Below are 112,372 nucleotides of genomic sequence, written 5' to 3'. Positions count from 1 at the left end.
GAAACGCTATACTTTCTTAAACTTTTAACAAAACGTTTAAAAATAAGTATTTTGTTTATTCTTTATTTTCGATGTTTTATTTCATCTGAACTATGCTTACAAGAACATCAAATATTTCCCTTAGCAGCATTGGTTAGGAATTTCTTCAATATAAGGGAAAATTGTTAGATATCCACTCCATTTTTTAAATAATCATTTTGTAAAGATTTCAAGGTTAAAATTACTTTAATTTATAGGTATGATTTTATTTGATGTTTTAAAAACATGATATGATAATTCATTTTGATATCTTTTTTCAATGTAGATAAGATTTGCCTGTTTCAGGTTTCGTTCATATCGTTCGTCTGGTGTGCATTTTTGAGGTTTTGAAAAGTTCGTTCGACATGACGACGAGTGATGTTTCGTAAGAAGCCAACCATTAAAAAAGTACTAGGTGGCTCTGTGTATCCAAATTTATTTCTTCAGAATAATTCTTAATTCTTAGCATATCATCCGTGAATGGTATCATACGAATTTTTTCTATGAATATTTGATGTAGACCTACAGATATCATTGATCTTTACCAAAATATAATTGTAACAGAGCTGAAGTATTAGCGGTTTCTGAAGTGTGTACGGAGGTATGCTATTGACAAGTTCTTGTCGAGATTGTGATATTCTTTTTTGTGATAGTCAGATACGTGTCTTGTATCATGTTATGTAGTTTACTGTTACTTGAATAAAGTTTTATGTATGATAACGGAGTTATGTTTCCTTCTTTTAGCTCTTTCAAACCCGATTTTTTTCTAATGTCTATGTTCTAATAACTAAGTTCTAAGAACTAAGTTCTAATATCTAAGTTCTAAAAACTAAGTTCTAATAACTAAGTTCTAATGTCATAGTTCTAATAGCTAAGTTCTAATTACTAAGTTCTAATGTCTAAGTTCTAAGAACTAATTTCTTATGTCTAAGTTCTAAGATAGTTGGACCATGTTTAGGTCACTTTGTAGGTCCTTCACTGCCACGGCCCCCTTTGGACCACCTGTTTGAAGCCCTATATGTCGATCGATCGGGACAGGGTCTCAGCTTTGATATATTCCGATTTTGTCTGCACAGCATTGTTATACCTGTTGACCCGCACATTTAAACACATGTCCTAAGTAGTCTGAAAGGCATGCGCAAGTCCAGATGTATCGTGTGAAAATCAGTTGAAATGGTTCTTCTGATGCTGACACTTCTTTGAACAAAAGACCGACATACACACACGCACAGAACAATAACAATCAATAAACGTACTGCATATAAACCAAAATTGCTTTTGCAATCTGTGATTTGCCTCATCGGTGCAATTCAAAGATCCTGAAACACAATTTTTTATGGTTTTAAATCATAAATTCGATGCTCAAAGTACATTTATCAATATTGTAGGTTCCAAAAGCATTATTTATAAAGATATTACCGAATTTAACATTTCATGTTAATAAAGGGAGGTAATAAAAACTTTATTTTCTATAAAGTTTAAGTCAAATTTACAATAAGATATGAATGCATATACTTAAATGATTACATATAATATGCACAAATATTTGCAGTACATATTTTGCATATTCTTCGATGTTGGAAAAAAGTTTTATTTGCATAGTTATGTACATAAATATAGTTTCACTAAGTATGGTTTACCACTTTGATCACAACATACAGGATCTTTAAGGCAACATGCAACTATAGCCACAATAATTGCATGAGGTTTTTATAAAATCGCTATAAATTCTTTCATTATATTTTTGCACGCTTTATATCTAGTATTACATTTTAGCCTATTTATACAACAATTGCTTGATAAGCCATCATTCGGTACCCTGCCAATTTAAAGACCATAAACTTAAATTGTTAGATTATATTGTGTCATACAGTAATGTCCTTGTAAATATACTGATGTCACCAATTTGAAGCCAAGAGCAAGTCACACCATCAATCATTTGTGCAGAATTATGCACCTTTGTAGCAAATGACACTTTATTTCAATACATTTAATATATTTAATATAAATATGTATCACAGTAACCCAAATCAGTATTAAAACGCTGATAATTTCATCAAATATTAATACTGAAGTGCACATCGTTAAAATTTAGGCAATGGTTTTCTTTTATTTTAGTGGCCACTGTGATCTTGACCTGGTAGAAATGGAAACACGGAAGAATACACCGCTGATAAAAAGTGAACATAAATGTAATTTTAAATGTAGAATAGACACACAATTTGATCGGACCATTTATTCGACCTCTGACTACACCAGGCGTTCCTCATAAACAGTAATCTTGAAACAGTTCAATGGGTTTTTTCAGCAAAATTCCAGGCATCATTTAGCACAAAAAAATAATATTTGGGGTCTAAAATCACATAAATCTATGTTAGAATATAATATATAATCAATAATATAATAAATATAACAATTAATATATAATATAGTTTATTATTATTAATTATGAATGCCAACACGATACTCAATTACATGTTCATTATAAGTCATTGTAAATGCTCCACAATCATCTGTAAAAAAATCAAGGTACAATGTTAACGATTCGTTTAATGGCTTCAAAGGCTCTCCGTTATTCGACAACAACACTCGAACAAATTTCTCGGTTTCCTTTCAATGAAGCCGTGTAAGTGATCCATAACGTGCTGGCACATCTGTATGTCTTCTTGTTCAACACGATGACAAAAGTTATGCCCACGATAGATTCCAGGTACAAAATACATTATATCAGGTCTTCCGAAAGGTATTTCAAAACTCCTTTGGGTTTACCTTACATATATAATTCTGCTTGGATCAAATCCATAAAACAATATCTTAGACATTCGATGTGTACACGATTTATCATATCCAAACTTTAAATGAATGAGATCCTTGAAAAATGAAATCCACCAGTTCAACCTTGTCTACGAAGTAATCCCTACCAGTACTCTTAACGCTGCTTTGCTACACTTTTTCCATACATAAAACTTTCCAACCATGAGACGCTTGTTTTGCCGTTATATTTGAGAATTTTCAGTAACTCTAATATGTCTGGGTTGTATGACGTTTTCACTGCCGGCGAATTGTCGCTGTTTGATACTGTTTGAGCCAGAAAATGAGTCGACTGTACAGATCGCTCCGAGGATACAGAATCAACATGACTTTAACTTGTCGTAACCATTTACATGCCACAATAAGTTGATCGGGTCTAGTCTCTTGTAAATTCGCCCTTTGGGAATGGCAGCTAAATCTGTGATAACAAAACTTGTTACTTGTGTAATGCCAAACTCCAAACCTAGATACTAATTTATAAACCATTTTCGTCGTCTGGAAAATGGGATGAAGAAGATTCTGAAATAGAAATTAATGCACATTAGAAAACCGACATTTTTTTATTATTATAAAACTAACAGATAAACAATTTTAAATACTGTTTTAAATTTGATAGTTGATATAAACATAAATAAAGGCAACAGATATCAGGTTCAAAGCTTTTGTCCCTCATCGTAGATTTTTCTTGTTCGCCAGGTTCGGCTAAAATAGCTAGAACTGGCTAAAATAGCCACTTATGGGAGTTTGTACCAGCCTGTTGAAGTTAGCTTGGTCGACCTTTGCCTCCTATTTAAATTGGTTGTTTTTATGCCCCCGCCATGTAATGGCCGGGGCATATAGTGTTACCCTGTTCCGTCATTCCGTCCTTCCGTCCTTCCGTCCTTCCGTCCTTCCATCCTTCCGTCCTTCCGTCCTTCCGTCATTCTGTCATTCCGTCATCATCAGTTTCCGTTCATTATCTTAAGAACGGTTGGGCACATTCAACTCAAATTTGACATATGGATATGTCATGAGAAAATACAGGTCAAGTTCGAATTTGGTCATGGTTCGATGATTTTTGGCAGAGTTATGCCCCTTTTACTTTGAAAATAATATGAAATTTCAGTTTCCGTTCATTATCTCAAGAACGGTTGGACACATTCAACTCAAACTTGACATATGGATATGTTATGAGAAAATACAGGTCAAGTTTCGAATTTGTTATGGTTCGATGATTTTTGGCAGAGTTATGCCCCTTTTACTTTGAAAATAATATGAAATTTTCAGTTTCCGTTCATTATCTCCCCAACGGTACAACACATTCAACTCAAACTTGACATATGGATATGTCATGAGAAAATACAGGTTAAGTTAGAATTTATTCATGGTTCGATGATTTTTTGGCAGAGTTATGCCCCTTTTACTTTGAAAATAATATGAAATTTTCAGTTTCCGTTCATTATCTCCCTCAAGGTACAACACATTCAACTCAAACGTGACATATTGATGCGTCAAAGGAATGCGCAGGTCAAGTTCAAATTTGGTTGTGGTTCGATGATTTTTGGCAGAGTTATGCCCCTTTTACTTTGAAAATAATATGAAATTTTCAGTTTCCGTTCATTATCTCCTTCAAGGTACAACACATTCAACTCAAACGTGACATATTGATGCGTCAAAGGAATGCGCAGGTCAAGTTCAAATTTGGTTGTGGTTCGATGATTTTTGGCAGAGTTATGCCCCTTTTACTTTGAAAATAATATGAAATTTTCAGTTTCCGTTCATTATCTCCCTCAAGGTACAACACATTCAACTCAAACGTGACATATGGATGCGTCAATGGAATGCGCAGGTCAAGTTCAAATTTGGTCATGGTTCAATGATTTTTGGCAGAGTAATGCCCCTTTTACTTTGAAAATAATATGAAATTTACAGTTTCTGTTCATTATCTACCCAACAGTGTTACATATTCAATTTTAATTTGACATATGGATATGTCAAAGGAATGGGCAGGTCAAGTTGGAATTTGGTCATGGTTTGATGGATTTTTGGCAGAGTTATGTCCCTTTCACTTTGAAAATAATATAGATACATCTTAGGAATAAGCAGTTTAAGTTTGAATTTGGTCATGGTTCAATGATTTTAGACAAACTTATCTTTCCTGAATGTTGGAAAAATTTTGAACTTTCAGTTTCAGCACTCATTCTTTTAGCCATTATTTTGGCTACAAATATGCAATATGCTTTTTCTAAAGGTTAAGACTGAATAATTTCAGTGCCTTGTATGGAAATGGTTTGTGTTAACATTGAAAAGTTTTAAGGGCTTTGAACTTAAAATGAAAAAAAAAAATTAATGCACCATCTGAAATTTTGGCTGCATGCGGGGGCATCCGTGGCATGATGACACATTTCTAGTTTCGGTAATTATTTATAATATATAATCACTTAATCTTTTAACGTCCTAGCTACATGTATATCTCTGCAATTCTTTAAATTAAAAAATAAAATTAAAGAAATATAATAAAAAGTTTATCTCACTTTATCTCTTCTTGTCTATCTTGCAGTAAATATGGCGTGTTCCCGCCAATATGGAACCTGTAAGTTCTAAGAGCTAAGACCTAAGTTCTAAGATCTATGTTCTAAGATCTAACATCTAACTTCTATCTTCTATCTCAAAACGGCCTCAATGGGCTTCCGTAATATGCAGATATTTTTATGATAATTAAGTGCTGAAATTGCTTACTATGCCAATAATATGAAAATCGTCGAGTTATAATTAATGTAATGGCCTTTAGATGCAATTATTTTAATTATTGTTTAGGATTTCTTTTGCCAACTTTCTCGTTTTGTCTATATGCGTAACGTTTTAACTATATGCTTAAAATTACATTGATAAACTTTTTGTTCATTTTTTCAATTTTATCTCGATTTGGTCATATGCTTGACACTTAAGGTAGACACAATGTAAGTTCGAGCCTCACTCTATGCTTTTAATTATTTATGTGAGAATTTGGCTTGCGGAAGGTTGGTGGCTCTAACTAGGTGCCGGCTCAAGATAAAACGATGCATTGAGGGGCACCTAGGGTCTTGCTCAGCCACCAACCCTGAAAGTAGCCATATAACCTATTACTGTGAGGGTGCAACGTTTGCGGTCCTGTTCCAGACCTCCTATGGTTTCCACGTGAACCCTCAATAAAGTAAACATTGTGAAAAGCCGAGAAGAGACGATTGCATAAACAGTCATTTCCACGCTTAACGAAAGAGATACCATGGTGAGTCGTGTAACAGTAGTAAAATCCTTCTTAATAAATCAACAGTATGCTTTATGGTGCTTAGTCATGTACATAGTCAATCATGGACGAAATAAGGTAAAGTCCACGTGGTAAAACAAATTTCGTTTTGTTGTTGTTTTTATTGTTGATTTTATGACAACATTTCAGTCTCTGATTAGCAGTTTCCACGTGACTCCTTCCCACTACCGTGACACGTGTTGGTCTTTTTTACATATGAGCTTTTTATTTTTTAACTGAAGAAGCTTCCCCGGAAACTCAGCGGCTATCTGATCCTCTTGTAACATTAATTAAATGTAATAAAAGAAAAAAGAAAACGAACCAATCGTGATAGACGAGATCAGGTTTTAAGTGCATGCTTTTATAATGAAAAATAATCAATGTTTATCTTAAAATTTTCTGAAAATAATAATGTAGCCTGGTTTAAGTCTGTGCTTTGAACTAAATGATTTTATCTAATGCACGCTTTGATAAGAAGTTCACCATTTACTCATTCTAATTCCTCTTCCTTTGTTTACAAATAAATATTATTCACCTCATAGATGTGACATGTGTTAATTTTGTTTTCTTCGAATTTCCAATACGCTTTACCCATTGGCTCGTACATAGGTTGCTTTTGTGACAACAGGGAACGTGTTTTTATTTTTTGCCTATGATAGAAAAGAAAATCAAAACACTCGGCAATCTGATGGGTGGGGGCTACGCCGATAGCCTTGTGTTTCGATGCTCTTTCTATTACATAACACATACTTTCGGTCCTTCTATGTTTAATAGGGGAAAATGCGGGTCGTGTTAGAATTTAGTGTTTTGTGTGAAAGTCAAAATACCACATTTCGCTATCCTTATCACATATTATTTCACATTCACATTCAGCGCTAAATTAAAAATTAAATGTCTTCATGTAATAAGTATTTTACCTATATAACAAGATTACAAAGCTCAGGTTTGACCTTTCTAAATACGTTTTAATTCTTTTCTGACCCTGAATGTACATTTAAATCATCTGAAGTCGTGTACCTTTAAATATGTAATCTGAAGTCGTGTACCTTTAAATATGTTAATTGCTTGTTTAAAGATTAAACTTTATCATCAGCTTTTCTATTATTCATTTTCAGCATTTCTATCTGTTAAAACAGTTGTTTCAACATCAAATAAAACACTGATATAAAACCATATTAAAACCCCACTCTGTAAAAGACTACGACAAATGGTAATGGTCTATTACCAATGTTTGCTTCGTGCGGTCCATTTTGCAAGGATCTTACAACATTTGCTATGGCATGCCGACGAACACGCCGTGTCACCATGAAGTGTTGTCTTCGAGATGTAACCATGTTATCTACATTATCAAGCTCATTTATTCGGGTGTATGGTTATTTGTTTATCTATTTCCTACCACTTGAACTTGTCTGTATTTAATCATCTCCCTAATAATCTCGAGTTATCACGTATTAAGTGTTTCAACGCAGGCTGGTCTGGATCCATGCTGGTCGCAAACCCATTATGTTGGTTTTGTCGTGACGCGGCTTAATTATCCTGGAAATGAGTGCAATGGATACACAAAACAAATAGGTGAAAAATGAAAACTGTTTTCACTTAATCTGTTTATAAGAGGCAATAACCTTTATAAAAATGTACAAAATCTATGCTTATAAAAAGTACAACTGAACCAATAAAAAGAGTACAACAATGAGCCAATAAAAATATGAGCCAATAAAAAGTGTAAGATCTCAAACATTCCGGTTAAATATTTAAATTTGAACCGGCTTAACATAAATTTACTACAAAACAGTCTCTACAAACCGTCCCTCTGTAGACATCAAGTATCTTTTTTTCTCATTTATTTCGCAATGACTTTAACCTCCATACAACAACACCGTCTCAACAGCAAACAAAAATCTTTGAAACCTAAATTTCGTTGCTCTTCTGCATGTATGTTATTGGAATAATTTGATTGTGAATTTATGTAAAATCTTAATATTCACAGTACCATAGCTGTGGTGCAATAAAATTATCAAAAGATAAATCAATCAATTAATCGATCTATCAATCAATCAATCTATTAATCAAGTCAAACAGCAGAGAAATGAATAAAAGGATGAACTAAAATAACATAAAATTAATAAGTATATAGATAAAATAATGAATAAATAAATAAATAAATAAAAAAAAAATAAATAAATAAATGAAATAAAATGAAATAAAATAAAATAAAATAAAATAAAATAAAATATAAAATAAAATTAAATTAAAGCTGCTGGATATCTTCAATTATTGTTTACCCGTAAGATGGTCATCCCGACTAAACTATTGCAGCTATTTTGGCTATTTACAGAGGTCAATCATATTGAAAGATTGTTTAAGCTAATTTTATCAAGAAGCATGTAGCTTCCAGCGATATTTTGTCTAGGTAACCATTTATGTGTGGAATAATTTTCGGGTGTGCCGGGAGGCGTTTCGTCCTCAATGACAGCTGATTCACCAATCGGAACATCCTCGGCTATTATTCGTCCGAAGACTGACGGAAAAGACGAAAAGTTGCGATTGCCTGTTCATTCATGTGAGACTTTAACCAGGAAAAAAGAAAGAAAAAACTTATTGCAAATTTAATGCAAAGGGTAACTTTTGATTTCAATTTGGCTCTTGATTTGTTGCCCACCATTACATATTTTGGTTTCATCAACAGAAAAATTTGCAGCAAACTAAAACTTTCCATTTGTTTCATCTAACTTTAAAGAGTGTCGTCTGTACGCGTTTGAACCTTAGTTCATACAGTACGGCCCAAAACGGGCATATAATTAAAGTTCATTTGTACTAGATAAATATGTAATTTTAAGGGTCTTTTTAGTTAAAAGTGTCTGAAATGCAGTAATCTTTGGCAATAAAAAGCGTTTGCATTTTCGTTTAAAATTGTTATATAATAATGTATAATGCATGAAAAGATTACGTACAATGTATATCAATATTTCTTCCAAAAACAATCAGTTAATTATTATACGTAAATATTACTGAACCCTTTCTTTTGGATTTGATCTTCGTCCGGGACGTTTGAATACTACACATGTGATGCTGTTAGTAGTTGGCCTGTGGAGCTGAAGCATCACACTACCTGGTTGAAAACAGCGTCGATTTAAAATATAAAAAAGTAAATAAATGAATGCATGGTATGCAAGATTTATACACTTCAACGAACTCTTATTTATCACATCTTTTTAATAGTTGTCGAAGAAACATTTGAATAACCAAATATGTGTCTGGTAATAGAAAAGGCACCGAAACACGAGGTTATCTGATTTGTACAGGGGGGGGGGGGGGGGGTAGCCCCCTTACCCCGAGTATAAATAAGATTGCCGAGTGTTGCCATATAATCATTCAAAGATTTTTCATAAAAGACAACCAACAATGAAGCTTGACAGTCCAAAGATGGCAAGTTAATAAGATGTGTCCGTTTTTCTTTTTTTTTTTTTTAAGGATAAATTGCAGTGTAACATAAAGGACAATTAAAATAGATGCTTGATTCATTTAGATAACAAACAAAGATCAATCTTCAACAAATAAAGTCCCTTTTACCTAATGATGATTTAATTATCTATCTATTTGTGAATTAAGCTAATGACTGAACAAAAAAGATTCGGTGTTTTACAGACCGCAAAACACTTAACCTGAAAGGAACTGAAAAAAATAAGCTTCCGAAAAACTCCTTCAAAGGTCGAAAGAAGTATGTGTAAATTTATATTCAGGGTATTGCGTGTTTGTAATCCAGTTTTGCACCTTGTATAGTTAATTTATCACAGGCTCTTGTCCATCTAAAATGAAACAGTTTCCATTTGTAAACATATGTCCATTTTCTTGTTTCCGCTATGATGATATCGCACGAATTTTAAGTCGTTTGCAACATGTACATGATAAGGCGGGACAAGTTTGCCAAATAATTGTCACTCTAAGTGTGGTTATCTACAAAAATGGTAGCTATAGTTTTCATATCAAAATATTTACCATCATTATATAAAATTTTATGTAAAGAGATGAAAGACATGGATTTAATTTAACTATTTTCGCTACCTTTCTTTTTTTTGCACTGGACTAGTACCGGTATTAGCATTTGGTAATATTTTCTATCTAGGCTCGAAGCATATTTTTTAATGTTTGTTTTTTTTTGTTATAAACTAAATGTTGCCATAAAAGCAATATTTTATATAATTATGCTCTATTCATTAAAGAAAGACTCCACGTAGGACTTTTGATACAGAGGAATGGAAATTGATTTTTTTTTAGATTTTATACCATTTGAAGTAGGTTTATAACAATAACGTAGTTGCAATATGTAAGATCATTTGCTCACTTGTTTTTTCCAGAATTATTTAGACAACAACACCACGAAAAATAAAAATAAACAAAAACTAAATTGCGCACTAAAAACTTCATCGAAAAAGGCTAAGAATTGACCTAAATATCGATGTCAATTTAATTTTTGAGTATTTTTCTGCAATTATCATTTTCAGTTTCAAATTTTATGTTTTAGGCTATTCGACCTCAAAAGAGCTTCTTTCAAAAGAACGTAAAATCTAGGCCGCGTCTCGTATTGGTCCAATTGTTTTGTTTATATAACTTTATAGAATTGTTTTATAATTCTTTCTATGAAGTAAATGATTGTGTTTATACAATTAGTAATCAGAAAGAGTTTGACCGTTTATATTGATCCGGTATATAGGGTTGTTAGATTATATACATGTAACCCGAACTGTGTTTTATAAGTCTTAGAGACAACCGTAAATACACGAACATATAACCAACCATAAGTCTTGTGAACGATTTTTTTTCTTTGACGACGATTGAAAATAATTCTTAAGTTTGACATAGCCGTGTATTTGCTTAAAATATTTATTAAAACGTCACGATAAAGCAATAAAAATCGACTTCATAAACGTGCAATATTACAAAGTTTCGTAGATTTCTTTCAAAGGTTAAATTAAATTAGACAAAAATCAATCATATTAAAAAAGCTTATTACAAAGCTGTTTCCGCTATTTCGTTTCAGGAACAATGAAGACACTGGAACTATTTGTTTGTTTTGTGTGTATTGTCGGACTAGGTAAAGTGACTTACTCAATGTTATCTAAAAAATAAGGAAAAAAAATTAAGAAAAAAAAACGGAACCCAACATCTTTTAATTAAAAACATCGGTTTTTTGAATCTTAAGCTTTTATTTGAAAATGTCAAAAACTTTTTTTTTTCGATCCCTGCTAACAGTGTCGTGTTAAATTGCGTAAAGGAAATTTTTTTGTTTTAATATTCTCTGTAGTATTTAGAAATGTTGTCTGTATTTAAAGCTATATAAATCGAGATTGTAAGCCAAAAATGGGAACTCTTGTACTTTATTCTACATTTTATTGAGTTATTTTAGGTCACAAAGATAAAATATTTGATTGTGTTAAATTGTTGTATCTTAATAAATACACTAGAGTACTTCCGCACTGTTTATTTTGTCACATACAAATGTGTTTATATAACTTAACAAATTCTATAAGTTTTATCCAAAAAAGTAGGTTTAAGAACATAATTATACCATTTACAAAAATTCAAGATTTTTTCTATTTATATTTATTCTATATTTTATTCGAAATTGTAATATTTTACTGTTTATATGTCTTCGAGGTCAGGTGTTATCACATTGACCCCAACAAGATAGAGCTACTCATATTAAAATGAAAGCTTCAATAATAATTAGGCTAAATTAAGAGAGAACAAATCTAAATATGTACCCTATTTAAGTGATCTATGTATATATTTTACAGTCTCCGCCGTAACGACCACCCCTCCGGACAACAAAGGCCTTGAGTTTGTTTTGATGTTCATGGAAAACCAAAAACTAGGTCCACAAATGTTTCCTTTAGAAGTTTATTGTACAACTCAAGAGAAGAAACCAGTTCATGTACATGTGACGTCACCGAAGTCTTCGTCTCCACATGTTGACGAGACATTTACGGTGACAGACGGGCAAGTGCATAAGACATTAGTTGACAGCGCGTTCCGAATGACCGGAAGTTCCGTCTCATCGAAAGCAATTCGTATCCAAGCTGATGCAGAAATAGCATGTTACGGGGCCAACAAAGAGACATTGTCAAATGACGTATATCTTGGCTTACCGGTTGACGCACTCGGTACAGATTACTACGCGATGGCATATAGTCCGGCGAGTATTAAATCTGAGCTTGGTATAGCAAGCACAGATGATTCGACAAATGTGAAAGTAACTTTACCAACCGGAAGCGGAAATGTAGATGTGACATTTAAGGGAAAAACGTATCACGCCGGAGATGTTATTAACATTCAGTTACAGAAATATGATACCCTCCAGTTGCAGAGCTCTGGTGACCTAAAGGTTGGAAATATTCTAATAAATAATCATTTGAATTAAAAAATTTTTGAAAAAGGTAATTTGGGAAATTGGAAAAAACCCGTCATTGTTAAAAGTTTTTTTTACGTTTTTAACTTAAAGACTTTGGGGGAAATTTTTTCATTATATATACCTCTTTAAAATGCAAAAGAAAATAACCCCAAATCAAAAATTATTTTTTTCCTTTAGTAAAAAATTTTTTTCTGTTTTTTTAGGTACACATTAGAAATAAAAACCTTTTGGGACATTCAGTGGAAACCTAAAAAAAGTTTGGCAAGGAAATTTTGGGGACATTTTTTGAAAAATTTTCGTAGACAGGTGGGGCGAAAATTTTGTTACGCTCCCCCTGGACGAACGTTGGTGATGTTTTTAAAGGTCCACGTGGGGATAACACATTTTTAACGTCCGGGAAAAGTCGCCAATTTCCCCTTAAAATAAAGGGGGGTTTGAACATTTGGAACTCTTTCGGACCCTACAAATTATATAAACTCGTCAACCCAGTGATTTTTGGCCCCAGTTTGTTAAAAGCCAGCAGAAACCCCCCTACGGACCCCGCTGACCTTCGATATGATAATACCCCGTAGAGCAGTTTGGGTCAGATTCCCCTTCAAAGCCCGAATATTCCCCCCCTAATAGGTAAACGCCCCACATTTCGGTATAAAAAACGAATTTATGATGTAAAAAAGAATCGATATTAAAAGGATCTTGTTGGACGGTAAACCTTTCCCTCAAAAAAACGTGGACGTATCGGGTACAACGGGTCTTTTCTACTTTCCTTTCCACGGCCCCAACCGTTCGTATTCGCCCCTTGTAACATTTGGAGGGTACCTGTATGGCACGCCTTTTACGAAATACGGTTTTCCCGCGGCATGAAAACGGTTTTAAAACTCAGAAAGTTTTTAAACCCTAACTTGTTTAAAAAATTTTTTGTCTGCAAAAGAGACTTTTTTTAAATTTTAAACAATGTGTTTGTTTTTAAATAAAAATAAGCAAGAAAGTTGCCATTTAAAAGGTCGTTTTATTTATTATATAGTAAATTTGCTATTATCAAAAAAAATTTCCCTGTTTTATGATTGGTTTATTTAGTCCTTTTAAATAAAAAAAATAAGGCAGATTTTTTTTCTAGAATTGTTTATTTTGCCAAAAAAAACTGGGCCCAACATGATTAAAGTCTTTTTTCCATTCCCGCAAATTTTAATTACTAATTTTAAGTCTTGATTGAAAAAATTTTTTTTTTTTATTAGAAGAACTGTCCCCCCAAGAAATGCCCCCAGGAAGGGGGTTTTTGACAACGGTGTAAAAAATAGTAAAGGGTTTTGCCAGACGGCAATGGTGCATGTTTTACCTTATCTTTTAGATAAATTATTAAAAATATCCAACTTTTAACATTATCAAAATAACAGTGATGGATTTAAAACAAAACAAAAATGCAGTTTCCCAAAAATTTGATCTTACACCACCGTCCGAAATTTTCAATTCTAGCGACAATTCTTCCCAAAATGAAGATGCTAGGTCTCTTCCCAATATAAGTGAGAAAACAGCCGATTGATAATCTTTATACAAATCACGTTTTATGAAGTTTATGAAATCAGGTATTGTATTGACGCCGATTTCGGAAAGTAATTACTGTCAGTATTTGTCAAAAATTCAAAGTGTTTTTCTTTTGTTCAAATTGTTTTTCTTTGGTAATATATTCTGAAATATTAATCCACATGCATGCAAATTAAGCTTATTTTGATTATATTTTCAGACGATGACGGGGATGGTAAAATAGACGAAGACTGCGTGAAAACATTTCCAAGTATGTTATTTATTAAACTTTGTCTTTGTTAATAGAAGTTTTGTCAACGTCTGAGATTTTAAGTAAACAAGTTACGTTGTTTCGTCGCCTAGACACATCATAGTGAATTTTTGCACGTCATAGCCTTATTTTGAAGGCTTTTTACTTCCCTTTGATTAATATTGCCATTTGTAAGCATTCAACTCATTCATGTTACTTACGGTATAATGTTTCTGTTTCTTATATTTTTTTCTTTAATATCTTTCTTATCATGAGATTATTAAAAATATGGCAAATCTAAGAGGGTATGGGTAAGCCCTGCTTTGTATTTTTAAAATGTTGCCAAATGCATGTTCTCTATTCAGCTTCGTTCTATGTAAATATTTTCGTATATGAATTGTCTTTAAGGGGAGTAACTTATATTTTCCTTTCTTCCATATCACTATATTTTAAGTCGATGGTTTATGGGGGAACTGGAGTCCATGGAGCAATCAGTGTTCTGTAACATGTGGAGACGGCGTGCGCACCCGGACACGGAAGTGTGACTCACCTCCGCCAAAATTTGGCGGGAAAAATTGTACCGGAAATGATCATCAGACGAAAACGTGTTATGGAGGCAACCATTGGGGAATAAGGGAAAAAAAGTAAAGAATTGGGTCGGTGGTTTACTCGGGCCCCGTTTTTGCCCAAAAATGCAGAGTTATCTAATGTTGCCTATTTTACCTTAAAGTTTGTCAAGTCCAACATAAAAAATTGTTTTTTTTTAGGGCCTTTTTTTTTTTAAAAAAGAAATTAAATAACATATATGGTCATTTTAAAAATTGTCACAATTATTTTAAAAATAAATAATTTTAAGAAATGGGAAAATTTTTTAACTTATTTCCTTTTTTCTGTAAAAAATTTTATTTAACTTTTTTAATATTCCAAAAACTTTAAAATTCCAAAAGTGAATATTTAATACATGAAATTGTTATTTTTTGCATATTTTACAGTTGACATCGCTGCAATATGTGCGGCTAACAGGAACGCTGTGGTAGCTAATCCACTTAACTGTGCACAGTACTTCGACTGTAGTAAAACGTCACCATTTGGAAAGCTTCATCTGTTTGAATGTCCGTATCCACAACTGTTTAACAATGTAACCCTAAAATGTGACGACTTTGAGAAAGTTAATTGTAACAGACGCAAAGAGCCTATGGCTCCATGTAAGTTTTAAACCATTTTGTTGCAGAGAGATTTTCTTTTAGAGAAAACATTTTTAAAAGCTTCTTCTATATCTATTATACATGACTGGGAAAACATATATATTAAATATATATTCTTAATAACATAAGGGCTTTAAAATAGAACTGCTTGCAATGGTTTAATGTACTTGGTGTATTCTCTTTTTTTATATTGCTTGATTTTATTATTACCATTGTAATTACATTATGAATTATTGATTTTTTTTTGGCGTTTACAACATTATATTGCAACATTTAAATACAACTAATCAAGTACATATCAAGAAAATTAAAGTTTCCTTTACAAGGTGAGTATATACAGAACAAGTGTAATGGATCCGACCCAACTGCAAACCGTGTCCCGAGAGGTTATATAGTTGTGTCGGTGTCGACGATGGCCGCCAACCTGAGTCGGTGTTTGCACCACAGTATAAGGACTGTAAAAAGAACCGGACTTTGGGCCAAGGGAAATGTGACTTTGGATATTTCAACCCTCAAGCACATAGGTGTATGCCTCATAATCCGGGTAGGCTGCTAATTAAGTTATTATTTTGTTCAAATGTTGTTATTGTGCTATTCAGAAGCATTAATGTGTTGTTTTTTTTCTTGTAAAGTAAACATTTATAAATTGATAAATGACCATTTTTGGAAAACCTATGTATTTATTTATAAATGTTGGCCGATTTAATTGACAAATATTTCTGGATCCTGGTTTTTGATACCGTTTATTCGAAAATTGACATCGGCTTTGACTACATTACGGCTTACGAATGATTATATGTAAAGATAAGTAAAAAGTATGTATTGGGTATCCTACGATATATATCTAGACAGTGATACATAAAGAAAGAAATCTATATTGTTTCACAGGAACGTTGAGTTTTTATTGCCGTCAACACAAAACGGATAAGCTGGCTATACCCACGAATTGCGCCAAGTTCTACAACTGTGCTAAACCGGGGCACACATTAGACGCTCTGACGGATGAATGCACTTACCCGGACCTGTTCTCAGCCGATTCTGGGCAATGTGAAAATTTCACGTCAATAGACTGCAAGACGAGAATGGAACCGCAAGCACCTTGTAAGTATTCTTTTAGATCTTTGTGGTAGTTGTTTTGACATAATTTCCCAATATACGAGAATGTATTTGTAACATTCATTTTACCAATAATTTCATCTTGACATAAAATGTATACAAAAGTACCTTAAAAACGTGTAAAGTTCATAAAAATAATTAAATTATTGCTATTTTGATTTTCTTTTCTTTTTAACAGGTGAATACGACCAGTTTAAATGTCCTCCGACCAACACTACGTGCATTTGCCCGGATGAGCACGCGGATTGTCGGGGTCAAGTCGATGGTGTTGAACCATGGAAAGGTAAAACGTGGGGACCAAAGTATGCAAAATGTCTCCAGAACAGGACAATATCGCAAATCAAGTGTCCGATTGGTCAATATTTTCATCCAGTCCAAAAGAAATGTACAGACTCGGTAAAACCAGGTAAGTTTAATCTTGAATTCATTGTAGATGAGGGGAAGACGTTTGACGGAGAGCTGGCAGTATGTTGGTCCAAATAATAAAAAATTGTTATTTTTATCAGTTTCATACTAAAGAAACTTTATCACAACAAACACAAAAGTGTGTTTATATTCTATCCAGGCATATAAAATATTTATTTCGTATAGTGCTCGGAAAATAAATTCATTGCTAGATAATGGTTGTTATACGGAATTTGGCAAAAGTGGTTTTTTTTTCAAGCTTGTCCTCCGGTACAAACTTTTACAGTAATGGTTTCACGATGCACTACCGTTCACAATAGATTAGTCAATCTGTTGCGTTTATTTCTCGAAGCTTAAGTTTGTTTGTACCCCCGGGTTATCTAGGAAAAACCAACATATGTTTATCCCGGAGTACGGTTATTGCAATCGGAAGTTTATAGCAGTGCTTGAGGAAAGTATATATAACAAACAGTTTTCCAATGTAACTTTTCTCTTGTTCACCCTAATACTTGCTAAGATTTTTTAATACACGACACACCTTCTGTTCAGTAGACGACAGCTAAGAGGTGCTGCTCTACAAATGTTACTTACTTTATCGTTGAAAGTAGAATAATTGCTCTACCGATGTCCGCTCTGTGGAGGTTACATTGTACTATTCTTTCGGTGTATACAAATCTATTTAGACATAATACTCATTGTTTTAATAAATACAAGTGATAATCTAATAGACGTTATGTAATCAAGTACGAGAATGTCATTTAGTTCACACATTTGTTACATGTCCCTAAACAGTAAGTTTCAAACAATGACGTCTTTATGAATGAAATAGCAAAGGGCAAAAATAGACTCAGATGATAAAAATAACGGAGTTGACCTAAATACAGGTTAAACGCTCTTTCACAAGGTTTAAGAAAGGTGTTTTGTACTCGAGATGTATGTCTTATTAGTGAACTTCAACGAAACCTTAGGCCATATGTCGTGGGAACCAATCCACATGGTGTCGCCTGCTGCAATATTTAATGAACTATCATGGAAACCAGCACGTGTTGTGTCGTCTGCTGCAGTGTTTATGGTCAAAAATAGAAATATTCTATATTTAAACAAGCTGAAAAACAATTTGTTATGTTCTCACATGACCTTCTCATGTACCTTAATAGTTTGTATTGATATCGTAAATAACTAAAGCATAAATAAGACCACAGAAAAGAAAATATCAATGCATTTGATGGCTTATGCCTTTTTAGCATAAAAAGCTTAACGAAAGTAATGGAGGGTCATTGATCTTTTTTCGATATATGGCTTAAAGATTGAAATCTTTTTTTTTAAATAATTTAGTGTTGAGGAATTTTATGTTAAAAGATATAATTTTTATTAAGCTATATTGAACTTTATGTAGGCATTAATATTCGTTTTATTTTTTTATTTCTTCTATTTCTAATTTAAGCTAACAAATTAAAAGTAATATGTGTATGAAATGCAGATGAAACTATAAAAATCCTATGTTTGTTATTATAATGTCATTTCTATTTTAAACTAACATAATAAAGTGATATGTAAACAAAATGCAGACAATATTTGAAACATCATCACTTTTCGCGATTTTACTACCACATCTTATTTTAGCTAACATGTAAAGAAATGTGTGAATTAAATGCAGACGATAGATGTGTTTGTCAAAACATATTTACTTTTCGTGACTTTACTACCATTTATAACTGAAGCTAACATACTTATTATAAGTGATTTGTGTAAAAAAAAGAAGACAACACATTTGAAACGTCATCAATTTTCGCGACTTTACTTTCATTTATATTTTAAGCTTACATGTTATTAAATTGATATTATAGCTGAGGTGAAAAAAGTGTGTCAGGCAAATCCTACAATGATGTTTCCTGACAGTCAGAATTGTGCCAAATACATCGATTGCTCCTCCCCGAACTCACCGTTAGGAAGCTACGCCAAAGAATGTAAATATCCGCAACTTTTCTCAACGCAGACGAAAAAATGTGAAAACTTCGAAAATGTTCAGTGTGACAAAAGAATGGAACCTCAGGCACCTTGTACGTATTTTGAAGAAAAACAAAATAAATATTAAGCATTCTGGTGTTCCCATAGATATATAAACTCATAAAAAAATAAAACATTCAAAACATGTAGGCACAAATCCAGGATTATTTAGTCATCTTTTGAATGATTTTAACTAAAAACATAAAATAATATCCAATCCTTGATGTTATATTATATTAATTGCATATTCTAAAACAGCCAGATCCAATGGGGAGATGGTTTGGACATGACCCCTAACATTCTACCCTTTAGAGCCGCACATAAAGTCTTCTATATTTAGAAATATTAAAGAGAATAGTTCGCTGCAACTTTATAAAACACAACATTTCGGGCAGAGGTTCAAACGTTTTTGTTTTGTTTCTTTTTAGGTTTACACCAGGCTTAAGTTTCTTTATGATAAAACTGTCCATTGACCATCTTACATACATGTACATGTACTTCAAAAAATAGCAAAAATGCGATCATTGTTACATAGTATTTGTCCTGTACAACTGTATAGTTTGGCTGTTTTATCAATATTGTCTTTGTTGTGATTTTAGGCGATTATGAACAAAACAAATGTGCACCAGGAAACACAACATGTTCGTGTCCGGACAACCTTCCTAGCTGTGTTAGTAAAAGTGACGGTGACCAAGCCTTTCCGACGAGAATGTGGAGACCCGACTATATCAAATGTTACAAAAACAGAACCATTCTGCCATCCAAGAGGTGCACGAAGGGGTATTTTCATCCTATCCAGAAGAAGTGTTTAGAAGATGTTGCTAAGCGTAATAATGCTCATTAACTTTTATCCCCGAAGTTCCTTTTTGGAAATTTGTCAATTTAAAATAAGAAATGTTTCTTTATTCCATTGTTTTAATTTCAAATTCTGAACTACTTCAAGTCCTTATCAGCGTTTTTTAAAGTGGCATTGCACTCCTCTTATAGCATGAAGTTAGAAAACTGGTGAGTCAAAATAAATTAACATTTTGTCATAGTTCCTTTCAATTTCACAATTTACCTCGCATGTAAATATCTGTCGGGATTCACCTGAAGCTTTGAATGTAGAAAAAATATATATTATAGGCAGATTTTTTTACCCGAAACATTTTCCAATATCAATTGTTGATCAACAACCATTATAACAATCAATCCTTTGCAATATATAGTCAATTTAACACAACTTGACAATGAAAAATGAGCATATTGTCACTTTAATAAGCACGGACCATTTGCACATATATGTGTTACACGTATTTTAATAATCACCGTTAGTCGATGTAAAGATTTCGAAAAAATGCGAAAGATTTTTTTCTCAAAACAACAAACGGTTCATGTCCGAGCATTTGTATGTGTCAATGTATTTATATGTATAAAGATTGGGAGGGGGAGGGTCTCTTACCTTTTCTAGAGGAAAATATATAACGAAAATATGTAAAAAATAGTTTAATTATTCACATGCTTTCAAAGACATTTGCGTCTATGTCAGTATTTGCTGACGTCATGCTATTTTTTATTATCTTAAACTTATGCCTTTTGTTTTAACTCTAAATATAACAGCGGATGCACACCAATACTGCCAAGCCAATCCGAAAGATATCATCATGATACCCGACAACTGCGCTCAATATATAAACTGTTCTGTTACTGTGACCATGGCAACTTCCGCTGACCCGATACAAGAGTGCAAGTACCCGGATTTGTTTTCTACGCAGACCATGTCTTGTCAGGATTTTACAACAGTTCACTGCGATAAAAGGAAAGAACCGCAAGCCCCATGTAAGATCTATTGTTTTATGATAATAAAACATGTCAATTTCAAAATATATTTAAACTTAACATGTATTTGGTTAAATCCACCTACTAGAAAATATGCGAATTTTCAAGGGAATCGGCAAAAGAAGTCCCTAGCTAGATCACATTTCACGTTTTTCTGTAAGAGTGTGTATGAAAATATTAACAGAGACACACTGCTCTTTGATGACCGCATAAAATGAATTCATTTTATTCATAAAACCCTATATGAAAAACACAGTCTTCAGTATGTATAGAAACAACGGAAGAACCAATTTTGTTCTTGAAATTCCTATTTTTCGTAATACATCATACATATAATGATCTAAAACGAACATTGTTATTTAGATATGAATACATTAAAATTATTTATTAGGTGAATATAAACAAAACCTTTGCGCAACTGGTAACACAACGTGTAAGCCATGCCAAGAACGGTTACCAAGTTGTATTGGCCAGACAGACGGTGATCAAGCTTTCCGGACAAAATTATGGAAACCCGACTACGTCACGTGTAACAAGAACAGAACCATTCTACCCATAAAGCGTTGCACGAAAGGCTACTTCCATCCGGTACATAACAAGTGCGAGGAGGATGTAAAGAAACGTAGGGTTAACATTTTTCATTAATATTTTTTTTGAAGAGGCATTGCATTATTAGGTTGACAAGCACATTAAGGATATAACCTCATTATACAGACACCTCTGATCTCTGACAGTTTTTAACGATGATTAACTCAATTCTAAATGAAAATTAGTTCATAAGAGTCATCTAGTACAAACCTACAATGAATTAAATGCATAGAAATTTATTCTGTTTGTTCAAAATTATGGCTTGATATTCAAAATATTAGTTTGATATAGTATGTCAATTCAAAATGCTTTTTAATTCATTCATCAATCAAAATTCTTGAGTTTAAACATTTATAATATATTTTAGAATATTTACGCGTTTATTACAATTTGTTTTTAATAAGTACATCCTTTGAAAGTTGGTCTCTAGCTGTTTTGAAAATTTCAATTATGCAAGATTCTTCTGTGTATGAAGCTTATATTACCTTTTATATGTTTGCAAGAAAGATCAAATCATAATAAACTTTATTTCACCTATCCTAATTGTTATAAATTCGTGTTATACCTCAACCTTCATTTCATAATTCAAGCTCACTTTAATTCATATTTCAAGCTGACTATATTTCATATTTCTAGCTAATTATATTTGATATTTCAACGTTACTTTATTTCATATTTCAACCTTACTATATTTCATATTTCAACATAGCGTTATTTCATAATTTCACCCTAATTTTATTTCATATTTTAACCTAACTTTATTTCATATTCCACCACAGCTGATGCAGTGCCATATTGTCAAGCCAACCCTACTGCAGTTGTGCCGATGTCTGATAACTGTGCTAGGTACATAAACTGCAGTACGGTTCGAGCCCAAGGATCGACTGCAGATCCCATACAGGAATGCAAATACCCGGATCTCTTCTCAACAACCACTATGTCTTGCCAGGACTTCACAACAGTGCAATGTAAAAACAGAACTGAATTAAAAGCTCCATGTAGGTCAAGTTTACCTCTTTTTTAAATTATTTTATTGTTTAAATACAAGATGTTTGTTTCATACCTTAAATGTTTACAAAGTCTTAAAATGACTCTGCCGATCTCTTGATATTTTTTTCAATAGCTTATTCAAATACGACCAGTAAAGAAATTTTTTTTAATAAGAAAACCAATTATCCATGAAACATTTTTATTTTGTAACTATATATTCTTTCAATATTATCCACGTGTTAAAACTTGTGGCCCATTGGGCCAGGTGTATTCATGTTTATTCTTGTACTGTAATTTCATTTACACATTTATAGAAAAAATACTAACTCACTTACATTGGTCATTTCATATCTAAAGCCTCGGTCTCACTTACTCCCGGCAGAGCCCAGGACCATCCCGGTAAGTTACCGGGATGATCCGGGACGATCCGGGATGAAATTATTGTTGCGGTCACACTTACCCCGGCAGCACTACGGTTAGTTCCCTACTAACCAGCCCAGGATGCGCTCCGGATCATCAGGCAGAGCCCAGGTGAAGCTACGGTTCATGCCGGTGCTTCCCCGGTCGTTCCCGGCATGATGCCGGAAGAAGCCCCGGTTGACCAAGGCAGAAGCCCCGGTCGATCCTGGGCAGAGCCCCGGCAGAGCCCAGGAACGATCCAGGCAGAGCCCCGGTAGAAACCCGGTGGATTGAAAACGCCCGAAAATGATAACTTTGATACATAATTTTTTATTTAATATAATATCTATTGTTCAGAATAGTAATTTTGATGATTTTTCTGAAAAATCCTTATGCCATACTGGATAGAAGGGAAATGGGAAGGCTTTAATACAAACAAGTTCAATCATCACAATTGTCCTTATTTTTTTGAAATGATCCGGGCTTTGCCGGGGCTCAACCGGGGCTCTACGGGATCAACCCTAGCTCTACCTTTATCCCTCCGGGGCTCTGCCTGTAGTTACCGGGGCTCTGCCGGCATATACCGGGCTCTACCGTAGCTCTACCGTAACTCTACCGGCTATATCATACCCCGGATCATCCCCGGTTTGTGCCGGCAGAGCTACGGTGCTTTCCCGGTATCACCCCGGACGTTCCCGGCAGAGCTAAGGATGATGCCGGCAAAGCTATACCTTCCCGGATCATCCCGGACCACCCCGGTGATATTAAATATTTTATTCCATCCGGGGTCGAATGCCGGATGCTCCCGGATCATCCCGGCTCATCCAGGACGTTGCCGGCAGAGTTACGGATGTACCCCGGTTGTTCCCGGTCATACCCCGGTCGTTCCCGGATCACCCCGGACGTCTACCGGGGCTCTGCCGGGATGTAAGTGAGACTGTAGCTTAAACTAAAATTTTTCGAACAGTGTGAATGTATATACGTTTTAGTTTAGTTTTTCCATTCTTTCTTTTCAAACATTTTTATCTCGTTTGTAGGCGATTACAAACAGAACCTTTGTAGTCCAGCTGACTCGAACTGTGTCCCGTGCAAGGACAGACTACCATCTTGTGTTGGGAAAGCAGACGGGAACCAGGCATTTCCCGCCAAAATGTGGAAACCAGATTACGTCACGTGCAAAACAGATAGAACAATTATACCAACAAAGAAATGCACAAAGGGATACTTTCATCCAATACAGAAACAATGCAAGGAAGATGTTACAAAACGTATGTAAATACGTTTTTTTTCCTGACAAATCCTTTAGATTTACTGCGCTCGAATACCTAAGATCGTTTACATGCATTTCTACATCGACAACATGCATGCAGAATTACGCATTTGCCATGCGCTTTTAAACAGTTACACTGTACCTGTCTGCCTGTATACGTTTGTTTTAAAAGCGATTTTTTGGTTAATTTTACTCTGCGCATTTAAGCATTACACGGTTGCACGTAAGCATTTGCATGATGCATCTCTCAGTAATGACGTGCATGTCATAAATAGTTGTTTTGTTTATATTAGCTGATGTAATGCGAACGCCAGGCAACCTTATGTGTGAGCTATGATATTATTATACCATGTTTTTTTAAATAATAAATCATCAATGAGTTTATAAATTTCTTTCTTTCAAGCTGATGCTAAGGCTTACTGCCAAGCAAATCCGAATGACATAATACCACTTCCGGATAACTGTGCGCACTATATAGACTGTACCGTTGTTATTGGCGGGAATTCTGCCGACCCTGTGAAGGAATGCGTGTACCCGGACTTATTTTCTACTCTCTCAATGACATGTCAACATTTTACAACTGTCACGTGTGATAAACGAATGGAACCTCAGGCTCCATGTAAGTAAAATAAAAAATGATTAAATATAGCCTTTATATTTTTCGAGACCATGATAAAATGAACGTTTTGAAGTCATATCGGCTCCTAGTAAAATCGTTCTTAAGTCAATTTGGCCTTAAATAATAACGGGAAAGAAAACTGCTTGTAACGTCTGTAAACGTAAAATGACTTTTTTGTATTTTGTGTAGGTGAGTATGACCAAAACAAATGTGCTCCAGGAAACACTACTTGTACGTGCCCGGATAACCTCCCTAGCTGTGTTGGTAAAAGTGACGGTGATCACGCCTTCCCGACGAGAATGTGGAAACCCGACTTTATCAAATGTTACAAAAACAGAACCTTGCTGCCGACCAAAAAGTGCACAAAGGGATATTTTCATCCGACTCAAGAAAAATGCATGGAAGACGTTATGCCGCGTAAGATATGAAAAGCTAAGATTTCCCTCTATTATTTCTTTCAGATGTTAATTTTGCTTTTTTTTTTCTTCGTTTTATAAACTAAATAAATGATATAGATATTAATCTTATTAATTACATGTATATGTGTTAACTGTTTAATCATGACATAATGTGATTTGTTTGATATAAATGTTGAGATGCTTGTATATTATTATATTTGACCTGATTGATATATACATTATGATTTGAATTGGAAATTGACGAGGAAAATAAACGGGTTACCAGTTGGGGCCCGAAACAAAAAAAAAAAAAAAAAAAAAAAAAAAAAGATTTCCCTCTAACATACTTTATAGTGAGATGGGCAACACTTTTTTAATTAAACAAACTTTTGCCAGGAAATGATTGTGAAGAATTATGAAGTTTTATTGTATAACGGGTTTTAGAAATTTAACAAAACTGAAAAACTTATTATAAAGACACATCTTTCTTTTGCACTATTACACACATTTGTATAGATTTGTTGATATCGCTTTCCTTTGTATTTAACTCTGAACTTCTTAATTAGTTTGAATTTCATTTTTCAGCGGATGCAAAGTCATACTGCCAGTACAATCCCAATGACGTCATTCCTATAGCAGATAATTGCGCCAAATACATAGACTGCAAAGCGGTTACCATGGGAACAGCTTCAGATCCCGTCAAAGAATGTCATTATCCAGATTTATTTTCGAAGCTGACGCTCACGTGCCGCAACTTTAGCACAGTGAACTGTGAAAAGAGACAAGAACCAATGGCACCTTGTATGTGACTGTTCATGTTTAAGTTAATTTTTGTTCTTCAGTACTAGTATCTGTTTTTGGCAATGCGACATTTTGTCTTATTCCTGTCCGGCTTTGTTATCATGCTAAAAACAGTTATTTTGTCATTTCCGTGCAATCTGTTTGTTTGTTTCATTTTACGCCTTTTCCCAACAGTATTTCAGTCATATAGGCGGGTAGTTTCCTAACCATCGTTCCTGGAGAGTTACACCAGTACTAGACTACCTTCCTCTGTGCTAAACTACCAAAGCATCTCCCGGGGATCGAACCCACGCCAGAGAGGTGACTGGATTAGAAGTCATCGACTCTATTAACCCCTCGACCACGGAGGCGGTCCATGCAATTTCGTGTTGTCATTTGTACCGTGTGCATGGTATACAATCTATTATAACTAGAGGAGAAAGCCAAATTTACATCTGTACGAGTATTGCTGTATGTACAAACACTGCACTGTTACAAAGATAGAATAAAAAGAATCACACACTTGTGTTTTACAAATTGTACAAATGGAGCACCGCTTACTAAGGGAGAATACTGATATTACACGGTCTTGTTGTTAAATGTGCAAAAGGAGCATTTTCAGAAAGGGAGAAAACCGATATTACTGTAAGATTTTGTATTTTAAACAGGATTTAAAATTTCTTTATTCTGACATAAGGACAGTTTTGCAATAAATGCTGTTGTTGTTTTTAGGTCAGTATGATCAGAACCTGTGTGTAAATCTCAACACTCCGGGCTGCACTGTATGTGCCAGCAGATTACCTTCCTGTATCGGTAAAGCAGACGGCGACCAACCGTTTCCAAACAAACAATGGACGGAACATTTTATACACTGCTATAAGAATAGAACAGTGGTTGATCAATGCCCATCAGGAGCTGTGTTCGATCCGAATACGAAAACGTGCACAACTAATATTAATCCAAGTAAGATATATTTCTTCACTTATATATCTTTTTGTGTCGCCTATACGGAGTAGTGGCGACATATAGGGATCACTTCTCCATCGTCTGTCCGTCCGTCTGTCCGTCCGTCACAAAACTTGTCCGGACTACTCCTCATAAACTACTAGTGCAATTTCATCCAAACTTTACAGGAATGATCAGTACCAAGTCTAGTTGTGCATATTGTCAGCATTTTCCGGTTCATTGATTTTTGTCAAAGTTATGGCCCTTTAATAATTGTTATTTTTAAAGTTTGTCCGGACTACTTCTCTTATACCACTAATGCAATTTCAATGAAACTTTACAGGAGTGATCTGTAGCTCAAGTCCTTGCGCATATTGCACGGGTTTTCCGGTTGAATGATTTTTGGCCGAGTTATGGCCCTTTTAAAAAAAAGGTGTTTTTTCTGTGTGTTGCCAGATACACAAAAGCTTGTCCGGACTACTCCTCATAAACTACTGGTGCAATTTTATTCAAACTTTACAGGAATTATCAGTACCAAGTCTAGTTGTGCATTGTTTGTCTGTCTGTCCGTCTGTCACAAATCTTGTTTGTCCCAACATGAATTTGGCCATCATGAGGCGACACATGTGATCACTGATCGCTCTTGTTTTTTTCTTCAAAATGATGATTTTTGTATAAGTTGAATAAAGTGGTATGTTACTTCGGTTTAAAACCAAACCAATGTTATTTTGTTCTGTGGACCAAACAAGTCTTGAAACATTGAAAAATGCCACAATTTTTCAGTGATTAAAACTGATTTACAGGTCTAAAGAATATATTTGAGTCATTATTGCTACGAGAATTTATCTATAAAAAATGAAATTTTTAAGCAGCAAATTATTTTAGTCGGAGGGTGATATCTTAAAGTCACAATGTATGTTCACAGAAAAAAAAAACGAAAAAAAAAACAACAAACAAACAAAACAAGAAAAAAACAGGATCACAACGTACATTTCAGCCACCATTTATAATTTCAGGAAACATCGATTCTTATTGTTTATCTTATCCAACTGCGATCAAAGTAAACTCGAAAAATTGTGCTCAATACTACAACTGTTCGGATAACTCGGCACCCCTCGGTCATCATCTGGATGAGTGCAAGTACCCGGATTTATTCTCAGAATCAACAAAACGCTGTGAACGGTTTGAATCAGTCCAGTGTACAAACAGAAGTGAACCCCAGGCACCGTGTAAGTAACAATCATATTTTATTTATTTAGAGTGTCTGTGCGCAAATGGCATTGTAATACAGTTTTACAATAAACATTTGATTTTATTTCACTTACTACTGATTATCTTTTACTTCTAAGAAACCATAGAAAAAATCCGGAGCATCAATTGAAGACAGATACATTAAAAAGGTAGAATGAAATAAAATAAAAACTGAACCAAAAAACATTACATACGGTTAATTATCTTTTTTATCTATCATATTTATTAAGGATAAATAATCTTTAAGTACAAATATGTTTCTCTGAAAATTTGCAGGCGAATACATGCAGAACTTGTGTAAACCTTCCGATGTAAACTGTGCACGATGTCCAAGTCGGTTGCCAAGTTGTGTTGGTATGAGTGATGGGAACCATCCCTTCCCTTCGAGAACATGGAAACCAGACTATATCACGTGTTACAAAAATAGGACAGTTAATGTGACCAAATGTACCGAAGGGTATTTTCATCCAGTTAATGAAATGTGTACAAAAGATGTCAGTAAGCGTAAGTATAACTAAACAATACATATATTCTATAAGTAGGGACAAAACTGTACAGTCAAGCAACATCTATGAGTTATTTCAAATTTAAACAAACATTCCGGGGAAGAATACTAGAAACTTCAGAAATTTAAACATCAAATGGTAAAATGATTCTGGTGGAAAAGGACACCCTTGCCTTACACCGACTGTTACACATTATTACAATAAGAATTACAATTAGCAAATGGTTGTCATACTGCATGTTAACATTGTAATGTAGACATGTCATGATAGTAAAACGGTACTACAGTCAGATAAAAAAGATCATTTAGAATGAGTTTAAAAAGAAATATATTTAAGGTAGACCATGGGTAATGGGTACCATAAGGAACGGTAAAATTGACAACATAGGACAGTTATATGTCTTCAAGGTCACCTGTATGCAAAATTTAAATAAAATTTATGTGTGGTTTATGAGTTATGGATATATTTCTGAACTAAGACTTTGCCATTAGAAGGGCTTAATTTCAGAAATGAGGAAACTTTAAATAATCTGTAATATCATCATTATAAAAATGTTTTTCTATTGCTTATTTTTAAGAAACAAATAATAACATACAGGTAACAAATTACACAAGCAAAATGTGTGTTTCTAAACAAAATGTTCTTAATATGTATAAAAATGTTACCCTACCCACCCACTTTAAACAATAATTTTACCATTTCCCTATCTAAAATGCCTTATTCAAAATATCCCTAAAATTTACCATAATAAGGGGCTGTTTTCAAAGTTTGCCTAAATTTTCTTAAAGGTATATTGGTTGATCATGCGAAATATAAAATACTTTTACCATGTAGTTTTTATTTATTAAACTTTGAAAATATCTGGTATCATATTTGTTATAAATTTAGGCATTATTTAGCAAATAAATACCTACAAAAATTAAATAATTTGAATCAAACACTTTTTTTCTTCCATAAGGGATCAAAGAGATACACAAATAATGTTAAAAAGAAAAAAAGAAAGAAAGAAAAAGTTGCCACCTATGGGATTTGAACCCACGCCCCTCAATTCAATGTCGTTGGCAAGTGATCCTAGCCTATTTGAATACTCTTCAAAGTGGAGGTAATGCATTACCCATGGTCTGCCTTAACTATGCCTTGTTTTTCTTTCCTAAAATTATACATTTAGCACAATGTAATCTTATGGTCTAAGAGTATATAAGTGAAGTTAAATTTATGAATAAATATACAACTGTAACACTTCAAATATAAAATAGATCTGTAAATATGATTTATTTACAGCTGATGCCAAGTCTTATTGCCATGCCAACCATAACGATGTCGTACCAATACCGGACATGTGTGCCCAATTCATAGATTGTACATTATACATCAATGGCAATGCTGCCGATCCGGCACAGGAATGCAATTATCCCGACTTGTTCTCTACAAATACAATGAAATGTGAGAAATTTGAAACCGTCACGTGTAACAAAAGGAAGGAACCCATGGCCCCATGTAAGTCTTAAAATAGCAGATCAGGAATAAGTATGTTTTTCTTTCTCCAGTGATAAATGTGTTACACATAAGTGTACTTTCCTTGATTACAACCGCTAACAACTGTATGGGGGAAGTGGTTCAATTGCGTGGAGTTTATTTGCGTATAAGCCTGTGCTAGCGAGGTCAAAGGGGTTTGCGCTGATGCTTACATTATAACATCAATTTGCAATGCTAGCCAAATACCGAGAACACAGGAATGCAATTATCCGACTTTTCATCTACAATAAATGAATGTTGGAGAAATATTGAAACGCTGTCACGTGTAACAAAGGAGGAACCCATGCCCCACATGTAAGTTTAAAAATATCAGAAAAAGAATATGAGCTAAGTTCTTTGTAAATCCTCCAGTGACATATGTTGCAAAGTATAAATGTTCTTTTAAAATTTAGCAAACTGAAAACAGTTACTCGTTTAGGAACGTTCTGTGCTAAAGTAGTCAAGGCTGTATAGTTATTTTGCTAACAAGCCTGTGCTAGCGATGTCAAAGGGGTTTGCGCTGATGCATTTCCATGTTCATGAAACTAATTTTTAATTTTCTCCAGGCCTACAAATACAAGAATAACAAGTTATAACTGTATTTTTCAGGTGAATATGAACGAAACTTGTGTCCGGCTAACGACCCAGCCTGTGTGCCCTGTCCAGACAGGCTTCCTAGCTGTGTCACCGTCTCTGATGGACCGAACTCTTTCCCAGGTCGGATGTGGAAGCCAGATTACATCACTTGCTATAAAAATAGAACAAACTTACCATTGGATAAATGCCGTAGCGGTTATTTCCATCCGGTACAAAAGCAGTGCGCAGATGATGTCAATAAAGGTATCGTGTATATGTAAGCGTGTATGCTGATGCTAATATGATTTAATTGAATACAGATTTTTAAAAGAATACGTTTCTTTAACTGAGTTTATATTTCTTTGCTTTGTGTATTTTTTTTTAATGATTTGAAGGGTAGGGTACTATGATCTTTTGTTTATTACAAGATGAACGATATCAAGAAACATTAATATTTCATTAAAAATAAAACTCGTTTTAATATCTACCAACAGTTGATGCCAAACCATACTGTCAAGCCAATCCACATGACATTATACCTATGAGCAACAATTGCGCGCATTTCATTGACTGTTCCGCGGTGCTAGCCACGCCTTCTTCTGACCCAATTTCTGAATGTACATACCCAGATTTGTTCTCGACTATTTCTATGGTTTGTCAGTCATTCACGACAGTTACATGTGACCTTAGACCAGAACCTCAGGCACCATGTAAGTACAATTTTTTCTACTCTTTTTTGTTTAAATATCTATTGCACATAGTATTTTTGCAAATATATACAAATCTCAATCTATAGCACATTACATAAAAATAGCCAGGCAGTTTCAAAAATTATTTATCACGTATCCAAGTAACTTTAGTGGCTCGCCATTACATTTCCATTTCTTCCATGCGACAGTTTATTATCAATGTAAATTCGGGGAATGTTGAACAAAGCAGAACACAGAACACATTAATAATGAATGTAAAAGCGGAAGAGACACTTCCAGAACGTTAAATTTTGTACACGTTTCGTTAGAACGGGAAGAACGGGAAAAAACCAAAACGATGTGAATTATGTTTACTTCGCCCAATATTATCCTTTTTTAACTACCAAATGTCTAAATTAATAAAAAAGTTAGAAATTTTGGTAATAATGTGTTTTTATACGATTTTAAATGTTAATAGGCGAGTATGACCAAAATATATGTAACCCTGGAAACAGTAGCTGCGAGATCTGTCCCAACAGACTACCTAGCTGTATCACTCTATCCGACGGTGCCCAGCCTTTCCCGACGAAGTTGTGGACGAAAAATTACATTCAGTGTTACAAGAACAGAACAGTGGCGATAACGCATGTCCATCAGGAAACATTTTTGATCCGACTACCCAAGCATGTGTATCAGATGTTGCCAAAAGGTATGTAAATAGTTTTCATTTCGGAAACGACTCTGATTTTACTCAGAATATCCTTATCCAAAAACTGACGGAAAGGGCCGAAAAGTTGCGATTGTTAATAATTTCTGTCTTTTTTTTCTAGAAATACGCAAGAGCAATCGCAACTTTCAGTAGCTATTTAAAATCATCTGCAATGGTAATAGTAAGCTTTAATAACGATCAGATCATTTGACATTAAAAACCAAAAAGGATGTGAATAAATGTTAAATTCGCCCAATATTATATTTTTATTAATTACAAAATGTCTAAATTAAAAAAAAAAGTTGGAAATTTTGGTAATGATATGATTTCATCTGATTTTAAATGTTCATAGGCGAGTATAACCAAAATATATGTAACCCTGGAAACAGTAGCTGCGAGATCTGTCCCAATAGACTACTTTACTATAGTATTATATTGTGTTTGTTTATCATGTTACGTGTTTACCTTTATGCCGAAATAAATCTATCTATCTATTATTTACATAAAATAAACGGTTCCCTGACAAAAAAATAATATGCTTCAAGAATAACACATGTTGTAAAATGTACTTTAAAACCGCAGAAAGAGACTTGAATCAATGATATTTAATCGTTTTGCGCTATTCATAGAGCATGTTTTTGACTACTGTTAAAAGTAGTTATTAGTAAGTAGGATATTTTGTGAAAATCGAATTCCTGTAACTTAAAGACAGAAACAAATTTTTTATTACATTTTTTTTATGAAATATTTATTAAACTGACAAACACTTTTAAGCCAGAAATACGTTTCATGCTTTTTTAACATCAATCAAAATTGCTTTAAAGTCTGACATAGTATCAAATTATTTAATTTAATATTGTTCAGATAAAATGGACAATTTTTGTAAAGCCAATCCAGGACAAATCAAGGTGAACCCTGACAACTGTGCCCAATATTTCAACTGCTCAGACACAACGTCTCAGTTAGGACACTACAAAGAAGAATGTAAATATCCGGACCTGTTCTCAACAACAACAATGACGTGTCAACCATTTAATATGGTCCCTTGCCAAACCAGAATGGAACCAAAAGCTCCTTGTAAGTCAACTCTTGTATGATGTAATAAGCTGGAATTAAGAAATATACTATGTGCATTTAATTTCAACAGTGCTGTTGCGAAAAAAGTAATGATTTCACCGCTTTGGATTTGAAACACGCCTTACGGAGTTTTGTGGTTGTACTAAAGTGCCGGTCTGTTACTGAAAGGGCACCTGATGTCTTCTTCGACCAGTAAAGCTGGTCGCCATATGACCTCTACTAAGTTGTTGCGACGTTACTTCTTTCCTGGTATTTAGTTAACATGCATGTACCTTTGTATCTTTAAGAAAAATAACAATAGTTGTAATTTATGATACTTAATTTGAGCCGCGTCACGACAAAACCAACATAATGGGTTTGCGACCAGCATGGATCCAGACCAGTCTGTGCATCCGCACAGTCTGATCAGGATCCATGCTGTTCGCTTACCAACCCTTTTACAAGTCGAGAAACTGATAGCGAACAGCATGGATCCTGATCACACTGCGCGGATGCGCAGGCTGGTCTGGATCCGCTGGTCGCAAACCCATTATGTTGGTTTTGTCGTGACACGGCTCATTTGCGTTGTTTAGGTGACTACGAAAAAAATCTTTGCCAGCCAAACGACACAAATTGCCAGCCATGTCCGGAGCGTTTGCCATCATGTGTAGGCAAGCATGACGGAGACCACGCCTTCCCGACCAAATTATGGGGACAGGATTACATCGTCTGTCATAAAGAAAGAACCGTGGCTACCAAAAAGTGCCAGAAAGGCTATTTCCATCCAACAATGGAGATTTGTACAGAACATGTTAAAACAAGTAAGATACAATTTTTGTACTTGTTTGTAGATAAAAGTATACATTACGTTTGGTTATTTGAAAAAGGTCAACTTATAGAACTTACATTTATGGTATTTTATATAAAAGTTAAGTTACGAAGCATAATAGTATCAGCTAAAATAAAATAAGATATTGGAGAGGAGTTATAAAGCGGATTGAAAGGCGTAATTACGCGTAGTAACGCAAACTGAATGGGGCTATAACACAAATTAAGGTGTTGTAACGCGAATAAAAGCGTTATGACGTGAATCAAAAGTCGTTAAACCGTAAAAAAGGCACACAATTTTACGCGAATCAATAGACGTTATAAGAAGCCCAAAAAGCATAATAACGCGAACCAAAATGTGTCGATCCACTCCTAAATAACGTTACATTAACATAAGAACTGAGTCAGATTGTCGCAAGCTGTATGTATTCTTTCATACCATAATGTTGTAATATTTACTAAAAATATTAATAAATATAAAGATAATTTTCTCTATAAATCAGCTGATTCCAAGCCATATTGCGCTGCAAACCCACAGGCGATAGTCCCTGTAGATGATAATTGTGCGCAGGTGATAAACTGCACGGCGTTCATGCACGGTACCATGTCCGATCCTATCGTTGAATGTCACTATCCGCAGCTGTTGTCATTGATAACTATGACCTGTCAGGACTTTGAAACAGTTACTTGTGGAACGAGGACCGAGCCAAAAGCACCATGTAAGATATTGTCGTTTTTCTTTCTTTCTTTCTTTCTTTCTGTCTTGGTCTCTGTTTTTCCTACGTTATTTAATTTCGTTACCTTCAGATTTAAAAAAAGGGATATGATTTATTTAGAAAATGCAAAAGTTTTGTTTCCGAATTCTCTTATTGTTTCCATTAGTGACTTTTAACATTCTTTTCCAGCTCGCGACATGATACTTTTTGAATAAGACGCTTATGTTAGTATCTATGTTTCATAATGCTACACTCTGCACTACATCTTTAAAGTAATTAAAAAGTAACTTTAGGCGGCACGGGATCTTAAATGTTTAAATGTTTAGTCCCTTGTGCAAACTTCATTCTGCTTTTTGATACATGTTAAATATTGTTTAATCTAATAGTGTCTATTAAAGTTAAGACCCTTCAACACTTTTAAAAAGATAACTACATAATTTTCCGTTAGAGGCTAGTTTGGGGGAACATTTATATGTGTACTTTATTATTTATCTAAAGCATATATGACATATTATGAGACAAAATATTGTTTCACTTACGTTGTATGTAATATTTATGCAATTTTCGCATGATATTTAAGGTGAATACAAACAGAACCTATGCAGTTCAAATGACCGCGCATGCGTTGCCTGCAAGGATAGATTGCCGAGCTGCAAAGGTCTGAGTGACGGAGACCACGCCTACCCGACAAGACTGTGGAAACCGCAATATGTTACCTGTTATAAAGACAGAACAGAACTACCAACGAAGAAATGTTCGAAAGGATATTTCCATCCGATAAAACAAATATGTACAGAAGCAATAGACAAGCGTATGTTGTATCCACAAATGTTCTTCTAAGTGATAATTTATTAGTAATAGATTTAAATTTAAGTTAATGGTTTGGTCAGTAGACTCAGTACACAACTTAAGTTTTAAGCCTAAGTTCGATTTTGGCGTCATAACATATATAACCGTAAACCTGTTGAATTTCTTAAATTGACTCGTCCAGCGAACATTTTTGGAACAGTCCATTATTGGTTTTGAGGATAACTCTACATTAATTGCAAAGGAAAATAACTTTAGATTCCCCAGCAGGTTGCGGGTTAAACGTTGGTAACGGAAAACATTTCACAATTACGACTAGGCTTCCTTTAGAGTTGCCTGAAAAATGCAAAGAATACACATAGTCCTTTGCTAACATCAAATTGGTCTTTTTGATACATGTATTCTTAAATTTGCATCCGCTTTCACTACAAAATTTAGGTAGTACATGACCATAAAATGTCATTGATCAGTGATAGCTTATTGTGTAAGGTCATGCAATATACTAGTAAATGATTTGTTTAGTTATTATATATTAAAATTATTCTAGACATATTAGTGTGTGTCAGTTAAATTAACTTGTTATACTTTCTAGCGGTAACTTTACATGTTAAATTCTGCTAAAGCCGGTGCTAGGGGGCGTGGACGATAGTTGACAGTACCGTCCATGAACAGGCTCAATGAAACCGAACCTGCAACATTTCCAAGTTTGCCGTTTTGGACTTTCTTAAGGGAATCATATTTTCTCTTTTTACAGTATTGTCTTACGAATTATTTTAGACAAATTTAGTTTGTTAATTTAATTCACTAGTTTTACTTTTTCAGCGGATGCCTTGCAGTATTGTCAGGCTAATCCTGGTGACATGTTACCCGTGCAATCAGACTGTGCCAAGTATTATAAATGTTCCGCGTCGTTGTTGGGACAGAATGTTATACAGGAGTGCAGGTATCCAGACTTGTTCTCGACTATATCCATGACATGCCAGGACTTCACGACTGTACATTGCGGTCAACGGTCCGAGCCTCAAGCGCCGTGTATGTACATGATAGTTTCTTCGTTTTTTGTTGTTGTTTTTTTTTTTGGGGGGGGGGGGTATTGTTTTTTTTTTCTCCGTTTCCATTTTATTGTTACACATTTTATGATAAAAAGAACATGGTAGTTTTGCGTAATATTTTCGTTCTCACAGTTTGATTATTACCCTTTTGTTTATTATAATGAACGGCAGTGAGACAAACATTAAAAATATAATACAAAGAGTATCTCAATGTAATTTGACAATGAACTTAAAGCTCTGTAACACAACAAATATATATTTAAGTTCTTTCTATTATGTATTGTCCTTTTGGATAGTATAAAAAGAACTTATTTTATATATTTTTACTTCGTTCATTTTAGGAGATGTATTAATTAAGTTTAAACAAATGTATTTGATACTGTGTTAAAACAAAACATTTTGTCGGTAATCGGAGATGTGAAATATCTAAAACAATTCATAAGGTTTTAACATAAATAATGTCTTATAGGTGAATACGACCAAAATTTATGTCCGCCAGGATCTAGCTGTGACCCGTGTCCTGACCGGCTACCTAGCTGTATTGGACTTCCGGATGGGGACCAACCGGCGGCAGGTCATGTATGGAAGGAGATGTATGTTCGATGCTATAGAAACAGAACCATGGAAGTAAAACATTGTCCGAATGGTGCTGTGTTCGATCCAAACAGGCTAGCTTGTGCTTCAAAGATAAAGTCAGGTTGGTGCTTCTACATGTATTTACCCGCGATAGTTTTTAAAAAGTTTAAACATCAACAGTTAACATAAAATAACTACCACGTGTTTGTGTTGTTTGTTTGTTTGTGAATTGTTTGTTTGTTTGTTTGTTTTATATTGATTATTTTACATGTTCATAATTTACTTAGAGCTTTATTGTATTATTTAAACCTGTCATTTTGAAATAAATCTTATCAAAATTATATTACCTAATAATCCTTTCTTGAAATTATGCACGACTATTTTGCGAGGAAGTAATGGAAGAACAAAACTATTTTCTTTTCTAAGCTTATTATGAAAATTAATCAAGGACTGAATATTCCCTTTAAATACAAGTTTTTTTAAACTTTTCACTTTGAATCTGTATTAATTTAATACAAAATGTCTACGGTAACAAAATTATTACTATATCTTTTCAGCGGATATAAATTCTTTCTGTCAAGCAAACCCACAGGCTATAAAGGCACATGAAACCAACTGTGCTCAGTATTATAACTGTTCTAATCCAAGGTCAAGGTAATGTTTATATGATTATTTGTTCGTACGTCTGTGTGTCCTTTCATTCGTCCGTTCGTTCGTATTTTTATCTATTGTGAATCTTTCATCTGATTTAATTATAAAAGGGCGTTATATTACCGATATATTACTCATTACGGCAATACCCCGCGTCATGGACCACAAGTGTCTGAAATAATACACGAAATGTGCCGCGTCATGACAAAACCAACATAATGGGTTTGCTCGGATGCGCAGGCTGGTCTGGATCCATGCTGGCCGCAAACCCATTATGTTGGTTTTGTCGTGGCGCGGCTCAAATGTGCAACCTTACTCATGTTATTTTGTTCCCTTATCTCTCCCTTTATTCATTTTCCTTATGTAGACAATTTTTATGATTTACAGAATTTTTATATAAAATTTTGATTTAAAGTTGTCCATGTAGAATACTAGTCTTGTATTTTGTAGTCTTGGATCCTATTTGCAAGAGTGTCATTACCCGGACCTGTTTTCAACGGTAACTCACCAGTGTGAATCGTTTGAATCCGTTCCGTGTGGGACCAGACACGAACCGATGCCACCATGTACGTAAAAATATATTAAATATACACATACATGTGATATAATAGTACATAAACTTTGTAAAAATCGATATTATGCAATAACATTCAAGCCGGCAAAGTTTTGTTATGATTGATACTATGAAACTATATATAGCCCGAAAGATAGGCAGACTTCAAAAATTGCTATTGAATATTTATCCCGATGTTTACAAGTAACTGTTATTTATCATGCACGAGAAAAACAGTATTTGATGAATTGCTTGCAATGTAGATGAAACTTAAAACTTGAAACTTCACCAAGTCGTTTTTCCGCACCTTTTCTTGCTTGACAATGATGAAAAATGGTTTATTTTATTTATTAAAATTAATTCCTCATGTTCATAGGCGACTACCTTCAAAATCTTTGCAATGGGTCGGATCCGAGTTGTCTCCCTTGCAAAGAACGCCTACCAAGCTGTGTTGGGTTACCGGATGGGATAAATGCCGCTCCTGGCAAAGAGTGGACGTCAGACTATGTCGAGTGCAACAAGAACAGAACCGTATCAGTGAAACACTGTCAAACTGGCTACTTTCATCCCGTGACAAAAACGTGTACAGAAGATGTGCAAAGAGGTATTGTATAACATTTTATTTTGTTTTTAATGGGTATTTTTGACAACTATTCTTTCATAAAACAATCTTCAAAAGGTTGTTGAATTAATTGTGTCATGCAGTATAGAAATTTTATAATAATGTATTATGACACAATGCTCCGTAATCAGTGTCTCTAAATACATTGTCTTTAGATAAAGGTATTTAAAATTGAAGTGAATATACCAGTATATGTACATTCAATTTGCTTCAAATATTTTAACTTTTAACCCTTTACCTCATATATACGCGAAACAACACACTTTCGACCCCCCCCCTTTTTTAGGCCTGAAATAGTGAAAAAATGTCCAATTTGGGCCCCAAACACCTGTTTTCGTTTGAGAAATGTTGCTAAAAAAAGTGAGCACTTTTTCGGCGCCGCCCCCCCCCCCCCCCAAAAGATACATCAGGGGGTTGCCAGAAGGGGGATGTGCCCCCTTCTGTTTGGGGGGTTTTAAGGGGGGCCAAGAAAATTTTGGACTTGTGAGAGGCTGAAAATGACCCCAGGTCGATCATAAGGTAACGTGTAACCAACGCTGAAAAGCCTTTGACTCTATCTCAATCCCTTGAGAAGTTGCAGCACTTCGAAATAAATTTTGATGGAAAAAATCAAGACAAAATAGGTATTTTTGGCAATTTTGAGATGTCCCCTCGTTGCCATGGTTACAGGAAATTTAAGACTGAACATGTCCTTACAAAGGCAATGGTCCAGTCAACATTTGTGCCAAGTTTGATTAGTATTGAAGCATTTTTCATAGTTTCATAGCAGTTTGAACTTGTAACAGGAGGCTTTTCACTGAAAACGGCCATTTTTCACAATATGTTCATGTGGGAAAGGGTTAATTATGTTAGGAACTTAGGATTCCTTTTTATACTATCACACTTTACAGATCATTTCAAATGTTTTATTGTCAAAAGATTACGATGTTTATTTTTCAGTTCAAACATTATATTTCAATCTTTTTTCAGTTGATGTTAAGAACTTTTGCAAAAACAATCCTTCGAAAGTAGTCCCGGCAGCAGACGACTGTGCCCAGTATTACAACTGCTCGCAACTGTCGTCTGCTTTAGGCGCATACATAGGGGAATGTAAATACCCGAGCTTGTTCTCAACGTTCACAATGACGTGCGGCTCTTTCAGAAGAACATTTTGTAGCACACGACCAGAACCTCAAGCGCCCTGTAGGTACATTTTAATTTATAACAGTTAATCCTATTTCTTGTAAAAGATTATTGTTTTTTTTTCCTTCACAAGTTTATTGACACATTTTCGTTCAGTTTCTACATAATTATTTTAGCTCGGTTGCGAAAAAAGTTATTGCAACTTATATTAATCCCTTTCGAGTCCGCTTCCAGGAACTTACTAGAACTGGTGTCATATGAGGAAACGTGATCGTGACCAGAGTATGGTTCGAAACCACGATCCCTGGCTTGAAAACCAGACTTCTTAACCACAAGACCACCGCTCCCCACTTTTCATTTCAATCAGTATGGAAGAGAAATCAGTTAAAACGTTTATGTGAATATTCAAACTGTCACTTTTCAAAGGAGGTCATTGTGTATTTTGAAAAGTCTTGGTGACGTCATAGATAATTATGAAGATATGTTGCTATAAGTTATCAAATGATATCATAAGGCATATATGTACGCCATATTCTTTTATTTACATCTTTATGTACGCCATATTCTTTTATTAACATCTTTTGTATCTATAAATAGTCTCTAGATATTAGAACAATATGTTTTTACAATATTGTAGGTCAATACGAACAAAACCGATGTTCCCAGAATGACCCTAACTGTGCCCCGTGTCCGGAAAGACTTCCAAGTTGTATAGGACTGCCGGACGGAGCTCAACCACACCCCTCCCACCTATGGGGTGAAAGATACGTCGAGTGCTTCAGAAACCGTACGATGGCCGTGCGCACTTGCCAAACTGGCTACTTCCATCCGAGACAACACCAGTGTCGTATAAAGGTTGACCCTGGTAAGAAAAAGAACGTGATCATGTGGGGGGACACTGTATCTTTATATAGTGTTTTTTTATTGTTTACATTTATATTTGATTTTATAAGACACCTATTATATGGTCAAAGGTCAAAGAACATTTAAGTCAATGGGTAGATAAAAAGTAGAATCATTGTAATTTGTGCTGAACTCTTTGATGTTATGTGATATTATATATGGCAGAATCGGTGTTATCAGACACAGTGTTTATTCTATTTTTAGTTGATATACAGGAATATTGTACGGTGCACGTGACTGACGTGGTTATCAATCCTGACAACTGCGCCGTGTATTACAACTGTTCCTCCCCAAATGATGGATACATGACGGAATGCAAGTACCCGGATCTATATGACGAAAGTTTGAAGACATGCAGAGATTTCTCTCAAGTAACCTGCCAAACGCGACCAGAACCCATGGCCCCATGTGAGCATTCTTCTTTAACCTCTTAAATTATACAACACGTATATAGGGTATTCTCCAGAAGTTCAAAAATACAGGCGGAGTCGAGGGTGTTATATCATTTCAGTTATACGGAACCAACATTTTAATGTATTTTTTCATCGCCTATAATTATGCATTGTTACTCCGACAGCCATTCATCAGGGATTTTTTATCAGGGGAGAGAACTAAAACAATACGTTTTCTTAAGTCTATATAGATTACTCGCCTCTGGGGACGAGGCACTTGTCGAGTGTGATGTGGATCAGTCCATTAGAATCGTTATTGTTCTCAACCATGTTAAATGACATTTTTATTTCACATCACCATTTTTTAATATTTTGACAGACCTTTGTTACTTCAATTATACATAAGTATTTGATACGGATTTTTTATTTTAAAAAATGAAACCGAAGCTGAATATTGTATGATATTTATTTGATATTGATTGTTTGGACTCTGAAATAAAAATGAGGCTATATGGGATATGATATAGATTTGATATGGACTTTTTGAACTCTAGAAATGAAAACGAGCCCGAATTAAGGACATTTTCTACAGTTTTATGAATATTTAATCTTTTTATAGAATTTTCTAAATTTTTTGTATGTCAAGTAGAATTTAATGGCAATTTCAAAAATAAAAAGATAAATATAATTATGTTGACATGTTGGATGTTTTTGTAAAATGGCAGTTTCCATGGTAACCGTATATCTCAAAACTGTCAAAATAGCCAAACAGTGTTATAGAAAATAAGATATGTATAAGATTACAAAACAAGCAGAATTTTACACGATGATAACTTTATCTAAAGATTCTGTATGAACCAAATGATAATGTGAACATGCTTCTTTAAAAAAGAGTATTTCATCCTTTTTAAATGAACAAAAAGATGAGAAAAATAATCACGAATTCTATAAATAATTAAAAATACCAAAATAAATCTTTCATATGATGTTCTAGTTTTTTTGTATAATGAGTAAAATTTAATGACGAATTCAAAAATAAAAAGAAAAATATATGTTGACATGTTGGAAAGCTCATTGGTTATAATATAATTTTATAAGGTGTGTAATATAATATTAAGACATTGTTTCAGAGAAAAAAACATGTTTACATTATAGGCCAGTATAAGCAGAATACATGTTCAGCTAACGCCACTAATTGTATACCATGCAAGGATAGACTTCCGTCATGTGTTGGACTCCAAGACGGGGACCATCCGGTGCCGAGTCAGCTTTGGGGACCACAGTACATAACCTGCTACAAGAATAGAACTGTGAACGCCACCCGATGTCAGACAGGGTCCTTCAGTCCAAAGTCAAGGACATGTGTTAGCAAGGTCGATAAACGTACGTTATAATACATATACCATATAATAATTATTTCAAATTTCTTTTTTTTTTCATAAAATTGTGGCAATACTTTTCTACAGTTAATATATTTACTTGAAACAGTGTTACGAATTTCTAGGCTGGAAGTTATATTCTGTCACTTACCGTTTGTATACCTTGTTTCTAGCTTGAATATATTCAGTATATATGTTTTACACAAACTGAAAAAAATTAACCGGAAAAAACAAAACATAAAAAGATGTATATAGAACATGTTACAAAATGACAAATGAATTATGTTTTCCTGAGAATTTTGGAAGCTTTCTAGCCCCACCCGAAATCATTATTACAATAGCATGTTAATGTCTGACAGTCAATATATTCTGTTTCTGTGTTATTGTCTAGCCGACATCCCCGACTACTGCCACGCCCACCCAGACGCTATAATGGCTTATCCTGATAACTGTGCACAGTATGTAAACTGCTCCGAGGTAACACTACAGACGGTGCCGATCAAAGAATGCAAATATCCAGATTTGTTCTCAACATACACAATGACGTGTTCAAGGTTCACAAGGGTGATGTGTGACAAAAGAATGGAACCCCAAGCACCCTGTATGTTTTTCTCTTTTTAGTCAGTTATTCAATCAAAATTTAGTAAAGTAACATCTTTTAGTACAGTATTATAATGTTTGAATAGATAGTTGATTGTTTACTTTTGAAGAAAATATATGAGAAGAAATGTGTTCTTAATATTTAATGTGAATCTTAAGATCGGATACTCGAAGTATAGGGAAAGTTATTGTACACGGCGTCTACGCCGACGTCACGATGTCACTATCAAAAGCACCTAGCTCTTACATGGATTTTGACATAATTGTGGCCCATATTGAACCCGAAAATCTTTTACATTATCCAGGATCTTGAATGTTTTGCTATCAGCCGCTGAGAATAGCCGGACACGCGCTGTCTTATCTTGTTTTATCCCAGCTTCATTCGTTAATAGATAACAAAATCTTTACATTTTCAAAGGTGCTGTTGTTGTTTTTTTGTTCAGGTGAGTATGCACAGAATCAATGTGCACCGGGTGATACGAGTTGCCCCCCTTGTCTTCAACGTCTTCCAAGTTGTATTGGTAAACCTGATGGTGCGCGGCCTTTCACAGGCAAGGAATGGTCGGATAATTACATAGAATGTTTCAAGAACAGGACAATGGCGCTGGACAAATGTCCGATCGGGTCCGTTTTCGACTCCATTGACTTATCATGCACTTCCAATATTGATTTACGTAAGTTGATATTGCCAGATGCAAGTCTTGTAATTTACCGCCATTTTTTTAAATGTTGTACTGTTTTGATTTATAATTATAATTAACCAAACACTTATTCAAATTATCATCGTGGATGTAAATATGCAATTTAACATGACGATAACCGTAAAAAGTAGCGAAAACGAGAATAGTTACGGCTTTTAAATGTTGTAGGAATTAAAGCGGCCATCTTGGACGCCATCTAAGAGATTTTCAATCACAGATTGACCCTGTTTTACAAGTAGGCTCATAATACGTACTGCATTTGTCGAGAAGTTAAAATTCATACGGACATTTATTAAAAGCATCACACTTGATATAAATGTTAAAAGATTACCTTGTTTTGCCGAGTGTAATTTATTGAAATAACAGTTACTGTCTTTTACCGCAGATAAAATCCAGTCTTTCTGTCAGTATAATCACGGAGCCGTCCAGGAACACACGGATAATTGTGCCCAGTATTTCAATTGTTCCATGCCGGGTTCACCGATAGGACCGTTCTTAATGGAGTGTGAATATCCCAAGCTATATTCGCCACAAGTGAAAGGATGTGTTAGCTTTGAAACCGCACAATGTGGCAGCAAAACAGTTCCTCAAAGACCTTGTAAGAATACTTCTTAGCAAACGTTTCCTAGACTGATCAGTCATATTATTCAATGTTTAATTGATTATTTATTGCTTAAATATTTTAAATATACTAGCATGTATATCAATGTTTTCAGTTCAATCTCTATCAATCTCAACTCACTGATTTGCTGGAAGGAAATTTTTAGTAAGTGTATCAGCTTTAGGGCGTTAATGCATTAATTAGATTCAGCTTGGTTATGGAAATAAATATAGATGCTGGTTTGGATCGCCATGGTCCTTCATAAAACAAGTACTGTTTTGCCTAGGAAACAGTTTTTTATTGTGGTTTGATAAGTCTGCTGTTGACTTAAAAATAAATAGCTAACTTACCCTATGTTGTAAATGTATCTTTTACATCATTTTCATTTTTCTCATTCCGTTCAGGTGACTATCTAAGCAATCTTTGCGCACCACAAGATCTATCTTGTACACCATGCCAGTCACGACGACCAAGTTGTGTTGGCCTTGCCGACGGGTCACAACCATACCCTGGACGTACCTGGCAAGGTGACTACATTAAGTGCTACAAGAATAGGACAATCTCTGTAGAGAAATGCCAACGTGGGTTCTTCCATCCTCAACAACGCAGTTGTGTAGAAATTATAAACCAAGGTAAGGAATTTCCAAATCGGGGTTATGGTTATCCGATGACAAAATTCCAGGTAGTTTTCCTCATAGCAGGTACACTTACGGTTAATGACGATGGTGGTGATGATGATGTTGTCATTGATGATGATGATGATGATGATGATAATGATGGTAATGACGCTGATGATGATGACAACGACGACGATGATGGTTATGGCGATGGTTGTAATGATGATGATGATAATAATAATAATGATGATGGTGATGATGGACACAACATTGATTAAGATAATCATGGTGGTGATGAAGATAATGATGATAATTGGGTTTTTTTATGAATTTTACTACTGAAGTTACCTTTCTTCTGTACAGAGAATTTTTTATTCTTCGCTTCTCGTCAAGTTAAAAAGAAAGCCATATCAAAGGCCTTTAGTAAATATCATCTTATACGAGTACATGAATAAGATTTTAACGTTCATGGTTTTCACTGAGCAATTAGGTGTTAGTAGATAAAGTTGATCAGGCCCCGTGTTCACTAACAAAAGATCAGGATCAGGATCAAGTGATCCTGATTTTATTTTCATTGTTTTATGTTACTAAAATTAATCATGCTTTCATAGAATTGAATGGTAAATATTCAAAATGTAAAATATTGCTTATTTGCAAAGAAACCAAACTATTTTGGGATAAAATCAACAAAAAACAAAACAAATACAAAAATTTTCAGATCAAAATAAGGATCAATTTTAGGATCAGGATCAATATTTGGATCAACTGTAAAATGCCCGTATCTTGCAAAAATGACAATAAATTTATTCTAAAATTTCATAAACTTGCTATTGCAAGTCTAGTTTTATCAAATTAATATTAGATATTTAATCTTTGAGGATAAACAATGAAGAATATTAGAGTTTTTAAATTTGATCCTGATCTTGATCCTGATCCGTAAATCTTTGTGAACACGGGGCCAGGTGATCAATTACATGTTACTTATCTGAGCCGCGTCACGACAAAACCAACGTCATGCGTTTGCGACCAACAAGGATCCATACCAGCCTGCACATCTGCGCAGTCTGATCAGGATCCGTGCTGTTCGCTTACAAACCCTATTACAAGTAGATAAACTGATAACGAACAGCATGGATCCTGATCAGACTGCGTAGATGCGCAGGCTGGTCTGGATCCATGCTGGTCGCAAACGCATTACGTTGGTTTTGTCATGAGGCGGCTAATCTGTATTTTATTTTCAGTGAACATCGTGAGCTATTGTCAGGTACACACGTCAGATATAGTGACTGATCCGAGTAGCTGTGCCCGATACTTCAACTGTTCTGATGCCAGTTCGAGCCTCGGCTCATTCCAGTCCGAGTGTAAATACCCGGATTTGTACTCGCCCTCGGTCCGCGCGTGTCTACAGTTCGAGTCTGTAGATTGTCATAACCGACCAGAACCAGTGACACCATGTAAGTTCCGGTTTGTTTTAAAATTACATCTCAATTAAATTACATGTATAAAGATTACATAATTCCTTTCTAATTTTGATTTTTTCCAACTTTGTAAGCATAAATTTGTTAACTAATTCATTACACTTATCTTTTTATTTTGATACATTTATAAATCTGGAATCTTTTCTATATCTTGCATTTGCATTTGCAGTTTTTTTATTTGGAAAAAGGTACTTTGCTTAAAAAAGTATTTTTTACAGAAATTATCATATACAATATGCCCATTAGCTTAAATGATACAAAGTTCATAGAATTAGACTTTTGGTCTTCTGCGGCGTCATGGGGCAATCGTAATTTAGATGAAATCTAATGTATAATGAACAATCACTAGATTGACTTATATCTCTTCAATGGGTAAGATCTTGATATAAAATTTTATAGGTGAATATGCCCAGAATTTATGCGATTCAAGCGACACATTATGTACACCCTGTAACAAACGGTTCCCGAGCTGCCGGGGACTTCCAGACGGTAAAAATCCCGCCCCAGGTCCACTTTGGTCACGTGACTACATTGTCTGTTTGAAAAACCGAATTGTGTCTGTTGACACTTGTAAAACAGGGCACTTCAATCCAAGGACCAAAAGTTGCAAAACACAAATTTCACCAGGTTTGTAACTTATTATCATCATACTGACATTTTATCTAACTTTTCCCAGATTCGGACATTATAGTTTAGAAATACGCCCTTTGAAGGTCATCATAAATTTATCAGATAAAAGAAGCTTTTAGTAAAATACATGTATATGGAATTGTTTTTATGATAAAATTAAGTAAATTACTAATATAAAGTTTTTTTTATATAAAAATATGTTAAAATAATTGGCAAAATATATTTTCCACAGAAGTTATTGTAAAAATATATAACTGTCTCCTTGTTTTATTTATTTGTTGTTTGTTTTTATTTATTTATTTATTTATTTTTGTTGAAAATGGTTGTCTGTTTTGTACGTTCAGTGGACATACTTCAATACTGTCAGGCCAACCCACGTGCCATCCTCCCCGTGCCGGACTCGTGCTCACAGTACTACGATTGTCCACATGTCCTAGTTACATCCGGGGAAGTAAGTGAATGCAAATATCCGGACCTGTTTTCAACAAAACTACTCAAGTGTGAACGGTTTAAAAACATTACTGGGAAAAGGAAGCCCAACCCCCTTGTATTTTATTTATTTAAAAAAATTTTAGTTATGGGGGATAGTAGATAATTAAATTTTTTTTTAATTTAATGTTTATATCTTGGGCTTACCTAAAAGATACTGTAATTAAACTGACATTTCAGTTTTAAAAAAGGGAATTTTTTTACTTGGAAAATTTTTGTTGTCTTTTCAAAAAACAAATGTTTAAAAATTTACAGCAACGAAATTTATTTTTAAATGGAAAATAATTATCACGAATTGAAATGATTTTGCGGGAAATTTTTGGACCTAGAATAGGCAGAAAAATGCTTCCCTGCAGGTATTTCCCCTGCCAAAAATTTCCGTCACAATTTGGTACAACCCATTTTTCCCAATTTGTATTCCTTATTAAATTTAAAATTTGGGTTAGCTCTTAAAATTTATTTTTTGGGTGACTAAGATGATATTTTGTGTTGGGTAGAAAAATAGAATGTGTTATATTAGAATTGCTATTTTCAAACTTTTAAGATAACTCTTACTTTTTTTTATGTTTAATTATTAATTCATAGGTGAATATTCAAAAAAATCTGTGTGCAATGAACGACCCGAAATGCGTGCCTTGCCCAGCACGGTTACCAAGTTGCATCAATCTTCAAAATGGTCCACAAACATTCGGAGTACAAGAATGGTCGACGAAATATGTCGAGTGTTATAAAAATAGAACTGTGTCGATCAATCAGTGTCCGCAAGACTCTTTCTTCAACCCAACAAGTCACCGATGCACACAGAATATTAACCCAGGTGAGTTTTTCACTATAAAAGGAAGGCATTTTCATCCACGTTAATTAGAACAGTCACTACGATCAAGAATGCAAAAGAGGACTCAAATCAGTTTTTACCTGACAGGATTGGATATTTGTTTCATTTGATGTACATGTAGGTCTGAACCTATAACTTGTGTTCAAAATTCCAGATCATTCGCTTATTATGCTTTTCCTGAAAAAAAAAATTTTGTTGTTCAAAATGATTCAAAAATGAAAAATTGTTTAACGCGATTAATTTGAATAACGCTAAGGATCTTAGATAACATTCGGAGTAAATTTTTTGTATCACCCTTAGCATATTTTCCACTACATTAAACAGAGAGAAACGAAATCGCTAAAGAACACCAAAAACGACAAAACTGAAAATGTTGCAGGCATGGTTAGATTAAGCCTGTTCATGGACGGTACCGGAAAGTGCAAGTTACCTGGACATTTATTATGTCATTTTTATAAAAATAAAATATGCAATTGTAACATTTAACAAAAATAAGAAAAAAAAATATCCTTTTTTTTATGACTTTAATTTTTGGAAAATCTTTTATTTTTTTAATCTTTTAATAGTCGACAACAAGTTATTGCAAAGCTCACCCTCGCAGTTCGGCCACACAACGAACTGGCTAAATTTATGATTGTTCAACGGGGCTTTTTGGTGGAGTCAAAACAGGAGGGGTCCCTACCCACAGTTTTTGTACTGTGCCCTTGCCCGTAAAGCTTTTACAGATGTACAGTGTGGCGTCCGCCATAAACCAAAAGCCCATGGGGTATCGTTTATAGACAATTAGCCCGTCACGAAAAAACCAACAAAAGGGGTTTCGACGCATGGATCCAGACCATTTTCGAAATCCGCGCAGTCTGATTAGGATCCATGTTTTTCCTTCACCTTTACAATAAGCTGTAGCAACAGATGGTTTCTGATCAGATGGCGGATCGCAGGGGGTCTGGACCTCTGGTCGCAACCTTTATTTTGGTTTTGTTTTGCCCGGCTCAATTTTCTATGTTTTTATTATGAAAGTTTACTATACGCCTAGTTAAACTGGTGATCAAATTTAAATTTGAAAGGGGGATAAACTTTTCATTAAAAGTATCCGGTTGTTATATTATAAAATATACAATACTTTTTATTTATTTTAAGAATGTCATCACTGAATAATCTAGTGTGTGTTCTAAGAATTTTACTTCGAATCAATGAATGAAATCGAAATAAAATTGAAATGGTAAATAACAGAACGACTTAAAATTTCATCTCTATATATACATGATATATATATACATGAATATGTATGATTGTTTAATAAAGTTGCATAATCAATTGCAAATTTTAAAAACCAAAATGCATTATTTGAAACATTTTATTTTTTTATTGTCCCTTACACAATATTTTTGTAATACCATTATATGATGAATGTGTTTGATTTTAGGGCGAATACAAAGCCAATCAGTGCAGCCCTACTCAACCGTCATGCCAACCCTGTACATCACGTTTACCGTCTTGTATCGGTCTCCAGGACGGGAACCAACCATTCCCTGGATCACCATGGCAACATCAGTTTGTCGTCTGCAATAGAGATAGAACATCAAATGTATCCCACTGTCCTGGAACCAAAATATTCAATCCACATACGAAGAAATGTGTTGACACCAAAGATATTACAAAGCGTAAGTATTTTTGCATTGACCATTTGTAAGACAAACTCATTTGATATCATCAAAAAAGTTTACTTCCATTAAATCTTAGATGATTTGAGCAAAAGCAAAAATTTCTGTGAATCGCGAAGTTCTATGTTTGAATTCGTAGAAATACAGGATATGAGTGGTAGTCCATTTTTATTATTTCATTGAATACGTATGTTAAATCAATTTGTATTTTGACGACTAAGATTAAAACAAGCTATGTTTGCAATCAAAGACAGCCTATTTAGCTTATGATACATATTCTATGAGATATGCTCAAGCATTTAATACTTTCAAAATATTTTTATTCAGATGAGATTGTGGATTATTGCAAAGCATATCCAACTGCAGTACTTCCGGATCCGGATGATTGTTCCCGGTATTATAAATGCAGTTTGGTGACGTCTTCGGGTACCAGCAGCCACCAACAATGTACATATCCGGACTTGTTTTCTCCCGTCGACAGTAGATGTGTTCCGTATTATACAGTACAATGTGGAACTCGACCTGAACCCACAGCTCCGTGTAATCATTCTCTTTTATACTTACTGCATTTTTACCGTAAAATAAACAAAAAGGGATAAACCACCAGTTCGTTTACCTTACAAATTCAAATGCCAACCCTATCTTGCGGGGACCATGTCTTGCGGACCATATTTGCGGGTATATATCTTGCAGGTACCTCTTGCGGGTACCGGATTTTTGGGGTACCATTTTTTGTGATTTCAAGACCTCTAGTCCATCCTTTGGGCCTTTTTTTTGGAACTGTCCTTTTTTGGGCCCAAAACGGAGAGACTATTATTACACTTGAGTAAAATGGGTTTTTATTCTCCTGGGTCCTTCGGTTTTTTGACTCGAAATGGGACACGGAAATAAGCCGGGTTTGAAGGCTTCTTAAGAGAAAAAATGCTAATGACTTTCCTATTCCTTTTTTAAAAAAAAACATCAAAATAGCCCAAAACGATAAACATTTAGCTCACAATTTGACGCAATTGTCATTGATTCAGATCCTTTTTATTATACATGGTACAGGTCAGTATGACGAGAACAAATGTCCTACAAATGATCCAAATTGTACACCGTGTAAGATCACACATCCGGACTGTAATGGTTTACCCGACGGTGATGATGGTATACCAGGCATGATGTGGTCAGTGAACTATGTCCGCTGTCAGTCCAACAGAACGTTAGAGGTGAAGTGGTGCAGCCAGGGTGTGTTCGATCCAAATATACGGTCATGCAGTATACATATCGGTCCACGTACGTCTGAACTTAAATTATGAATATTTTTTACTAAAATTATGAATATTTTTGTACTAAATTATGAATATTTTTGTACTAAATTATGAATATTTTTGTACTAAAAGGGACTGAACTGAGGTTTTTTAGACATGACGGATCTGGAGATTAATGTTTCATTTGATGAAGGTCTATACCAATAACCTTTAAGCAAAATTTCAAAATTGAAAGGCTTGCAATGTCAGTGTATACCATGTTTTACAATGTAAAGAATAACTTCCTTTATGTTAACTAATCGAAAAGATCTATTTTTATAAGTGCATTGTAAACATCTAAAGGCCAACACAAACATTTTCTAGACAATTTGCAAACGAATAGATATTTTCTATTTTTAGAACATATGCATGACTTATGTGTAGCAAATCCTAAAGCTATTGTCCCACATCCGACTAATTGTGCTCAATATTTTGACTGTTCCAAGACCGGTACGGCGTTCGGGCATTACCTCATGGAATGTGATTATCCAATGCTGTTTGACGAACAGTCACTTATGTGTAGAAACTTCTTCGATGTTAGATGTGGCAGCAAGACTGAGCCGAAGTCTCCATGTGAGTACAATTTACTAAGTTATTGTGTTTTATTTAAATTCATGGAAATAGAACTAGTCTAAATGTTAACATAAGTTGAAATTCGTGTATATAAAGGAATGACTGCAATAAGAAGTACGTCTTCTTTTCTAATTTCACAAAAATTATTTGGAAAAAATGTTAAGATATTATTGTTTCATGAGACAGAGAACCATTCTTATTCAATGTGGGTGAGATATAAAGAGAACCATTCATATTCAATTTGGGAGATAAGATATATAGAGAACCATTCTTATTCATTTTGGGAGATAAGAGATATAGAGAACCATTCTTATTCATTTTGGGAGATAAGATATATAGAGAATCATTCTTATTCAATATTAGGGGATAAGATATATAGAGAACCATTCTTATTTAATTTGGAAGATAAGATATATAGAGAACCATTCTTATTCAATTTGGGATATAAGATATATAGAGAACCATTCTTATTCAGTTTGGGAATTAGATAAAGTTTTGCTGGATGGAACCCATTGCTGGTATATATCTACAAGTGTAATTAAATCTTGTGTTTATACTTTTAGGCAGATACTTCCAGAACTTATGCCCTGTAGGAAATACCACGTGCGTTCCGTGTGTAGATCGTCTGCCGAGCTGTGTCGGGAAACCAGACGGCAACAATGCCATACCAGGTCATGCGTGGTCTGGTGACTATATGACGTGTTCAAGGGATCGAACATTATCAACCCATACCTGCCCGGTTGGTCATTTTGATCCTTCTGCAAGATCTTGTGTTTCTACAATAAACCCAGGTAAATTTTATTTTGACCCCTGAGCCTTCTTTTTTCCTAGTTGATAATATATAAAAGATATTTGCATTGTTTAATTAATCAGACAAAATGGCGATTCATCTCACGTGATTTTATATAGTTTTATTGATGTTTGCCGCTGAAACGTGATCCCATTGTAGTCCCGTTGTTTATGTTGAAAGTAAGTCGATATTATTTCTTGACTTTAAATTAACATTAACATGAATTTTTCTTCGTGTTTGCTGATAATAAGTACATTTTAACTTCTTTATGTGTGTTTTTCTGCTTTTTTTTCTTTAATATGAAATTTGTTCTTTTTTAAATTTTCTTATGATTTCCCCCCAAAATTTTTTATGCGGCTCGGGTTTGTCAAGATATCTATCCCCTTGACACTTTAGGGGACATTTTATCATTTGCAATTTTTGTTCCATTTTATTGTCGGGTTTAAATTTTTCAAAATAAACACCCCTTTTTTAAAAAAATATGAAATTAAAAATTTTATTTAAAAATTTCTTTTTTATATCTATAAAAACACATTCAAACATTGATATCCCTTTTGGGGAACCCCATTTCAGTGGATTTTTTCCCAATTATTGTAAAAACAAATCCCAAAAGGGTGTGTTACCCGAAACCATCAAAATTGTTGGGGACTACTTTTAAATTTTAGTGTTTTCCCGGGCAGTTTAAATTTTAAACAGAATGAACTATCCGCGACTGTTCTCCGATAAGTCCTCAAATTGTGACGATTTCCAGACTGTGTTCTGTGGCAACAGGCCGGAACCTCAGACGCCCTGTAAGTAATTTATTTCATTTCAATCTTTAAAATTTGTTTACAATAATGAAAGAGTAAGAATAGTTATGGTTATAAAACAACTAACACTTCTTAAGCAATTAGATATATTTGATTAAGTCAAAATGATGCTTTTGTAGTATTAGATATTTTTGAAAGCTGTCTTGTTTTCTAGGGTTTATAGATGACAAGTAAAACGCGTAATACTTATATTAAGAAACGAAATTTCATTACTATAACAAAGAATAGCAGTAAGCCCCCGGCATGGCTGAGTGGTTTACGCGTCGAACTAAGAATTTAATGATTGCTAGCCGCACGGGTTCAAACCCTCTCAGGGGCAAGTTGTTTCCTTGAGCCAGAAACTTTACACTCATTGCTTAGTACCGATTGGTTCGAGGAACGGATTCGAGAGTGTTTCTTTAAGCTTATAGCTTCCTACACAACAGAAATTAAATAAATTATGTATAAACCAAGAAATAACAATAATTAACAAAGCTAAATTAAGTTAGATTACAATCTTGATGGAATTAAACTTTTGAAAATTTATTTTATATCTAAAGGATATTACATTATTCTTATTACAGGTGAATATAGTCAGAATCAGTGTCGTCTGGGTGAAACCGGCTGTGTTCCATGTCAGCAAAAACACCCATCGTGTAAAGGTTTACCGGATGGTGTAAATGCTGTACCCGGTAAATTATGGACGGATCAATATGTACAATGTCTCAAAAACCGAACACTTGTCATGCAGCACTGTAAAACAGGACTATTTGATCCAACATTGAGGAAATGCGTCGAGAATGTTGACCCAAGTAATTATTATACTTCTTTGCATTTTTCTATCATTCTGATATACATTTATTTTTATTCACACACCAGCAATAAAAGCATTTTTGAAATTTGAAATCTAAACATTTTAGTTTGATTGCTACAGTTTTCTTATATGCAGACTAAAAATGTTTCATAAACTTTACTTAAAATCTGAAAGTTTATAGGGATTAATAAAATGACTAGCGATTAACGCTCTCCTTTTTTGTAATGATTTTTTTCTTAATTTTTTGTCATTTTAAACGCTGCAATACGTAAATAGCTTAACATATACCTAGGAAAATTAAGATTCAGAGGCTAAAATATGTTCATTTGAAGTAAAAGGATAATGCACGGAAAATAAATGAACATGTCGAGGGTTGATCGCAAAACTGTTGTAAGTCCTTCTTTATATCATATAAGTTACTGCAGTTTTGCGGTCAACCCTCGATGTAGCCTTTTAATACCATAATCTATTGTCAGGTAAAGTAAATCAGGTGTGCCAAGCTAACCATCAAGCAATTTTCCCGGATCCTACCAACTGTGCTAAATACTATGACTGTGGACAGGCTCCGACCTTCGGCCAAGGGGTTTACTACCAGAAGGAGTGCTCATACCCGGACCTCTTCTCTACAGTGACCAAGTCATGCCAGAATTTTACCACAGTCCAATGTTCTAACAGGATGGAGCCTCAAGCACCCTGTATGTTCATTTTACTTTTCACATAGGCAAATTTTAAATATCAATATAAAAATATAACAATATCCGTGCCTGTTTTAGTCTTGATCTTATTTAAGCAGTTGTGAATAGTTAAAAAATTATTACTTACCTAAAGTTTAATGCATTTACATATAATTCAAGGTAATTTTTTTTTCTTCTCACAATTATGAAAGCATGTTTTAAACTTAATTTTACATGTATCCAAGGTAAAGCTTTACCTCAGTTGTGAAAGCATATTTATAAAAACAAGAATTCTGATATGGTTTAGTATTAATCCTATTAAAACTTACATGTCTACTTTAGTAACAAAGACCTCGCGCTGTGAATGAACAATTACTTATTTACTTACATGTAAGTATATATATGGTATACCTTTTAAGGTGACTACACTCAGAACCAATGTGTGAGCTCTTTCAACTGTCAGCCATGTCCGGATAGATTACCAAGTTGCGTTGGGTCACCAGATGGCGCTAATGGCATCCCGCGTCACCAATGGACACGTGATTACGTCATCTGCCTGAAAAATCGTACAATGAATATCACCCAATGTTCAAGTCCGCTTATCTTTGATCCAATATCAAGGAAATGCGTGCAGTTTGTCGAACCTGGTATGTCAGTCGTTTAAATTCTACTTACATTATTTTATTTCTGCCGTATGTTAAATTAGTTATTATGATACTTACTTCATAAAGATGGTTTGTAAAAAAAGGTGTAAATAAATATAGGTGCATTCTCCTTGGCAATTTATTGACTCTACCGTATTATTTTATTATAATAATGTATAATTTTTCTTTGTGATATTTTTAAATTACATAATTAGATCTACACATTTACATATCGAATCATTTAAGATGTAAGTTTAAGTTGTATAAACAATTTACCAATTTTTAATATTTAATGTCATATATACACTATTCTCTCAAGACATTTACATTTCTTGAAAAAGTTTAACAAGGAAACTGTACTGTGTATTAACTACTAAATTACGGAATTGAATATTCCAGCGCATGTTCCGGATTATTGTAAAGTAAATCCCCGTGCCGTGTTCCCGAACACACGAGACGCTGCGCAGTACTATGATTGCTCGAACCCAAGCTCCCCGGTTGGTGTACCACATCTTCAAGAGTGTAATTATCCGGATCTGTTTGATATAGTGAGTCGCAGCTGTAGAGATTTCACAACAGTGCCAACTGACCAGAGACCAGTACCACAGGCACCGTGTAAGTGGCATAAATGATAATACTGACATATAGTGCAATTATATTAATAAGGAGTGTTTCGGTTATTACGTACTGATCAATTGTCCGAAAGCACTCTGAATAAAATATCCAACGAAAAATTGGTGATGACATTTCAACTTCTTGAATTCTCGGTTTCATCGACAAGAATTGTTGATTTATTATGAATAGTTCACCACTTCAACATACAGAATTCGCGGGTTCATGCTTTCAATTTCATTAATTCAAGATTTCAGCTTTATGAATTCACGAATTAACGATTTCAACCTATGAACCTTACGGTTTCAACTTCATTACTTCATGTTATTATCTTTTATCTTCACGAAGTTGAAATCGTGAATTCGTGAGTTCCTTATACATGTATGTTGAAAGCGGGAAACACGAAAATTTTCTAAGGAAGAAATGCATCCAAAGAAAGGCATTCAAATAACATTACTCTATTTTTACTAATCACGGAAAGTAATTTCTACAGTGTAACAACATGTGTTTTGACGGAAAAAAATGATGATCAATTTTTTTAAAGATATATATTATTTATTTTATGAAACAAATAAAGGATGTTTACAATCTTTTGGAAGCTTTTTTTTAGTTTCGTCCTTGTTTGTTCTTCTGTTTCGTTATACACAAAAAAGCATACTTTTCATGAATTTGGTTATGCAGGTGAATATCGGAGAAATAGTTGCACTTCCGGAAGTACCGGATGTACACCATGCCCCCAGCGTCTATTTAGTTGTATTGGACTGCCAGACGGTCATAATGCCATCGAGGGCAAACACTGGACTCCAGACTATATCACGTGCCACCGCAATCGAACTATATCAACCGACAAATGTAACCAGGGAGTGTTTAACCCAAATAAAAGACAATGTGAAATACCACCGACATCTGGTCCAGGTAACAAAAAACTAATCAACTATCTCTGTAACGTAGATGATAAATATATATGAGCCGCGTCACGACAAAAAACAACATGATGGGTTTGCGACCAGCATGGATCCAGACCAGCCTGCGCATCCGCGCAGTCTGATCAGGATCCATGCTGTTCGCTTACAAACTCTATAACAAGTAGAGAAACTGATAGCGAACAGGCTGGTCTGGATCCATGCTGGTCGCAAAACCCATTATGTTGGTTTTGTCGTGACGCGGCTCATATCTAATTTGGTTCCCATTTATTGTTCTAGGCATGGTATTCTGAATTACTCAATTATATGATCAATAAAAATGCAGACGTTCTGTTCGGTAAATATTCCCTTGTTTTACTATAATTATTGTCTCGAAACTAGAACAATTCCCGACAAATTATTTACTTGTTATATATTGCAGTAACTATACAAGATCAATGCAAATTGGATCCCTCAAGGATTATTCCACATCCTGGAAGTTGCTCTCTATATTACAACTGCTCCAAGACGGTGGCAACATTTAGTCCTATTCTACCCGTCCAGTTAGACGTAAGTTTACGAATCATGAAGTATTTTTTTTATTACATCAGCAAATAAATTCGACTAAATCGTTTCAAACATAAAATTCTATTTTAATTACTTTACAATAGAGCATGACTGTGTATATCATGTAAGTTTAGTAAATAATAGGACTTTGATAAGTACAGCTTGGCCAAGAAAAGGAATGAACTTTGTCGCTTTATTTCATAACGATGAGTATTGAATTTATATTAATAAATCACATTATGTTAAATGTGGATGCTTAATACGCAAATGTAGAAGTTATTTAATTAAATCTTTGTATGAGGAATATAGCATAACAAACCCGCTTCAGGGGCGGGTTTTGCTCGTCAATTAAAATCAAAAAATAATATGGATCAATGTTAAACAAAATCAAAATAAAAGCATATGATTTCAGCTTACCAAAATTTTTTAACATTTCAGGAATGTCCGTATCCAGATCTTTATTCAACAGTGTACAAGAAATGTCTAGATTTCCAGTATGTGAAATGTGACAAGAGACACGAAGTAAAGGCGCCATGTACGTGAATACTACTTTAGACTTTAACCCTCATTGAGATGAGAAGGATCACAGTAGGCCCTAGCAAAACGCCTGGTACCAGACTACACACCGGGTACCTCAGCGTCTGGTCAAGACTGGTACTAGGCTGTTGACAGAAACCCTTTATTTCTAATAAATTGCATGAAAATATAAAAGTTACCAGACAACATTTTAAAGCAGACGACATTTTTGCATATGATAAGTCTCCCAGCATGCAAAGGGTAAATAGGTGGCAATTCACCCAGCAACGTATCTAATTAAGACGTAGATTACTTAACAAGAGACAAAATATCTACAACCGTTTAAAATGCTTTTACATTTATATGATGTTAATGTTTTAAACCTTTTAATGTCCACTATATATCTTGAAAGTATTTGCTGCTATTTATTTTTAACAAATAATATACGCTTTAAAATGTAATAGAAAATGCAAGTTATTTATATTATCAGACTTGTTTCATAATGTTATTTGGTTCGTTCTTACGCTCTAGGTCAATATCTCCAAAACCAGTGCAATCCGAATGACGCCTCGTGTTCACCGTGTCCTGAGAGAAAACCAAGCTGCATCGGACTTCCAGATGGTAACAACGCTCTGAATGGTCGATCATGGTCACGTGACTATGTTCATTGTTACAAAGAACGAACGCTCGGTGTTGAACATTGTCAGAACGGGGTTTTCAATCAGCATAAAAGGCGCTGTGATGATGGAATCGATAATGGTTGGTAACACTTGATGTACCCACATTTATATTTAGGTCATTAAAAATGTTATCAAACACCACATATATATAAATTTGCATAACAAATCAGATAATTTCTTGGAACAAGTCATATACACTATCATTTTTATTAATTTATTTTCATATTTAAATTTTTACCATGTTTAAATAAAACGATTGTGGAGAATATATATCCAATTGTACATGACAGATGTATATTATTATATCTATAATTATATGATAAATAAAACGGCATTAAGGAGATTCACTGATGTCAAAATGCCTAAAAATATATAATTTGAACTCAGATTAAAATTGAAAATCGATTTTTATGAGATTTTTAGTCCGATTTGAGTGTAAAGTGTTGCAACGCATTTATTTTGGGGTCATTTTGCACAATAAAAATGATGATTCCGAAAGAAATGTGGTGATTGAATGATCTGAAAATTTGCACACAAGCTGTATGTCCTGACCTACATCAAGTGGTACAAAGGGCTCGGGGAAATATTTCCAATACCGTCATGTCAAAAAACTCATTGGGGTTCATTAAAGCCTGCTTGCTGCAATTGGTTCTGCCTATTCGAACAGTGCAGACATAAATACGACCAGTGCAGACCAAACTCAGTCAGTACATCTGTTTCGTCTGATCATGGTCTGCACTGTTCGCTGTTCAGTCAGTACATATTTCTTTATTTAAAAATTTTCCCTTAAATGAAAAAATGGTTTAGTCCAGATTGAAATATGAGCGCATCCATTTAAAATATTTATCGTGGTAAGGAATAATATGCGTGTGTTACTATGATCTCTTGTTTATTTTTTATCTTGAAATATAGGGAATATTGACGACTATTGTAAAGATCATCCACAAGAAGTTATAGCAGATTCTAGCAATTGTGCTAAATATTTTGATTGTTCCAAATCAACATTTAGGTAGCTAAAATCTTTCCTTTATTAGTAAAACAAATATCTACATACTTACATTACTATATTTTTTAGAAGAAGTTTGATAACTATATTATCTAAAACTAAGACATTTCAAGATAACCTTAGCACTATTTTTATTCACAAAAACTTTTAAAATTTTTTTCTCATGTATTAGCTCAGATAAATACTTTAATGTATTAATCAAGTTTTAATCCTTGTGATTAAGTCTTTTTTCCATTAAATGACGATTCTTACAACTTGAAACTTATCTGGAATAACGATTTTACTAGAAACGATAATTGAAACTTTATGACTGGAAATTAATGGTAACTTCCGTTTTGTTTCAAGACATTAAATCTAAACTAAACTTTGATTCGGCAGGATTGGTGTTGCCATGCCCGGGGACTCATCCTACCTCGACATGGAGTGCAAATACCCTGATCTCTTCTCTACTGTGACCAAGAGGTGTGGACCCTTCAACAGAGTTTCATGTGATAAAAGAAAAGAGCCACAAGCGCCTTGTAGGTTAAAGTTTTTAATGGAATTATGCTTTGGTTCCTGTATATTGTAAAACCCTTCTTGATTAAAATTCACTTTCTGTGTGTTTAAAAACATTGTTGCAACTTAAATTTTCCAAAAATATTTGTTGAATTCCTTTTTTGTAAATATTCACGTAATACGTTATCTTTTTTACTGACAATGATGTAAGTCAAATTATGTTGAGCTCCTTTATTATATACACGTAATACTTTATCTTTTTATTGACAATAATGTTTGTTAGATTATCTTTAAACTTATTTGATTGTCAATTTATCAGGTGAGTACGCTCAGAACTTATGTCCGCCGGGAGAATTAACGTGTGAGCCATGCAGCACGAGACTGCCGAGCTGTGTTGGTTTACCGGATGGTCACGTGGCTGTTCCAGGGAGAGAGTACACCAGCACATATCTAGATTGTAAACAGAACCGTACAATGTCTGTCAACAAATGTGAAAATGGTTTCTTTGATGCTGGTCTGCGTATGTGTGTGACTAAAATAAATTCTGGTGAGAACATTACTACATATCATATGTGAACTGTTTAATTATATGTTTCACTCCAGAATGTTTAACAAACTAGAGTTATTTTAAAGATCCTGTATGTTGTGATCAAAGTGGTAAACCACACTAAGTGAAATTATATATATGGACATACTTATGCAAATAAAACAATTTTCAAACATCGAGGAATATGTAAAATATGTACTGCAAATAAATATTTGTGCATATTAAATGTTATCATTAAAATATATGCATTCATTTCTTATTGTAAAATTTGACTTAAACTTCATAGTAAATAAATTTTATTACCTCCCTTTATTTACATGAAATGTTAAATTCGGTAATATCTTTATAAATAATGCTTTTTTGAACCTACAATATTGATAAATCTTAATTTGAGCATCATATTTATGATCTAAAATCATAAAAAAATTGTGTTACAGGATCTTTAATTATCTAAAAACACTCTATTTTAACAGCAAAAGAAATTGTTTGTGTTTATTTGAAAGTACACTTTAACAACGAAGGGAATTTGTGTTTATTACACGTTCAATTCAAAAACTTGATAATCTTTCTTATAAACGGCATGTTTGTGCTAATAAACATAATATTTCCCAGTTAAAAATAATAATGAAAAAATTAGTGATACTGATTGTTTCATACCTAAAATGGTATATCGGTCACGTTTCAGAGTAACGTTTTGTAAAGACTCGGAGATTTGATTTGTTTGTAAACGTACATGTACTAATGTGTCATATTCCTTACAAATGATCTTTATTAAGTTTCGTAATGACACCTTTATTATATTAAGTATGTGAAGTTACAGTATGTTGTTCAGGTAAACAACATGCTGAAAGTATGTGTACCTTGTTACTGAAGAAATATGTAATTTATGATGAAAAGAGAATAATTTTCAAGCTCATGATTTCATTTCTTTCTTTTTTCCAGCAAATATTGCACCGTATTGTAAGAGTAACACTGGTGCCGTTCTACCACATCCGACCAACTGTGCCTGGTACTATAACTGTTCTGTTACTGGTCGCACACTACAGAGTGTTTATCCGTTCGATATAGAATATGTACAAGTAAGTTATTTAATCCGTGACACGACAAAACCAACATAGTCCGTTTGCGACCAGTATGGATCCAGACCAGCCTGCGCATCCGCGCAGTCTGATCAGGATCCATGCTGTTCGCTTACAAACCCTATAACAAGTAGAGAAACTGATAGCGAACAGCATGGATCCTGATCAGAGTGCGCGGATGCTGGTCGCAAACCCATTATGTTGGTTTTGTCGTGACGCGGCTCATATTATTTTATTAACTTTATCATTGCTTTCCAGTGTGGAATGTAAGTGGAAAGTAAAAAAAGTATTCTAAAGAAAAAGTATAAAATAGCATATATTGCTTTGCCTTTAAAGCTTAAAATTCATAGCAAGCATATAGAAAAGCCTGATATTAAAATAATAAATGTGCATAATGCAGTTAAGATTTAAAGAAAAAGTGATAATGAATAATCAAATGAATGTGAGCAAGAATTATTCAGTGTGAAAGAATGCTCATTTCCAATAATTTAAACGACCGCAAATGTCATTTAATGATATAAAATTAATCAGATATTATTTACACGAAAGTTACCTATTGATGCTTGTATGTCAAGTAGTTGTTTACTTATTAATACAGGAATGCAAATACCCAGAACTATTTTCAAGCGCCACAATGAAGTGCGAACAGTTCAGAAGTGTGTCGTGCAGCGGTCATTTTGAACCACAAGCACCTTGTATGTTCCGCGTTCTCTTGCTTTTTATCTTAATGGTTTAGTTTAGTTTAGTTTTGAAACTTTTCGTTAATATGACATATATAACAAATAACATTTACTACCTTTGAAAAGTACATTGCCAAGATATATCTTTTAATCTTTGTATTCATTTTACATTTAAAAATCAAGATTGTTTGTTAAAAAAGTACATAGTAAAAACAAACATTCAAAAAAGTAGAAGAAAACATTTTTTTAGTAATATGGTTCAAAATAAAAACCAAACAAGAAGAGGTTATTGATAAAAAAAATATGTACCAGAAGGGTTAAACTGTGTGAATCGAAACTATTTTTACGACTTATTTAACAAACTTCGTTTTTAATATAATTCTAGGCGAGTATTTCAAAAACAGATGTGACCCATCAAAGGTTAATTGCATCCCATGTCCTAACCGTTTACCAAGTTGTAAAGGTTTGAAAGATGGAAAACATACGATCACAAACCTTTATGATGGCCTACAATATCTTGTTGATTGTTCTCTCAGTCGAACAATGTCATATAAAAAATGTACCATCGGAAGTGCCGAATGCGCAAGCGTAACCACGCCTACTGTTGTGACGCAAGCACCTGTTACATATCCGACTACGCCACTGTATACCTATGTTCAACCTCAAACAACGGCAACTCCGAGTAAGTGTTCTTTTTTTTTTTATTAAAACTGTAAAAATATTCAGAAACTAAAACGCTTAAAAGGACTCCACTGAGGTTTCTTTGACTTAATGTGATTGGAAATATTTTTTTCGAGATTCATGTTACTTTTGATGTAGGTCTAGACCGATAACCTGTGTGCAAAATTTTAGAACATTCGCTTACTCTTTTTTTTCCAGAATAATTATTTTTAATGGTGAAAACTGACTCAAAATTGAAAAGCGTTGCAATACTTTACACTGAAGTCGGGCTAAGAATAGCACAATAACACGGTTTTCAATTTATTCTGAGTATACAGTATATCTTACTTATATGTCGCATATCTTTCTGTTTTAAGTGTCTTAGCTGATCTTTGTAATAAATTCAAATTGATATGTTCTTAAGCTTTGGACCTCAGTGGAGTTCCTTTAATGTTTATTATGGGTATACTTAAACTGTGTATCATTAAGTTTAACTTCTATAATAAGTAAACCGTAGCCAATATCAAGTTTTGTAAAATACCGTACCCCATACTAGCATAAGGATTTTTTTCCACATATTTAATTAAGAAATTATGTGTATGTGTCCCACAGGTGTTTGCTCACAAAGTTTGGGTCTTGTGATACCAAACACGCACCACTGTGGTGAGTATTTCAACTGTTCAAGAACTTCGCCACCGTATTTGTTCGAGTGTCCGTATCCACAAATGTTTTCTGAGTTCACAAGAAGGTGCGAGGACTTTCAGACTGTATCTTGCAACAGCAGACCCGAATACAAAACGCCATGTAAGTACTTACATGAAATATAGCATACAGTTTAGATCAATGCACCCAAATGCAACGTTCGATAACTTTTTGTAAGCAACGCAATCTTCAGAGTTTTAATGCAATATGATATGGATGAGAAAAGATTTCTTAATAAATTATAATTTCGAAAAAAGTGATACAGTCTTAATACTTTGATAAAAGGGATCCACAATTTTTTCTGGGGACATCTGTAAATTACTCCTTAAATTGTCCGCTTTGCTTTTCCATTGTATTTCATTAAATGAAGTTGTTAGAAAAATTGCTACATTTTCTGGCTTAACAATAAAGTTATGTATTTATTAAATGTTATATTTTTTCAATGAACGAAATGATTGCAAATTTTAAAATTATACGTTAGTAAGGTTAAAAAAGCATTGTGTCACATTCATTTGTTTTTTTTATAATCTAATTATTTGAATATGTTTACAGGTGAATACCAGCAGAATTTATGTGTACCTGGAGCTCAGGGTTGCACCCCATGTTCTCAACGCTTACCTTCTTGTCAGTATCTTAATGACGGGAACCATGCGTTCCCTGGTCGCGAGGGGACATCTAGTTACATAACGTGTCTGAAGGGACGCACTGTTGCTGTAAGTCAATGCGCGGGAGGTGTTGTCTTTGACCAATACAGACGACAATGTTTAGTTCAAACAACAAGCACTACGACAATAAAACCAACAGTTAACTCAGGTAATTTATCGGTGATAATTTTTAAAATTATTGAGCATTAAACCACTTGTTATTCTTGTCGGTGTGAACAAATATGATTCAGTGGTAAAAAAAATAAGTCACTTTGTTAGTTTTTTACATACACGTGTGCATACAATAACATAAAAGTGAACACCAAGATAATTGAACTCTGCATAAGAGTATACTACCCTAACAAATGATATTTTAAATGTGAAGGTATCTTAAAAACTAACAAAGTTCCCGACGGTTAAGTATTAGCATTTATGACTCTGAAATACAATATAACAAATGATTTCTTTTGTTGCGGGGTGATTGATCACGTGACATTGAATAGACCAATCATCTAGGCAGCTTACGTACGATTGATCACGTGACATTGAATAGACCAATCAACTAGGCAGCTTACATACATAAGTGTCTTTTGGATCATGTGACAATAACATGGACGAAAATGAAATGTTTTCTGCGAATGCTCACAAAATGCGCTAAAATTTCCTGCAGAATAAATTGTAATAGTCAGAAATAAAGAAGCAATGAAAGAAAATCTTGCCTCTAAAGTATTGATGAAGGTTGTGTTTCTTGCCTGCACAAGTTCCAAGTGCAAACTCTTATTTTGACCCTTTTCAAAATTTTGGTTCGGTTTATGTCGCACCAACACAGTATAGGTCATATGGCGAGACTTTCAAGCTTTACTGATGGAGGGAGACATAACGTGCCCTTCCGTGCATTATTTTAAACACAAACGGGCACCTGAGTATAACCACCGGTGTTGGATAGGTTCGTCACATGAAAGCATCCAGAGTCTATGTCGGTATTTGAACCTCCTACAGCGGTGAGGAAAAATTAGTTTAACGTCAACGACTTTAACCACTCGGCCACGGACGCACTTTTACCTGATTCTGTGGAACTTGGAAGTTATTGAAAGTTATACACCGATTGTTGTTTTTGACATTGTACTTTATTAAAATTAAATAATTAAACTTTTCTCAAAATATGAGGGGGGAGAAAAAGTTCAGTTACAGATTTGATTTAAACAATTGAAAACAAAAACAACAGCAAAACACCATTCTAATAAAACAACATGCACATTCAAGCTATTTGATTTTTCACTTATTTAAGCCTAAACTTGTATTCTACAATTAATTGTTTGTAGCTATAGATGGAAAAGCGTTTTGTTTTGTGTAAATGTAAGCACATATATTCCAAACCAAACCACTATGATACAGCGAAAATCGTGTGCCCCACAGCGCCATCTAGTCTGTAGCAGTGAAAGTTTTGTTTTCAAAAGTTGTTTTTGAAATAAGTATATAAGAAACAAAAAGCTTATATATCACTTTACAGGACATAATGTTTTGACGAAACATAATTACTTACAAACACAGATTAACATAAGCAGTGAGCAGAATGTTTGCACTGTAGTAAAGTTTGATGCAGTATCCAAAACAGAAAACGGCTTTAAGAAAATACTTTACTCCTTGTAATGGATAGAAGATGTTCGGATAAAATGTATTTACTTGTATCTTGGTTCGTCTGCAGCAGAAAGAAAACATACGATCTAAATATTTAGCTTAAAATAATAAATGCTGTTTCACCCCCAACGTCTGACCTCTTTTTTCTTAAAATGAAATTGTGAAATGGATTAATTTTATAATTACTAGTAGATAATTGTCTTTAATCTATGAAGACAAATATATAAGTTCATACATATCTTTCTACATTTCAATTTAGTCATGTATATACCAAAACAGAAATGAACAAATTAAGATATATTTAGTCGCATTCAGTGAATTACTGGATTCAAAATTAATAGGCCTCCTTTTGGAAATTTAATTCTATTTAAATCATGATTTGTAAAATGTCTGGGGTCCGTACTTTCTGTGCTGAAAAATGTGCCTTATTAAGCTTAGAACACACACCCTACATTTCGTTGATGTCGTTAGACATTTTATTTTTAATGGATATAATTTTGATTTGGATTTGACAGGCTTAAAGGCTGCTTATGACAATAGCAAGGTTAACACAATCTGAAGATGTCTGCAAAGATCTTATTAAGCTTATATATTTTGTTTATAGGAATATTCAAGCTCGAATTAGAAATGCTTGTGAAGGGAAGCGAAATGCTTGTGAAGGGAAGCACACAATAGTTTACTGAGTACTGTTTATTCTCGAGGACATGAAATTTCGTGGTTTTGTCACTAAGGGAATTTTTCACGGGTTCTTAAATTCGCTGATTTGTCGTCTTTTTCTTTCAAAAAAAAGAGAGAAAATTCTAATCATGCAATAAAAATAATCTTATAGCTCAGACAAAATGAAATTTCAAAAGATCTTTAGTTCGCGAATTGACCTTTCCTCGAAAACCCCGGAAATTAGTGCCCTTCGAATCATTATGATTCTGCATTATATTTAACATGTTTATATTATACATTGTAGGAGATCCGAATTCATACTGTAGAGTTCATCCATATGAGACACTGGAGGATCCTACAAATTGTGCGAAATACTACGACTGTCGGGACATTTTCACAACCTCCATTATTACTGCTAAAGAGTGTCCATATCCGTTACTTTACCATACAGCTATCCACGCATGCGCAGATTTTAACAGCGTCAAATGTCAACAACGACCGGAACCCCAGGCTCCATGTAAGAAATAAATTTTGACTGGCTTCCTATATTTTGTTTTTATAAAATTATCAGGCGTTGCTTTATAAGGTTACTTAAATTTGAATAGTAAGTTTGAAGTTAACGGTAATTGATTTTTAAGAAAAATCTAAGTTCAACAAATTATAAAAAGTTGTATAATAAATTTAAATTATACACAATAAAATCGTAATTACAAATTGATTATCATTCAGTTATAAAAATGAATATGATGTTATAAAACAATGATAGATATTTAGTTGATTTAAAACAGTTCACCAATTAATGATGTATATTTTGCAAATTTAAATCAAACCAATGCATCACTGGACGATTGCATTCTTCATTTATAGATAGCCTTGTTTGTAGAAACTGCTGTAGTGTTAAATAATAACGTTGTTATTTTTATTTTGACTTAGTACTTTTTCATGAGAATACTTTTTTTTATTGCTTCAATTAAAAAAATTAAACAACGGAACTTTGACAAAAAGCCACGCGCGTTATTTTACAGGCGAATATACGGAAAATCAGTGCCATTCTGCTGGATGTGTCCCGTGCTCTCAAAGGTTTGTATCATGTGTTGGACTGACAGACGGCAACCACGCGTATCCAGGACAACCATCTAGATATGTAAGGTGTCAAAGAAACCGAACAATTGCCACGGAACAATGTAGTTTTGGAATATTTGATGTTACAAGTCAGCAGTGTAAGATGGCCCCGGCAACAACCGGAACCGTACAAACAACAAATACACCTAGTAAGATAGTCGACTATTTCGTTACAGTTTTGTTTGAAAAAAATGCGAAACCATCTTGTTCTAGAAACATATCTGAGTTATTAAATGCCCGGTTCAATTTTAGTTTTGTTATATATAAACAATGCTGTTTCATAAAGTATATAAACAGTCTGTTGATGCTGCACATCAAAGACGCCGCCAAATAATGTGAACAGTCAATCAGCATTGAAAATCGTTCTCTAGTACAGTTGAATATCCGAAGCACAAATCAATTTTTTCTCCATGTTCTTGGTATGTGCTCGTTGTTTAATAATAAAGTTGCATATTTTTTGAAAAAGTAGAACCTAATGTATAAATTCACAAAATAATGCCAGGTCTGAAATTCTTAAATGTGTGTCTGTTGCGACAAAGACTGAAACGTCTGGTCGAATAAAAATAAATTGAACATTTATATATTGGTATGAATTGCATAATATTCGAATGATTTTGAGGACAAACTGTTCTGCAGTGATCTCCCCTTATAGGCCGTAGCGTAACCGATTTGTTGTACTTTCTTAACGGTTGAGTGAGAACCGCCTCTCTGAAAGTGGGCGTGGTTTAGGCTTTGTAACTTGTAATTTAATGATTCGACAAGTGATATTGATCAAAGTTGTCCTGGTTCCCTTTTACTCCGTCAACGAAGACTAAATGCTAGCATATGGAGCATAATATCAAATTTAATATGACAATTTAAGGCGGAGCCGATCTTCAACAGAGGCAAAGCAAATGAAGTAAGTGTCACTGCCTCAGTTGTCACCTCTCTCAACGGTTAAGTTTTAGAACGCTCGACTATAGACTGGCTCATTGGCACGTTATTTATTATGTAGATAAAATTAGATAATGATAAAAAGAATATGATATTCAAACATGGCACTATCACTTCTGTTTAACGTTTATTCTAAGCCCTTAAAGCTCTGTGACATATTGTACATCATAAAAGCTATTTTTATTAGAAAATTTAAAAACAGTGTGAATTTATTAAAACAAAAAAATATATATACAAAATCAAGTCTAAAATGTCCCCCATTGCTGTATGGACAAATGCATGTCTACTAGACGACGCTTGCAAGCGGCGTCTAGTAAATGTAATCTATAATCAAGCGTTTAGTTCACTGTAGATCAACAAACCTAGTTATAAGTGTAAGATTGTGCAAAAAACACATTCTGTTGTGCAAGTATAAATTTGCTAAAATGAAATGACAAATAATCGCTTCTTTTTGACGTTTCTTCTGAAATTGGTAAATGAGCATCACTCGGAACGTCGCTCAAATCGGCAAAATTAAAAAAAATGTTCCAGACTCGGTTTGATATCACTTAAACAACAATAATACCATGCAGAACGATCACTAAAGATCGATAACTTTGAAGATTCTTTCATATAATTATTATACATCCAAAGGGTTATTATTCAGGAATAGGCAACTACATAGCAACCAGATTAATGATTCGAATAAAAAAGGGGAACGGGATTGGCATTATTAACATTACTTGCATTATCATTATTAATTATTAAAATTAAGGTTAAACTTTGACTTAAGATTAAAATGACTTCTATGTTTATTCACAGATACTATAGACTCGTACTGCAGAGCTCATCCATACGGTGTTGTTGCTGATCCCACTAACTGTGCTCTGTATCACTCGTGCAGTTTGGCCAACACTGCTCTTGGAAACCATTTAATGGAATGTCCTTACCCGAAATTATTTGATGAGCTAACACAGACGTGCAGGGACCGGGCCTGGGTACAATGTGGGCAAAAGACGATACCGACAACTCAATGTATGCTTTCATAATTTATATTTCTTTTTATAAATGTTGTTATTTTCAGTGTATTTCACTCCGAAAAACGTAAGACTTATATTTTCATCTGTTTGATAATGACTATGTCATCGTGTACATGACATAATAAGACATGACATAAAGTTGTAAACATACCCTCCAATAATATGATGCATACCATTATAAATATATTTAAAAGTTGGTTTGTAAAAAATATGTATCCGATTTTTTACATTCCCCTCTTTGTCTGCAATACTAATGTTGTAAAACTGTGTTATTGTTTGTTTTCTTATCTTATTACATCATTTTTTAAATGTATCTTTTTATGTAAAATGTTTGCTTTAATTTCAAGATTTTGGCGCAGTCAGAGAATTCCTGACATTATTTCATTCAAAGATATTTCCGGAGTCCAGAATACTACTCGGACCCTTTAATATTATAAGCCTAATAGAATTTTTGATCTTTAATTTCTTTACTTGCAAGGTGATTACAAACTGTATCAGTGTATTGGTTTTGACTGCCAAAGATGTCCGGGTCAGGTACAACCATCTCTTCAAACGTACGCCCCTCAACAAACACCGCGACCAACATTCCCCGTGCTGACGACTCGAGCATACACACCTATTCCTACAACATCTGGACCGACTTGTACCGGACGTCCAGACGGGTTAAATCCTTACCCAGGACGGGAATTAACCGAGTTTTATATAGTGTGCGATCATGGAAGAGTGATTGAAACCGGGATATGTATCATTAACAAAATTCTAGACCCTGTAAGACGAAGATGTACAGATCCTTCTGATCCTGGTAAGTGGAAATCTTACTTTATTCGATTTGCTAATGCTGTTTAAGATGCCCTGTTTCCAATAGAGCTGTAAAAAATTGTACGACAAATGTTAGTTACATTAGGGTTTATTGACGGGCGTCTCTTAAATGGTGTCCTGCTAATATTAGTGCACCTTTATATAACATAAAGATTACAAGATTATCTACAAAAAAAGAAACAAAATTGTAAAATAGTCGTTTTATTTAAAGCATATGAAATTACATGTCATTTACAATTTCCTTCTGAAAAACAACTTGCTTTTGTCGGAGGAAGGAAACTTAAGGAAACACCAAAACAAGTTGAATGGTAATAGTCTGGAAAAATAGTAATACCTTGGAAGCATTAAAATCAACGCAATTTCATGAAAATCATATTCGGTTTGATTGAGTCTGACACATAAGTCACCATTGAATTCTTGATGAAATGCAAGGATGAAATGCAAGTACGAAATCACAAGAGATATAGCGTTAAGAGTTAAAACATTTTTGTTTTCTGATTTTTAGATGTAATAGATTCGTACTGTAAGGCCAACCCAGGAGTGACGATACCGAGCGTGACAAATTGTGGACAATATTATTATTGTGGAAATGTCGCCACCGGTCAGCGGCATGAACTACAAGAATGTGCTTATCCTAAACTGTACTCTACAGTAGATAATACATGTAAAGATTTCAGCAAGGTTCAGTGTGGACAACGTTTCGAACCTGTTGAACCATGTACGGATATTTTGTTATTTTTTGGTTGAAGACTTATATAACTATTATATGTAATTGAATGACAGTCTTTTTTCTGCACATAATTAAAAGAAAATGAGTCGGTCGCATCTCCTTAACACTTGACTTGTTGGAACAGAAAGTGACTAGCTTTTGCCACCACCAGTATAGAGCCAGGCAAGCGTGCACATCCATATGGTCTGACCAGGCTCTATACTGTTGACTGACTAATTATTTTAATTTTCATCTTGTTATCCCAGAAAGACTGATAAGGAACTGCTTAATGGAGAAAGTGTGACAAGTAAATTAAAGAAAATCAGAATATTGAGGGTTAAATAATTTCAGAGAATCTTTGAGATTTGATAGATCATTTGATAATTTGTCAGAATATTTAGATGCATCATTGATGTCCTAATAAGGGCAATTGGAAGTCAATTAGGTTTCAAAAATCAAAGTTGATAGCAAGTTCAAAGTTTGCCTAAAATATTTATTTGCAGCTGTATATTTATCTTCAAAAATAGAATCTATGAAACCATTCAACATAATATTATATCCATGCATTGTTTCTTTTACAAAATTATTTTATTCATAGACCAACTTTTGTGTACATGTTATGCCACAACAAACTTATTGATACAAAATGTATATCAACTGCACTTTTACAAGAAACATAAATATCACTTAATCTACTAAATTAATTAAAAACTCTCGGTTTTTGTTGTTTTACTAACAGAACTTAAATAAAACATATTTGCTATAAAGACATAAAGCTAACAGTTTTCAAAACTCTTTATCCTAATTTCTATTTTGCAGGCGATTATCGTCGGAATCAATGCGATGCGGTAAACCCAAATTGCATTCCCTGTCAACAACGGATGCCAAGCTGCAAGGGATTACCGGATGGACTAAATGCTTTCCCAAACACTGCAAGATCTGCTGACTATATGAAATGTGACAGAGGTCGAACAGTTAAAATAGAAAAATGTACATTAGGTCACTTTGACCCGTTGTACCGGCAGTGCACGTTGATCAAATAAAATACACCAATAGTTGGGTTATTTTCTCTATATACATGTGTTTAGCATTATAAACATTAAATTTATTGTTTATGTGTGGATTATAGCATTTTATAATGAGGTAAATAAAGTTTACAAATGTATTTGTTTTGATTTTAGTAGACTACCATAGAATGAAAGGGACCATTTTAAAACAGAAACATAAAATACTAATTGAAGTATTTAAAGATACAAACTATGCTCATTTTTGAGTAAAATCATTTTATCACAGAAATTTATTGAAATCTATGAAATTCTTACGGAATATGTCTAATTTGAATAAAGTAATGTGCACACTATGTATGGGAAGATGCGTTCCCTATAACAGGTAAAATCTGGTCCTTTCTTTAAAAAAACTACCAGTTTTTTATGTCACTTTATTTTCATAGTGTGGCCTCCAATAATGTTTAAAACATATCTTCTTGTGCGAGGTCAAAACATGTTAATTTATATTTACAAAGAAACAGTGTGACAATTTTTAAAATTTTCAGACATAAGATTCAAGCAAAATATATCTTTAAAATAAGGATTACTTTAATAGCTTTTGGACCGTGCCGTGTAATATTAATTATTTGAATAAAATATAAAACAAACAGCATTCTGATGGACGCTCCTTAAAAATTAATGTTGTCGCCGGACTCTGAAAGATTTTTACCTGCTCGAGGCTGCTTGAGCTTGGCATTTGCCACCATTATAGAGCCAGACCAACCCTGCACACCTTTGGAGTCTAATCAGCGCCTTTGAAGTTATGAATTTTAAAAATTTTGTTTTTTTGTTTTTTTTTTTGTTTTTTTTTTTAAATATTTTTTTTTTAAATTTCAAATGAATGTTTAAAAATTCTCTTTACAGAAGTCACTACACATAGGAGGCTAATTGCTAAATTATTTTCAAGTTATAAATTTCAAATATTTATGTCAATAATCTAGTTTGTCGGATGTCATTATGGTGGTTGATTAACATTATAAAAGCAAAGCAGCCGATGATTAGCGGTTATCAAGGTATATGTAGACTCTACCAGCGTTATCATCCCAACAGCAATGGAATACAACCTATGTTGACTTTTGTACGCGCGAATTAAAGATAAATATTTTGATCTATGTTTATATAAACAAGCGAATAAAGAGTTGAGATAAGCCACTTTGATTCTTTGACTTTAATCACATTAATTTAATGAAAACACTCTTATTGGATTTGAATTAGTCTTCGGCGTATCCTCCGGTAAAGCCTATGCTAGCATTCAAAGTGCAGGCCGGATTATCAAAAAGAAACAACTTTGTGTATAAATTCTTCGTCGCATGCCTGGTACCTAAAACAATTACTGCTCTTAAAATGTAACCCATTTTATCTTTAAAACATATATAGGCGTTTAATAGCATGTTATAACAACGATGAACAAGTTTCATAACACACTCTTGATGCTGTTATAAACAAAATAGCTTTTAAAAAACACGCCCAAATGTAAGTCAACTGCAATAAAGGGTGTTAAAAGTCTAAAATAACTGTTAACAAGTAGTGTTGGCTTAAAATCACATTTAGTTTTTTGCTTTTCTTCTTTCATCATGCAATTTTGGAGATATCAACATTTTTCACTGACTAATTTATAATGTGGGCATTTGAAGATTTTTTTTCTATACATGACGAAAGGTAAAGGTGTTAAGTCGTTGTTTTGCGTAATACAATGTACAACATTCCACGGAGTGCATTCTTAATAACCGTCATAGCATGAGTGTACGACCACATCCGTAGCTATATTATCAGGCATTTATTTGTTTTCTTAATCCTAATGTATATTCGATCTCCATCACCCAGGCATTCTTGAAAGGAATCGCTCCCCTCTCTTGATTAAAGGTTTTAATATTTAGGTAAACCGTTATTTCATTTTCACCGAGTGATAATTTCATTCCATGTCAATATGGCGTCATGAAGGAAGCCTCCTCTAAAGTAAACATTGGTAACATTAAAACTTCCGACACTATTTATCCGCTAGCCACGTTTTTTTTCCTTCTAAAATCTGGACAAAGCTTTCGGATTAAGGACACAGTAGGGACGCAGTTCGTAGCAAGATATTTATTAAATGCTGAAATATAATATTGGTGACATAAGCGTGCTATATTCACAAGGGAAAACAATGAAGCTTCTTGTAGTGATACTGTGCCTTGGTAAGTCTTTCTAAACAAAACGTTTTAGATAAAATTATTATTATATCAGAATTTAAAACATCATCTCTTATAAATATATCTAACATTAAAATAACATTTCATTAATAAATTTTCAAAGATTTTGCACAGAAAATACTAAGGATACTTTTATAAAACACCATATTTACGAAAACTGATTGCAAATTTAGTCTTAATGAAATGAATTTGAATTATGACGTTAAAATGTACGGAAAATAAATCTTAAAAAGATATATTTGAAAAAAAAAAGACATTTTTTATTTATAGTTATATGTATTTCTGTTTCATTCAATTCAGGAGTGATACAGTCAAGATCATCTGTATATTCGGCAGGTAAGAAATTACTTTCTTCTTTTTAGAATTTATTTAACCTAAATATTTGGCACAACAGCAGGTCAGTCGGTATTTTTTCTAAGAATTTAATTCTAAACGTATGTTGCAATGGTTCGCTTTGTTTTTTCGACAAAATTTTTCTAAAAATCGGAGCAACGCAATGAAGAATTCATTGTCTGAAACACTGACATTTTTTGTTGATGCAACAAGTTTTCTTTTTTAAAAATACACAAATAAAGATGCGCTTATACCGTCTGAAAATAAGATGGTTTGTAATCTGAGCAACGTAGAGGGTTTTTTGTTTGTTTTAAACTTCAAACACGGCCGACTTTTTCTTACTGGCGAAGTAAATGCTGATATTATGAATTTAACATAATTGCTGTTTACAACTCTAGCACATTTGTTGCTATGTTTTTTGTAATTAGCATACATTTTGAGGAATGGAGTTTTGCGTTTAATGGCTTTGTTTAAATCATATAATTCTATTCTGTAAACAACAGCTTCGTAATTTTAGTAAATTATACAACAAATAAAGTGCCTTACGTTTTCCATTTTCTGAACTTCTGTGTTTCCGAAGACGTTAAAAGTATGTATTTAAATAATTAACGACTGAAAACAAACATACGATTAAGATCTTTTTCGACAATTATTCTGTAGAGCTATTGATTGTACAATTAAATAAATACTGTATTTATGTTTAAAATTTGAATCATTACCGTTGGCAAATCAGGATACAGGTGTGGAAATTTTCAAATGTGGACATGTGCACTTTTTATCATAGAAATATGTATCTTGTAATAAGCGGAGTACTTTAGGGTTTTGTTGGTTTTTTTTTCTTTTCTTTGTTTGTTTGATTTCTTTTCTTTTCTTAAATTTTATAGGAGATTAATTCATTTGCATAACTTACGTAAGCCCTTGAAGCGGCCGGATATTTATTTTCAAAAATAAAATGTTGCATTTTAGAATACACTTGTTGTCTTTTCATAAAAAATTAAATACATGTAATAAAATTAATACACTTAAGAATCTCAAAGGTAACTCGAAAGGGCAAATACTATTTGCCTCCAGGTCTCCGAACGAACATTACGCATAAATTATGTTATAATAACTTCAACACCGTGCAAAATATTGATAAATTGAAACGTTGTTGTTGTTTCATTTTTCAAATATCACACTTGTCAGAATTTGTGCAAAAACCTGGCACAATATTTTTTTAAAAGACACTGCGAATAATGTTATTGCTAATGAAGTGATACATAAAGAACTTATAAGACGTAGCTAGATGTTTATATATCAGCTTAAAATGTGATATTACATTTCGTGCATTTTAATTAATTGCAGTTCTTTTTAATTATTCAATGTTGAGCATCATTTATTTTAGTATTTTTTTATGTAAGGATTGGCATCTGCTTCATATCTTTAGCAATTCTTAGCTGTAGCAATATGTCGATACTTTAGCAGTAGAAAATAGTGTTTTATGTCATAAAAAGAAATATGATATAAGCATTTTACAACTCAATATATTAGTGACAATTGTACTTTTATCTTGAGTAAACTGAAAGCTTCTATCCCACACATTGTAGTCTGGGTGTTCTTGAAATAAAATGTCATCAAAAGATTAAATTTCACCACAGACTCGTTCATAAATATGAAAATAGATGATTAATACATTTATTGTCCGACGAATAAACATTGAAGTAAAGTATTTGCAATGTTTATCTTGCGGTAATATTAAACCTTTGCAACGTTTTATTTTGTTTTTACCACAACTTCCACGGATATGAAATGTTGTGTTCAAATGATAAGTGTGAAGTTTAGATAACTACGCAACAAAATGATATTTTCTTAGTTTTGATTTGATTTTTGTTGTACCACAGGAGTCTGAAATGTTTCTATGTAAAACATACATTTAGTGAAATATAACCGGTTTTTTATTGTTGAATAGATTTATTTTCTTTATTACATGAATTTCAAAAATTGAACTAACTGAAAAAAAAAGAAAAAAAGATACAGGCAATAACTCTAGGAAAATTTTATTAAACTTTGCGACACAACAAGGTAACTGATAAATTTATGTATTAATTTTAAAAATAACGATTTAATGCCTGAGAAAAAATGTCAGCAAAATATCAAACTTTTTTTACAATTAAGAAATATCAACTGGAATATAGTTCCACGCTTGTACAGCATAAAACCAATCTCATTAAAATCAGATCATCGTTTTCGCTCCGTTACTCTTCGCTACGTAGGGTAGGGTTAGGATATGATTTTAATGAGATTGAGCATAAAACATGATATTGAGACTGATTTCAACATAGAAAAAAACACAGACAAGTTTAGTCGTTCATGTATATTTTCTTGAATATCAATTATCAAATTCTTACAATATATATTTATCAAAAATATAGTTTAAATGTGACATCTGAGCATGTTTTTACTTTAATGAAAAAAAAAACGGTGAATTCTAATATACTTTAACAAAATAAACAGGGAATGTACTTGAATATTGACCCTTTTTTTACAAAATGTAATGTCTTGAGTCTTTCGTTGAAAGCCGTTACATTATTAATTATAGGTTATAATGTATATTGTTACTTAATTATAATTGCATATCTTACATTATTCAATTAATAACATATTTTGTTACTTAATTATAATTGCATATGTTATAATATACAATTAATTAACCGACTGAATTTGATTTTATCCCGCTTTCTATTATCATTTTTTTTGGGGATAACAAGATGAAATTTTAAAGTAAGTTTATAAACAGTAAGTTAATCAACAGTTAATTTATCAACAGTAAAGAGCCGGTCAGACTGCTAGGATGGTAAAAAAGACTAGTTACATTCAGTTTCTGCTGGTTATGGCTTAGAAATACTGTCACAACTTTAAGCACAGATAGAAATAAGTTTTATTGTTTTAGTGTAAATGTAGCCACTTCGTCTAATTCTGCTTCGTAATTATATAGCCAAGCCCCGCCTTTTATTGTCTGGTCACTTTTTGAGTCCTCCCACTCTCCCGGGGGCAAGTAAATATCTCTTTTCCTAGCACCCTTTTCTACAATCGGTGCCACCAGGAGATTGTCCCCGACCAGAAATTGGGTTTCACACTCCAGTGCATCCGTGTCCTTTGGTGCTATCCACCACAACGGTCTTACAAGTAAAAAATTGCTGGGAAATGCAGCAATATGATTGTCACGGCGAAAAAAAAAAAAAAAAAAAAAAAAAAACCAACAAAAAAAAAACCCAGTTAAATATATTGATAAGGTATCTCCAAATAGCATTGTTTTGAATTGACATGTTAACTTGTTCAGAAGGTTTTAAAAATATCATAATCATGTAACTTGTTACAAGAGCCATGTTTATATGTAGTAGAGCAGAATAATTATCATTCTTGTGTACTGCATACCTCTCGAGTGAGATTTATCCACCTATGAAGGTTCATGTTGATATCTCAAAGGCCTTTGTAGTTATGCTCTGGACAAAATTAAGTATGAAAAATAACAAAGGGCAATAACTGAAAAATAATGCACGGTAGGTGTCTTGTGTGCTGCACTCCTCCTCAATGAGATCTATCCACCTAATAAGTTTCAAGTTGATACCTCTAACACCTTTTTGAGATTATTATTATTATTATTTTTATTATATACCACATTTCTATAGCAATCTTTTCATAAATAATAAATGTTCAAGAGTGCTTTACATAAATCCGATAAAACATAATCATATATATATAAGACAATAATGTACAACATTAATTAAGTAAACCTATTAAACAATAATGATAATCTAAAACCAGTAAAGGATGGTAAGAAATACAGACACATTTAGTTTAAAATCAAGGCTCAATTAATAATAATTGAGATAAGCTCCGGACAAAAAGTACGAAAAATAACAAATGGCAATAACTAACAAAATATAAAGGGTATTATTCTTGCGCACAACATTCCTCCCAAATAAGATCTATCCACCTATAAAGTTTCATGTTGACATTTCAAAGACTTTTTCAGAGATATGCTCCACTCAGCTGAAAAATTTAGTATGGAAAATAACAAAGGGCAATAACTCAAAAATTATGAAGGGTAGAGTTATCACTCTTTTGTACTGAATACCTCCTGAGCAAGATCTATCCACCTATGAAATTTCATGTTGATATCTCAAAGGCTTTTGTAGTTATACTCTGGGACAAAAATAAAGTATGAAAAATAACAAAGTGCAATAACTGAAAAAACAATGCACGGTATGTTATCATTCTAGTGTGCTGCAATGCTCCCCAATAAGATCTATCCACCTATGAAGTTTCAAGTTGTTACCTCTAACATTTTTTTAGATAAGCTCCGGACAAAAAGTTTCAAAAATAACAAATGGCAATAACTCAAACATTATAAAGGATAGAGTTATCATTCTTGCGCACAACATTCCTCCTCAAAAAGATCTATCCACCTATGAAGTTTCATGTTGACATTTCAAAGACTTTTTCAGAGATATGCTCCACTGAGGTGAAAAAATTAGTATGAAAAATAACAAAGGGCAATAACTAAAAATTATGAAGGGTAGAGTTATCACTCTTTTGCACTGCATATCTCCTGAGTGAGATCTGTCCACCTTTGAAGGTTCATGTAGATATCTCAAAGGCTTTTGTAGTTATACCCTGGACAAAATTAAGTATGAAAAATAACAAAGGGCAATAACTGAAAAATAATGCACGGTTAGTTATCATTCTAGTGTGCTGCACTTCTCATCAAAAAGAGCTATCCACCTATGAAGTTTCAAGTTGTTACCTCTACCACTTTTTTAGATATTCTCCGGACAAAAAGTAAGAAAATAACAAATGTCAATAACTCAAAAATTATAAAGGTTAGAGTTATCATTCTTTCGCACAACATTCATCCTCAAAAAGATCTATCTACCTATGAAGATTACATTGACATCTCAAAGTTTGTTTTTTTTAGTTAATTTATGCTCCACTCAGGTGAAAAATTAAGAATGAAAAATAACAAAGAGCAATAACTCAAAATTTAGAAATGGTACAGTTATCACTCTTGCATTGCACACCTCCTGAGTGAGATCTATCCACATGAAGTTTCATGTTGATATCTCAAAGGCTTTTTGAGTTATGCTGTGGACAAAATTGAGTTTGAAGAATAACAAAGGGCAACAATGAAGAAATATGCAGCGTAGAGTTATCATTCTTGTGCACTGCACTTTTCCTAAATATGATTTATCCACAAATGAAGTTTCAAGTTGATACCTCCACCTATGAAGTTTCAAATTGATACTTTTTGAGATATGCTCCGGACAAAAATGTAGAGTGACGGACGGAAGGACAGACGGACGGACGGATGGAGACTAATTCTATATCCGTCTTTTCGGTGGGGGTAATAAACATTTTCTTGCTCATATCTAAAGGAAACTCAGAATTTTGCTCACAATAACGTGACATGAATTCTGAATGAAGTTTGATGTTGTGGTAAAAACTGATTTAAGGACCAAATTAAGTTATTTTACAACCTGGTATGGTGAATGTTAATTGTGAAACGCATATAGAAAAACCAAGTCTCATTTTAGAGAATTGCGCAAGAAAAATGAAATTATTAAACAAGAGGGCCATGATGGCCCTGAGTCGCTCACCAGAAACAACTGCTTTTCAGTGTTGGAAATTATTTTTCAAAAGAACTTGCTGAAAGGCAAGTCCAGCTCTTTCGGCAGTTCAGCTCGATCAACTTTAACTTGCCCCTTTAGTAATATACTTTCACAACACTGATTGTTTTAGCTTTTTTTCTTCATAATAAACAATAGGACCACTAAGATGGCCCTAGATGACTCATCTAACCCATCATTTCATTATTCACTATATAAATTGTAATATGTTGCCCTAATATTTTGGAAAGGATTTGTTAAAAATATGTATGTTGCAAGTGTGTTCCTATGAGACTATGTAGAATAAATGCAGAACAACTGACCACTAGAGCAGGATTGATTTTGATTGGACAATTTTTTTTTAAACTTTTTTTGAATGAAAACACAAAATGTCACAGGCAAAACATGTAAGGTGTAGATGTTTGAAGTTCACAGTTTGGGACAAAAATTTTTTTATACATTCTGTATGGTAACATAACTGTACCTCAAAAAAAGACAATAGGTCAAACATTGTAAAAAAATATGAAAAGTAGGCCAGTTAATATCAAAATTCAATTCAGCATCAGAAATTACACCCCTAGTCCAAATTTCAAGTCTGTATGTCAAGAACACAAGAATGAAAGTCAAATTATATCAAAAATATCAAAAGTAGGTCAGTTGATATCAAAATTCATTTCGGCATCAGAATTTACAAACCTGGTCAACATTTAAAATCTGAATGTCAAAATACAGGACAGTAGGTCAAATGATGTCAGTAATACCTAAAGTAGGTCAGCTGGTATCAAAATTGAATTCAACATCAAAAATTACACAAATTACACCCATAGTCCAAATTTCAAGTCTGTACATAAAAGACAAAAAAAGTAGGTAAAGCGATATCAAATATATCAAAAGTAAGCCAGTTCATATCAAAATTCAATTCAGGAACAGAAATTAAACCCCTTGTCCCTTGTTAATTCAACAAAAAAAAATGAAAAAAATACAATTTTTACAAAATTCAATAAGAGAATTGAGCAGATATACTCATCTTTGATAGTAAAGTACAGGAGAAACAAATTTTATGTTTCTTTAGGCCTATTTTTTTCCCTGGTTAATGACCTACAACTGACCTTACAATGATGCAATAGTCCGAATTCCAGAGCTGAAATATATTTACACATCATAAACAGGTCATGACCCAAGCCAATGAAATTTATGAAATTCTTGCTTGGATAAAAGAATGAATATACTTTGTTAGCTTAGAATATCTTTAAACTTTAATTTAAAGAAATGCTAGTGCATTTAAGCTTTAGCTTTAACAGGACCAATCAAATTAATATGAGCAAACTTGATTAAAGACTACCTAAGAATGCTACTGACAAAGTTTAATGACCATCTATCAATTAGCTCTGCAGATGAAGATGTCTAAAGGTTTTTCTATTTTTTACCCTAGAGACTCCTAAAAGGGGCCAATCAAATTAAGATGAGCAAACTTGATAAAAGACTTCCAAAGAAGGCTACAGACAAAGTTTGGTGATCATTTATCTATTAGTTCTGTAGAAGCAGATGTTTAAAGGTATTTCTATTTTTAGCTTTAGCGGCCCCTACAAGGGGCCAATCAAATTAATATGAGCAAACTTGATAAAAGAATACTTAAGAAAGCTACAGACAAAGTTTGGTGATCATCCATCAATTAGTTCTGTAGAAAAAGCATTTAAAAGTATTTCTATTTTAAGCTATAGCGGCCCTTAAAAGGGGCCAATCAAAATAATATAAGCAAACTTGATAAAAGACTACCCAAGAATGCTACAGACAAAGTTTGGTAATCATCCATCCATTAGTTCTGTAGAAGAAAATGTCTAAAGGTTTTCTATTTTAAGCCCTAGTGACCCCTAAAAGGGGCCAATCAAATTAATATGAGCAAACTTGATAAAAGACTACCTAAGGATGCTACAGACAAAGTTTGGTGATCATCCATCAATTAGTTCTGTAGAAGAAGACGTTTAAAGGTATTTCTATTTTTAGCTATAGCAGCCCCTACAAGGGGCCAATCAAATTAATATGAGCAAACTCGATAAAGACTACCTAAGGATGCTACAGACAAAGTTTGGTGATCATCCATCCATTAGTTCTGTAGTAGAAGATGTTTAAAGGTTTTTCTATCTTTAGCTCTGCTGAACCCTAAAAGGGGCCAATTGAAATGACATGAGCAAATTTAAGTGTGACTATCACAAGGATGCTACAGACCAAATTTTAGTTAAATCTGCCCAGCAGTTTCAGAGAAGAAGATGATTGTTGACGCATGACGACGGACGACGGACGCCGGAGTATCCCCCTTTGTTACTAATAGCTCACCCTGAGCCTTCGGCTCTGGTGAGCTGAAAAAAAAGACAATTTAAGTTCTTAATTGCAAATATAGAAACTTAGGAATGTAATGTTCAAAGACATTTTACACGTGAAAAGATTCACTCCGAGAGAGACATAGATCCGACATGAGAACACATTAGTCAAAATATGTCGTCCCTTCGTGTTTTCGCATTTTCGCATTTTGAGGCGAAGACGCGAAAATATTTGGATGGCGTTAATCAGCCACCATACATAATCCATTCAAGGCGAATTTCTCAAGCATGTCGAAAGGATGTCCGGAAATGTATTAATATAAAACGCTGATATTTCGTGTGTTGATAAAAATACTGTTTAGATTCTATATGGTTTTGAAAAAAAAACTGTTTCTATGTAACTTTTCACGGAAATGGGCTGTACAATGATTGCGTAAAAACAATAAAATGTCGGCTGTAGAAATCGAAAGGCATTTTGTCACGTGACTTTTGCCAATGCTACCGAAAACTACCCATCACAATATCACGGCGTTGAGACGCCGTGAAATAAGCGGGTCTCCTATAAATGAAAACAAAAACAAGCTTAAATATGACATTAAATGTATTTTATATGTATAAAATATCTAAATAGTGTATGGTTTAATAAAAGCAATGATAAGCATTTTTTAATTGTCTTTTTTGTATTATTGTATCTAATTTATTATACTTTACGAAATGTATTATTATAATAAAACTCAAGCCGTTTGTGAAAAGAATCATTAGTACCGGAGTAATGCTTTCATCTATAGATTAATAGTGTAGATTCCGTTTGAAGTATTTGAAATTTAATTAAATCAATGCCATTTATACATAAAAAATTCAAATTGAATTACTATGGTATAAATATATTTTTTTAAAGATAATTTTTATTTATGTAAAAACAATACTGATATTGCTTCTGTTCTATAATGGGGATCTTGAGTTTTTGTAATAATTGCTACATATATTATTGCGAATTGTGGGGTTTTGTTTATTATTGTTTTACAGCATGACAAAAGTAGGATTTTTCTTTAGCTCCTATATTGCTCCTGATGTTTCAATGACTAAGCTCAACATTTCAATTACAATGAGCCACTGAATGCATGATTAAAATTGAAAACATATTTATCGCTTTTAAAATATGAATAATAAAGAATAAAATAATATATCGGATACATTTTACATCGACAATGTTTCGTAAAGAAAGATTATTTCTCAAGTTATTCAAGTACATCTTGAACTAACATCTCTCGTGAACTGTGGGTAAGAAAAGTCTTAGTGATATTAAATTTAATTCCCAAGTTTGTTAGTAAAGGTGCAATGTTTGGTCATATTCCTGAATAAAAACAAGTTTGTTTAAATGAGATTTGTCATCAAGGTTAACAAAGGTTACACATTCGTACAAGATGTAAGGTATCTTCTAAATGTAACGGATTAAAATAACATATCAGTTCATTAAAGTAATCTCTTTTGATGTTTGAATTTCCCAAGATGCATTAGAATCTGTACAAGTCCTATCACTTTGCTGCATTGAATGGTGACTTTAAATAAAGCTAAACTGTAAGTGGTTGACGCAAACGGTGGGACGTCCTTCTGCCTATTTTTATTTATATTGTAAAAAGGCTAAAGAAACACGATACCAAAATGGTTGCGCCCAACAATCGATATTGTACTAGATTACAGTCAAAGCATTATTCAATCTTGAACATTTCATTGCTTAAGTGTTTGTTTATCAAACACGCCATGTAAAATATGTGTTTCTACCATTTCACAAATCAGCTTGTGAGATGCGAAATAATGTTACCATGATTAATTATTATTGCTATTCGTTACGACACGACTAGTATATCAAGAGCCAACTGTATTTTCAAAAGAAAAGCAGAACTGTATATAGCTGTCAAGCGACGTCAACAAAATTTATTCATGTTTTATGGAGAGAAATGAATATATTCTTATCACATCATACCATTTTTTACCTTGTCCTATCTTATCTTATCCTATCTAACCTTATCTTATCTTAACCTTATCTTAACCTTATCTTATCGAGAGGAAGCAAGATGTCTCGTTTTACTTGATTCATGTATCCGTATAAGTTTTCAAGCTTGGAGACGCCTTTTTAAACGTAAGATTACAGAAATAACAAAATAATCAAAATTTCTAGTTTTATACACGGATCGGACAACGAAAAATGTTAAAAAATGTTTTGGTCGTGTTAGTATGTATATTAAGGATTTATGATTTAAAGGATTGTTTTGACATACCTGTTTCCTGAGCTGCCTTCGTAGCCTGTAGTATTAGTGGAGTCACTATTTCCTCGTGTATTTGTACGAATTTCCTTGCTATTTGCACAACTTCGTCATCATACTGCCATGGAACAAAGGAGAACTGCATGGCTGGCATATACGCCGTCACCTCGAGCCATCGGATATACAATTCCCTGAAATAAAAGCCTGGATTTCGTTTACAGTGATTGGCAAATGGCGCTCTACATGCAGAAGTAATTTTAAATTTAAAGTTTGGGTTTAGTTCACAATGATTGGCAAATATTGCTATACATGCATTAATTATTTTAAGTTTTAAGACAAGTCACATAACATAGTCTTTGTTTAATAAAAAAATATCCAGTTGTGGTTTACTATTACAAATAAATGACAGTGTTTGTTTGTGATTTATCAGCTAAATAAAGCCAATACAAAGATTTCTATAACAAATAAATGATAAAAATGCGCTATAAAATAACTTTAATAATTAAGTTTCAACTTGTAAATGAAGTTAACTAACGATTAAATATATAGGCTTCGTTAAATACCAGTAAATGAAATTGGATGCCAAGTGCACATTTCTATGAAATTATACATATGTAATTCAATATTTTTCTATATATTTTTTTCAAAAGACTTTATGGATTTAAAACATTTTACTATTTGGTTCAATTAGCGTAGTATCTACATATTTCAAGTCTAAACGGTAATGATTTTAGGTGGATTTGACAGTGACATAGAGTGGATTAACAGAGGATCTTAAATTAGGCACTGTCGCCAGATGAATTAAAATACTATCTTAGCTCAGCTTATATATTTAAAGGAAAGACAATTATGTTTATCTTATATTATAATAGAGCAGTACAAAGCTATCACGGAACACTGTATATTTAATGAACTTCAATTTAATCTAAGGAACACGTTTTGTATTAAAATAAAATACTTGTTAAACTTTGTTAAACTATTTCACGTTTGACTTGAACTTTATGTACATGTACTTCTAAGTTCTTTATAAAATTTTATACTTGTTCTATGTTAAATACATGGAATCAAAGTCCACCTAATCACGGGGGAGGAACTGTTACACGAAGGATGAAGTTCTTATGATAACTTGTCACGAGTTCTAGTGATAACTGTCACGGAGTTCGTCGGCAAGTTTTTTTTATATACTACAAAACAATAGTTAAAATTCGCCTTTTCAAAAATATTTTTTATTGAAATATTTTAAGATATAATTATCGTTTGTATTGAAATATTTTAAAATATAATTATCAGTCATATTTTTACTTTCTTTTGTAAACAACGGAGGCATTTTAAATTAAAAGAATTTAGGGTGGTAAAGAATGAAAAAATGCTGTTTTTTTTTTGCTATGACTAGTCATATTATTTCTCAAGTGTAAAGTTTAGCTGGCTAGGGAAATTGTCATATCATATGTGATTTTTCAATATTAAAGCGACATTATGCCAATCCGATTGTAAATGTTGAGAGTGGAGGTAAAATCAAATATTATTTTAAGTTTACATTTTGCCATATCTATTTCCAATTTCATATTATACTTTTAATAAATAACCAACAATCCATGTAACACACGGAAATTTCTATCAATACCTTTTAGAATGTATGGGTTATAATTACGCTCCGTTGGTAAAAAGAGTGGGGCAGTTTTTTTTTATATTAGTTAGTGGTCAAACTTCCTTAAAAAGTTAATCTTTTGAAATATAATTATACATATGCAATTCAACTGATCTGGTCGACGAAAAAATGAGCATAATGTCACTTTAAATTGTTAATTATAACTGATTTGTCAATTGGAAAAAGGCCTTTATTTGGCCTAGATTTGGTAAAAATTAAGAATATTTCCTAACCTGTCCGGTAACTCTGTATTTATGAACGGGTTTTCCACTGTTTCATCGTACACGTATCCGTTCCCGCCGATCATGTCGGGGAGTATATACGGGTACCCCAAGATTCCCATCGTCAATATTGTGGGGATTAATGATTGAAGGCCATTGTTATAACCCCATCTGGACTCTTTGTCTCCCATCCTGACAAAAACTGGGACTTTTTGAGACCGATAACCGCACCGAACCTAAAATGTATGACATATTGTTATTGTTATCTTAACTATCTATCATATGACGTCACTAATTGGAAATGTTGTGGGCTTTGTTTTATTGATTGCAATCCACAGTCCATGCCCTATAGCACTGGTTATGCAGAACTCAACAATTTAAATGAAGAACGCATGATTAGGAAGTTTGAATCATCCGCAACTGTAAATTAATGTAGATCATTAGGGAACATAGGGTGTGAGAATTTCAAATTTTGGTAAATCCAGAATTACAAACGGCTTAAAATATGGAAAGAATGCGATAAATACACTTCATCTTTAACAAAATAGGAAATAGCTTTGAATATAATGTCAAGTGATCTGGTGCTCGCATAAATAAATGACTTTGAATCATCGTGACCGCATTCGTTGACGTTTGAAGCTACAAAGCGAGCATGCAGTTTATGTTTACCGTATACAAATAAGCTTATCAAAAACAACCGCAAACTTAGTAAGTTTACTTCTATACACACATGAAATAAATTAATCAAACCTCAATCATTGACCCCAACTTGCTAACTGCTTCCACATATTTAGTTGTATATACAGTGTGGTCGGACCATTTTCCCGAGTATTCATGAACAGGTGGTAGGTAAGTCACTTCACCTGCATCAAATTTGAAGGAATCCACACCGTATTCGTCTTTCATTTTTACCAGCCGTTCAATGTACCATTTGACAGCATTGTCATTTTCAACATCAAGTAGTCCGCCAATACCTTGCCACCATTTAACAAGAGCAGGAACTTGTCCTGTCAAATCTTTTAACCAATATCCTTTCTCCAGTCCTTCATTAAAAGCGGGTGAATCACAATTTGCAAAAGGTGTTACCCAAACGGTTACGCGGAAACCCATTTGTTTTAATTTCTGTATCATTTCCTTTGGGTTTTTGAATTTTTCTGGTGTAAAATTAAACTCACCATAGTGTGTCGAGTACATGTCATCTATTTCGATTTGAGAGTTGCTAAAACCGTTCTCGACAATTTCAGTTGCATAGTGTATAACCTTTGCTTGATCAATATGAACTTTGTACTTTGCCCATGTTGACCAGATTGGCGATTTGAACATTCTTTCATCTGGTACACCTGCTGGGAGACTTGTGAACAATTTATATATTTCCTTTACATTGTCTGCACTGCAAAACTCATATACGAGAGAAGCAGGCTTTTCGTTGTTTGTACATCTTTGTCCGCTCTCAGCACGAAAGCAAATCTGATCATGACTAAAGTTGAAGCTTACCGACAGAGGTGTGTTGTCATCAACGCGTATACCAATACCTTTAGAGTTGATCCAGAAGCGTTCAATCACGTTCCCAAATGACTGATTGAGTGGCACAATGTCATTAGTTACATAGGGCTGCATTGGTAATGAAGTTCCTCGAATCGGCCATCGTTGGTATTGCAATTCTGCTCCGCCATACCAAAATGCGCCTTTCAAACTGTAGCATATTTCTGGGATATAATCAAAACTATTATAAATTTCAACTTTCTCATTTGCTATAATTTCAACTTTCGCGCAATCATACTTAGGTGTTCGATCTAACTTTGTCACTTTTACATGAAAATATCTTGATATGACTAATTGATTCATATTGATATCAAGTAAGTCGTTATATTCATCTCCCATGATTATTCCTTCAAATAAATCACTTGATCTGTCAATATCCCCAAGTAATTCAATGGCTGCATAGTGTAAACTTATTTTCGAGTACACATTATGGATTGATAACGGAATCAAAAACAGAAGGATGAATGCACGGCGAAAGAACATCTTTCTTTGTTAAACTGTGTCTGAAAAAAAGGTAAACACAGGTATAACTATAAACTTAGCCGTTCTAATTTCATTATAAACTAATTTATCATTGGAAAATGGCCATGAACTATGCAATCTCACAAAGATAAAATATAATACACAAATACAACTTTTAACTCGGTAGGTTATTACTCCAACAGTTGCCAAAGTAAATGACTATATTATATACTTTTTAATGAAATATTGGGAAATATTGATGAAATAGATTGTTTATTTTCACTGTAAAAAATTAAATTTTCACTGCAGTGAAACATATTTTCCGTATTTACACTGGTGTCTTTCCGGACTACCTTCTACTTTCAGCCAGTACACAAACTTAAAAGGGAATTCTTCGTATTCATAAGGTTAAAAAAGAGAAAAAAGTATATAATACGTATATAATAAACAGAAAAGTCAAGTTTTTTTCTGTAAAAACAGGATTTATTTTCATCAGTAGAAAATAAATATTTCACGAGCGACAGTAGCCAGCCTTGAAACAGTGTGTGATATGAACACTATTAAACAATATTCTAAATCAAAAATACTGATTCGTTTATTTTTCTCTACCGTATAATTAACCACGGACTTTCACGTAATTAATTAAAGTTCGCAAAATAATACAAAGCTAGTTTTGGCCGCTCTTTATTTTATAAATGTTGCAAAAAAAAGAAGATCTATCTAAAACTCGTGTAAAATACTTTCATACATCGTTTTATATGAATTTGTCTTTATAAATCGTGTGCATAGAAAAATCAACGTAAATCAAGGTAAACATTCAATAATTATACAGATCAAAGACTATGACACTTTGACAGCTTATAAACAAGCCTTTAAAACAAATTCTTTACATATTTCGATCGATATAAATTATACGCACTCGGTCTATCTCTGGAAAAAAGATGATTTTGATATAATAAAAGTGAGTAAATGTTACATCTTTAAATAAAAGAAATGACTTAAATTAAAGGTAAAAGATTAAGAATACCTATCCCGATTTATCAGTGCAAATGTCGTACTGTTATAAAAGGGGAGTAACTGTACTTAACATTTGTGAATTACAGATGTCTGCAAAGATGATCTCGCTGTTACATATTCAAATGGTAAAACAGCTTCGAGTCAAATGGCTCCTAATGACAAACAGAATAACTACGGTCCAGATCGAGCCCAGCTCAATGCTACAGAAGCTAAAGATGCTGCCGGGGTAACACAGATGGGCGCATGGGTTGCAGAAAAAGATAACTTTAACCAGTGGATACAGGTAATAAAATGTTTGTACCTCACTGAAAGAAAAAAAAAGAGCACGTAGGGTTTGAATTTATTGGAAGTATCCATGCTGGCATTTTAAGAAAATCATTTAGAAAACAGCATGGCTGATAGCTGCCATTTTCTTTTTCTTGATTTTTTCCTACATACGTTTTATCATACATTATACAATTTTCTAAATAGCTGCTAGCTCATAATATTTATTGAAAACCTTTTTTATAGATATTTATTTATTCTCAATACTATTTAATATGATACACCTGTGTATTTGAAATGTGTTTAAAGTTTTGATATCCCGAAATAAAATGATTATGTTGTATGTTCGAATATTATTTATACTAAGTAATCGCACAAATTAAAGATATACTATGCTCATCTTAGAGTAAAACATTTTTATCCCAGAAATTAACTGAAATCTATGTAATTCTTTCTGAATATGTCTTATTTTGATAAAAGAATGTACATTCTGTGTGTGGGAAGCTGCGTATCCTATTACAGGTCAAGTACAGTTGGTCCGTTCTTAAAAAAACTGCCCGTTTTTTAAATGACACTTTATATTCTTATTGTGTCAACCTATAGCATAAGATTTCTACTTTATGTGTAAATGTTTATTCTATATTTACAAAGAGACTGTGTAGCAATTACCAATATTGAAAAATATAAAATTTGAGCATATTATATCTTTAAATAAAAAGATTGCTGAACCCTGTAAAGCAACACGATATATTTGAGCCGCGTCATGACAAAACCAACATAGTGTGGGTTTGCGACCAGCATAGATCCAGACCAGCCTGCGCATCCGCGCAGTCTGATCAGGATCCATGCTGTGTTTTGTCGTGACGCGGCTCATATATTTGTTAATTTGCGATGTTTTCTTGTCAAATTCTTTAAGGTTGAATTGAAAGATGCTTCAATGATCCGTGGGTTGATCACACAGGGGCGTGACGGTAGTGATAAACAATGGGTGACGAGATACCGCGTGTTTTACAGCGAGGATTGTAAACATTGGCACACTGTTGGTGGATTTAATGTGACTGACAAAGTAAGCCAAACATCTTAAGTATATCAGAGGGAACGCAAATATTTTATTTTCATAGATATTCACCAAATTGAAAAAAAATATAATTATATACATATTCTGACTTTATTTTAAATTTAGGTTGATTAATTACTTTGTGATATTATTTTCTGTAATTTTAATAAGTAATAAGAGAACTGTCATTATTTTGGTGTTTTTATTTAATTGAACTGATATTTGCTAGTTAGCATGTAACTTGAGCTGTTTTATATGGCGGTTTTATTCAAGAATTTAACTAACTACAGTGTTGGAGCAGTAGCTATAGACGCTTGCAGAAATCATGATCACAAAGTAGAAAAATAGTTTGTTCCATTGGGTGAAAAGGCGAGATTTTAGCATTGAATCGTCCACACGCCTTGTCCGGTATATACCGGAATACGGTATTTAGTATTGGTGCTCCCAATACTTTTTTAGTCTCACTCTTTATCAAACACTTGAACCTACCTTGTATGACAACATCTTTTCCAGTTCTTTGACGGCAACAAGGACGAGAAAACGGCTGTAACTAACATGTTTCATTGTCCAGTAATGGCTAAATGTATTCGTGTTAATCCGCTAGGCTGGCATAAAAACATTGCCTTGAGGCTTGGTGTGCTAGGATGTCCGTTAGGTTTGTACCTTATCAATATTGTATGATATATTTCAAATTTTCAAATATTTCTTTACACATACACCATTGTTTATTCTTATTCAAGCAAGTGACACAAAAGCTTTTTGTTTTTTAACCGATTAGCAGCTGCCCTTATAGCATTTGCTTATTCATAATCTCAAATGGAGTAAGTTTGAAAAAAATGTTATAATGTTTCAATAGATTTCAGTAAACTTAATCTGTTATAATGTTGTTGTTTTTTTTTCTCTATAAATCTTTTAGAAAGGGTAATGTTTTGATTACATTCTAGATCTGCAAGGAGGTCGTATGGCTCAAACAACTACAACAAAAGCCCCTGTACCTACGACGACACAAGCACCTGTGACAACACAGCCAACAACACAGCCAACAACACCTTCGACAACTACGCAGACAACACAGAAACCAACACAGCCGCCGACAACACAACCAACGACACAGAAGCCCACGCAGCCACCTACACAACCACCAACACAACCACCAACACAAAAACCGACACAGCCACCTACACAACCGCCAACACAACCGCCAACACAACCACCAACGACTACTCTAAGTAAATAAATATTTATTTTTTTAATTTTATTACAGAGAATGCTCGATTTCACTTTTGATAACAATATTATTAAGTGCAGTCACTCATGTGAAAAATTTTCTTCGATTGTGTTGGTTTTCCGCACATATTTACATTTAATATTCAAGAAATAGATGTTGATGTTTGTGGTTTGTCTCGGTAGTACTCTTATTAACTGTCCTTATGTTATGATATTTAGCGGCTTGTGTACACTCTTATTTCTGTCCGGTGCCCTACTGGGTGATTTTCCTGTGCTTCCTGTGGCTGCGTTCCGAGAAAGTCTCTCGCACACATATTGTATGTCAAACTTCTACTAATTGATGTTAATTAACTGATGTTCAATGTATTTATTAATTATCAACATTATAAATAAAGTTTCAATGAGAACTGTTTTGATCCATGTAATCAAATATATTAACCTAAACATCGTTGAACATTTCAGAGGTAACACAAAAATCTGGTGGCAATAACGCTATTGGTGTTTCTCCTGGGTTAAAACAAGGTATGGTAATTTGACTGTTTTACTTGTATTATTTTTGTGCATTAAGGTGATTCCGCTTTGTCAGCCGTGTTTGTTTTCACGAAGTCTGTCCAACGTGAAAGTAGGTCAAAATTCATATAATAACAAAGCTAACAATGTAAAATGATGACTAATATTTCAAATAAAATTGGAAAAAACGATATTATATTAATCTTTGCCTACAACCGAGCCAACACTTATATCTTAGGGCATATTTTTATGGCACGATGCGGCATGGCAATGTAACGTCAAATTTAATATTCAAGGGAGATAATTGGGAAATATTGCACAATAGTGCAACGATTTTATGTTTTACTAAGGCCATGAATACACATGAACAAACTTTACTATTCGTGTATATTAATGACAGAAGTTATAACGGTTTCCATACCGGGCTTCAGTGGCCGAGTGGTTCAGGTCGTTGACTTCAAACCACTTGCCCCTCGCCGCTGTGGGTTCGAATCCCGACAGGGACTTTGGATTTTCATGTGAGGAAGCTATCCAGCTAGCTTACGGAACGTCGGTGGTTCTACTCAGGTGCCCGTTCGTGCCTGAAATAATGCACGGAAGGGCACCTGAGGTCTTCCTCCACCAGTAAAGCTGGCTCGTCACGATATGACCTGTATTGTGTCGATGTGACGTAAAACCCAAAACAAACAAACAAACGATTTCCCATTCTCAGTCTTTTGAGCTGAAGATATGCAAAATCTGAAAGCTTAACCCTTCTAAATTGTTTTAACATCTAGTAATTTTGAGAGAAACACAGAATATCTAAAGACCTTCCTGAACAACTAGAGAAAAACAGAACACATATAGACCGCCCTAAACGGCAAAAGTGAAATGGTTTCAGGCTTTGTTTGACTAAGCAGCGAGTCGTGTCTGTCCGTCTAAAGTGCTCTCAGGTCATATTATATTTTAGTAATTTAGCACAATCGAACATGAACAATTGTGTGGGTGTATATGTAACTGACACCTCGTTGTACTTTATTTACTTCTTTTGGAGATATGTGCATTATATAAATAACCAATTACAGGGTAAATAATCTTTCGTCTGTCACAAACACTTGGGGTTATAGGAGTCGCGTACCTTCTCGAACGTTACTTCAAATTATTTTTGCATATTATTACGACCTGGCTATTTTGACAACATTCTTAAATATCATAATTATATTAAATTGAGACAAGTTCTTACAAAAAAATAAGTTTTAAATTTTTTATATTCAGGGCCAGGTAACGGTGGGGTCTACAGTCCAAGTGTCTGTGTTTCTATTGAGCACCGAAGTAAAAGTACCTTCTTATAATATATCATGCAAACCAACATTAAATGTATTTGGTTTTAAATTGTTGTTGTTTTTTGGAGAATGTTGTATTTGTTGTTTGTTTTTTGTTGTTTTTTAGGGGTTTTTTTTTGTCTTATTTTAGAATATTTACAAAGTTTTGTACATTTTCTGTTTTGTTTATTATAGGTGCCTGCATAAAGTCATGTTTCGGACGAGCAAATGGCGATTATCAGTCTTGTAAAGGGTGTGGCTATTACGTCACATGCGTCTGGTATTCTATGTACGGACATAGACAGTGTCCCGGTAACCTCGTTTGGGATGACAGTCTTAAGAGATGTGTCGGGTTAGGTTCATCCTCAACCTGTCACTAAATATCACGTGACAAATATTAAATTTAAAGCGGCCTTCAGTTTTTTAATGTTTTGTTGGAAAAACAATTCTGTTTTGTTTCAAACTAAGTATGTCAGTTTTTTTTATCTTTGAAATGTCCATCATTTCCTTCTTAACCCTTTTACAAGACAGCGATCCGAGAGCTATTTACAGCTCGTAAGTGACGTTTGTTTCTAAAAAAAATGGGAGTTCAGGAAACGAATCCTTCACTTTACTAATTTGCTTATAGAGAGCGTTGTAGAGGTGTCGAGAACTTTCCGTGATTTTTTATGTATTTTTTTCATTTTCCACCCTAATTCTTTTGATTTGACAATTATATGAAATGATTTATAAAAAAAAAAATTTTTAACTTTTGAAAAGCTAAAGGCCGCTTTAAAAGATAGTAAACGCTTGTTCGCATTTTCGCAAATATATTTTTCTTTTTCCAAGGTTATTAATCAGAAACTGATATTAGAGGCCGACCAGTTCAGACTGAATAAAATTTGCTTTTTTTTCATTGATGCAGTTAAAAAAGTGAATAGAAATCTAACAATGTTATGTTGGGTACCAGTGTAACCGGTCTCTAAATTAAGGTTTCATAACCTTTGACTTTTTAAAACAATTTTACTAAAGCATTTGAGATGCAAAATTGTGATTGTAATGCAGCCTATGTTAAGTTGTTTGTTTGTGTCTCTTTTTTTGTGATAAATAAAATTCAGATCATTTTGCTTCAGTTCTTTTTATATACTCTTTCTGAAAATCGTTTGATATGGTATGTTAAAGTGACATTTTGCTCATTTGTTATTTTCGGGTGTAAAGGTAAAGGTTATAATATCTTTAAATTTTGCCATAATTGTTTTTAATACGCAAACATAATAAATAACCAAGGAATTTATAAAAAGCCTTCCGATTCATTCATCTGTAAGGTCATTTTTATATTAACCTAATGTTACTTAAATAAATGAAAACACGTGTATTTGTTATGTTTTAGAACAAAGATTCCCTACAAAGATAACAAAATATCTTGGCGAACTAAAAAGGTTCTTGAAAATAATTTGCATGTCGCATTGAACTATGTGTACATTTGTATATTCTTGAGTCAAAATATTTATGTTTCTTACACTTCTTCTAGGAACAATTGCTTATTTAAGTTTGGAATAAAAGTGTGCACGTCAGTTTATAATTGTTTTGTTTTTCTTAAAAAATATGTGGTCGGTCTGTTTGAGTATCTGTTATGAATGAATTTGGTCAATTTAAGTGTAATAACATCACCTGTTTTCATTCGCATCATCTATATAACAAGGCGATATTTTAAAATGGTTTTCTTACGGAATTCCCCATGATTACCTTCTTGTACAAAAGAGTGTCTTAAGTGTAAACGCTTAATTACAGCCGTGTGTATTTGTCAAATCATATATTTTTAATATTACAAATATAAGACCAGGGTCCGTAAATTTTCGACGATTGCCAGTAATAACACCCATTTAATAGACAGGACAACACTGAATTACTATTCAGTAAAAACAGACTCAACATCAATTTTACTGAATTAGTTGAACTGTAAAATTTGGCCTTTGTGTCCGAGTGGTTAAGGTCTCAGACTTCGAAACACTTGACACTCATACCTGTAGGTTCAAACCCAGCCATTGACACTGGATTCTTTCTTACATGGAAGCTATCCAACCTTCTTACGGAAAGTCGGTCGTTCTAGTAAAATATCCATGCGTGCTTGAAATTATACACAGAGGTGCATCTGAGGTTTTTCCCCACTAGTAATGAATGAATCAAAGACGACATATGACCACTTTAAGTGCCTATGAGACGTACAGTCCAACAAATGGGAAAAGCACAACACAATACTACATAGTTCTTGTTAGAAATACTTAATATTCAGATATATTCTAATATTATTAATATTCTAATATGCTGATATTTTGCTGGGCCAAATAAAAATGGATAAGATTTTAGAAAAAAAGCACAAGACACAAAGTGGGCAATTTTTAACAGCCGCAACGGAGACAAAGTGCCTATACCACGTGACTTTTTGTGATACAGCACTGTTGTTAGTAGGTGTAAAAGACAACATTATAAATTCAGATTATTTTTTAATAAAAATACGAAATTGGTGCTATATCCATTTCTCATTCAACATTCAAAAACGGGGACGTAACTCCAACTTCTGCTTAATTGGTGAAATATAACAAGTTCAACATTCATAAACGGGGACGTAACTCCAACTTCTGCTTAATTGGTGAAAATATAACAAATTCAACAAGAAAACCTAAATTTGTGTTTATTATTGTATATTATCAATAATTTACAAACAGAAACAATAACGGCATTAAAAATGTACTACAAGAAGCTATATATATATACACTAACATAAACAGGTATGCTATTTTAACAATTCTGAGACCGGGTAATTCAATAAAACTGTATCTACATTCTATTACCTAGAGTTATAAATTGTTCTATTCACTACTATGACAGATGCCAAAAAGGGCAATTGTTATTCTTATTTATGACTGAAACATGGACAGAGATGGCGTTCCATAAATCTGATACACATTCACACATTTTCACTCAAACATTTATGCATATGATAAAAAAAGAAATAATTCTACTCTTTCATGGTTTGACATGAGCATGAGCTATATTAAGGATGTCAGTGTGACCTAGGATGCCATTGGATGTAGTGTCCTAAACAAATCACAAAATGTAGTGTTCTGGAATGCAACATTAGATAGTGTTCAAGAATGCCACATCACGTAGTATTCCTGAATAACACATTAGATAACTATCTAGAATTCCACATATAATGCAGTGTTCTTGAATGCCACATTCGGTGGTGTTCTTGAATGATAACTTTAGTATGACTAAGGAAGTGTTCTAGAATTATCTTTAATGTAGTGTTCCTGCATTACACATAATGCAGTGTTTCAAAAAAAAAAACACATAAGGTAACGTTTTAGAATGTAACATTTGGTAGTGTTCTAGAATGTCTTATTAGGTAGTGTTCTTAAATAAAACATTGGCTAGGTAGATTTGTAGAATGGCAATTATTAGTTTTCTAGAATGTATGTTAATGTATTGTTTGAGAATGACACATTGTGTAATACGTGCTCCAGAATGCTGTATTAGGTAGTGCATAATCATAAATGACATTTGAGCCGCGTCACGACAAAACAAACGTAATGCGTTTGCGACCAGCATGGATCCAGACCAGCTTGCGCATCCGCGCAGTCTGATCAGGATCCATGCTGTTCGCTATCAGTTTCTCTACTTGTAATAGGGTTTGTAAGCGAACAGCATGGATCCTGATCAGACTGCGCGGAATCGCAGGCTGGTCTGGATCCATGCTGGTCGCAAACCCACTATGTTGGTTTTGTCGTGACGCGGCTCATTTTATGAAGTGCTCTAGGTTGTTATTTTAGATAGTGATCTAGAATGACTTTAGGTTTTATCACTTTCACAATCTATCACTGTATGTAGTGTTCTAAATATCTCTTTATGTAGTGCTATATAAAGGTAAAATTGGGCAATTTTCTTATTCATGAAAATAATGAAAAACCTAGCAATTAACTTATTTTGCACCTGTTTGTCAACGTCTAATTTTGCTACAGTTAATGTTCAAGTTGCCTTATATCATTTAAATAATAAACTGAAACACAGAAAACACAAATACATATATTTGAAATAAAGTATTAACATTCCAAATGTTATAAAAGATAATATTACTACTATTATACTTTTATTCTCTCTTAAAATAAATATCAGATGCAAGCAAATTCAAAATGTTATCTTCTTTCTTTTTTTTAAAGAAATGACTTAAAAGGCTTGATACACAAAATTTACATTTGTTTAAACTATGATTATTTTCCTCATAGAAACAGATGATCTTAAATCAATGAGAGTATCAAGTGTAAGAAAAAATGAAATGATGTACGATATTAATGGCAATTCTATGTCTTAACAACATTCTTGTGTCGCAAATAATATAATGATGACCTTCGTAGCCCTAAACATTGAGCTCTTATGAAATTGGCAAAAAAGGAAAAATATTCAAAATTACCCACTAACTGTTATAACAAAATACATATATCTTCGTATATCTGGAGAATAAGAAAAAAGGGTATAAATGTGTATTTATACTACACTTAATTCCGACTTTTACTTGTACTTTAAAGACACGCGCGTCTTGATGAGTAAAAACAAATTCAACAAAAAATTCAAACGTATATGTGATTTATAGCTAAAGTAATGTATAATAACAATAAACGTGAACTTTTGATATATAATGCAAATATTATGCCTGGATTTATTATTTGTATCCCCCCAAATTTACCAGGTTACAAACATAAAACGGATGATTCCTGCATATTTCGTATTTTAATGGTTAGTTTGTGCCATAGGCTAGGTTAAAGTTCTTAATTTGTAATCATTTTACTCGTTAGAAATTTTCTTAAGTTTTCATAAAAAATAACAAATATTTAGAGCCGTACTGCTTTAATATACAGTTATGTTATTCTTGCACTCAGTTATCCATGTATTACATAACAGCTTCACATACTTTCTTACATTTTCAATATAATTTACAACTTTTCTGTTAATATATCTTATGTTAGATTCTTAACGCATGTGTATGCAATCGCAACTTTTCGGCCCTTTCCGTTAATCTTCGGGAAATGTTAATGAATAATCGATGTGGTTTTCCTATAACAGTTTTATGACATAGCTTATTGAATCTTGTATTTTCGTTTTTTCTTTTTCTTTTCTGTAATTCACCATATATCATAACTTATATAATCATAATGTCACAAAAGAGATTACATGAATGATATTTAAGAAAGTAAATTTTCTGTAATGTTTATATAATATTAATACCATAAACATTTATCAATATCTTGAATATTAATCAATATCACTCATATTCATTATTTGAATCTCAGACCACTCACCACTCTCTCGATATGAAAAATAATGAAAGCTTTCCTTCCGTAAGGTACCATGTGATATATTCATTTGCATGTCTCGCGAAGTTTCGTCAAGCTTATTAAATTTTGAAAATATTCCGATGTTATATAACATTGAGCGATTTAACAGATTCCAATCCAGTTCAAAATATTATAGGAAATAAAACGTTAAAAATTCTTGACATACTTACACACAATAATACATACTTGCTATTGGACGGGACATTTTAAAACTTAATTTATTCCAACAATAGTTTGGTGTTTTATACATGTATTTGTTTAGTGGTTTTTATACAATTCCAAGTTACCAAAATAGAACTAGTATAAGCATTTAACCATTAGCCTCATGTTGACACCATATGCTTGCTATATGACGATCAATTACTACATCCGATAGTTTTCACTTCGGATCACGGCAGTTAGCCACATGAAATTTACCAGAGCACAGCTCAGGCACCGTATCGTTCCATGGCAGGCTGTCGTGCAGTTTACCAGTACTAGTTGCCTTAAATTTTGCAAGGAACTGATAACTTGTGTACATGCCAGAGCAGAGGTACCGTACATTTCGAATGACCGTAGAAAAGATTGTATGGTCAATCACAACGAAAGTGACCTGCGCTGTCCGGGAATAGAGCCCGGGTTGTCCGATTCAAAGCGCAGAGCTCCACTATTGAGATAACCTGACTTGTCCGATTATGATTTGCACTGTAAGCTGTTTAATCAGTATTTATTTTGAAAATTTTCAGAATGATAAATAGTTTTGTCCAGAGTATGTCTACTGAAACTGTTGTCATGTTATACCAACAGAGTATTTGACACTTTAGAAAGAGCCCGTGATTAAAACAAGCTTTCTTTGCCTATACAAACAATACATGTTTTGGTATTTTTTTTATAAATTCAAAATACGCTTTAATTTCCTTTAAAGCAAAACATTGAAGTTATTTCACACAAAAATCTTACGAAATTATATGTAGTCTCGTATACATTAATAACGCATTCATTCTTTTGTCTAGAAAACACTTAGATATGTTAAATGAGTGATATATATTCAGAATTTTTCGATGATATGATTTGTAAAATATAGTTTTATTTTATTATCCGAAAAATATTGAGTTATTTTATTATCCAAATATTGTTAAGTTCCTTGTATAAAGTATATAATGTTATCTTCACTAGAAATCAACTTCCATTCCCTTACAAAATTTTTAAGCAGCATGCCTCCAGATTCATGCTATTTTTATTAAAAAAATGTATTTAAAAGTAAAATATTGTGAAAATAACAATGAAAGTTATTTGCCAATTGAAAACGGCATTTACAATCCACGTAAATTACGAAGTAAAGGTCAAAATGTGCAAAATTGTCCTTACAACGTTAGTAACGCAGTGTAATGATAAGTACTGCAACATCAGTCATTAAATACAAATAACATCTAATTTTGCATCGTTTTACTTTTCTAAAATCTTACTACATTTTTTGCAATTTTGATTTTATTGAAATATTTTGTCTCGTCTGGAGGCATGCAGCTTAAACTTGCTACATGTTAATAATAGAACAGAACAGAACAATATAATCATAATAATATAAAATAAATATTAACCTTTATCCTACAGGTGACAATTGATTCTATTCATGCGACCAGTGCAGACCAAGATCAGCCGGCACATCCGGGTACTGTTCGCTATTCAGTCAGTACTTATTTTAAAAGTTCCTCCTAAATTGATGAATGGTTTTGTCCACATTGAAAGATGGTCAAGTCCATTAAAGATTTTTAGCCTAGAAATGGTTGTATTAATAGTAATAAAGTACAGATCTTGTGGCAATAACTTGTGGTAATTTGACATGTCCTTTGTATTGATTCAGAAAATTTGTAAGACAATACAGGGACCTAAAAATGATGATAACTTGAAGGGTTTTGCCATTTTGAAAGGAATTTGTATAATGTGAATATTTACAGCTATACTGATCACATTTTAGCAAAGTCTGAAAAATCAATTCTATATAATTATATCTTTGCAAACTAAATATTCATTATCATATTCACTAATTTAATCACGTGTCTCTACAAAGAAAATATAAGATATGCACATGTTTAATGGACAAAACATATATACACATATATATGTGATCTGATGATATGGTAAAACTATTCATACTTTGGCAGTATACAGGTATGTTTAAAGAAAGTCTAAAATTTCTAAGCGAAAATAATCATTCATATGAATGATTGTGACCACGTGATATTTTGGTGCACTAAAACTATAAATGAAAAGCATGATTAATCTACGGACGTTTCGACTAAAATATGGGAAAAGTTACATTAGAGGAGATACATTTTGGCTTTAAAAGGACAAATATAAAGTATATATATAATATATATATGCTACACAGATATTGCATAAAGTAATAATGAATTGAGTGATTTAAAGTCCTCCGCGTTATACTCCATTATAACAGCCTCGTTTCTATCGTTAGCCACTGATTGGGTAACTACCAGGCGCCCGGATTGCGAAAACGCAATGCATTTTGGGTAGTTGAGTCCGTCTTTTGATGTGAGCACCTCCCATAGTCGGCCATTTTTGGTAACTATGTAAACGGCGTTGTTGCATATAACAATAGTATTGTCTTGTGAGTCCGTACAAAGTCCCTGTAAAGCGCAGAAGTTGTCTCCAATACGATAATCCTTATTACTGAAAACCCTTAGAAGTTTTCCTTCAAACAGGAAGATCTTAATTGAGCAGTTACCGGAATCCGATACAATAATCTGTTTTTCTCTGTTCACAGTCACAAAATACGGATGGTCGAACTCTTTTGGCTCGCTTCCGTATGATCCGAACTCACTACATATCCCTCCGCTCGGATAGAGTACATAAATACAATGCTTACAAATATCGGAAATTATCATAAAATTGTCGTGGCTAATAGCTAGACCGTATGGAAATTCCAGAAACGAATCACTTCCATATTTGTTTTGAAAATCACCATTTTGAGAGAACACTTTGACGCATGCGTTAACACTATCTGTGACAGCAATACAATCATCTGTAGTCATGGCAACACTGATTGGGTAACATAAATTACCAGGTTCTGTCCCGCGCATTCCAAATTTATGTTTAAATGTACCCTCACTGCCGAAGATTTGAATTCTGTGGTTTTCGGTATCAGAAATAACCACGTCACCTGAAAATTAAACAAAGATATGGTTAATGTGTAAAATTAAACCATGAAAAAAAAGCATTCAGTAAGAAATGCTTTTTCATTCGGACTTATCATGTTGTCTTGATTTAGTCATTATTAAAAATCTAATATTGGACAGGGGCTGGCAAAAGAGCTGACAGGGGCTGGCAAAAGAGCTGACAGGGGCTGGCAAAAGAGCTGCAGTGGTTTACATTACGTATGAGGGAAAAAACAAGCCAGAAGTATGTTGGTTTAATTATTGATACCTCTACATCTTTCAGGGGGCTCAACAGAGCTAACACATCTAACACATCTTAATTCATCTATAGTTTACAAAATCAAAAAAAGAAGTAAAAGAGTTGAAATGGACCTAAATGTGTTTGTCTTTTACTCTTATTCTTTAAACTAATAAAGGCTTATATAGATGTGTATGTCATTCTTCATAACTGACATCAAATCCTATGTATGCATGGCGTACATCATAAATTTCTGCTTTTTTGTAACTCTTAGATTTGCAGAAAGAAACTAAAAGACAAAACTGTTAACTTTGGCGGTACATTGTTTTAAAAATTTCAAATTCTATCATATAAATGTATCTTATCTTCTTGGACTCTATTGTCATCTATCCATCATACTATTTTGCAATCTCTACGCATGTATTAATGCATTACTATTCATTGAGAAATCATTAGCAAGTAACGGAATGAGAAATCGTTGATATTTGTTTTGAAGTCTTATTCCTGCGGTATTACATTTACATAAAATGTTTCCGATAATTTGGTAAGCCTCACGCCCCCGCACAACACTCGCAGAGCAAGACATTCAGTGCCTTAACAGATAATATTCAATCTATACGAGCAACAATTCCGTCAATACTAGGTCAATTCCGAACAGAACTATATTATATTATAACTAATTATGTGGCAAAACCGAGAAGTGGATGAGAGTGGTTTTACTATAAAGAGTGTCTTGAACTTCTGTTCCTTTGGCTGCGACATGATTAAAGAGTATATTGTTTTGTTTATATTGATAATCCGAACTCTATTACGAATAGTTGGAAAACTAAACGCCTCGCTTGTTGAATTTGATTTATGTCTTTACTATGTAGTATCGACATTTCTATATTATTGTAACTTAATCTCGGAGGAAAACTTAAAATATTATCAACCCCGTCGTTAGGTATGACCCTTGCATAAAAGCAACTTGGTTATGACACGTGATGTAGACTAAAGTAAGGCCATAAAAGCCTCTTTTACTTCCATATTACCATAATTGTTTCGAATATTGATAATGTCTGCACACTTTTGATGAATAATATAGACCTCAAAGTAAATTACTTCCTACTTGCTTTGGAATATATTTCTCAGGCTTTCTTGCAGCGATAAAATTTGCAAGTTAATAATTAACAGAAACGGTTATTTCATGCTTAGATAATTTTGCTAATTCAATGCACTAGTACCGGGAATGTAATATGACATAATTTATGTATATGACTGTAATAGACTCTTTAAATAATTAATTCATATTTTTTGTTTTGCAATACAGAGGATAATTTAGTGGTTGTTGGTCTATGGCATGTGTATACATAATCATATACTTCAAATACGTTTTCCGGCTGGTTGAACAATTGATTAAACTTAACAGCTAAACAAATACGTTTTGTTTGAAATATATTTCACATTTCATAACGATATTTCACCAAAGTTATAATCTGTAGTTCGCTTGTCAACACAGCCCATAATGTGGAATATTATTCAAAAATGTTATTGACAAAAATGAGTTAACATAGTCAAATTCCGTCATCTTACTTTAATATACTTTTAGATAAAATATTCTAAAATATTGATAAAATAAAGTGCATGCTTTCATTTTCCGTATATTCACTGTAAAAATATTTTTGACTGCAGTGAAACATATTTTCTGTATTTTCCATTGATGTCTTGCTGGACTACTTCCTTCTAAATTCAGCTAATTTCACAAAATAATGGAGAAGACTTACGAATTGTCCGGTCCAAAAACAGAAAAAGTATATATATAAACAGAAAATACAACTGGTTTCCAATAAAACGTGATTTATTTTCATCTGTGTTATGAAAATTATCATATTTCACTCGTGGCACTCGATGAAAATAAATCTTGTTCTTATAGAAGAAAACTTGAATATCCTCTATATATTTCTATATTGGGTATTGTATCAGTATACAATACACTAACCTAGTATTCATTAATGTTAGATCACGAGCAAAAGTAGGTCAAACCTATTGTCTCAGTTGGTTTCCATTTATTCAAGCAGTTTCGTCATGTATGTAGGCCTAATTCGTGTAATATATATGGATGACTGTAGTGCTTTAAGTTCAGTAGCGTATGTTATTTACAATGCATGGTTATTTAACAACAACAAAAGGCAATGTTTCATTGTTATTTTAAAAGTAAATGCACACTGAAAACACTTAAATGTGGGTGGGGGACTGTCAAACACAGAGAAATAATAGTAAATACGATATTAAATAGATACGAGTACAATTATTCCATAAAATTACAAACAATCAATGGTCTACGCATGTGCAATGACGTCAAACTCGGCTAAAATGTCGTAACAAGTCTACGTGCGATTGTGAGTGTGCGTGTGTTGTTTCTGATCCGTCAGTATGAACCCATTATCTGTGTTGTTAATGTTGCTGAAAATCATGAACGTGTTGTATGGACATTTCATTGTAATTTGTTGCAAGATTTTTTTTTTATTTTTTGCTTTGCTCTTTCAATTGTTTATTTAAGGTCTTTAAAGGCCATTATTGTCAAACATTCAATTGAAACATTTTGATATAGTCTATGTTAATAAGTTTTAAAGCATAATATGTCAGACTTTGTTGCTGTTTTATTTTTGTTTGCGTCTTTTTGTTGTTGTTGTTGTTTTTATATCAATAAATTTAGAAGTAACAAATGTAAGCCCTGTCACAAAATGCGGTTATTGGTTTAAAACGCTATACATAAAGAAATGCTATTTTCATACGTTGTTGCGATACGTGGGAAAAATATACTTTATAGAATAAATGTTTCGATTGAAACTTGAGTTTTCCTTGATGTGCAGACGATTGATATTTGTATGACATTTAAAATCTGCACATCTGTGATTTTTTTCCAACGAACGTTATATTACTGAACTATAAACGAACGTCTTTTTAAAAACAATCTGCAAACAAACTGGAGTAAATATTACGAATATTACCACCGTTCATTAAAATCCACATTAGGCAATCGTCACAGTACACACATTAGATACGACATTACATTGTGAAACGATATGTAAATTAGGCTATTAATATTCAAAACTGAATATCTACTTTGATTGTTTCTTAAACGCACAGTATTCCTCAAAAACACTAATTTGGTTCTTCTTGATAAAGGCAAACATGAATTTTATAATTTTTAAATAATGGTTTTAGGGAATGTTAGATACTTGTTACTTGAGGAAAGTAACGATAAATGTGTACAAATTTGTAATAAAAACAGTTTAAACTAGCAAAATGTAAACAAAGTAGTATTTTAACTTCCATACAAAATACTAATTTACTTAAACTGCACTTATTGCCGAAAAGCAATAGATGAAACAATTGTTGGTAATTGCCCTATGTGTAACCTTTTGGATGCTATAAAACAGGTCTCGACACTAACTTTTTCAGAAGGTGGTATGCCGGACCACTGGATCCAAAATTCAGGTGGTCTTTTCTGAACACAGGTGGTCCATCTTTTTTTTACTAATTTGTTTTTAAGGAAACTTCAGATCTAGAAGAACTTCACTTAAAATTGGTGACAGAGACATATTTATAATTAGATTTATAACAACTGAAGAAAACATGTATTTTTTTCTATTTCAATCTTAGATCAGATAGTAAGTCATTGTAATCCTATTAAGTATTTATTATCTCATTAAAAAATACATGACAGTGACAGTACTCATACTTCGGTTAAGTTACCTTCTTCCGCAGTTCAAGTTAGGGAATAGTGAAACCATTTGTGAATGACGTATTTCCTTACTGTTATTCAAATACTCATTGCTGTTTCCTGGTATATCTTATAAGAATAATAATAATTGCATTTTTACAGATTTACATTTTTAATTCAACTATTAAGTTATTATATTAATAATATTTAATGATAAACAGAAAAATTCCTACATTATTATTGAGCTTATCTTCCTCTCAGATTTATTATACATGCTTGTTTGTTATTTTTTTTTTTGACAAAGTATTTATAACCTTTTAAAGTACTTTAAATAAGAAAAAACGAATCGTTTAAAAAAGTAGCCAAAGATTACTAGATATTTATTTTTTCCTTTGCCTTCGTTTGCACTATTATTCATGTGTTTATCCGATATCCCGTATTGATACAATGTTATAAATTCAATGCAGTGCTAGAGACATTTGAATGAATTTTATACTTTAATCATTAAAATAATTTTCTACTTTTTTAACTACACTTTTAGCGAGTTAATAAAAAGTTATGAATGTCTTAAGATCTTTTGAACTAATGAGATGAATGAACATATACCTGTACATCGGAGAAATGGCTTTAAACAACAATTATAGAACACGTTTTTCGACTAAATAACCATTCTCCCAGATGACCCGTGCACCATTTGGAAAATTCAAGTGGTCTAACGGATCAGTTGCCTGTAAAATTAGGTGGTCCTTGCCAAAATCAGGTGGTCTCGGACCAATGGACCACCGCTAATGTCGAGGCCTGCTATAAAAGTACACGTAAATTAAAAAGCTTTTGAGAAATAAAAATAAAAGCAATAAATGGCATAATGGGCCCTTTAAGTCATTGCAATATTGAACTTGTTACGCCGAATATAGCTCTCAACCAATGGTGCAATTAAGTCACGATTGAGATTTGGACAACGCGGACTAATAACGGGATAATTTTAATTTTGTGAAAACGATAGTATGGTAAAGCAAGTATATTTTTACCATCATAACCAGTCATAATTATTTTTGCATTTGCTATGACGTCAATCTCAGCTAAAATGTCATATTCACTTTATCTGCAAGTCTACGTGCGGTTGTGAGTGTATGTAAATCTATTACGTAATTTATATCGTCACAGGAATCTATTATTCGCTCTTTTATTTCAATGAAATTCTTGAATGTAGATTTTATTTGTAATTTGTTGAAAGAGATAGCTATTCAATTGCACAGCCGTTTTTTGTTTCCGATTTTGTCTATGATCTTTAGATGGTGATTTATTTTCTACGCAAACAAGTTTGTCACTATTAAAGTTCAGACACGCCTGTAAATAGAACTTGATTGAACTTGATTGAAAAAAAAACGTGCAGTTCTTGTCATAGAAAGTTTGTTTCCAGCATTAAGTGGAAAGTACTAAGGTTAAAATCACTTGCTTTGACGAAATTCAGACGTGGAGTAGCTCGTATAAAAACTTGAAGCTGGTATGTATGAAAATATTGATGTAGACAATAGGATTTTGTCCAATATGTAAAAGTACAGTTGAAGATGAAAATCATTTATTATTGTCATGCAATGAATAGGAACAAATTAGATTATCCTTGCTAGAAAAAGGATGTAAATGTAATTAAATGTCAGAGTTTGTGAACTTATTTGATGAAGACAAACTTATATCTATACTTTCTAAAAAATAATATTGTTAAACTTGCCGCCAAAACCTGTTACAGCATTCTTCATTTTCGCAATAATTAATTGCATAAATAGCAATTTCCTAACTTTTTGTTTTAGTAAGGATTTTAAAAACAGTCTTATATACTGTGTGTGTTTTACGCACCAGTTTTAGAATAAATGTCTGCATAATATCTTGTGTTAACAGTAAGTTTCTTACTTGAAAATGGTCAAACTTGGACTTTTTTCAGTTCTTAATCAAATATATTACTTTTAGATATGTCAAATGATATACAAGCGATTTCAACATACTATAGTTAGTCATTCATATATTATAGTGAAGGTATTTCTATTATTTGGTGTTTTTAGGATAATTCTTATTTTATTTATTTTTTTATTTAAGTTTATCAGATGTAAAAATATTTAATGTTTGTTATATTTTGTTGATATTATGTAACAAAAAGTCTATTATAAATTGTTTTGAAGAAATGTCATATTTATCTTTTAATACTTTTACTATGATTTATGTGTGTGTAATTGTTATGTAAATAAACTAATTAACTTTCATCAGTTAAACAGTCTTCAATATCAATATCAAATCTAACTTGCCCTCATTATACTTTGGGTATTATCAGATTTTTAAAAAGCAAAATAACACAAACAATGCTTGCTTTGTAATCAACGTTACACTGGCCACAATTTTGTTCATAAAATCATGACATTCTTTACTTGTGTACTATAAAACATTTATCAGACAATTTGTTATGCTGTGAAAAATATCATCCACAATTCACAGAAGCAGCGACACAGTGATTCCTAATGCAAATTAGATCAGCAGAGATCAGTAAAGAAAGGCTTGTTGCCGATAACAGTTACACGCTGGTGTTTCCAATTGAAATGACGTCATTCTCGGATAAAGTGACATCTCTACCTAGCTTCTAATCTACGTGCGAATCTGACAGAAGAAATCGTGATTTCCTGCTACGTCTCGTTACTAAATATAGCGTAATTCCAGTTCTTGCAGCTTAAATGCTTCCATGATCAAGTACATGTATAAACCATAAAATACATTGAGGAGAAAAACGAAGAAAAAAATTCTGTATGACGACAATTTACTTATTTAGATGTAGTAAAAATTCTAGTGATATGTTTATGAATTGCTTATGTGTGTCTTTTGTTCATTAATATCTCAAAGTTAGATTTTTTAAAATGTAAAAACGTATAAAACCAGTTGTTTTTAATGTTTTGCAATGCTTTAACATAAAAGATTTTTGTATTTGAATCTCTATTTAATTTAAGATGTACATGTATTTTGTATCATAATTATTTTAATCAAACAATATAATGGTTGCATATAAATTGATGATGTTGATGTTGTTGATGATGATGATGATGATGATGATGATGATGATGTATTGAACTGATTATGATGACATTTGCATGAATTTAACATTTCTACTACATCATTTTTTGTAACAACATAATAGATCTTATATCCTTTTGTGAAACAACTGTTCAATTCGACAAGTAAAGTGAACTTCATGAATGAATCAACATGATTTTTTTAAAGAAATGTCATTTCTTTCCCATAGTTTTATCCTAAGATCTACAGTTTATTCATTGTTCAATTGCACGTAAAATACTATATATACACTGACCCAAAACTCATCAAGTTGTTAGTCATAAAAACATCGCCATGACGAGTTTGTCGCAAATAGAAAATATGTTCATAAGCGTAATGTAATTAGATTACCTGCTTTAGTAACGGCAACGCCCGTTGGCATATTGAATTGACCTTTCCCCTTGCCTTTACGACCGAACTTCCGGATGAGCTTAGACGCCTCAGCCTGCTCCTTTAAGTCGCTGACCTCGGACGTTGGGGACACCAGGCGACGCAGTAGGTACATTATTGACTGCCATTGACCCGTGTTGTCGGCTATTTCAAGGCTCGAACCGGGCACTCATTTTGTAGATAGGTGTCGTTCAACAAGAATAAAATTTCTGCAAAATAGAAAAAAAGAATATTTTGATATATAGAAAACTATGTGATGCAGTTTTTTCGTTTCTTTTCGTTTCTTTCTTCGGTATTTGTTCGTTCGTTTGTTCGCTCGCTCGATTGCTTATTTCGACAAAAAATTAGAATTTTTAGATGTAGCATAATACTTCACAAATTTTGTTTCCAACTATACGTTTACTTGCCAAACGTAATCAAAATATATATCCTCGTAACACGTATATTGCTTTTATCACGTAAACAAATCCGCTCTTTTCAGCTAATAAACCCATACAAACTATAATCCCTATATATATCACGTCTTAGCTTTATATTTTCTTAGTTTTTGGATTCATTCATAAAAAAACACAGTGTGCCTAATCTTTATGCAAGCTATAAATAACTCCATAACAGTGCTCATTATTCTAAGTGATGTCTGGAATTGTTGAAACAAATCTGTCGTAATGGATACGTAATGGCTTTCGGCTAGAGTCGCTCCATTATCATTACTACCTATAGAATATATTATACTATATACGATTAATTGCTCTTTCATTTATTTTTCTTTTTACGAAAAATGACGAAAATAGCCGAAGAATTGCAATAGAAGGGAAACGAGATAACGACGGAATTGTACGACAATACAGATATCTAAGCATTACACATTAGAATTAATACTGCAACCAATGTATATTAAAATGGGAACCATAAAAGGTTGCAAAAGTTGAGTCTATAAATGGACAATAGTGGTAAAAACAGTACCACACCTTTAGCACCTAGTATTCGTGTCTATTTCTGAGAAATTAGTAGTAATTAAATGGCATAACAGGGCCGGAAAGCGATAAACAATACCCGCAAATGCAACCAAGGACTTTCAGCTTAAGTTGTGTTATTTCATGTAGCATTAAACTTAAAACTGATTACATGACGCCAAACCCAGTTACAATTTAAATGAATTATTATATTAATCAAGTTACAAAGTACATTTGTACTTGAACCTAAACAGAGAGAAATTTTAGACTGACAGCCTTCATGTTTTGTTCTATTAAAGCGACTTTCAGCTTTTTCTTCTTTTCTTGTTTCTGCTTCTTTTTTTTCTTTGAAAAACAATTCTGTATAGTATCAAACTAAGCATTTGAGTAATTTCATCTTGGAAAAGTGCATCATATCACTGTTAAGCCGAAAGTTATTTATAGCGCGTCACTGACGTTGTTGCTAAAAATAGAATATTCGCTCTAATAATTTACATATAGAGAGTGGTAGTACCGAGCAGTTTCCTTTCTATCGGCGGCGA

At 33.3% G+C, this 112,372-nt stretch overlaps 4 protein-coding genes across 4 annotated transcripts; 2 read left to right on the top strand and 2 right to left on the bottom strand.

Moving 5' to 3' along the window:
* The first annotated feature begins 9,963 nt into the window (after positions 1-9,963).
* LOC132746145 (IgGFc-binding protein-like) lies at positions 9,964-12,512 on the top strand. The gene is made up of 3 exons (XM_060735221.1): positions 9,964-10,059; positions 11,133-11,186; positions 11,890-12,512. Exons 2-3 carry the CDS (start codon positions 11,138-11,140, stop codon positions 12,510-12,512), a joined length of 672 nt encoding a protein of 223 aa, XP_060591204.1. The 5' UTR covers positions 9,964-10,059; positions 11,133-11,137.
* Positions 12,513-14,963: 2,451 nt separating this feature from the next.
* On the top strand, positions 14,964-96,482 carry LOC132746138 (uncharacterized). The gene is given in 79 exon segments (XM_060735217.1): positions 14,964-14,970; positions 15,264-15,476; positions 15,803-16,000; positions 16,365-16,577; positions 16,771-16,998; positions 18,845-19,057; positions 19,604-19,831; positions 20,604-20,822; positions 21,214-21,444; positions 22,190-22,412; positions 23,157-23,160; positions 23,794-24,067; positions 24,473-24,688; positions 24,878-25,105; positions 25,672-25,887; positions 26,599-26,829; positions 27,828-28,040; positions 28,339-28,566; positions 29,850-30,065; positions 30,693-30,923; positions 31,154-31,369; positions 31,827-31,991; positions 31,994-32,035; positions 32,922-33,134; positions 33,707-33,934; positions 34,445-34,660; positions 35,238-35,468; positions 36,287-36,496; positions 36,986-37,213; positions 37,650-37,746; positions 38,194-38,309; positions 38,673-38,900; positions 39,888-40,100; positions 40,678-40,905; positions 41,148-41,351; positions 42,491-42,718; positions 43,106-43,315; positions 43,758-43,988; positions 44,401-44,613; positions 45,021-45,248; positions 46,475-46,687; positions 47,111-47,338; positions 47,686-47,888; positions 48,416-48,647; positions 49,699-49,751; positions 50,089-50,326; positions 50,654-50,866; positions 51,374-51,601; positions 51,976-52,188; positions 52,752-52,979; positions 54,351-54,578; positions 55,057-55,275; positions 55,674-55,901; positions 56,298-56,513; positions 57,192-57,425; positions 57,855-57,982; positions 58,418-58,514; positions 59,027-59,254; positions 60,088-60,184; positions 60,560-60,699; positions 60,996-61,223; positions 62,166-62,302; positions 62,901-62,997; positions 63,368-63,664; positions 64,255-64,446; positions 64,897-65,157; positions 67,588-67,800; positions 68,309-68,554; positions 70,140-70,352; positions 70,836-71,159; positions 71,682-71,894; positions 72,705-72,926; positions 75,391-75,456; positions 90,657-90,853; positions 91,751-91,900; positions 92,405-92,546; positions 92,836-93,120; positions 93,581-93,640; positions 95,125-96,482. Coding segments are annotated over 79 exon segments (15,567 nt in total). The 3' UTR covers positions 95,310-96,482.
* On the bottom strand, positions 77,601-89,624 carry LOC132746148 (myogenesis-regulating glycosidase-like). Its single transcript, XM_060735225.1, has 5 exons — positions 88,300-89,624; positions 87,562-87,785; positions 85,696-85,871; positions 83,964-83,975; positions 77,601-78,615 (listed from the first exon to the last, which is right to left on the bottom strand). Exons 1-5 carry the CDS (start codon positions 89,572-89,574, stop codon positions 78,371-78,373), a joined length of 1,932 nt encoding a protein of 643 aa, XP_060591208.1. The 5' UTR covers positions 89,575-89,624; the 3' UTR covers positions 77,601-78,370.
* Positions 96,483-100,608: 4,126 nt separating the features above from the next.
* On the bottom strand, positions 100,609-111,081 carry LOC132746147 (tripartite motif-containing protein 2-like). Its single transcript, XM_060735223.1, has 2 exons — positions 110,839-111,081; positions 100,609-103,458 (listed from the first exon to the last, which is right to left on the bottom strand). Exons 1-2 carry the CDS (start codon positions 110,990-110,992, stop codon positions 102,662-102,664), a joined length of 951 nt encoding a protein of 316 aa, XP_060591206.1. The 5' UTR covers positions 110,993-111,081; the 3' UTR covers positions 100,609-102,661.
* Between the last annotated feature and the right edge of the window lie 1,291 nt (positions 111,082-112,372).

The sequence above is a fragment of the Ruditapes philippinarum genome, unplaced genomic scaffold (assembly GCF_026571515.1).
Source record: "Ruditapes philippinarum isolate M1 unplaced genomic scaffold, ASM2657151v2 ctg4096_1_1_1_1, whole genome shotgun sequence".
NCBI classification, from domain to species: domain Eukaryota; kingdom Metazoa; phylum Mollusca; class Bivalvia; order Venerida; family Veneridae; genus Ruditapes; species Ruditapes philippinarum.
The sequence above is the reverse complement of the archived record's forward strand: the minus strand, read 5'-3'. Positions and strand labels throughout refer to the sequence as shown.

Excerpts from the sequence above, each read along its gene's own strand:
- LOC132746145 (XM_060735221.1), top strand. The coding sequence starts at position 11,138 with ATGAAGACACTGGAACTATTTGTTTGTTTTGTGTGTATTGTCGGACTA. Across the intron at positions 11,187-11,889 it reads TGTGTGTATTGTCGGACTAG|TCTCCGCCGTAACGACCACC; the intron begins GTAAAGTGACTT and ends TATATTTTACAG.
- LOC132746148 (XM_060735225.1), bottom strand. The coding sequence starts at position 89,574 with ATGTTCTTTCGCCGTGCATTCATCCTTCTGTTTTTGATTCCGTTATCA. Across the intron at positions 87,786-88,299 it reads AGTTGGGGTCAATGATTGAG|GTTCGGTGCGGTTATCGGTC; the intron begins GTTTGATTAATT and ends CATACATTTTAG. Across the intron at positions 85,872-87,561 it reads AATACAGAGTTACCGGACAG|GGAATTGTATATCCGATGGC; the intron begins GTTAGGAAATAT and ends CTTTTATTTCAG.
- LOC132746147 (XM_060735223.1), bottom strand. The coding sequence starts at position 110,992 with ATGTACCTACTGCGTCGCCTGGTGTCCCCAACGTCCGAGGTCAGCGAC. Across the intron at positions 103,459-110,838 it reads CGTTGCCGTTACTAAAGCAG|GTGACGTGGTTATTTCTGAT; the intron begins GTAATCTAATTA and ends TTTAATTTTCAG.